At 46.2% G+C, this 144,179-nt stretch overlaps 2 protein-coding genes across 2 annotated transcripts; one reads left to right on the forward strand and one right to left on the reverse strand.

Annotated features, from left to right (window-relative positions):
• Positions 1–414: 414 nt before the first annotated feature.
• On the reverse strand, positions 415–86,882 carry LOC309808863 (forkhead-associated domain-containing protein 1-like; the record flags this gene model as incomplete). Its single annotated transcript, XM_082629440.1, has 11 exons — positions 415–423; positions 14,605–14,712; positions 18,459–18,563; positions 19,590–19,679; positions 21,924–22,054; positions 25,716–25,824; positions 38,201–38,437; positions 41,522–41,631; positions 50,742–51,012; positions 67,099–67,305; positions 86,790–86,882. The coding sequence occupies 11 exons, from the start codon at positions 86,880–86,882 to the stop codon at positions 415–417; spliced, it is 1,470 nt and encodes a 489-aa protein (XP_082485566.1).
• A 46,303-nt stretch (positions 86,883–133,185) lies between these two features.
• On the forward strand, positions 133,186–140,172 carry LOC309808864 (NUT family member 2G-like). Its single transcript, XM_082629441.1, is given in 7 exon segments — positions 133,186–134,791; positions 135,750–135,878; positions 136,919–137,227; positions 137,277–137,289; positions 137,368–137,832; positions 138,253–138,669; positions 138,673–140,172. Coding segments are annotated over 7 exon segments (3,024 nt in total). The 5' UTR covers positions 133,186–134,105; the 3' UTR covers positions 139,678–140,172.
• Positions 140,173–144,179: the final 4,007 nt, after the last annotated feature.

Consider the following 144,179-nt stretch of genomic DNA (forward strand, 5'->3'; position numbering starts at 1 on the left):
CTTTTCTTTCGAATCCCTGACCCAAATCCTCATCTTTCACCATGTTATCTGACTTCTCCTAAGAACTGATTGTTTTTTGAAACTTAAGCCTCAAATATCATCCCTTCTAATCTGCGTCTGAATTTGGATCACGGTCAAGAAGCAGGCGAGACAGGAACGTGGCTGGGTAATTAGGATCCTCAGCAGAAGGGCTGAGTGTTCATCGGGGGGTCAGAGGGGCCTGGGGATGGAGGGAGAGGTATCTTCTTCTGCCTCGGGTAGGGCTTAGGGTGGGGTTGTCAGGAAAGCGCTAAGAAAAAAGGACCCATTTGACTTGAGTTCTGAAGGAAGAGTAGGATTTCCGGAGGTAGAGCAGGGAGAGCAGAGGATAGTCCAGGGAAGGAGCAGTGGGAATGGAGGCTAGAAGATGAGCCATCAGAGATGCTAGGGACAGGAGTACAGAAGGAGAGGGGTGGCCAGGTGCTGAGACCGCACACTGAAGGTCCATGGTCAGCCTTCAGATATGTTTGTCTGGCTTTCCCAACGTGTTAAAAGACTTTTAATTAGTTGCTGAAGGAATAGGCCTCCTTCTGTGGAGTGACAGAGAAACCTATTCAAATTGTCTTTAGCATGAATGCAAATTCACTGGTTACCAAAAATGAAAATTCTAGAGGGAACCTCTGGGTTCAGGCTCAGATGATTTCATGAGGCCTTGGCCTCTCTCCAGCTCTCAGGGATTCTTTGTACCATGTGGACCCAACCTTAGACAGAATCTCTGTATAATGGTCACAAAAAGGCGGCCGAAGCTCCAACCCTTACATCTTCTCAGCTTTAAATTCCATAGGGAAGTATAGGAGTCTTTTTCCTAAGCTTCCCCCAATGGCCTCACTGCTTCTCATTTTCTCTGGGTGGGTCACAAGCCCATTCCTGAGCCAATTATTGTGGCCCAGGAGACTGCTCTGATTGGCTGAGCTTGAGCCAACATGCCCATCCCTGCAGCCAGAGGTGGAATCAACAGCGTCTCTGAGAAACTGGACTGAGACTAGGAGAAAGGTGTTGTCCCCAAAGGAGGATCATAACGCCATAATATTTTAGAAGAGGTGAATTGTTATTAGGTGACGAAAACCAGATGTCTACCACAGTAGCCAACATGTACAGATCATTAACATCTGGATTTATGCCTTTTTTTGTGAAAATGGGAATATCTGGCAATACCTGGACTCTCTTCTTGTATATAGATCAACAATCTGCTGGGGATGAGTAGAGGCTCCCTCTTTAGATACAGCCTATGTTCTGCCTGCCCAATGCACTGCTCATATTTCCTCTCTGGCTCCTGGAAGCACTTGAATTTTTATTGCCAGCATAATTTGATTCTGTAAAGAAATCTGTTTTTCTCACCAGAATGGAAGAGGCAAATGTACAGGGGTCAAATAGCTCTCCTGGGCTCCCACAAACTCCTGAGGACAAATGCCTGGCCATTTTTAATAGTCTCATTCCTTGCTCATTTTAAAAGCCTTCTTTAAAAAAAATATTGAATACATAGTGATTTTAGAATCTGTTATCTGATAATTCCAACATCTGAAGTCTTTGGGTGGGAGTGGCAGAGGGGTGGTGTCTCAATGTCTTGTTTGTTGTGTCTGCTTACTCTGGCTCATACTGACTTATTGCTTGGATGTTTAGTAATTTGACTGTGATCTCATTCTTGATTGAACTTAATCTGTGGGAATCCTGAGGGGTCTGATTCCTGGCTGCTTTTCTCTCGGAAGTCTTTTTTGTTTGTTTCAGCTGGATGCCGGGGATGCTAATAACCTCTGAACACTGACATTTATTTCCTCAACTTGGAGTTTTCCCACTGAATACATGGAGTGTAAACTTGAGCCCCAGACCCACGTGGTTACAAACCTTCAGGGTGATCATCATCATCATCAGTATTGTGGCCATTATTAGTTTTCCCCTCCAGAGCCACATTGAAAACTACAGGTTTTCATAGGCTCTCCTTTCTGAAAGTCCAGAAAAAAAATTTTTTTAAGCCCTCCTCTTGCCAGGGTGTGGAGCATCTTTGAGGGTGCCAGCTTAATACAGGCATCTTAGACTTGGTTAGCTCATCTTGCAAAGGCCCAAGGCTTAATCTCCCTTTTCCTGCACTTACTAAAGGCAAATGGCTTCCTCATTTGCTTATGCTTTGGTTGTAGCTCACTCTGTTTGTGTGTGTGTCTGTATGTTCCTTTGAGATTGCCTACATAAAAATTCTTTTTTATTCTGGGATTTTGGAAACACACACAAAACTAGAGAAGCCTGCGATTAACTCCATGTATTCATCATCCAGCTTCAACATTTTCCCAGTGTTCTCTCATTCTTTTTTCTTCCTTTTTGAGTTTTTTTCTAGGTTAATTTAAAGCAAGTTGTGTCATTTCACCCATAAAGACATCCTAACTGAAAGGACTTTTTTTTCCTTTACATTATCCCCGCCTTGACATGATCACAGCTAAAAATACTTATAATCATTCCTGAATATCATCTAATATTCAGTCCATGCTCACATTTCCTTGATTCTCTCAGAGATATCTTTTTTACTTTTATCTTTGTTAGAATCAGGATCCAGACAAGGTCCACACATTACACTTGGTTGTTATGTCTCTGAAATGTCTTTAATTCTGTAACAGCAACACCCCGCCCCTGACCTTTGTTATCCCCCAGCCACTGATTTGTTGGAGAAACTGGGTCTTTTGTCCTGGAGAACATTCACATCCTGGATTTGGCTGATCACTTCTTCTTGGTTTCAGTTAACTTGTTCCTCTTTTCCCCATGTTTCCTGTAAACAAATAGTTAGATCTAGAGGTCTGAGGAGATCAAAGTCTTTTTTTTGTCCAGACGCCTTCATAGGCGGTACTGTGTGATCCATCCTGCATCACACAGTGAGCACATAATGTCTGGTCATCCTGTTTTTAACGATATTGAGATTGAATGGTAGGTCCAGTGCTAACAGACTGAGCCATCCATTACAAAGTCCCCAACGGCTTTTTTTCCCCCAATAATTAACATTTTTAATTATTCATTATGGTAAAATATACATAATATAACATTTACCATCTTAACCATTTAAAAATATACAGTTCGGGCTTCCCTGGTGGCACAGTGTTTGAGAGTCCGCTTGCCGATGCAGGGGACGCGTGTTCGTGCCCCGGTCCGGGAAGATGCCACATGCCGCAGAGCGGCTGGGCCCGTGAGACATGGCCGCTGAGCCTGCGCGTCCGGAGCCTGTGCTCCACAATGGGAGAGGCCACAAGAGTGAGAGGCCTGCGTACCGCAAAAACAAACAAACAAACAAAACACACAAGTGGCACAGAGAAAGCCAGAATCTTGAGAATACCTGGGCCCAAGGAAATCTTGGAAGATAGTGAGTTAAAGAGAATAGTGAGGATAATGACGATGGTAGGAGAGGGTGAATGCTTTGTGGTCCTATGTACTAAGGGTTTTGTATACAAGCTCCCATTGGGAAGGCTACGAGCTAGGTGCCATTTTTATTCTCATCTTAAAGAAGAGGGATCTGAGCTAATTAAGCAGAGGGAAGGTTAGGGGCTTTTCCTGGCTGAGACCACAAGACAAAGCGGTGGTCACGCGTCCTAGCCAGGACTTGATTGGCTGGAGATTTGATTGGCAGGAGAGCTGAGCGGCTTCTCCTGCCAGAAGCAGCCGGTGCCCTTCAGCCTTTCTTCCACTTCAAGCCCTGAGAAAGGGCTTGCGTGCTTCCCAAGTGGCAACTTCTGTGCATTTAAAAATTTCCTCTTGAAAATCCCAGCCTTAGCCCATTCACAAAAGGTATCTGGGTCCTTTCTTGGCCGTGGCCTAGTCGTATTCACCAAAGAGAAGAGCGCGTCCCATAAGAGCTGGCGGCTTTGGGAGGACCGGGGAAGGCGTCAGCTGGCAGGAAGCTCCCTGAAAGAAATAGAGGAATCCCCACCCATCCATGAGCTGCCTATTCTTCCCCCTTAGAAACGGGGCTTGTGATATGCCAGGCACTGCAGGCATTTTGCCATTTAACCCTCCTGCTGCCCCACGGAGTAGGCCCCTTGCTAACAGTTTTGGTTGCTTTTGTTGAGGAACCTGCGATACAGAGGTCAAGCCACTTACTCAGGGTCATTCGGGGCAGTGGTGGGGCTTCACCCCTATTTCTTTGACTCCAAATCTGGCCTCTGAACTCTGAGAGACACTGCCGGCTTCTCGAGTGATGTGGGAAGTGGATTCGAGTGAGCACGGCCTGGGCAGCGGTTCCCGTCCCTCTGCCACATGGACAGAGCCACAGACCCAGTTCGCTGTGAAGGCCCAGCATCTTATACCAAGTCTCATTTTCACAGCCAGAGATATTAGTGTGGAAATAGGACTTTTGATTCTTGAAAGGTCTGCTTGGTGAAGAGATGGTCAAACATTAAAACTACAAACTCCATTTTTTTTGGGGGGGGCAATTCTGAAGCTTAAGATGTGTAATTTCATCTCAGTGCTTCAACCTTGCCACCTCTGTGAACGGGTGAAGAGTTTCAAAGTTTCATACAGGAGGCTAAAAAACTAAGGCTCCTTGTGAAAATACTAAGTGTAAAACTTAGGAAAGAGGAATTCTACTTTCTGTTCTTTTCTGCTTAAAGACAACGAAGATATACTCCCTGGAAGGAACGGATGCCAAGACAGATGTATACAAGTGCCCTTTAGGATCCAGCAAAACTTTCAAATGTATTATTGTTTTCTTCCCGACAAACAGGGATTTCTGACGACATATTAACAACAAGCCTGAAATGCAAACCTGAGTCCTGGAGTGAAACCCCCAGGAGCAATGGTGCGATGTATCCAAGGGGGCCACCCTGGTAAGGGAGACACAGAAGGAGGGGGTGTGGAAAAGTGAACATGGGCGGGGGAGGGCAGCAGGTGGGGAGGGAATCCTGTTTCTGCCACTTAGTAGCCAGGGAACGGTACCCTCTGTCAACTCACCTTTCCCCTCTCTCTAAGGGGCTGACACTTGCCAGCATCCCTTGAGGGTTGATGGGAGAGATGAAGCATGTGCAGTGTGGAGCAGGTGCCTGTCCCTTGGTAAGTCTTTCCCCCAGTTGTGAACTCCACGAATTTGAAAGCTTCTAGCTGTAGCTCTTCTGGGGACCCTGACACAGGTTCAGCTTGGCCATTTCAGACCCTTCTCGGCTGAGGGATGTCCAGCGCCAAACAGGCTGGCATGTCCCTTGCGTTGTGTGTGAATGATGCAGCCCAGGAATAATGCATGTGAAACCTCATTATGTAAATCCTCAGGTTTTCAGTACATGACAATGGCTTTTTTGGGGCCCTTCTCTGTCCCATTCTGTGGTCTGGTGTCTCTGCTTTGGGACCTAGTCTGCCAAGCCCTGGGGGCGGGGGTGGGCACCTTGGGGAGGGGTGAGCTCTCCAGAGGGCACATCAAAGGGAAAGTCACAACTCTGTCACTGGCCCAGCTCTCCCTGGCATTGCTTGGTGTGAAAGGAAACTGTCCTCTGCCTGAGGCAGCCCCATGTCACACACAGACTAAGGCCTGTGATGTTTAATTCAGAGCAGTGAGCACTGGAAACACTGCATCCAGGCTCCCTCAGAGCAGGACAGCCACTTTTCATTTCTGGGGCTCTAAGCCAGAGAGCCTGCTGTCTGGAAACCTATTGCCTGGAAGGTTCGCAGGATGGAGGGCAGGCTTCTGCAAAGAACTATCTGACCATCACCTCCTGGTTGAGGAGAAGGGCACCCTTCTATGACCTTGGCCTCCTTAGAGCTCATGCAGGCAACAAACACACACATACAAATACACACACATGCAAACACACAGCACATACTCACATGTACACACATACACACAAGCATGCGTATACAAATACACAGCCCCAAGTCAGAAAGACTGGCGTACTATTCTGGCTACTCAGAAGAGGAAACCCAAATCTTTATTCTCAGAGAGCTTATTCCTCGGTGTATCCCTGGCACCTGGCAGAACAATGAAAATCAGAAGCGCCGCCTTTAAAAACACTCGGGCTGTTCACTCAACTAATTGTGGTCATCTTTTCAGGAGGCAGGGAAGTCAGATCATGATGCTGGACACCCTTAAGCTCAGTACAGTGCTGTGTGTCAATTATGTCTCAATAAAACTGGTAGAAAAAACAGTTATCTGGATAGAAAGAACAAGATAAAATACACGAATTATCAAAAGTTAAAAAAATACAGACGAGCTAGACTATGAGTCTCACAAAGCACTGTTCACAACAGCCAGGACATGGAAGCAGCCTAAATGTCGATGGAGGAGTGGATAAAGAAGATGTGGTACAAATATACAGTGGAATACTACTCAGCCATAAAAAAGAATGAAGTAATGCCATTTGCAGCAACATGGATGGACCTAGAGACTATCATACTATGTGAAGTAAGTCAGACAAAGACAAGTATCATATGATATCACTTATATGTGGAATCTAAAAAAAATGATACAAATGTGCTTATTTATAAAACAGAAACAGACTCACAGACTTTGAAAACAAAGTTATGGTTACCAAAGTGGAAATGTGGTGGGGAGGGATAAATTAAGAGTTTGGGATTAACATATACACACTATTATATATAAAATATATAATCAACAAGGACCTACTGTATAGCACAGGGAACTCTACTCAATATTCTGTAATAACTTATATGGGAAAAGAATCTGAAAAAGAATAGATATATGTGTATGTATAACTGAATCACTTTGCTGTACACCTGAAACTAACACAACACTGTAAATCAACTATACTCCAATATAAAATAAAAATTAACTTAAAAAAAAAGAAAGTTTAAAAAAATAGAGGCAAGCTAAACTATGAGTCTCAGAGAGGTTAAGCTGACATATATCTATAGAATCTAAAAAAAAAAAAAATGTTCTGATGAACCTAGGGGCAGGCCAGGAATAAAGACACAGATGTAGAGAATGGACTTGAGGACATGGGGAGGGGGAAGGGTAAGCTGGGACGAAGTGAGAGAGTGGCATGGACATATATACACTACCAAATGTAAAACAGATAGCTAGTGGGAAGCAGCTGCATGGCACAGGGAGATCAGCTCAGTGCTTTGCGACCATCTAGAGGGGTGGGATAAGGAGGGTGTGAGGGAGACACAAGAGGGAGGGATGTGAGGATATACATATGCATATAGCTGATTCACTTTGTTATACAGCAGAAACGAACACCACACTGTAAAGCAATTATACTCCAATAAAGATGTTAAAAAAAAAAAGCTGCCTGAAGCCACACAGTAAATGGCAGAACAAGAGTCTAAACCTAAGTCTGCCTAACGCTAAAGCTATTCTGCCACCTTCCTTTGCAATGAGCGAATGCATTCTGTGCTGCCTGGATCCCACTGGGACCTCAGTTGGCTGTTTCTAAAGGGAGCTGAGGGGCAGCCTCAGAGGCTCTGCTCCGAGCAGGGACCTCTCACCTTCTGCTGCCTGATCGCCCTGGTGACCCTCTTCTCCTGGTGCAGCCGCTCTTCCATGTGCGCCAGGGCCTCCTTCAGCGGCGCCTTTTCTTCGGCCTCTCTGAAGATGTCCTTCAGCTTTGCCACCTGTGACTGGTACATCTGAACCGACACTTTGCTCTGCCTGAGCACACAGGAGAGACAAAGTCTCTTTTCTCCTCAGCTTTCTCACTCACCACCAATGCTCCCGACCTGGGAGATCCTCAGAACACTTCCATATATGCTTGGCTTCGCGTTTTCCTTACAAGTTGGGCGAAGGCTGAAGATGTGGGGACTAGAGGGCAGAATAAATAGCCCATTGGCTGTGGACGTGCAGCATGAAGGGGGCACAGGTTATGCTACCAGCCCCTCCCAATTTCCCAGAGAGGGTGGGGGAACGGATACCACTGAAAATAGGATGGAATTACGAAAAGCACACACATGATGAAACATCAGACACATTTATAAAAGGTGCACCTTATTCCTTAACAGTAGGGTACTTTACCTGCTGCTTTCTTGCCCAGAGACTTGGGTCCATCAGGCCCTGAGTCACCATCCCGCCTCCCCACTCCACACCCAGGCCTCTGTCCTCTTGTCCTGGTCCCTACGGGTCTGCAGCTGCGCCGAGGTTTAGCCTGGAGAATGGAGGCCTGGGCCTTTTGCCGGGGACACGGGCCATACTTGAGCTGTTCAATGTCCTTCTCGTATCGTCTCAAAAGCTCTTCTTTTCTCTGCAGCTGGTTCTTGAGTAGGGTGATCTTATCAAACACCAGGTACAGGTCTCTTTGTCGAAGCTGGTGGACTCTCTCCCTCTCTTTTGGGGAGAGGTGTTTCATGGACACGTGACCTGACATATCTTTGATGTTCAGCATAGTCCCGAGGGTTTTGCTCATATCCAAGTACTACGAGAAAGCGTTTCACAGGTAAGAGGCCTGGCCCAAGACCGCTGGTGGCCACTTTGAGGAGGCAAACGTCTAATTCTGTTTCATTCATTTTCTGCAGTTGCAGAGAAGAAACACATGCTTTGCAAATGAGTGCATTTGGGGCTTTTAGTAGGACTTTCATTTTCCCCCGCATCCATTTACACTATGCCTTTTTGAGAATTGGGGGGAAGTGGGGAGGGGGAATGACAACAGACATAAACATTCATTCTTACTACCCAGTCTTGCAAGGAACTGGGCTCTGCAATTTCCAGCCCATGCTGGGATAGGAGATGGGTCTCGTGGAGCTACTGTAACAACTAAAATGTATGTGGAGTTGATGTTTAAACTATCTGCAGGGCACGCAGGTTTGGACAGGAGGGGACTGATGCTGGGTATACCTACCAGCTTTTCACTAAGATCTAAAGCCTCAGCCACATCCGTTTTCCCTAACTTCTCAGTGGCCATGATGGACCCTGGGCTGGAAAGGCCATTTTGAGGCTGAAATAAAACAAAAGAAAAAAACTCACTTGGCATTCCATTATGATTTTCTACATCCAGAAGAATAACCCAAAGAATAATGCAAGAACTGGAAAAAATAATTTGAGAGAGTTGATTTTTTATATCATCTTTATTGGAGTATAATTGCTATACAATGGTGTATGTTCGTTTCTGCTGTATCAAAAAGTGAATCACCTATACGTATCCATATATCCCCATATCCCCTGCCTCTTGCGTCTCCCTCCCACCCTCCCTATCCCACCCCTCTAGGTAGACACACAGCACCGACCTGCTCTCCCTGTGCGATGCAGCTGCTTCCCACGAGCTATCTATTTTACCTTTGGTAGCGTGTGTGTGTATATATGTCCAAGCCAAGAGAGTTGGTTTTAAATCCAGTCTGACTCTGTGAACTGCCTTCTTTATGACTGTGTTCCTACCCCTTCAGAGCACGACTGCCTTTGAAATGATGCATCACTTGTGCCGTTCTTTGGCCACCGTCTCGTCTGTCTTCCCTTTAGGCCAGTGGTTCTCAACCGGGGGTGACTCTGTCCACCCTACCCCCTCCAGGACATTTAGCAATGCCTGGACACATTTGTGGTTGTCATAATTGCTGCTGGCGTCTAGTGGGTAGAGGACAAGGATGCTGCTAAACACCCCACGATGCATAGGGCAGTCTCCCAAACAAAGAGTTACCTGGCTCAAAAAATCAGTACCGCTGATGTTGAGAAGACAAGCTCCAGAAAAATGGGGACCATGCGGCTTTTGCTCACTATCTCCCTCCTTGTGCCCAGCATGGCACCTGGCAATGAGTGGTGCATAGTGGGCATGTTTGTTGAATGAACGAATGAAGGTTAAGTGGAAAATAGCCTCCCTCCTTTTTATTAAAGGAATCTCATTTCTGTGCAGCAGAAACCATACCCTCACAAAATTTGGCCCAACCTTCTCCTAGCTCTGGAACCTGGTGGGTGGGCATCACTTCAGAACCTTTCCAGAGACAATGCAGATAGTGTTTGCAGCTGCATCTCCCTAAGGCCCTAACAAGCCAGCTGGCTGTTGGAAGCCCAACTGACTGCATGGAAAGGCCACCAGACTGAATAGGGGACCTGATCTGAACGACCACAAATAACCATAATAAGACTCCTTAAAAAATAAATTGGCTTTTAATGCTTGCCATGAGCCTCTCTTAGCCCTAGCATTTGTTGGCACTACCCTGAAAACCTCTGAGATTTAAAAAAAAACAACTACAAAAATATAAAGGCCCCCAAGTGACTGTGATAGACAAGAGTGGACATATTTGTCTATGTATCTATGGAGATGAGAATAAAAGAGGGTATCTGAAGATGACAATAAACCGGGCAGATCTGCTGCAAAAAAGAACCTGAGGTGCTGCTCAGTGTCTTCAGCTACGCTGAGCTGCATCCTCTGTACCTCTCCAAATGCCCCCTCTTTTCCTGAGGGGAGGGTCACTAAGGAAGAGCCTGGGCTACAGGATCCAAGCATACAGTCCCCACCCGGTCTCTGCAGGCTAGCAGACACACCACCAGGGACACACCCCTGGTGTGTCTTCAATCATTATTCTGTGACCTTGGGTGAGGTACTTGACCTCCTGAAGCCTTACTTTTTCTTATCTGTTAAATGGGGACAATAATAGTAACTATGACACAAGGCTGCTACGATGGTTCAATGACATAAGGCATGGAGCCGGCTGAGCTCTATGCCTGGCACACAGTAAGCAGTTCACAGATGTCAGCTATTCTTCCTCCTGCTCTTTCGTTTAATTACTGCCAACCTTGGAGGATTGAGAGTTGGGAGGTTTCCTGCTCTGTGGTGTCAGTGGTGGGATGAGGGCTTGTTGCCAAGGGGAAGGTCAATCTTGGAAGCAGGACCATCAGGACGTGAGATCCAGCTGAGCTCCCCAACTGGAGACGGTCCCTCCACTCCCAGCCTCAGAGAAGGAAGGTTCGATTTTATCAGGAAAACCAACACATTTCTGAAGACTCACATCTCTAGACGTGTGAGCAAATGTCTAGAAAAATTGTAGGAGAAAATGCTGGTACAGAGAGGATGGCTTTATTATGTTTTCCAAAAGCTGGTTTAGACCAGCTGCCGCAGCAAGCCACGCTATTCAGAGCTGTCCATTGTCATGTGTCAATCAAACACCCGATCAAACATCCATTTAGGATACAGGGCACCTTCAACCTAACAATCAAATTACTTCTGAAAATCCTGGAAAACACAAACTATGCTCCCTAAGAAAGGAAGGTTTTCTTGGATAATACTCTTTAAATACTGTTTGACAATAATAACTATCATCTATTAAAGTGCTCGCTATGAGCTAGGCACTGGGATAAGCACTTTACATAATGATCTCCTTTAATTTTTCCATCATCATTTTACAGCTGGGAAATTGAAGTCCCAGAAAGGTTAGGAGCCTGCCCAAGGTCACAGAGCTTGCAGAGCTGGGATTAGGACACAGGTCTCTGATTCTAGAACTTGTGTCTTCTTAATCATCATGGCTCCCTTCTGCTGCCCTTTATGTGTTCATGTTTTTCAGTTTATAGCAAAAAGCAAATGTTAGGCAAGCTCATGGCATAATGTTGTACATTAGCTTGTTGAATATTTTCTGCAGAATATAACATGTGGTGTGAAAAGGAGGGCCCAGAGATTGTCCGGGCCAGCATCAGTGCAATGTTATATCATGCTGTACACGATGGGAAGCCGCCTTTCTATTCAAACATTGGATCACTGGTACGGCCAGGCACCAACCAGTCCATACAGGTGTTAGCCCATCAGGGAGGACCTGGCCTCGAACCAATGATGTATACAGTGGTGCCAGGGCACACGGCTCGTGTCTGTCCTCATGCCCACCCTCCCCACGTGTCAGTCAATGCAGAGACAAAGTTTCTTTGGTTACCGTTCGGATCTCTACTCTTGAAAAAGTTGGCAAGTCAGGTTTTGCATCCAATATTTTCCGAACATTTTTTTCCATCCCGAGGGTCTTTAAGTCTAGAAATGATTCATCCATGTGGTCCTTGTGATCTATAAAAGAAATAATTTACACTCAAAACAAAGGCTCAGGAAGAAGTTACTGCATGTAAAAGTCACAGCTGCTATTTACTGGACACTTACCACAGGCCAGTACTAATTAGCTCACCATCCTCCCTTGGCAGGTGAGGCATCGAGGCCCAGAGAGGTGACATGACTTGTCCAAGGCCACACAGCTCATATGAGGCTGCAGCCTCCCAGGGCGGGGGCACTGAGGGGGAACCTTCGGCCACAGGTGTGAGGATGGACTTGAACCCAGGCTTCTGTGTCCTAGCCCAGGGCTCCACCCAGCAGCAAGCTTGGTTTCTTGAAAGCCCTATTCCCTCTAAACAGGGTATTTATCCTGGGAAGTTCCCCAAGGTTGGTCCTTGCACAGCATGCGTCTATGAAAAGTTTCCACTGGGCCACAGTGAAATAAGAAAAAGAAGGACAAGGTTCTGAGTTTTTCATGAAATCCTGTTTATTTAATATCAAGGCCTGCTCTTGACTCTGAGCTCATGCCTACCCATCTATTTTTTTTCCTGCTCATCTTTTTTTTATAACTATGTTTTTTTAGTTATGAAATGATGGGGATAGAAGATGGTGGTCCTGGCAAATTGGTTAGTCCCTAAAGTGAACCCTCAAGTCTGGGGCCCATGGTTCTCAGCACAGAGGGGTGACTAGGCAGGAGGAAACTTACTTGACAAGCTGGCCTTCTCAAGTTCTTTAATTCGCGCACGAAGCTCAGATAAGGCCTTTTTCTGACACTGAATGACTTCCTCATGTCGGGACCCTTTGCACTTGGCTCCTAGATCACTGAAGGACTGCTCCTGTGGCCAGAATGGTGAGGACAGCAGCTTTATCAGTGATCACAATCTCACTCTCTTGTATTTGAAGAAACATGAACAAATCATGGATTAGCAGAAACCCTGTCACTTACTTAGTACCTTGGAAAATATCATTACAGGGCTTCAGCAGAGAAGGAATTTAAAAATTTCATTTCGAATACAAAGTCACATCTAGGAAGATTTCCAACTTTCCTACCTACTTAGCATCATTATAAATAAGAGATCCCCCCTATGTTCCCTCCCCATGTTTTATTTCTTTTTTTCTTCTAATGTTCTTCTAAGCTTGGGTTTCCACTTGTTGTCATTCTGGTCTCATCTCTGAACAATCACATCAAATTTGCTCCTGGAGGGGCTTTTTTTTTTTGCCTGCACCATGCGGCATGCGGGATCTTAGTTCCCTGACCGGGGATCGAAACCGCGCCCCCTGCAGCGGAAGCACAGAGTCTTAACAACTGGAACACCAGGGAAGTCCCTGGAGGGGCTTTTAGTTATTTATTTTTTTTCTGCGTTACGCGGGCCTCTCACTCTTGTGGCCTCTCCGGTTGCGGAGCACAGGCTCCGGACACGCAGGCTCAGTGGCCATGGCTCACGGGCCCAGCCGCTCCGCGGCATGTGGGATCCTCCCGGACCGAGGCATGAACCGGTGTCCCCTGCATCGGCAGGCAGACTCTCAACCACTGTGCCACCAGGGAAGCCCCAGGTGGTTCTTATCGGCCAACTTGGGGAAAACCTTCTTCTCAGACTTTGTGGCTGAAAATGTAGTCTGCAGAGCTGTGCTATCGGTACCAGCTGGGAGCTGTTCAGAAATGCAGAATCCCAGGCTCCCCCAACCCGAGACCTGCTGAGTCAGAATCTGCATTTCAACAACATCCCCATATGATCAATGGACACCTTTGAGTTGAGAGGTGCCACTGTAAAGTATCCTCTAATTGGCTGGTTTCTGGAAAAGTAAGTAGCAGTTTGGGCCATGTGTTTCCCCTGATATGCATGAAGAGAAAGACTGAAATACTATTGGTTGGTCTTGCACACACTTAGACACAAACCAGGAGCCGCAGTAACGACTGGGATTTGTATCAATAAAATCAGCTGCGGTATATAGACAAAGTAACATTTCTAGACATTTCAATAACCTTGCCTCTTCAAGTTGATCTTCAAGTTGATCTCTGAGTTTTAGGATTCAAGCTTCATGTTAATTCCTCCTACATCATTCACCCTCTTTAATTAATTTAGTTCCCAACAAGGAGTTGCTGAGATTCCTCCATCTAAGTACATGCCCTCTGCTTCTCATAGGAAAGCCCATTTCATCAGTTTCCAGTAGTAAAGAGAAGGATGGGGACCACCTTACCGATTTCTCTGCCATTAGCCGCTTGACTCTGGCTTTCAGCTTCTCCTCTTGCTGTAGCCTTTCCTCGGTCAGCTTCTCCTTCTCTGCCAGATGCTGCCGTAACTCTTCTTGCAGCAAATACTGCTGAGTTTCCCGAGAACTGTTGATCTTCATCTGAAATGAGGGGAAGGGGAACTGCAGCTGATGGGGGACAGGACTAACGCAGGAGTCATTTCCACTACCTTTGGGGGCGGGACAAAGGTTCACGAAACTTTCTTCAAAACACAGAAAAATGATGCTTAGCTTAGTAACTAATAGCGAAGTAGTAGAGCATCGTGGTTAAAAGCTCAGACTCTAGATCTAGATAGAATCTCAGCTCTAGTTCTTTCTAGACACTTCTTCGTATAGAAAATAAGTGGGTGAACTAAGGCAGGCCGTCTTCCTCCTCATTCATCCCTGCCGGCCGCTTGGGTGCGGGATTCCGTGGAGAGCACGGGCCCGTGAAGGGGCTCTGCAGCACGCCTACCTGACCTACTGCCCTTTCCAAATTGGCTTTAATGAGGTTTGCTCTGTTCCTCATTTCTTGCAGCTGAAGCAATTTCCTTCTGGAATCCTCCCGAAGCTTCTCTTCAACCTGAAAGGATGATGAAACCGAGGGCTTGCTGCTAATGTGATCATCATGCCCTCTGGGGAAACTCTTCTGGGGGGGCTAATGGCAGTGGGGGAGTCCCTGAGGGGTAGGGACAGCTGCAGCCCAGCAGCAGGGGTCACAGGCATGCACAGGGTGGAGGCAAACTCACAGGGAGTTCCCCCCGAGGGGAAAGGGCCGAGCTCTGCACCCGGGGCTCAACTATGTTCTACCGCACACTCCCATCCCAGCTCGGTCCCTAACCAGCCGTACGACACTCGGAAAGTTACTTCACTGCTCCGTGACTCAGTGTCCTCATCTGTCAAATGGGGATGATGATACTAGTATCACTGCATAGAGTTATTGTGGGGATTCGATGTTTGGAATAGTGCTTAAGGGCTCTGTGAGTGTGTTAAGTACTGTTGTAACCTATGAAAGGTGGACGGGAATGTCCGCCGTACAGTCTCGTTCTAATAACTCGTGATGGGTACTTGGAAATGTTATGATTGGGTTTATTATCATAACTGTTTGTCGTTACCACTTTGAGCACACTCACTGGTGGTAACCTCTCTGGAGGCTTGCCAAAGCAATGTCTATTAAGAATTGCAGCCTGCCAAGGAAGGCCTTTAAAGTGGAGAAGCTTGCCTACTTTTCCCCCCTTGCTTGGGTAACAGTCAACACACGGTAAGCTTGGGCGTGCTCCACGCTACCCTTGGCTGGCCAGTGTAGGCCTCGCAGCTGCTCAGTTCTTGGATGCACCTGCTGAGCCCTGGGCCCTGGCACTAACAGGAAATGAGGCAAACTCTCGTAAATAAATGGAAAGTTTTTGTGCTGAAACAAATTCACAGGCTGTTTTTTTAGGGATCTGAAGAGGGGGATCACAGGGATGTAATAAAAGACCCAGAAAAGCCCTTAAGAGCTTTCTTCTGAGTAGTGTGGTCCAGTGCAAGAGCCTCTACCCAGCTCCGTTACCTTGGAAAAGTCATCTAAGCTCTCTGGGCCTTAGTTTTCTCCCAGGTCTAAACATGCTCTGACTTCTATGTCAGCAGCCTTTTTCATATGCTGCAAAAGCCAAGTCCAGCCTTGGACTCTGCCCTTATCTGTGCTCTGCATGAACAGCCCCCGTTCCCGTCCCCAAGCATCAGAGTCACCTTCAGCGGCCGCCCTGCTCCCTCTCTCACACTCGGGGGTCTCATGCCTGTCCTCCAACCCCTCTCACATTCTAGCTGGACTGTGACAACTGGCCTCCTCGCCTCGAGTTTAGTTTCTTCCAGTGCAATCTTAACGGTACTGTGAGAGTTACCCAGCTGTAAGGCAGCTCTGTCCAACAGAACTTTCTGCAATGATACAGGTACTCTGAGCGAGGCTGTGTTGTCTAATACGGCAGCCACCAGGCACATCTGGGGATCGAGCACTCGAAATGGGGATGGTGTGACGGAGGAACTGAACTAAAAATTTTAGTTAATTTTCATTAATTTCAGTGTAAACAGTAGCATGTGGCTGTTTGCTATGCCAGGGTCACTGAAGTCAGACGAACCTGGAGTCAGACAAAACCGACTGTGCCATTGGGCTAGTTACTTTACTAGTAACTAGTAGCCTTGACTTTCTCATCTGTAAAATGGAGAGGATGATTTCTAGATCACAGCGCTGTTGTGAAGATGAAGAGATGAAATGTTCAAGGTAACTCCTAGTACGTGAGAAATTGTAACTACCATTTTCACCCTGATTACTGTCCACGAATGTCATTGCATCAGTCACTTGTTCAGAAGCCTTAGTAGCTCCCCACTGCCTGTGTGGTACAGAGCTCAAGCACCTGAACTAAGGCAAAACACCAAGCCAGGGATTCAAGAAGCCCCTACGAACTCAACGAGGTAAATAAAACTGAATCCACACCTAGATAAACCATAATAAAACTGCTGGAAATCAAGGGAAAAGACAATCTTAAAAGCAACCGGAGAAAAAGACAGATTATGCAAAGGTACAACAGTTAGGCTTACAGATGACTTCTAAATAGAAATAATAGGAGCCACAAGACAATAGTGACATATCTAATGCTGTATCTAATGTGCTGAAAGAAAAGAATTGCCATTGTAGAATTCAATACGCAGTCAAATGTGTTTTAAGAGTGAAGGTAAATATACATCTCCAGACAGACACACAGGCACATTTGAGAATTTGTCATCAGCAGAGCCACAATGAGGGAAAACATTAAAGGGTGTTCTTCAGACACAAGAAAAATGAACCCAGGTGGGTGATCAGAGATGCAGAAAAGACAAGCAACAGTAAGGGTAATGTGTGGATATGATACTGACTATATAAAAACACTAATAATGTCTTGTGGGGTTTTAAGTATCAAGAGGAGTTTAGAAAATGACAGCAATGGCTTATAAATCTGGAGGGGGTAAGTGAAGTTAAGGTGTTTGAAACTCATTGCACTGTCAAGGAGAAGGGCATAATTATCAACTACTATTGCCTCTTGGTAAGTTAAGAATGCAGGGCTTCCCTGATGGCGCAGTGGTTGAGAGTCCGCCTGCCGATGCAGGGGACATGGGTTCGTGTTCCGGTCCGGAAGGATCCCACATGCCACGGAGCGGCTGAGCCCGTGAGCCATGGCCGCTGAGCCTGTGCATCCGGAGCCTGTGCTCCACTACGGGAGAGGCCACAACAGTGAGAGGCCCGCGTACCGCAAAAAAAAAAAAAAAAAAAAAAAAAAAGAATGCATATTGTAGTCTTCAGGATGACTACTAAGAGAATAGTAGAAGAGTGAAAAACTTAATTAATGTGTGATTTTGGTGAGTCAAGGATGAATGCTATTGTCTTACTATTACTAAGAGAATAGTAAAAAAGTGAAATATTTCCAAGCTAATAGAGGGGGAAAGTGGAATAAGAGAAAACCATCCACTCAGAAGGAGGCAAGAAAGGAGAGAAAAAGGAACATACCACAGATGGTACATCTGGTATTGAGCAAGAAGGTAGATTTAAACCCCAGGACACGAGTAATTACATGATATAAATGGACTAAAAGTCAAAATTGTCAAACTGGATTTTGTAAAAATGATACGCTATCTGAAGGCATATGTCTAAACCTTAAGACAAAAATTGACAGAGAACATATGAAAAAGATATGGTATGAAAACTCTAACCAACAGAAAGCCAGTGATGAAGCTAAATGACAAAGGAGACGTTAAGGGAGAAACGCTACTAGAGATGAAAAGGGACATTTCATGATGATCTAAAGTTTTGCTCTACAGGAAGTATTAGGATTCTAAATTTATATGCACCTAGTAACACAGCCTCAAAATATATAAAGCAAACATCGTTCATATTAAAAGAAGAAACACACAAATTACAAACATGTTGAGATTTTTAAAAACATTCTCAATGATGGAACAAAAAGACAAAAAAAATCAATATGAGAATTTAAGTTGGATCAACATCATTGGCAAACTTGATTTAATGGATCAATTCTTTCTTAGATAATTTCACAATTAAGATCTGAAGGCAGTCTAGGGTTGTGGTTACACACAGGAGCTTTGGAGTCAGGCAGACCTGGATTCAAGTTCTGCCACAACTACTTTATGCAAGTGAACTTGGATAACTTCCTTCACCTCTGTGAGCCTCAGTTTTCCCGACTGTAAAGTGGGGTTAATACCAGTATAGACCGCATGGGGTCATTGTGAGGATGAACAGAGATGATGCAGGTGGAGTGCTGGCCCCAGAGTGGTTCCCAGGCCAACCTGTCCCTGCCATACCTTGCTCTTTTCCCGCAGCGTCATAGAGATCAGGCTCTGCTCGGTACTGCTCCTTTTCAGCTCCACCCTGAGCTTCCTCATTTCTTTTTCCATGTCATGGATTTGCTGAAAGAGTTCCAACAACAGGGAAGTCAACTTCACAACTCATTTCATCCGGTTCATTAAGGCAGAAACCTAGTCTGGGATTCGTTAACTCCTTCCCTTGGGGGACAATTCCAGGTATTTGAGGCAAAGTAGACTTTCTTTCAACGGATGCAATGAAAGTGCTGGGTGAGGGAAAATTTGAGTTTCTTTTGAAGATCAGCATGGATCCTGGATTAAACAGTACAAGATACCTATCCACTCATTAGAGTCTCTTTCCTTGGGGCATATTTTTGAGTTCAATCTAAATAAGGGCTGTTTGGAAGACACAATGGGCACAGTTTGGAAGAAAAGAACAATGACATTTTTGGTTTTTCTCATTTGAGGCAGAGAAGTGTGCTCCTGACAGAGAGAAGAACACATGTCTCCTGCCTCCGTCCCAGGCACCGTCCTTCACAACGGATGGAAAACGTATGCCTGGTGATGTGCACGAGGGTTCGGGCCGGTACAGGGGGTGAACATTTACATTGAGTGGTCATCTTTTCATTGTATTCATTTTTATGTTCACCTTCCATACAAGGCCAGTGATACATTTGCTTTTTATTTTGTTTTTATGAATTGTTGTAAAATTGAATGTATTTAAGTAAAAATACTTCAAGAAGAGTTGTGTTAATAACAGTGTTCAGGGCTGTGATAAAACTTGTGACAGTGGATCATGAAAGTCTGGGCATCACAAGTCCAGGGGTAGGGACCACGGTGAATTTCTAGCAGCATACGGTGGCCACCTCCCGTCCCTTTCCCCAGGGGAAACCTGATGAGGGGCCTTGAGCCAACTGCCCAGAAAATCTGGGGAGAGTGTGTTTTCCATGGTCTTTTCACCCATCTCTTTGAGGCCAGCAAATCAAAGAATTAGGAGACTACATTAACAGACAAACACCCAGAAAGCCCCAGAGCTTGTGCTAGCTAATGGGCCAAGGAACCCCTCCAAAACCCTCAAGGCCACAATCTAGGCTTTCAGTGGACACCTAGGGGTCAGGAGGTTCAACGCACAGTTTTGCAGAGTTTTAACTCTTTCTCTTGGGCTTCCCACTTCTCCTCCTGGGCATCTTCCTTCTGTAACTCTTCTTTCAGCACTGAGCACTGTGGAGAAAAAGGACAAGGCCACAGGGGCTTGGCTGGGGGTCCCAAGTACCTGTGTTCATGCCCAGGAGTGTTTCCTGCTGTATAACCCAATCACACCTCTGAATTCTGAGAGGCGAGACCATTTGTGTGATGGGAGCACGGGATCCTGTACTCCTTCCCAGTTCACCCCTCTCCTGAGTTCTGAGGAATAGAGCATCTAAGTTCCTCTTCAAAAGCCAGCAAACTTCACTGCAGGGGAAATCCAGCTCTGTAGAGTCTGGGTACTTAGGGTGCAGGAATTAGGATGTTTTCACGCTGTGACCGGTGAGGGTGGAGGGGGCCGAGCCAGTGAGCTCCGGTCCATCTTAGGGCTTTTGTGCAGGTTGCATCTCAAAGACACAACTGCCCCGACTGGTGTGGAGGGGTAAACGGAGCTGTCTTGCCCGAGGGCGGCTTGGCAACAGGCATTAAGGGCATAAGGATGGATGTGCCTTCTTTTGACCCAGCAATTCCCACTTTAGGAATGTACCTTAAGGACAATGACTGGAGAAATAAGTAAATCTGTAGTTTCAAGGATGCTCTTCACAGAATTGTCAGTAACAGTGGAAGAAAAAAAAAAAGAGGAAACAACCCAAGTGTTGTTTAGAACAGCAGACCACTTTATAACACTGGGTACATCCAGGAGAAAGTATGTAGCTTTTAAGACGAATGATAAGAGCGTTGATTTACTAGCACGGGAAAATAGTAAGTATTTAAAAATTTTAAAAATGTGCATAGTATAAATTAACTATAAAATGATTGATTGATTGATTTCTAGGCAATATATAGAAATAAGACTGGAAGAACATACATGAAAATATTAACACTGATTACTGAAGGTAGCGTTTCCTCTCCTCTCTTTTTATTTTTTCTTCTCAATGTCATCTACTTATTTTTCTAAAATTAACACACATGATGTATGTCATTAAAAAAAAAGGCATATCAAATGTTCACAAGAGCAGTACCCTTGGTGGTGACGAGCCCTTGTGCTATTGGCCAGCACAGTCTAGAGGAGAAGGGACCTCATTCTGAGGTCAACGAGGAAGGGGAAACGGGGACATAAATCATCCAAATGCACTTCAGGAGGTAGAAGAGCCAAGCAGGTGCTGTCTTTGCAGATTCCTTCTACTTAGCACCAGCTCTGCATCCCCTTCCCGTCCCCAACACACACACACACACACACACACACACACACCCCACATTAAACAGCTATAGCACATGCCTGGGAAGACACTCTGCTTGGGAGAAACGAATGCAGAGGGCTTGGCCAGGCACCCGACCTCGGGCAGAGGCAGAAGAGCACAACGAAAACCAGCCTCCCACTTCTCGGAAAACGATTTTGTCATCCCCATTTCACAGATGGGGAAATGGAGGCCAAATAAGTTACAATAAAAGAAAGCTCTGGGATGGGACCCTGGTCTGTCTGATCCCAAAGCTCGTGCAGTGCCTTTCACCAGCTCCAAACTGGGTATGGTACTACGTTCCAGGTATTACTTACTGTGCCTTTTCCTTGGAACCTCAAGATCTGTTCTCACCCCAGCCCCATGCAGACCTAGCTATCGGGTAGCCTCTGGGAATCTCTGAGTTGCCACCTGAGATGAAAGCTTTGAGGTTTTACCTTGACTCACAGAAACAGGCACATCATGCAAATACTGAGAAATCTTATCCTATAGGGGCAGGATTCTAAAGTTAGCATTGAAGGCAAGATTTGCAAAGAGTCAAAGTTACATGTAAAAAGCTCTTTGCTTGCCTACCACGTTCATCTTCCATAGAGACATTCTACACACTAAAGTCTAAGGAAGAAATGAGCGTCTGCGTGTTTGCATCTGGATCTTCAGACGTTCTGCTGTGAAGACAGTTATGAGAACCAGCGGTGCTGGGACCACGATGCAGCCGTGTGGTCATCCGTGCTCACAGAGAGATCGTATTCTGTTTAATGTCAAACTTTGCAATGGCAGTATATGCTCATAGGTGGGTTTGTTGCTGGGATTAAACAAACTCATTTATAATAGGGGTTAGAAAATGTTTGCTGGATGTGAAAATATATTATGCTTCTTCTGAGCCACATACACGCTGTCCTTTGAAAGGCTTCAGAGAAGTTGGCCACCTGCCCAGCAGCTACCCTCCCTGTGTCCTTGGGCACTGGCCTCATCTCACCACCGTGTGTCATGTGACTCCACTGTGCTTTTCGCAGCTACAATTTGCTGATGACCCGACACTCACTCTGGAGCTGAGGGCTTCGAGCTGGTGATCCTTTTCTTTGTTCTCACTTTTCAGTTGATTCACCTCCTGTTGTAGTTGTTGAACTTGACCATCCTTTACTAACACGTCTCTTTGCAAAGATGACACCATCTCTGTAAAAGAACCAAACCATACCAAAACAAAAGACTCATGGAGGTGAAAGAGGCAGGAAGGATTATTGGCAACACCATGGCTGTCAGCCAACGTTTGGACAAGACCTTCCAAGCCTGGGCCACCACTGGTGCCCGCCTAGACCTGGGGAGGCTTTTTCCAAGGGTCCCAGAGCAGGAATGGGAATGAGAGCAAAGTCCACGGAACAGGGTTTGAGGCTTCAGTGAGAATGAGGGGCAGTCAGCACCAGCGAGAGGAGAAGCCTTTGGGGGCCCCTTGTGGGCACAGGCCAGCCAAACCTGGGAGGAGAGGCCACACCATGGACCTGGGGAACAAAGTCCCAGCACAGGGAAGGTCTAGGACTTCTTCTCCAGAGGCCAGGAGATGGGCGTGTGGCAGAGGGCACTGCTGGACACTATTGATGGGGTGGTTGGTTTCACAGTCCTCTGAGTTTGGACCCCTCTCTACCACTTATTAGCTTGGTGGTCTTGGACAAGCTATTTCACCTCCCACTGTCTGTCCCACACAGAGTTATTGTAAGGGTCAAATGATGCGATATGTCCCAAGAACACAAAGTGGCTAAATTATGTTTGTTACAGGGCGCCTATGATTTTTCTCAGCAGCCAGCTTCCAAAATGGCCCCAATGATCCCTACCACCTAGAATTCATGCCTTGTGTAGCCCCTCCCAACCTGAATAGGGCTGCCATGGGTAACCAATATGATACTCTGGAAATGACGGACTGTTTCCTCTCAGGCTGGGTCATAAAAGACACTGTGGCCTCCTCTTTGCTCTCTCTCGAATTACTCACTCTGGAGGAAGCCAACTGCTGTGTTGGGGAAACTCAAGCAGCCCTAGAGAGAAGCATGTGTGCTCAGGGACTAAGGCCTCCAGCCAATAGCCATATGAGCAGCCATTCTGAAGGGGGATCCTCCAGCTCCCCCCGAGGCTTTAGATGACATGACTTATGCCCCAGCCGACATCTTGACTGCAACTCATGAGAACTAAGTCACCCCCCTCTCAAATTCCTGAACTACAGATACTGGGTGAGATCATAAATATTAGTTGGGGATTTATCCATTACATTTTGGGGTAACTTGTTATGCAGCAATAGATAACTACTCCATTACTGTAGTATCATTTTTTTAAAACATCTTTATTGGAGTATAATTGCTTTACAATGGTGTGTTAGTTTCTGCTTTATAACCAAGTGAATCAGTTATGCATATATATATCTCCCCATATCTCTTCCCTCTTGCATTGTAGTATCATTTTGAATAAAAGTGGGAAGAAGGGTGCATAAATGCAGTGGTATTGGGTTACCTCATACGGTTCTTTTCTTAAAAGAACATCAGGCCCAGTTTTAGTGGTAGGTTTCAATCAAGAATGTCTATGAAATAAAGCACAAAATGCTCCAGAATTTCATTTTAAAAATGAGCTTTGCCTCCAGGACACAGTTCAGTTACTTGGAAATCCCTCTGGGGCTTGCCACACTTTGAGTGGGTCCAGCCCATCTCAAGCATTATCCCAACCCAGGTCTGTCCGACTCCCTGATCGGAGAAGGTGGGATCTGAGACAGGCTTGATGCTTGGATGAGGTTTCACTGGCCGACATACGGGAGGAAGGTGAGGACCAGCGAGTTCATCCTTCCATTCCTGGTGCCCAGAACAGCACCTAGCCTGGGGGAGGTGCTCAGAAAATATCTGAGGACATCCCAAGTGAGGGAGGAGAATAAGCAGAGACCTGGGGGCAGCAGGGGGTGGGGCTGGGTGTGATTAAGTTGCAGAGTGAGGCAGAAGAAAAGCACAGATTCATACAGAGATGGGGATTCACGTGCGACTCAATGCTATGCCTGGCTTCTACAGCTGTGGGCATGTTTCCTGCTACGCGCTGGCTGCCTTCAGAGTGATGTGCCCCTCCGAGGCTCACTGCCTCCTCCCTGTCACCTGCTTCTCTCCCTCCCCTCGTCTGTGAGTGGTCCCATCCTCTTCAGGTCTCTAGGCATGTCAGTTTCGGCTTAAAAAACTCCACTGGATTCCCAACACCCTTGGAATAAAAACCCAGACCCCCCGACCCTGCCCAGCCCCACAATCCCCTGTTCACTCCACGCAGCCTCGCTTGCCCTTGGCTTGTCCTTGCCCACCTGAAACAGGTCCTCTCTAAAAGAAGGACATAGCCGTGGAGGATACAGCATAAACTGGTTAGAATCGGCTAGGTCCAAGGGGGCGTAAGATTCGAATTCCAGGGGGAACTGGAGCCCCATTACAGGCTCATTGTAACACATGAGCGAAATGACACACGCACCAGCACCAGGACTGTTCCGAGGCTGACCATAAAGGTCAAAAAGTGGGTGGTGGGGCTTCCCTGGTGGCGCGGTGGTTGAGAGTCTGCCTGCCGATGCAGGGGACATGGGTTCGTGCCCCGGTCCGGGAAGATCCCACATGCCGTGGAGCGGATGGGCCCGTGAGGCATGGCCACTGAGCCTGCGCGTCCAGAGCCTGTGCTCCGCAACGGGAGAGGCCACAACAGTGAGAGGCCCTCGTACAGAAAAAAAAAAAAAAAAAAGTGGGTGGTGGCCCAATGCCTCGAAATTCCCGCCCCTTCCCCAAAATATTAGAGTTGTCCCAATCCTCCCACTCATTAGCCTATAAAATTACCCAGCCCATAAAAACTAACTGCCCCATATTTGGGGGCCTCTAGCCTTCTGAGATGGCCCACACTCTGTCTGTGGAGTGTGTTTCTCTCTAAAGAAATCCACTTCTTACTTTGTCTCTCACTGAATTCTTTCTGCATGAGACATAAAGAACCTGAGCTTTAGTAAGTCCCGAGACCAGATGCGTGATCTCGATTAAAAGATAGTGGGTTCTGACTGGGTTCGAGTCCCAGCCCACGGGTTCAAGTCCCACCTGAGTTCCATGGTTGCACACCCACTAAGCTGGTCCCCCTTGGCCTCCCCCCTTGAAGCGCTGGCCACCACGACACACAGTTTATTTTCTCCACAGCACCACTGCTCTCTGAAGTGGGCTTGTTTATTCATCCGTTTACTTTTATTGTCTGTCACCCCCTCCCAAATCTGTGAGTACAGGAATCTGACTGTCTTGCTTGGCTCTCCCTCCCCGGAGCCTGGAACGGGGCCTGACACCTAGTAGGAGCTCAAGAAACAGGTGGAAGCAATGAAGGAATCCAGGGAATCAAAGCTCAGCTACAGCTGTGCGTTGGCTGCCCCTCTCCCAACCCAAGCCCTTTATCAGGGGACCACCTCTGATCAAATTAGAAAATGGTTTCCTTTGGGCCCAAGTGCACTCGGCTGAAATGGGTGAGACTATGGGTGCCTTAAAGGAGTGACCCCATTTTGTCCATGCTCTAGTTTGCACTCAGGCTGCTTTGTGGAACCACCCAAGCCACAAGGCGACCTGTGTTCTCCCTGGTGGGGCCAGTGCTCAGGAGACCTTGTAGCCAAGAGATACCATTCTCTCAAATATTTACCAGGCCCTGCCCTCGGAACTGGGTGGCAAGAAACCTACACTGAGGGAGAACTCTAATGCACCGACACGGGTGATCCCTGAGGCTGCACCCATGTCACGGGCACAGGTGCGCTGGTTGACTGGTGATGTCTGCAGCGGGAGGGCAGAAGCTCTGGAGCCTGAATGCAGAAGGGCCTCACCTGACGTGATGGCGGCGTCCCTCCTTAAGTTCTCGGCCTTGTGCTTCAGGGAGGTGATATCCAGGGTCTGGCTCAGCACCTGGTTGTAGCCTTGTTGTAGGGCACTGATCTGTGGAAGGAGGCAACACACAGTCAGAGGGGGCCAGCCAGGCCTGCAGGACACGCTGGTACTTCTCCAACGTTGGGCAAAGAGTCGGGCTGATCTTGGATCGGGGTGTTGAGGAAACCAAGGTTTTCAGTTGTCACCAGTGGAAGGGGCAGGAGGGGCCTGTTCCTTCAGTGACCACCATGTCATCGGTCCTCAAGACACGAACCTTATCTTTGTGGCCACCCAGGGGCTCGGGTGCTGCTGTCTTCCTATGACCTGTGGGTTTTCAGCCATAAATAGACCAGCTGTTGGTTCCAGATCATCCAGCACTGACTGGATGCACAGCAAAGTTCAAGAGCCGGGAGCAGGTTATGAAATGAATTCCCTCTAATGAGAATAGAGGGTAGTTTATACCTCACAGAACACTCCAGAGTTTACAAAGCCCGTTCACACATGCTACACTGATACTCGTCACAGCGTTGCTGAAGGCTGACGTTCCCATTAATGTGCCCATTTTGCAAGGGAGCCAGGTTGAGACTCAGAGAGGCGAGGCCCCCTGCTCGGCATCACGTGGCTGGTCAGACGTGGAGTCTGATTCAAACCCAGTCTTTAGTTGCCTGGTTCCTCCTTCCCAGGTGGCTCTAGGAATGAACGTGAGAAGTTGGAGGCTGTAAAGCATGGCATGGACTTGGGAGCCGGACTGTGGCCTTCAAGTCCTGTCTCTGCCAGTTAACGGGCTTTGTGAACACAAGGAGGACACCATATTCTGTTTCCTTTTGTTCAGTCTGCACGCGGGGTGATGGTAGTCCCAACCTGATAGGATTGTTAGAAGTATTTTAATAAGTAAGCATGTGTACAAGTGCTCAGATCAAGCCTGGCACACGGCACAGGGGGAAGAGCTATTGACGGTCCTCTCCTCTGACTACCCACGGGGTGTTTTTTTTCTTTTGTTTTGGGTTTATTTTGGTTTTTTTTTGCGGTACGCGGGCCTCTCACTGTTGTGGCCTCTCCCATTGTGGAGCACAGGCTCCGGTCGCGCAGGCTCAGCGACCATGGCTCAGGGGCCCAGCCACTCCGCAGCATGTGGTATCTTTCCGGACTGGGGCACGAATCCGTGTCCCCTGCATCGGCAGGTGGACTCTCAATCACTGCGCCACCAGGGAAGCCCTCACGGTGTGTTTTAGCTTCAACTTCCCTCGTCCGTCTCTGGGGAAGGTAGTTGGTAATCTTTATGTGTGCATTTGTAAGCCTTGCCAGGCTCACTTAAACGCCAGTGTGGTTGTTATTAAGAGGAAATACAGGGGCTTCCCTGGTGACGAGGTGGGTGACAGTCCGCCTGCCGATGCAGGGGACGCGGGTTCGTGACCCAGTCCGGGAAGATCCCACATGCCGCGGTGCGGCTGGGTCTGTGGGCCATGGCCGCCGAGCCTGCGCATCCGGAGCCTGTGCTCCGCAATGGGAGAGGCCACAACAGTGAGAGGCATGTGTACCACAAAAAAATAATAATAATAAAAAAATAAAGGAAATACAGGAATCGTGGGTGGGAGCACCACAGGCCAGCTCTATCTATGGCTGCTGTGAGCACCCTCTAAGTCCATGGCGCAGAGCCCCCTCAAGGGCGGGCCCCCCTCCAGGGGTCTAGGTATACACGTGGGGTGCGGAAGGCTCTCCATCAAATGCAACGTTGGTAAGGGCCCGAAAGTAGCTGCCAGGCCTCAGCCTCCACAGAGCAGGTACCCGAGAGGCCGGGAAAGAGAGCTGGGCCCAGAACCCCCTCCCTCTCGGTCTGATGTGGCCAGACTGCTTGTTCTGAGTGGCCCGGACATTCCCACCTCAAGGTGCACTGTGGGCCTTTGCCCTGTGATTTTTCAGATGTCAGGCCTCAGTACTCCCACAGGGACACGTTTATTGGGGCATAAATGTCAAGCAATCCGTAGACAGGACAAGAGCTAGCTTGTTTTTTTTTTTTTTTTTTTTTCGCTGTACGCGGGCTTCACACTGTTGTGGCCTCTCCCGTTCTGGAGCACAGGCTCCGGATGCGCAGGCTCAGTGGCCATGGCCCACGGGCCCAGCCACTCTGCGGCATGTGGGATCTTCCCGAACCGGGGCACGAACCTGTGTCCCCTGCATCGGCAGGCGGACTGTCAACCAATGCACCACCAGGGAAGCCCCACTAGCTTGTTTTGATAGATCAAAACGGAAGTGACAAGGAGAAGGATGCAATTTCTTTTCTTTTTTTAAAAATAAATTTTATTTATTTATTTATTTATTTTTGGCTGCGTTGGGTCTTTGTTGCGGTGCATAGGCTTATTGTGGCGCCTTCTCTTGTTGCAGAGCCTGGGCTCTAAGCACACGGGCTTCAGTAGTTGTGGCACGAGGGCTCAGTAGCTGTGGCGCACAGGCTTACATGCTCCACGGCATGTGGGATCTTCCCAGACCAGGGCTCGATCCCGTGTCCCCTGCACTGGCAGGCGGATTCCTAACCACTGTCCCACCAGGGAAGTCCTGGGTGCAATTTCTTTGTTCTCCTAAGGTAAGGTTGCCAGATTTAGGGGAGGAAAAAAGGATGTTCACTTAAAATAGGATTTCAGATAACGAATAATATTTTAGTGCAAATGTGTCCCATGCAATATTTGGGACACACGCTAAAACGAAATTCTAAAATTCAAATTTAACTGGGTGTCCTTACTTTATCTGGCAACCCCACCCGAAGAGAGTTCCTAAACTTCAGTCATTCATATACCACTTTCACCATTTTTCCCATGTCTCTTGGCTAGCCCCACTATAATTTCTTAGCATTTTTCGTAGAAGCAGCTCCCTTTTTAAACTTAAAAACGTGCATTAAATTAAAAATAACTGTTATAAGAGTAAATAGAGACTCAGTGTCTTAAATAAAAATAATCCCTCCAAAAGAAGAAATACAGGAATTTCCCTGTTTACCATCAGACCAGGTTGCGGGCATCATGCTAAAAAAAAAAAAAAAAGATTGGGGGGAGGTGTTGGGCATGCCCAGGTAATGGAGTTCGGGCGTGCTGATATGGCCACCAGATGGCGCTCACAGCCTTTGGTCTTGGTTTGTGTCCTTGGAAATCTTGTCATTATTATTCTGGTAGAATTAACAGAACCGTCAAGGTCTCACAAGTTTTCTGACTCGTTTCATGCACCATCATGGTTCAGAGTCTAGGACATTTGGGGCAGTTACACTTACTTTTTCCCTGGGGCACCTGAGACATTATTGGGGGGGGTCTATGCTAGAAGTTGCGGGGACACAGGCCACTCTGACCCCCACTCTCCCCAAGGCTATACTTTTGCATGTTTGTGCTTTGGAAACTTTGAGTGAAAAAATTCTTTCACATCTTACTTTTCTCTGTTGGGGGGAACTACAACTTTTCCATAAAAGGTCCTTGGAACACTGAAAGTGTTTGTAAGCTCTTCTCAGCTTAATGCTTTTATTTGCATGATACCAGAGATAGAACACACAGAGACAAACTTCCAGAAGGGAAAACATACGTTCCCCTCTAAGACTCCAGTGGTTTTGACAGATTGAAAATATTTCAATCTGAGTGTCAGAGTTTTAGGATTTCGGATTGCTGGAAAACTCCAAAGAGTCTTCAAACCTCTTTGATACTTTTACTATCAAAGTAAATATCCATATTGTTTGTAATGGCATAAATTCCAAGATGTTTAATGTCTGTTAAGCTGTGTAATAAAATGGGCACTGAATCATAAGAAAGTTAAGAGTGCTAGGAGGAGTGATTGTTTCAGGATGATAATTTGGCTTCTAATTAGCACAGGCGTATAAGAGCACATGGAGGTAAGAATTTTCTAGTGATACTGTAGCAGGTCAAAGATCTCTGAGAGCAAATCATTATGCACACACCTTCGGGGACCAGGGAAAACACATAAAGTAATCAGAACCATAAATCAACCTGCCATGTGGCTTATACTTCTGGTGGAATGCTCTGCAGGCAGTAGAATAGTTAAGAAACGAAAATGTCAGTGGATGAAACTCGATTTGAGTTCAAACCGATGGAGCCTCTGGTTCATATATGCCTTACTATAAAATATTCTTCTTCAGTTATAAGTGAAGCTCCAGTGGTAGGGGAGGCAAGAGCATGATGCATCAGTGTAATTATTTCTAGATAATTTCTTTGTAAAAAAACATTTTTCCCCCAGATATCGGCAGCCACTTTAAATAAAATTCAAATTGGGACCGGCTGATATTCAAAGATATGTGGAAATTATATAATATTCTATGTCAAATATATTTCAATTATTTAAAAAAAGGTATGTGGGGAATTCCCTGGCAGTCCAGTGGTTAGGACTCTGTGCTTCCACTGCTGGAGGCCTGGGTTTGATCCCTGGTCAGGGAACTAAGATCCTGCAAGCCGCATGGAATGGCCAAAAATAAAAAAGGTATGTGGGAATAATTCAGCCTCATCCATGTACCTGAAAAAGACATGTCATTTTCTCAGGAAAGCTCTGAAATGGGAGAATAACTGAAAGGAATATTTCAGCAAAATTGTGTTCAGTTCAAGAAAAAGATGCTCATTAATGTGTCAGCTACCTGTCAAGGTAGCTGTTTGCACTAATAATTCCTACAGGACCTGTTACTTTCATTGTTTTTTCAAAACCAGGTTTGAAGGAGAGTCATTAGTTCATTTACATATTAGAGCATGTATTTGTTGACTTGTTTTTTCTGTCTCCCTCACTAGAGCATAACAGGGGGAAGGATCATGTCTGTCTTGTTCTCTGCTGAATTCTCAGAGCCTGGAAGAGGGCATGGCACGGGATAGGCCCCCCAAAATATTTCTTTGGATTAATGGACGGATGGATGGATGGATGAATAAAGAACAAACAAACAGACACGGTCCTAACAGAGTTCTAGAAGGTTACTGGGCCCAACCTTTGCCTTCATGGAGCTTACAGTTTCCTGCTAGAATCTCCTAGGTTCACCATACACAATCTGTGTCCTTTCTACAGCACCATTTCTAGGATTGAAACTGTGTACCTAGAATCGGTTACAAAGGGAAAGACAGTAAACAGAGAACAAGAGAACAAGGGCCCCCAAGCACTGACTACGTTTTTTTTTTTCTCTCTCTTTTTTTTTTTTTTTTTTTTTTTTCCGTACGCGGGCCTCTCACTGTTGTGGCCTCTCCCGTTGCGGAGCACAGGCTCCGGACGCGCAGGCTCAGCGGCCATGGCTCACGGGCCCAGCCGCTCCGCAGCATATGGGATCCTCCCAGACCGGGGCACGAACCCGCATCCCCTGCATCGGCAGGCGGACTCTCAACCACTGCGCCACCAGGGAGGCCCTCTCTCTCTTTTTTAAAAATGTTTATTTATTTATTTATATTTTTCTTATTAGTCACCCATTTTATACACGTCAGTGTATACATGTAAATCCCAATCTCTCAATTCATCATACCACCACCCCCACCCCCTGCCGCTTTCCCCCCTTGGTGTCCATACGTTTGTTCTCTACATGTGTCTCCATTTCTGCTCTGCAAACTGGTTCATCTTTACCATTTTTCTAGGTTCCACATATATGCGTTAATATAGGATATTTGTTCTTCTCTTTCTGACTTACTTCACTCTGTATGGCAGTCTCTAGATGCATCCACGTCTCTACAAATGACCCAATTTTGTTCCTTTTTATGGCTGAGTAATATTCCATTGTATATATGTACCACTTCCTCTTTAACCATTCGTCCGTCGATGGGCATTTAGGTTGCTTCCATGATCTGGCTATTGTAAATAGTACTGCAATGAACATTGGGGTGCATGTGGCTTTTTGAATTATGGTTTTCTCTGGGTATATGCCCAGTAGTGGGATTGCTGGGTCCTATGGTAATTCTATTTTTAGTTTTGTAAGGAACCTCCATACTGTTCTCCATAGTGGCTGTATCAATTTACATTCCCACCAACAGTGCAAGACGGTCCCCTTTTCTCCACACCGTCTCCAGCATTTGTTGTTTGTAGATTTTCTGATGATGCCCATTCTAACTGGTGTGAGGTGATACCTCATTGCAGTTTTGATTTGCATTTCTCTAATAATTAATGATGTTGAGCAGCTTTTCATGTGCTTCTTGGCCAGCGGTATATCTTCTTTGGAGAAACGTCTATTTAGGTCTTCTGCCCATTTTTGGATTGGGTTGTTTGTTTTTTTAATATTGAGCTGCATGAGCTCTTTATATATTTTGGATATTAATCATTTGTCAGTTGCTTCCTTTGCAAATATTTTCCCCCAGTCTGAGGGTTGTCTTTTCATCCTGTTTATGGTTTCCTTTGCTGTGCAAAAGCTTTGAAGTTTCATTAGGTCCCATTTGTTTATTTTTGTATTTATTTCCATTACTCTAGGAAGTGGATCAAAAAATATCTTGCTGTGATTTATGTCAAAGAGTGTTCTTCCTATGTTTTCCTCTAAGAATTTTATAGTGTCTGGTCTTACATTTAGGTCTCTAATCCGTTTTGAGTTTATTTTTGTGAATGGCGTTAGGGAGTGTTCTAATTTCATTCTTTTACATGTAGCTGTCCAGTTTTCCCATCACCACTTATTGAAGAGACTGTCTTTTCTCCACTGTATATCCTTGACTCCTTTGTCATAGATTAGTTGACCATAGGTGTGTGGGTTTATCTCTGGGCTTTCTATTCTGTTCCATTGACCTATATTTCTGTTTTTGTGCCAGTACCATATTGTCTTGATTAGTGTGGCTTTGTAGTATAGGCTGAAGTTAGGGAGTCTGAATCCTCCAGCTCCGTTTTTTTCCCTCAAGACTGCTTTGGCTATTCGGGGTCTTTTGTGTCTCCACACAAATTTTAAGCTTTTCTGTTCTAGTTCTCTAAAAAATGCCATTGGTAATTTGATAGGGATTGCATTGAATCTGTAGATTGCTTTGGGTAGTAGAGTCATTTTCACAATATAGATTCTTCCAATCCAAGAACATGGTATATCTCTCCATCTGTTGCTAGCATCTTTAATTGCTTTCATCAGTGTCTTACAGTTTTCTGCATACAGGTCTTTGTCTCCCTAGGTAGGTTTATTCCTAGGTATTGTATTTTTTGGTTGCAGTGGTACATGAGAGTGTTTCCTTAATTTCTCTTTCAGATTTTTCATCATTAGTGTATAGGAATGCAAGAGATTTCTGTGCATTCATTTTGTGTCCTGAAACTTGACCAAGTTCATTGATTAGCTCTAGCAGATTTCTGGTGGCATCTTTAGGATTCTCTCTGTAGAGTATCCTGTCATCTGCAAACAGTGACAGTTTTACTTCTTCTTTTTCAATTTGGATACCTTTTATTGCTTTTTCTTCACTGATTGCTGTGGCTAGGACTTCCAAAACTATGTTGAAGAATGGTAATGAGAGTGGACATCCTTGTCTTGTTCCTGATCTTAGAGGAAATGCTTTCAGTTTTTCACCATTGAGAATGATGTTTGCTGTGGCTTTGTCATATATGGCCTTTACTATGGTGAAGTAGGTTCCCTCTATGCCCACTTTCTGGAGAGTTTTTATCATAAATCAGAGTTGAATTTTGTCAAAAGCTTTTTCTGCATCCATTGAGATGATCATATGGTTTTTCTTTTTCAATTTGTTAATATGGTGTATCACATTGATTGATTTGCATATATTGGAGAATCCTTGCCTCTTTGGGATAAATCCCACTTGATCATGGTGTATGATCCTTTTAATGTGTTGTTGGATTCTGTTTGCTAGTATTTTGTTGAGGATTTTTGCATCTATATTCATCAGTCATATTGGTCTGTAATTTTCTTTTTTTGTAGTATCTTTGTCTGGTTTTGGTATCAGGGTGATGGTGGCCTCAGAGAATGAGTTTGGGAGTGTTCCTTCCTCTGCAATTTTTTGGAAGAGTTTGAGAAAGATGGGTGTTAGCTCGTCTCTAAATGTTTGATAGAATTCACCTGTGAAGCCTTCTGGTCCTGGACTTCTGTTTGTTGGAAGATTTTTAATCACAGTTTCAATTTCATTACTTGTGATTGGTCTGTTCATATTTTCTATTTCTTCCTCGTTCAGACTTGAAAGGTTATAACTTTCTAAGAATTTGTTCATGTCTTCCAGGTTGTCCATTTTATTGGCATAGAGTTGCTTGTAGTTGTCTCTTAGGATGCTTTGTATTTCTGCGGTGTCTGTTGTAACTTCTTTTTCCTTTCTAATTTTATTGATTTGAGTCCTCTCCCTCTTTTTCTTGATGAGTCTGGATAATGGTTTATCAATTTTGTTTAACTTCTCAAAGAACCAGCTTTTAGTTTTATTGATCTTTGCTATTGTTTTCTTTGTTTCTATTTCATTTATTTCTGCTCTGATCTTTATGATTTCTTTCCTTCTGCTCACTTTGGGTTTTCTTTGTTCTTCTTTCTCTAGTTCCTTTAGGTGTAACGTTAGATTGTTTATTTGAGATTTTTCTTGTTTCTTGAGGTAGGCTTGTATAGCTATGAACTTCCCTCTTAGAACTATGGGATGCTTTTGCTGCATCCCATAGGTTTTGGATCGTCGTGTTTTCATTGTCATTTGTCTCAAGGTATTTTTTGATTTCCTCTTTGATTTCTTCAGTGATCTCTTGGTTATTTAGTAACGTACTGTTTAGCCTCTATGTGTTTGTGGTTTTTACAGGTTTTTCCCTGTAATTCATTTCTAATCTCATAGCGTTGTGGTCAGAAAAGATGCTTGATATGATTTTAATTTTCTTAAATTTCCTGAGGCTTGATTTGTGACCCAAAACATGATCTATCCTGGAAAATGTTCCGTGTGCACCTGAGAAGAAAGTGTAATCTGCTGTTTTAGGATGGAATGTCCTACAAATATCAATTAAATCTATCTGGTCTATTGTGTCATTTAAAGCTTGTGTTTCCTTATTAATTTTCTCTTTGGATGATCTGTCCATTGGTGTAAGTGAGGTGTTCAAGTCCCCCACTATTATTGTGTTACTGTTGATTTCCTCTTTTAGAGCTGTTAGCGATTGCCTTTTGTATTGAGGTGTTCCTATGTTGGGTGCATATATATTTATAATTGTTATAGCTTCCTCTTGGATTGATCCCTTGATCATTACGTAGTGTCCTTCCTTGTCTCTTGTAACATTCTTTATTTTAAAGTGTATTTTACCTGATATGAGTATTGCTACTCCAGCTTTCCTTTGATTTCCATTTGCATGGAATATCTTTTTCCATCCCCTCACTTTCAGTCTGTATGTGTCCCTAGGTCTGAAGTGGGTCGCCTGGAGACAGCATATAGATGGGTCTTGTTTTTGTATCCTTTCAGCAACCCTGTGTCTTTTGGTTGGAGCATTTGATCCATTCACGTTTAAGGTAATTATCGATATGTATGTTTCTATGACCATTTTCTTAATTGTTTTGGGTTTGCTTTTGTAGTCCTTTTCTTCTCTTGTGTTTCCCACTTAGAGAAGTTCCTTTAACATTTGTTGTAGAGCTGGTTTGGTGGTGCTGAATTCTCTTAGGTTTTGCTTGTCTGTAAAGCTTTTGATTTCTCCATCGAATCTCAATGAGATCCTTGCTGGGTAGAGTAATCTTGGTTGTAGGTTCTTCCCTTTCATCACTTTAAGTATATCATGCCACTCCCTTCTGGTTGGTAGAGTTTCTGCTGAGAAATCAGCTGTTAACCTTCTGGGAGTTCCCTTGTATGTTATTTGTCATTTTTCCCTTGCTGCTGTCAATAATTTTTCTTTAATTTTTGCCAAGTTGATTACTATGTGTCTCGGTGTGTTTCTCCTTGGGTTTCTCCTGTATGGGACTCTCTGTGCTTCCTGGACTTGGGTGGCTATTTCCTTTCCGATGTTAGGGAAGTTTTTGACTATAATCTCTTCAATATCTTCTCGGGTCCTTTCTCTCTCTCTTCTCCTTCTGGGACCCGTATAATGTGAACGTTGTTGTGTTTAATGTTGGCCCAGAGGTCTCTTAAGCTGTCTTCATTTCTTTTCATTCTTTTATCTTTATTCTGTTCCGCAGCAGTGAATTCCACCATTCTGTCTTCCAGGTCACTTATCCGTTCTTTTGCCTCAGTTATTCTATTGATTCCTTCTAGTGTGGTTTTTTTTTTTCAGTTATTGTATTGTTCATCTCTGTTTGTTTGTTCTTGAATTCTTCTAGATCTTTGTTAAACGTTTCTTGCATCTTCTGGATCTTTGCCTCCATTCTTTTTCTGAGGTCCAGGATCATCTTCACTATCATTATTCTGAATTCTTTTTCTGGAAGATTGCCTCTCTCCATTTCATTTAGTTGTTTTCTGGGGTTTTACCTTGTTCCTTCATCTGTTACATAGCCCTCTGCCTTTTCATCTTTTCTGTCTTTCTGTGAATATTGTTTTTGTTCCACAAGCTGCAGGATTCTAGTTCTTCTTGTTGCTGCTGTCTGCCCTCTGGTGGATGAGGCTATCTAAGAGGCTTGTGGAAGTTTCCTGATAGGAGGGACTGGTGGTGGGTAGAGCTGGCTGTGGCATTGGTAGGCAGAGCTCAGTAAAACTTTAATCTGCTTGTCTGCTGATGGGTGGGTCTGGGTTCCCTCCCTGTTAGTTGTTTGGCCTGAAGTGACCCAACACTGGAGCCTACCCAGGCTCTTTGGTGGAGCTAATGGCAGACTCTGGGAGGGCTCATGCCAAGGAATACTTCCCAAAACTTCTGCTGCCAGTGTCCTTGTCCCTTGGTGAGCCACAGCTGCCCCCCACCTCTGCAGGAGACCCTCCAACACTAGCAGGTAGGTCTGGTTCAGTCTCCTATGGGGGTCACTGCTCCTTCCCCTGGGTCCCAATGCACACACTACTTTGTGTGTGCCCTCCAAGAGTGGAATCTCTCTTTCCCCCAGTCCTGCCAAAGTCCTGCAATCAAATCCCACTAGCCTTCAAAGTCTGAGTCTCTAGGAATTCCTCCTCCCATTGCTGGACCCCAAGGTTGGGAAGCCCGACGTGGGGCTCAGAACCTTCACTCCAGTGGGTGGACTTCTGTGGTGTAAGTGTTCTCCAGTTTGTGAGTCACCCACCCAGCAGGGATGGGATTTGATTTTATGGGGATTGCGCCCCTCCTACTGTCTCAGTGCGCCTTCTCCTTTGTCTTTGCATGTGGGGTATCTTTTTTGGTGAGTTCCAGTGTCTTCCTGTCGATGATTGTTCAGCAGTTAGTTGTGATTCCAGTGTTCTCGAAAGAGGGAGTGACAGCATGTCCTTCTACTCCGTCATGTTGAACCAAATCTGACTACGGTTTTAAGCAGAATTATGCACTGAGGCCAAAATTCATCAATGACCAATTGCTTTTTTATCAACTTTGTTGAGATATAATTTATGTACAAGATCAGTGGCCAATTTTAAAGTAGTTCTTTAAAACTTAAAAAAAATTTTGTTTTTCTTTTGGATTTAGTTTCAGGAGGAAGGAAGTTGACTGGTAAATCCAGACATTCTGGGTGGAGATTTTTTGGTGAAATTCCCTATAAATGAACCAGCAGCTGCCTTCAGGGTTTGATAAAGGCCTCAGTGTTTGGAACACTGTGGGGTTCCTTCTCCCCATCTCCAGCTCTTTCTGGCTGGGTCCGGGTGGGTGTGAGAGGTGGTCACTGAAGCGACAGGAGTTGGGTGGAAATACAAAGTGGGTGTGAAAGCATGAGGTGTACAAGGTGGCAGAGCTGAGCCCAAATCACATCACTGTCTCTCACTTGCTGTGCAAGCTGTATCAAGCTCCTGGGCATCTCTGAGCATGCCTCAGTCTCCTCATCTGTAGAATGGCATGTGTCAGAAGACTGAGGTTTAAATAGCTAATGAGGGGACTTCCCTCATGGTGCAGTGGTTAAGAATCCCCCTGCCAATGCAGGGGACAGGAGTTCGAGCCCTGGTCCAGGAAGATCCCACATGCTGTGGAGAAACTATGCCCGTGGGCCACAACTACTGAGCCTACACTCTAGAGTCCGTGAGCCACAGCTACTGAAGCCCTCATGCTGCAACTACTGAAGCCCACGTGCCTAGAGCCCATGGTCTGCAGCAAGAGAAGCCACTGCAATGAGAAGCCCATGCACCACAGTGAAGAGTAGACCCTGCTCACTGCAACTAGAGAAAGCCCGTGCACAGCAACGAAGACCCAATGCAGCCATAAATAAATAAATAAAATAAATAAAATAAAATAAATAAATAAATAAATAAATAAGCTAATGCACCCAAAGCACCTGCACCGGGGCCTGAACATGGTAGGCACTTAATCAAATCTAATATTGTTCTTACAAGGCTAGAGACTTGCCAACCCTGCACTCCCTGGAACTGTACTCCTCACCATGCTGTGCTCACTGCCCATTTCTAACTACCCGGGTGGCTCCCCCCAGGCTCTACCTGAGAGCTGTCACCCTGTGTTGTGACCCCAAGGCCCCGACCCACTTGTCTCTGAGCCCTACCTGGTTTTTCAAGCTCTGGATCTCTCTCTGTTGGGCATCGTCCTCTTCATGCAGAACCTGAAACTTGGGCGGGATCACCCTCTCCTTCTGCCTGGAGGTGGCTGTTTCCAACAGCTTCTGCCTCAGGTTGGCCACTTGGTTCTGCAGGCTTGCTATCACGGTGTCTTTGTATTTAGATTCAAGTTCAAAATCGGAGAGACGGCTGACTTCTTTTCCCAGCAGCAGAATTATTTCATCCTGGGTGGAGGCCAGATGGGAAATTTACTAGGTGTGGGTCTGGGTGTAAGGCTGAGCCCATTTAAAGAAAGACAGGAAAAATATGGTATCATTCTTTGGGAAGGTGAGGGCAGGCAGGGAGGGAAAAAGCAGACTTTCAAGGCTATCTCTGTCACTTGGAAAATCTCATAGAGACAAGAATTGGGTTAAAATGAGGTAATTGTATATAGACTCCTGTAATGGATGTCTATACCTCACAGGTACGGAAACTTTTCTCTCCCCGAGAATTAGACTTTCATATTAAGAACAACCATCCCACTTGGGAACTTTTGTTGCTAGAAAGTTTACTTAGAGTGTTTTCATTTATAATATTCAGCCTAGCACACTGGGGACCTAGGAAAGGTAGTTAGGAAAACAACATTCTGTTTGACCACATTCTGCCTATAATGAGGGTTATTTGTTTTAACTTAAAACATTCTGAACTATTTGTTTTCCCTTTCCTCTCTTCTAATATTTCCTGACTCTTTTGGCTATTCATGTATGAATTTTTTCCAGGTAACTCAATCTGGAAAGTAAATGAGACATGAATACTGATTTATTTGCATGGGCTCATGTAAACTTTCGGCTGGAAGAACAAAATTGCTGGTAGACTGTACCCACAGGTATAATTAACCCTGTCCTCCATCTCTCCAGTGATAAAGATCTGCAGCCAAAGAATTGGTTAGGTTTTCCAAAAAAGGAAAAAAAATTCCCCCAAACTTCTCACCAGACGTTATCAATAAAATGTCAGAAAAACTGAAGAAGAAGAAGAAGAAGAAAAAATTCCCCAGAGGCCTTTTCCAAAGCAGTCACGGGAGGAGGTAAACGGGTAATTTCTGGGCCAGCTCATTCCCAGGAGAGCCGGCCAGTCAGCCTCACAACCTGCTAGCTCCGTGACCTGGGGAAGGACAGGGTCTTGCTCATGAGAAAGCCTGTCTGACATTGCCAGCTGCTGCCAGGGGCCTTCCTTTGGATCCTTGTGAAAGTTGGTGGCAAAACTTCAAGAGAGAGCATCAGACATATTCCCTACTCCTGGGCAGTTTCCCCTGTTTCACCCTGTTATGATCAGCCAGGTGCTTATTCATTTCTCATGCAACAAACATTCATCGGGCAGCAACTAAGTGCCAGGCCCCGTGCCAGTGCTGGAATATAAGAAGTTTGCAGAGGGCAGTGGACAGCTGTGGGTTCTGCTTTCCTGCTGAGGGTCCCCTTGCCCTTCTTGGAGGGAGCGTTCCTCCTTCCATTTGGTCTGGGTAGGACTGTCAGTCATGTGCCCTGCTCCTTCCTGTCCCACCTCCCCATGTGCATGTGGCCCAAGCTGGTCAATCAGAGATTTCACACATCGATTACAGAGGGAGAGGATCTTGCCTTCTTTTGGATCATGTAGGCTTGTTTGCCTGAGTTTGTCTTTTCTAACACACAAAGCCAGCCTTATGAAAAAGCCAGACACTGAGGGAAACAGAGGGGAGAAGTTGGTAGTGGGGAGGTGTTCTGATGACATTATTCAAGCTCCTGGATCTAGCCATACCTGAAGCTAGTGGCCCTTTAAATTTTCCAATAAGATGAGCTAATCAATGCTCCCCCTCGAGCTAATTTGTTTATTGTCACTTGAAGGAGTCCTGGCAAGTTAGGGTATAAACGACGTATAAAGAGAAAGAATTATTTCTATTATAAATAGGAAAAATGATAAATGGCTTATAAAAATTTTCTATAAATAGAAAAAATTATAGTGGTTGCACTATATTTCCAAGTTAAAATTGAGGCGGGTTGAAAAATGGCTACAAATACTTTGCAGTTTTGCCATCCAGTCTATTTCCCCACCCGCTAGTCTGGGCTGGCCCCGTGACTAGCTTTAACCAACGGAATGGAGTGGAAGTGATGCTGCATGATCTCCAGGCAAGTTCTTACAGGCTGTGCAGCTTCTGCTCTGGCCCCCTGGGAACCCCGAGACCACCGTGCTGTGATGAAAAACCACATGCACAAAGGGGCGCACCAGCCCAGGCGTCCTGGATGAGGCCCTAGATGTGGGAAGGAGGCCAATGGGGACCGACCACCAGCCTGGCCAAGCCAGCGGCTTACTGAGGCCACATGAGTGAGGCCAGGGGACACAAGCAAAGGAACCTTCCAGGTCAACCCATAGATTCTGGGGAATAATGAATTGCTGTTGGAAGCCGCTAAGTTTTGGGATGGCTTGTTACACAGCGATAAATACAGAATCTGAGTGTGGCTTCTCGCCTTTCTGCAACATTTTTCAGAGTCTGGTCCCAGGATGCCTGGTTGGAACCCCCTGCCTCCTGAAGGTTTGGATTTCCGTGTCTGACAAGAACCCCAGGTAGGTCTGCTCCTCACAAACTCTGAGAATTGCTGCAGGAGCAGGCCCTGGCCCTGAAGGAAAGCGAGATATTATAGACTGCTTCTTTTAGAGTAACTTTCAGGTCGTGTCTAAGTGGGGAGAAATTGACCTGGGCCCTTCCCAGGATGGCTTGAATCCACCTGTTCTGCTCGCATCCCTGCTTTAAACCTCTCTGGTTCTTTAACGAGTCTCTTGGCCCAGGCCTCCCTGACTTCAGTGCTCACTTCCTCCTGCTAGGAATGTGTTTTTGCATCACTGTTCCATCACTGAAGGTTGACCAAGTGATTACTGTGTGGGAGTTAGAAGTACCCGCTGAGAAGCTAACCAGACCTTGCTTTGAATCCTAACACTGCTCCTTGCATTGGGCAGCCTTGAACACATTACTGAACCTCTCTGAGCTTCAGTTTCCTCATCTGCAAAGTGAGGCTGATAAAATCTAGTTTGAAGATGGTGAAGATTAACGAGCTAATAAATGTCAAGTGCACAGGACATGGCCCAGCACACAGTAGGTGCTCAGTACCTTGTAGTTGTAGATGTTATTTGGGATAAAATGAGCAGTGGCCAAACCTGGCTGAATGTCTTGGGAGGAAGAGGTGGTTTCTTGGAAGTAGGAAAAAGGGATGGTCCTTGAGACACAGAGAACAAGAGGCAGTGGCAATCTCTCCATGGTCCCTCTTGCTGCTGTAGCTCTGTGCTTCCCCGAGACCCCTCACCTTATCGTACTGGGCCAGGTCCTGATCCACAAAAATTTCTCTGTAGGGCTCTGCCCCAGGAATTTCCTTGGCCACTGATTGTTCCGACAGTTCCGCGGCGTTGGTCCACACTAACACACAAGATCAACAGAGAATGCAGAGTAGACTGTGAGTTTCCCCAAAGTCTTAAAGAATATTTTCAGATTAACCTTCACATTCATGAGACTTATGCACTGAAAGCATTACAGTAGGACTGGAAAGGGTAAGAGCGGCCTCATTTCTCTTCCCCAGCATTAACTGCACTGATGCACTGTGGTGTATCTCTTTCCAGACTTTTTTCTATGCTGCATAAGAGCTGATGACCTTGGGCAAGTCATTTGCTCTCTCTAAGCCTTCGTTAATTTAGGATCACTGATAGTCTCTGCTATAAAGGGCTATCTGGAGATTAAATAAAATAATGATATAGAGCAGGGGTTGGCAAACTATGGCCCTGCGGCCAAATCTGGCCTTCTGCCTATTTTTGTAAATAAAGTTTTATTGCAACACAGCCACAGTGATTGATTTACATATTATTTATGGCTGCTTCCCAGCTACAAAGGCAGAGCTGAGTAGTTGCAGCACAGACCATGTGACCCACAAATCCTAAAGTATTTACTATCTGGCTCTTTACAGGAAAAGTTTGCTGACCCCTCATGTAGAGCATTTAGCACTAAACATTAGCTATATTTTTTTTATTGCAATCATATCTTTTCAAAAAACAAAAATGCATTTACATGATAGAGATTCTTATCCAGCTTACTTTTCAGCTAACAATATCAAAAACATTTTCCCATGTCAGTATTTGAGGCTGTACTGGGTTCTTTTCAAGGGTAGCATTGTGGTCCATTGTCCAAGTGTGCCAAACGTGTTTAACTAGGATCCACTTGATAGACATTTAAGCTTTCCTAATTGTTTTCTTATTTACCCCAATATTACAAGGCCTGCTTATATGACTTTTGGGGAGTATGGCATTGTGTTTGGGGGTCCCACTCTGTATCAAATCAGACATCTCGCAATTCACTCACATCAACACTGAATACATTTTTTTTTATTGGTGTAGAAATGTTTGTAAAGATTTCTATAATTCTACTTGTGAGACCACTTGGGCCCAAGCAGCGTATTTTAAATTTCCAAGTGACTATGGTTTCTGGACAGTCACTGCACATTCTTATCTTCTTGTGAAGTGAGAAACTGAACAATTTGTTTTCAGTGGTGATGAAACTTTAATGAGTATTAACATTAATGATGAATGAAGCACGCACTGTCATGTTTGTGGACATTCATCATTTATTCATTTTGCTTCTGCATTTTTTATTTATGCATTTTAGAGTCAAAGATTCCTGCCCCCCCAGCCAGGTCTCAAACCTCTTTGTGGACCCCAGAACCTCTAGTGGACATAGCTGATGGCCTGTGGTGCCCAGAGAATGCACAGCCTTGCGTGTTGAATGAGCAGCCCTGGCCACAGTGTTTCCTGGGGCGCGAGGAACACAAGGGCCTGGAACTTCAGCAGCTGCCCATTTTCTCTCCCTCCACCTCCCCAACTAGGTCCATGATTAGAAAACTTTTATTTGAAGCTCACTGCCCCCATCTGACTCTCTTGGATCCTGAGCAGCTAAGTCCTAACTGACTATAGCAGCAGTGCCTGATAGAGCAATCATGGGAGCTACAGAATGCAATTTTCAATGTTCTAGTAGTCACGTTAAAAAGGTAAAAAGAAGAGAGGAATTTTTAATGATCAATTTGATTTAACCCAATACATTAAAAAAACATCATTTCAACACGTAATCGACAAAAAATATGGAGATATTTTATATTCTTTTTCTTCGAGGCATGAAGCCTTTGAAATCTGGGGTTTATTTTACACTGTGCATCTCAATTTGGAAACTGAGTTTTCAGGAGGAAGATTTCATCTGTTTTCAGATTCCTCAAGAAATCGGCTCCCACTGGAGGAAGGTACTGCCTGGCCTGTGTCCCCAGGGAGGGCCTCGGGGTCTGACCCTAACTGGGCCCCTGTCAGGTCTCAGCTTAGAGCTCTGGTGCCTGATGCCATCTCTAGGGGTGACTCTGGCTGCCTCTGCGACCCTGTCGTGGCTGTCTTGAGCGACACTTCCCTGCAAGATGATGGTCGGAGGGGGGACTTCATCAAACTTACAGAACAGGCTGATCGATGGGGTCCCTTTACTGGGGAAGGTGTGTTTACTCAAAGTCTTTGTGGGGCTAGAATTTGCTCTGAGACTCGCTTTCCTTACACCCAGGCAGGGAGGTGCTGGAGCAGTTACCCTTCACCCACCCCAAACTTCTTTACTGGCTACTCTTATTTATCAGAAAGAACCTAAGGGCCATGTATGAAGAAACTGGCTTAACTCTAGCTGCTGGATCCTTTGGAGGTCCCAGTGGGGAGAAGCCCCAGGGAGGGTCGGGAGGGCTGGGGCGGTGGGACGGCGCATATGGGCACGCAGGCACTTTAAGAATTTTCATGCATGAGCTGTTGGCCAAATGGCAGGGGAGTTACTTTAATATTTTAACAACCCCCAGCTGTCCTGGTGCGCTCCAATAATCACCAGTCTGCAGCAGGGTCAGTATGTGTGCACCTTAACTGTGTCTTTCAGAGATTGTAAGTTGTAAATAAAAGTTAAATAACAATCATGGATAGGTAATAACTAAATTTTTAAATTTAAAATTTTAATCTTAAAATTTAAAATTATTAAAATTTAAATTTTAAATATTATAATTTTAAATAATTTAATATTTACTGAATATTAGCTATGCAACAGGCGCTGTGCTCAGCACTTACAGGCAGGATACGATTTCGTCTTCATAACAACCCAGTGAGATAGGCATTATTATTCCCATCTCCATTTTATACGTGAGAGATATGAGGCACAGAGATGTCAAGTCACCTGCTCAAGGACACACAGCTGGTAAGCGGTAGAGTCAAGGGATGAACCTAAGTTTGTTGGATTCAGAGCCTATGCTTTTAACTACTATGCAGTCAATGTATTGAAGCGGGAAGATGTTTATGACATATTATTGAATTTTAAAAATCAGGTAGGGAATTCCTTGGCAGTTCAGTGGTTAGGATTCTGTGCTTCCACTGCAGGGGGCACAGGTTCCATCCCTGGCTGGGGAACAAAGATCCTGCAAGCTGAGCGGCACGGCCAAAAAAAGAAAAAAAAAGAAGGTTACCTATGTTAGGTTCATATGATCCCATTATTGGAATATATATATATATATATATGAATCAAGATGCTATTTTAATAAGTCACTCCACATATTTTCTTTTCTCAGTAATTCTTCCCCACCTCCCATGAGCTCTTGCCATTAAGATTTGGCCTTGGAGCTGACGTTTTATTGCCTTGTGGTACAGGAAGGATGAGTATTAACTAGAACAGGGTGAGTTTTCCCCCAGGCAAAATGACGTTTTCATTTTTGACAATGTCTGGAGACATTTTTGAGAACCACAGTTGGGGGGGGGTGGTGTTGCTACTGGTATCTCTGGTGGGTAGGAGTCAGGGATGCTGCTAAACACTCTACAGTGGACAGGACAGAGCCTTCAACAAGGAGTTATGCGACCCACCTGTCACTGTGCCAAGATTGAGAAACCCTGACCTGATCTGCAGTAAATAAATCCTTGGCTTTGGGTTTTCAAATAGAATTTTTCAAGTCTAAAGCAAGGTGACAGTCTAACAGTAAACCAATTTAATTGGAAGAGCCCAGCTTTGCTAAGAGAGGAAAGAGCTTTCTCGGAACCCTTAAAAAGAGGTGTTTTCTGTCAAGAGACAGCATGGAGGACTGGAGCACAGAATTTTCTCTAAAGCGTGGAGTAGAGAGGCCCAGACAGAAAGGAACTCCCCATGACACGGGAAGATGAAAGTCCTTTTCTGAGGATGGCGAGAGTGTCAGGGGAACGAGGGCAAACGTTTGGAAACATGAGACCTGGCTGAGAGGCTGAGGAGATAGAGCCCAGGTAGATGTGAGGGACTCTAAGCCATACGACTCATCCTTCATTTCTCCAGGGGGAATGCAAGTCCTTTAGAGAAGCCCCAAGTTCAGCATGGCACTGGAGAAACCGGTGATTACAGTGGAAAAATTTAAATGGCGGAGTGAAAAAAAGAAAAGAAACAGCCCATGTGCCATGTGTCCAAAGGACACATTAAAAAAAAAACCCAAAAACCCTGTATATATGTTCATAAGACAGAACATGATGCATACAACAAAATGAATGAATCTCAGAAATACTATGCTGAGTGAAAAAAGCCTTCCACAAAGGAACATGTACTACATGGTTCTGTGTACTTGAGATTCTAGAACAGGAATATCTAATCCATGGTGGGAAAAGAATTCAGAAGAGTGGGTGCCTCTGGGGCCTGGGGCTGGGAATTGACTGGGGAGGGACATGAGGGAACTTTCTGGGGTGATGGTAATGTTCTATATCTTGATAGGAATTTGGGTTACATAGTTGTGCACGACTGGCAAAACTCAGTGAGCACATTCAAGATCTACACCTTTCAGGGTGTGGTAGCCAGTCTCCAAGATGGCCCCACTGATTCTTGTCTCCTGGTATTCAGACCCTTGCATCATCCTCTCCAATACTGGATGGACTTTATATTAGTTAGCTGGGGCTGCCATAACAAAACACCACAGGAGGTCTTAACAAAAGAAATTCATTTTCTCACAGTTCTGGAGGCTGGAAGTCCAAGATCAAGGTGTGGGCAGGGTTAGGCCTCTCTCCTTGGCTTGCAGACGGCCACCTTCCTGCTGTGTCCTCACATGCCCTTTTCTCTGTGCACGTGCATCCCTGGCGTCTCTCTCTCTCTTCTTACAAGGACACCAGCCCTTGGATTAGGGCCCACCCAATCATCTCATTTGAACTTACTCATCTATTTCAATACACTATCTCCAAATATGGTCACATTCTGTGATATTCGGATTGAGGCCTCAGCATATGAATTTTGGGGGAATGCAATTCAGTCCGTAACAAAGCTTCTCTATGTAACCAAGGATATTGCAGAAATGACACAGTTTGATTCCTGAGGTTAGATCCTAAAAGACATTGCAGCTTCTGCCTCACTCTCTAGGACCACTTCTCTGGAGGAGCTGGCAGCTTGAGGATGCTCAAGCAACGTATGGAGAGGTGCACTTAGTGAAGAACTGAGGCCTCTTACCAAAAGCCATGGGAGTGAACCATCCTAGAGGTGGGTCCTCCAGCCCCAGACAAGCCCCCAGAGGACCACAGCCCAGCCATCACCATTACTGCCACCTCATGGACAAGCCTGAGCAAGAATCCCCCAGCTAAGCCATTCCCAACTTCCTGACTCAGAGAAACTAGGAGATAATAAATGTTTACTGTTGTTTTAGGCCATTACATCCTGCAGTAATTTGTTATGCAAGAATAAGTAGCAAATACAGGTTTGGGCACCAGGAGTGGTGGAAAATTTAACAAAAACCCTACAATGTGGAGTGGTTTGGGATGGAACAGTGGCCAGAAGCTGGAGGACTTTGGCCAAGAGTCTTTGAGAAAGCCTGAAGAGTCTTAGTAGAAGCCCGATGGCCTTTGAGGAGGCAGTGAGGGAAGGGTTCCAGGAAAGTGAGGAAAATGTTACTGGGGTTAAGGGATCCTTGTTAGGTGGTGGCAGAAGGTTTCCTAACACGTTGCCTGTGGTCATGAGGAAGGTAGAAAATGTTTGTGATGAGGCTGAGTGGTCAAGCTAAAGAGAGTCCCAGACAGAGTCTTGGAAGGTGCTCCCTGGTTACTTCTTGCTACTTATAGTGAAATGTGAGGGGGAGAGACAGTTAAAGGAAGGGCTGTTAAATCAGGGCAATGTTCTGGGCTTGAAAATTCCCTGCCTCTCCAGGTGGCAAATGAAATGTAAGAAACAGGTTCTGGGCAAAGATCAAATCAAGGGCACTCTCAAGAAAACACAGTCCAGAGAAGAAGCTGAGGGTGTGGTTGTAAAATCCTTTGTTAAGAATACAGATCCAGGGCAGTGTCCAAGAGAACCCTTCGGTCAAAGAACTGGGCTTCTAAGAAGCTTCTGTCCTTTGTCAGTCTTTGCAGAAGCCCATGGTGGAAGGGCTTGTGACAAAAAAGTCTGTGGGCGTGGTTTTTGCCTGATAGGATGAACCCCAATAAGAAGCACTGCCAACTCAGACTGACAGAGACCCACAAAAGTAAAAGAAGCGTCTGGACCCCCAAGCTTCTACAGGCAGGAAGCAGGCTATAAAACTATGCAGCCACATCCATGGGACACCTTTCTTAGGAAAGGGAGGACGACTCAGAAGGCGGAACTCACGGACCAGGGGCAGAGCCAAGAGCCCTGGAAAGTCATTTCTGGGCAAGAGTTGGACTGAAGCCCAGTCAAGGAACTGCCGATATTTTCCCAGCTGGACTTCAGAACTGCTTTGGGCCAGGGACTCCTGTGTGTTTCCTGTTTTTCTTCTTTTGGAACAAGAGGAGTGTATGTAGCAGTGATGCTATGTCTGTCCCACCAATATGTGCTGGGTGTGTGAGGGACAGACCCTTTGTTCAGAGGTCTTCAGATTTCTGGAAGTAGTACTTGATGAGCTGAATGTAACGTACTACACCCATGAGCCCCATCTGTACCTGGACTTGATTTAGACGAGATTCTGGAATTTGAGCCGATGCTGTTACTGGGGTGAGATTTTGGGGGGCCTCGGGAGAGAGGAGGAGGAGTGTGAATCATTGAGGACCCGAGGGCAGGCTGTGGTAGCCGGCCTCCAAGATGACTGCTGATAATCCCCGCCTCCTGGTCTTCAGGCCCGTGTGTAGTCTTCTCCCACACTGGAGGGTGACGCCCTGTGTAACCATCAGGATATTGCAGCAATGACAGAGCATGACTTCTGAGGCTTAGTCACAAGAGGTGTTGCCATTTCCATCTTGTCCTCCAGGATCACTTGCTCAGGAGGAGCAGCTGCCGTGTCATGAGAACGCTCGAGCCACTCTCTGGGGAGGCCCATGTGGTGAGGAACCGGGGCCTGCTGCTGACACCCATGTGAGCAGCCGTGTTCGAAGTGGATCCTCTGGCCCAGGTCAAGCCTTCAGATGACTGCAGCCTTACGAGGGACCCTGAGCCACAGCCGTCCTGCTAAGCTGCTGCCAAATTCCTGACCCCACAGAAACCGTATAGATGATAACACATGTTTGATTTTGCTTTAGGCTACTACGTTTGGGGAGAATTCGTTATGCAATCATGATAACTAATACACATTCTGTGTTCATTTTACATGAAGGAGACAAAACATGTTGAGTTCTAGTTAATGGTATATGTGCTAAAACATTTAGGGGGAGGACTACAGATGTGTGCTATTTATTTTGAAATGCATCCAAAAAATAAGATGGATTAATGCAGGACAAGAAGGATGGGTAGACAGAAATGTAATAAAGAGTACAGCAAAGTGTTAGCGGTAGAATTAGGAGGAGAGCTGTCTCTGTAAAATTATTTTTGCTTTGCTGTATGTTTGAACGTTTTCACATTAAAATGCTGGGGTGGGGGCTTCCCTGGTGGCGCAGTGGTTGAGAGTCTGCCTGCCAATGCAGGGGACACGGGTTCGAACCCTGGTCTGGGAAGATCCCACATGCCACGGAGCAGCTGGACCCGTGAGCCACGACTACTGAGCCTGCGCGGCTGGAACTTGTGCTCCGCAACAAGAGAGGCCGCGATGGTTAGAGGTCCGCGCACCGCGATGAAGAGTGGCCCCTGCTCGCCGCAGCTGGAGAAAGCCCTCGCACAGAAGTGAAGACCCAACACAGCCATAAATAAAGAAATAAATAAAATTAAAAAAAAAATGCTGGGGGGAAATGGCTGAGTAATTTCTTAACTTGGGTGGTTGGTACATGAGCGTTCCTTAGATGATGATGATGATGATGTAAACTGCAGAGATACCTTTCATTTGCTCCTTAGTCTGTTTATTTCAGAATAATAACTATTATTTGAATGGCTGAGGGAAGTGACTAGGTGAGTGGTCCTGAGTGAGACCAGGGAAGGGTGTGGAGGCATCGAGAGACCTGGGGACTCAGAGGGGTCTGGGGCTGGGACACGGAAAACAGAGAATGGGACCTTCACACCAGTGGCCACAGAAGAAACCTGGGAATCATGCCAGGGACTAAGTCGACCCAGCTACTCTGCCAGTAAGCCTGGCAAGGCCAAGAGGATGGTGACAGACAGGAAGTCTCCTCCCCAAGTGCCATGAGGCCTTCTGGGGGGGAGGGGGGAGAAGGAAACCCTGATGGCTGTGTGTCCCCAAAGTGACCAGGCTGTGAGTGACAGTCACTGAGATAACCAGCCTTAAATTTGACTGAAAAGCGTTATTTTAGATTAGATTGAATACATAACCTCTGGAGAAGTAATTTTCTCCATAAGCCTCAGTCTCCTCTTACCTGTAAAATGGTAATAAAATATTTAAAAACCTCCTAAGGCAAGAGGGATTTCAGGTACCAATATGTCTGTACATCTGAGTTGAAGTATATAAATTTAGATTCTGATACAGATTCATATATATTCATATATATGTACAAACACACACACACACACACACTCACCACAGAGGTACTGACGTGTGCAGATGGGCAGAGCACAGTCTTGGAGGAGTTTGTACCAAAAAGTCAACAGGGAGAATTCTGGTGATAAGGGTGACAGCTTATCTTTTACTGTTTTCTAACTTTCTGCTTATCCCAATTTTTTCACATTTGATTATGTTCTACTTCAGAACCAGAGAACATAAGCAAAAGCCAGAGAAAGACAAATATCATACCATATTGCTTATATGTGGAATCTAAAAAAAGGTACAAATGAACTTATCTACAAAACAGAGATAGAGTTACAGATGTAGAAAATAAACTTATGGTTACCGGGAATAAGTGGTGGGAGGGATAAATTGGAAGAGAGGGATTGACATACACAATACTATACATAAAAGAGATAACTAAGAAGGACCTACTGGATAGCACAGGGAACTCTCCTCAATACTCTGTAATGGTCTATATGGGAAAAGAATCTAAAAAAGAGTGGATACATGTAAATGTTGAACAGATTCAGTGTGCTGCATACCTGAAACTAACACAACACTATAAATCAACTGCACCTCAATAAAAATTTTTAAAAAAAGGGGAAAGCAGAAACTGAGACCCATCCTCCTAGCAAAAGCCCCTCCCCTAAGCCGCCAAGGAAGCGCCCATGAGTACCTTGCCTGATGATGGGAACGCTGTGGGCCGCTCTGTCCACCTTGAAGGAGAACATCTTCTCGCTGGCACTCACGGGCCGCCTGTGGGAGGCTGGTGGGACCATGGGGGGCTCGGGGGACCCCTGCGACCAGCTCCTCTGCACTGGCGCTGTCCAGATGCCCGGGTAGAAGGGGGTCTGTGTTGGTGAGGGTGACTGGTTCAGTTGCTGGGTGGCCCAAGGTGGCTGTGGCCTTGGCCAAGGTGCTGGGCCCCTGACCCATGGGAAGGAGACCTGCAGGGGCAGACAAGAGGGTCAGGGGAGGTTACGAGCAGCTGGGGTGGTCTTCACCTTTCTGTCCCGGCGACATAATTGCTGCCCTAGATTTCGGCGTATAAGTCACTTCTCCCAAGAATCCCTCCCACACTCTCCCCAAATTTGGGATGGCGGTCCCCACCATGGGTCACCTTGCACACTATCACACCACCATTTATTGGGTGCAGCCTTCGTGCCAGGCACCCAGTCAAGAGATTCACATGCATTACCTCATTTAATACCCCTGATGCTCTGTGATGAGCCCGAGGCTGAGCAAGACCTAGTGACTTTCCCAGGATCACAGATTTGGCAGTGAGCGTCTGAGCTGGTACAACGCCACCTCTGAGCTCTGAGAGGCTGACAGCTTTTTGTCTACCTTGCTCAGCACCGTATCCTCAGCTCCTAGAATAAACCCTTGGCACATACACAGTAGGTCCTTAAATACTGGTTGAAAGAATGAATGAACACATCTCCGAGATTCAAGCCCAGCTCTCCAGGACACACACATCCACACTGTGTGTCTCCCTGGCACTCCCATTCCACCTGTTCCCCGAAGCCGAGAGCTCTGGGGTGGCAGGCACCCCAACTGGCTCGAAACCCAGCTGGCTCATTAGCCTGTGATCCTCAACATCTGCCACATCTGATTCTTGGCAGACGCTCCATAAATATCTATCGAGGGAACCTTTTTTCATCTGACCCGGCGGAAGATGTCTGTAGCTACTTTCATTAGAGAGCACATCAAAATCCATCTACACCGGGAGAAGCAAATGCTGAGAGGTGCTGACACCTGGCTTTGTCTTGGTTAATGCTGTTGTGGCCGTCCCTCCCCGAGCCTAGTGGTTAAACCGTGACATCGTGAATGCTACCATTTACTGTAATTACTCACCGATTTCTCGCGATAGCCCTGAAGGGGAGGAGCTCTCCTTATTCCTAGCTTACAAATGAGGCTTGGAGAGGTTAAGGAGTTCACCAAGCTCAGGTGGTGGTGGAGAGGGTGGTGGGACTGGGGTTCTGGAAAGCTCTTTCCCTCTCTGTCTCTCTCTCCCTTCTCTGCCCCGCCCCCAGTCTCTTGGCAGAAAAAAACACACTTTTCAAGGAAGAAGCTAAGTTCAAAGGTTTGCCGCCTGTGGCGGTCACGTTTCTCTTTCTGCAGACTGCAGACACATAATGAGAAACAGGACAGAATGCTTCCGAAATAGGAGCACTGGCAGACAGAACTTCCTATAGCTCCAGCTGGATTGTATTCAAGAGGAAGGTTCTCCACTCACTCAGGTTCCCAAACCAGTCTTTTAGCTACAGTCTTTCCCAGCCAAGTCAAGAATCCGGTGAATTCCCCTGAAGACTTTTTTGGAGTCAGGGAGAACACTGTTCGGGAAAATCAAACTCCAATTGCCTGGCGACACCTGGCCCAGCATTTATGATGACACTGGCCCCGTTGAAACCTGTTTCAGGAACGGACTTGGCAGTGTTCCAGAACTCTGTTACCTTATGTGAAGATTCGAATTTCTCTCCACTGTGGGCACCTCGGTCTCCACCTAAGCTTTCTTCCTTTCTCTCCTTTCAGAAGCTGAGGTGTCCTGCTCCTGCCTTGCACTCACTTCTCCATCCATCCGATCCCTTCCCGTCCTCTCCTCTGGGGCTGTCTTGCCTCAATCATTCCTACAACCTTTCCTCATCGATTTAATAAAGATTTATCGAATGAAAGGGCTGAAGGTGGGAAGGGGGAAATTTGAATATGTTTTACCCCCGCCTGAGAGAAAACAAATCGAGAGACCACGGGTAGTGTGGAGGAATTCCCTTTTGTGCTGGGATGCTCAGGTAGATGTGCCTCACTGCCCACTAACTGCCAGGGTGCTGAAGGGAGTGCTCATATCTCATGCCTCAAGTGATCCACTGCCGTAGTGGACAGGCCGCAACCCACCTGGCTCTTCTGGAAATTCCAGGAATCTCCCTCCCAATCTGTCGGCCCATTGCTGTGGGTGGGGCTAAGCAATCAACCAATCACACTCCCTGGACATACTGATTGGTTCAGTGGTGGGGCAAGTGATCCAATCAGAGCCAAGGAGAACCAAGAAGACTTGGCTGGACACCAGGATCTGGAGTGACCTGGTGGGACTTCAGAATGCAGCCAGCATGAGGGAGTGGAGCCCAGACATGGAGAGAGGGAAGCTGTTTATTTATTTTTCAGATTGTGGTAAATAACCTGCAACATAAAATTTATCATCTTAGCCATTTTAAAGTATACAGTTCAGTGGTGTTAAGTATAGTCACATTTCTGTGAGATGGATCTCCAGAACTTTTTCGTCTTGCAAAACGTAAACTCTATTAACCATTAGACAACAACTCCCCATTCCCTCCGCCACCCAGCCCGTGGTGACCAACATTCTGTCTCTATGAATTGGACTACTCTAAGTACCAAGTACCTCAAATAAGTGAAATCACATGGTACCTGTCTTTTTGTGACTGGCGTATTTCACTTAGCATAATGCCCTCAAGGTTCATCCATGTTGTAACATGTCAGAATTTCCTTCTTTTATTTTATTATTTTTTTGTGTGTGTGGTAGGTGGGCCTCTCACTGCTGTGGCCTCTCTTGTTGTGGAGCACAGGCTCCGGACGCGCAGGCTCAGCGGCCATGGCTCACGGGCCCGGCCGCTCCGCGGCATGCGGGATCCTCCCGGACTGGGGCATGAACCCGTGTCCCCTGCATCGGCAGGCGGACTCTCAACCACTGCGCCACCAGGGAAGCCCTTCCTTCATTTTTAAGGCTAAATAATATTCCACCATACAGTTTAGAGTGTATTTTGTTTATCCATTAAGCGTCATGGGCACTTGGGTGGTTTCTACCTCATGGCTATTATAACTATGCTGCTGTGAACATGGTGGGGAAAATAAGGAAGCTGGTTTTGAGCACTGGCTGGGGTGCTACCCTGAAGTGCTCCATCCCTGAGGCTGGCTAGAGCTGGTTTCTGTTGCTTGCAGCACACAGAGCCCGAACGATAGGGCCCCTAGTGGGAAGGAGCCAAAGATGTATAAACGCAGCAGAGACTCCTAGCTCGTCGGGTTTAAAAATTTAAAAATAAAGGTTTTTTTTTTTTTTTTTTTCTCTGAAGCATGTTGGTTGAGGGTAGCTTTAGTTGGATGGTTAAAATTGGTTTTCTCTAGTTTCCCGGCTTGCTTTATCAAAGGGAAGGTCAAGGTTTTCTCAGAAATTGCTGCTGGCAACTACAACGATACAGGCAGGGAGAAAAGCAAACATAAGAAGAAGACTCACATTAAAAGCTAGCTCTGGGCTGTACAGGAAGCATGGGGTCAAGGTCAGTTATCAACAAGTTTGTTTTTATTATTTATTTATTTTAGATTTAATTCTATTTTTGTCTGTGTTGGGTTTTCGTTGCTACGTGCAGGCTTTCTTTAGTTGCGGCGAGCGGGGGGCTACTCTTGTTGTGGTGCGCAGGCTTCTCCTTGTGGTGGCTTCTCTTGTTTCGGAGTGTGGGCTCTAGGCGCATGGGCTGCAGTAGCTGGGGCACATGGGCTCAGCAGTTGTGGCACGTGGGCTCTAGAGCGCAGGCTCAGTAGTTGTGGCGCATGGGCTTAGTTCCTCCACGACATATGGGATCTTCCCAGACCAGGGCTCGAACCTGTGTCCCCTGCACTGGCAGGTGGATTCTTATCCACTGTGTCACCAGGGAAGTCTTCAAGTCTGTTTTTAGAAACTTTAGTTGAAAAATACACGCTAATGCCTTTTCTCTTTCTTTGTGTCTGTTCTCTGACCATATGGTATGTTGCCATGGTTGGGTTTTTTGTTTTGTTTTTGAGGTAGCATATGTGATAGTCCTGATTTCTTTTCCATACTACCTTTAAAATAGCAGGTTGGGGCTTCCCTGGTGGTGCAGTGGTTGAGAGTCCGCCTGCCGATGTAGGGAACACGGGTTCGTGCCCCGGTCCGGGAAGATCCCACATGCCACAGAGCGGCTAGGCCCGTGAGACATGGCCACTGAACCTGCGCGTCTGGAGCCTGTGCTCCGCAACGGGAGAGGCCACAACAGTGAGAGGCCCGTGTACCGAAAAAAAAAAAAAAAGCAGGTTGTCAACCACCTGGATTAACCATGACCACATCCACGGCTGAATTTATATTAGCTTTAATAAACACAGATCAATGATTTACTCAAGAAAACACTATCCATTTTTTTTCAAATTATCTATTTATTCTTTGTGTTATTTCCCCAATATCTGCTTCTAACCCTGTAAAGAGTATAAGTTGAACGGGAGACCCTAAAAAAAATTCGAAGTAGTTTGCACATCGAGTGCCTACAGTACACATGAATTCTGCCAGGAAGCCCTGGAGCCTGCAGAGAAGGTGGAAACTTAGACCTTGCCCTTGGAGAGCTTGTTATGTGCTCTGCCATTTGTAAGTAATTGTGGACAATACAACGACTATGAGCCACTGTGTAGAGAAGCCTCAGATGTGCCACAGACTGTGCTGGGCACTTAATGCATGTGGTCTCATCTGATCTCCAGAATAATCTTGCAGGAGGCATTTTACCCCTCATTGTGTGGATTAAGAAACTGAAGCTCAGAGAGGTTAAATGACTTGCCCAACGTCTCACGGCCAGGAAGTGGTGACACAATTTGACTCCAATACCTGTGCTCTTAGGACTTCTAGGTTACTCGAAGTCATGATTTATTACCTGCTTTCCATACTCACAAACGGATCTTAGACGATTGGTTAGTGAATGATAGGATATTTTCCAAGTTAAAAAAAGGAAATGAACATTAGATGATGTGAAAAAACACAAGACATCGCATGGGCTACTTAGAAATGGGATTTTCTAGGAACACTGACAACTGTCTTATGGAAGTGTTATTCATCTGGTACATGCCACGCCCTGGAAGCAGCTCAGAGGACCCCAGCCTCCATCCGGGAAGACCTGTGGTATGTTCACTGCTGTACCAGAGGAGTGCTGGGGCCAGCTGGTACCCGCCCACGAGAACCGATTGTTAAATGTCCAGGAATTTTGCCAACTGGTTGATAAACATAGCCATTAATAAGAATTAACTTACATAAATTTACACTTAAATTATATCAGAAACAATTGGTATACAAACTTAAAAGTCACCCCTTCCTAATTATTTTACTCTATTTTATTATTACCTATGCTCTTGAGGTTATTTCACTCTACTATATGTTTCTGTCGGAAATGTTACATAGTAATGTGTTACCACACCTCTCTTTCCTTCTCTGTATTCAGGGATGTGTCATTGGGAGCTGGAAATTGACCGTGGAGTGCGTATTACACCATAGAAATGTTATAAATGAGGGCTTGGTTTTTAAAAAGTTTTATAAATAGGTTTAATAATGGTGGTTCATGTAGAGCTTGATTTTGTTTGTTTGTTTGTTTTGTTGATTGCCTAGACTTAAGATGGTAATTGAGAAAATGTTAACAATGCAGATTATACAAAAGCATGTTGTGTCTTAGCCGTTATGTTATGAATAGAGCAAAAAATTGGGGAAACGTTCTTCCAGTATTTAAAAATTATTATCTGATGCAGCAACAAAGTCACTCATGTCACTGATGAACATGTGAAGTTCTAACGTCTTTCTTTTTTCACTTGTGTTATTCATAAATCCAAAATATCCAAAAATACCCACCAGTGCTCAGGTTGGGAACTCTCTCATTCGTCAACTGCAATGAGAAATTGGCTATGGATACAAGAGTTCACCTAAAGTCAATGAAAGCATTCTGTGAGACTCAGCTGGCTATATAGAATTTACAAGAAAGAGTACTGTATATTTTGTTACATGGATAGACTGTGCTACACATTCTTTATATCAGTAAACCTTATGCTATGCATCCATGTACTTTACTTTTTCCAGAGAGCTGGTCATTAAACATTTACCAGCCAATTGCTGGCTGTGCTGGCACCCAGCAGAGTGCCTGCTACTCATGGTAGGTGTTCGCTGACTGAGCTGAACAGTTGGCAAATGGAGTGTAAATAAAAAGCACTTTGATTCTGGGGCTGGGATGGGGAAAATACATGCTAAGCCTGGTGCATCTTGTAACAGCAGAGAGTAAGCAAGTGCCCAAAACGAAAAGGTGGGAAGATGCTCAAGGACACAGCAAGCAATCTGAAAGAGCTCCCAGTGGCCAAGGCTGGAAGAATTTGAGTGAAGAAATATTTAATGAGTATTGGATTATAATTCAAGGCGTAAAATCAGTATACATGGATCCATACTGACATAGATACATTAGTGAGTAAATACATAAAGGAGGGAGAAGAGACCGGCTTCCTTACAGAAGAATTTAACATACATAGATGTGGAGCTTAATTCCCATGGTCTGGAAGGGCCTGGGGGGTAGGGGTGATGGTGGCGAGCAAGCACACTGACCGCAGAATGGAGGAGCCATGGACCTGGAAAGACAGAATGGAGACTAGAAAACATGGCCAGTAGATCTCAGAAGCCAGGAGAGGGTGCTACTTGGTGCCAGGACAAATGGCCTTTATCTCAACAGCTACTGGGGTGTCACCGTAACTCAGAGACGGGTAATAATTCTATGTCCCCAAGAAAAGGGTAAATCACGTACGGGGCTTCAGTGTGAGAAATCAGGGTTATACATTTAGAACACAGAACCGCCAAGTTATACATTATTTTTAGGTTTTGGAACTTAAAAGAATTAAGTCCCTTTGAGCTGTTCAGAAAAGCCATTCGTTTGGGTTTTTCCCAGCTGTGTTAAAGGAGATCTGGCACATCTAATTTTCCCATTTTCTTGTAAATCTTCAATCTTACGGTTTTTCCTTTCCTTTCAAGTTCTAATCAGCTTCCTGGTCAGTCCATAAAATGGGAAATAGAATCTAATGAGAAAACAGCCGGATTTTTGCAAATAGCTTTTGCTACCCGTAGACTTGGCCTGCTTCAATTCGGTCTTGCCAGATAGAGAGACGGAATGAATGAATGAATGAATGATCATCAACTAAGTTCAGAGAAGGAGCAACGTGGTTCTGATTTGGTAACAAAGGGTGTGGTCTGCCAGAGGAAGCAGGACGCGGCCAGGTTCCTGGCCGAGTCTGGGTTCTGTCTCAGCAGGATGCTAAGGGTTCAGCCCGCGCTCCCGTCTCCACCTCCCCCGATGTCATCTGCATCGCCTGTAGACATCTGGTGACAACACAGCCTCAGGGGTCCTTTTGTGTGAGTTTCTGCTGCAGAGGTCGAGACTGAGGCTGTCTGCTGCCCCGTGCCCTCCACTTCACTGGTCTCGGGAAATCGCCTTTGATATAAAACACCCAGCCTCAGGAGTTCTCATCACATCAGTAAGTCCCCACGGGACCTGTAAGAGCACAGGGTAGAGGAAATCCTACAAGGTCAGGTAGGAGATGACAAAGCTTGACCAGAAAGAGGCTTTGTTCTGAAGGGCACCATACTCTCTGGTCATTCACTCAGTTGCCGGCTTCTCAACCCCCGGTACAGTAAAGCCACATCCTCCTCAACAACGGGCCCTATTCAGAGGTCCCAGGAACGTGGAAACACCACCCTTCTTGGGGATGGACAACTAAGGCCCCGACTCTGAGCTTCTCATCACACCAGTCACCACAGGAGAGAAATGAGCAACTCTGCTTCCTTGGAGACTGGCCTGGGACCTTTCCAATGGAAAAGTGGATTATTCATCATTTTCCTCCCCCCAGATCCCTAGTGGCAAATCCCGTTAGGAAGGCTCCACTTAGGCAATAGGAATGCTTCCTAATGTCATGGACATCTTCTTTGTTTTTGCCTCCGCCGCATCCATTTCTTCCATCTTCTGGATGGGCACCTTAATTTTTTTGCAGGGAAGACACCCTTTCCCTGACAATCCTGAGTCCATAGAACTCTGACCCTTCTACCCCAGGGGTGAGACCATAACCCAGGCCAGGCCAATCAGAGCATTCCTGGCCCCTGGCCTCAGTGATTGCTTCAGGGGAAGCCACGTGATCCAAGCCACTGCCAATGAAGATGCTGGCTCTATCCCTGGAACTGCTACTTTGTAGGGTGCTGGGGCTGCTGGTGGCCACTTTCCTACAGGTGACGCAAGAGTCTGTCTGAGATTGGGAAGCTAACAGGGAAGAAAGAGTCAGATTCCTGACCATGATTTGGGCGCCTGGATCCAGCTGGGCCTAAGCTGCAGCTTTTGGCCTGTTCAGTTCCATGAGTTTTTTTTTTTTTTTTTTTTTTTTGCCTAGGCTAGTTTTAGTTGGTTTTCTGATACTTGCAAACAATCAAATTTCCTGGACAGTATGCTTACTGAGACTTTAGCATAAGCATCACTATGTACTCAGAGTGAAAGTTGTTTTAAAGGTTATGACATGCTCAAATAAAACCCACCAGACTGTCATCATGCACCAAATTTACCTTTCAACTTATAAAAGTAAAGCAACATCTCCAGAGAAGAATGATTTAAGACCAAGGAACCAATCATAAGACAAGTAGTAAAACGCTGCTTAGAGAAACTTTGATAGATAAATAGTTCTCTAGCTACAGCAGGCTTCAGACTACAAACCCCAAATTTCTGCTTCAAAAGGGACTCAGGGAAGACATTCCATAGTTTCATTTATTTCGTTTTTTGGCCTCGCTGTGCACTTGTGGGATCTTAGTTACCTGACCGGGAATTGAACCCAGGCCCTCAGCAGTGAGAGCACTGAGAGCACTGAGTCCTAACCACTGGACCACCAGGGAATTCCCAACAGTCCACAGTTTTAAAAGAAAACTTTCCAGTTGAAGAAACAGGTAAAATTTATAATATGCATCTGTTGTATATATAATATGTTAATGTCTAGTACATTTATCAGATCCATGTCAATGTAATTATATTATTACTATATTTGCAAATGCATATATATGTGTATGTATATTTAGAACCACATATTTCCAGCTCTTTTTTAAAGAGGTATTGAAAAGACTGTTCAAAATTTAGTTTTCCAGCTTGTCTGTTTTTTCTTATTCCTCAGTAAACTTAAGCAATTAACCAGCACATTTCCTGGCACACAGTAAGGCTCAATCTGAGTGAGTTCTTTCTCCCCAGCTCCCCCCTCTATTTTAAGTTCTTCTTTTAGAAACCAAGTCAAATGAAAGAGGCAGGACTGCATAGTGTTACAGGCAGAGGCTGGTCAACGTTTTCTGTAGAGCCAGACAGTAAGCATTTCCAGCCCTGTGGGCCATAGGATCTGCCCAGCTTACTCTGCCATTGTAGCCGACAACACAGGCAATACTGAAATGAATGGGATGGCTGTGTTCCCAGGAAACTTTACAGAAACAGGCGATGGACCGCACTTGGCCCTGGGCCATAACGTGCCGACCTCGGGGTAAGACCTTGGGATCCGGCATCACACAGACTCTGGTCCGGTTCCCGGCTCTGCTCCGTCTCTGGGACCCTAACGAGTGTGTCATTTCTGTGCCTTGTCTGTAAGACACAGGGATACCAACAGCCATTTCTTAGTCTGTGAGAAGTGGGTGAGATAGTGCACGTGAAATGCTGGGAACACTTCCTGGTCCATAATAAATGAGCATAAAACATTAGCCACCAGGTGTGATCACCATCGTCAAAAAAGGAGAAGAAAGGGCGCAACTGAATTTGTCCAGGAACGGCAGCAATATCCCTGGTAAAGAGTTAGTGGGTGGACTTCCCTGGGGGCGCAGTGGTTAAGAATCCGCCTGCCAATGCAGGGGACAGGGATTCGAGCCCTGGTCCAGGAAGATCCCACATGCCGCGGAGCAACTAAGCCCATGGGCCACAACTACTGAGCCTGTGCTCTAGAGCCCGCGAGCCACAACTACTGAGCCCGCGTGCCACAACTACTGAAGCCCACGCACCTAGAGCCGATGCTCCGCAACAAGAGAAGCCACCGCAAAGAGAAACTCGCGCACTGCAAAGAAGGGTAGCCCCCGCTCGCCGCAAATAGAGAAAGCCCGCGCGCATCAACGAAGACCCAACGCAGCCAAAAATAAATAAATAAAATAAAGAAAATAATTAAAGAAAAAACGTTAGTGGAGCCAGGGACTTCCCTGGCCGTCCAGTGGTTAAGACTCCATGCTTCCAATGCAGGGGGTGCAGGTTTGATCCCCGGTTGAGGAACTAAGATCCTGCATTGGTATAGCCAAAAAAAAAGTTAGTGGAGCCAAACAAGCAAGGAAGCCAGATAACTGAAAATGCAGTTTCTCCTATTATCAGTGGCTTTCGTTTTTACCCACATAATGAATCATCCCCTGTCAGCGTGTGAAATTGCAGGTTGGACTGGGAATTGCAAGACCTTCATTAACCGCTGGGCAGTGAAGGACCTGCCTGGGCTCTCACGGCCCCACGATGCTTCGTGCTATTAGGAAAAGGCTCCAAGGGACTCAGGAGAGCCGGCTTTTAATCCTGCCTCTGGATCTACATGATTGATGCCTAACCTTGGGGAAGTCACTGAAACTCTCTGAGCCTCAGTTTATGCCATGATAGGGGTGGTCCCAGGGACCTCTATAAAAACAACTGAAGGGGGAAAGGGGACCTGGGATTAATGAGTAGCTCCTTGGCAGAAATCGGAAATTGAAGCTCAGAAAGGTAAAGCCAGTTGCAGCTGGCATTTCAACTTGGGTCCATCCAACTCCAAAGCCCTTGCTTTCTGGATTGTGTTCTGCAGAGCTTCCCCATTAAAGCAGCAAGGAATATTGGCCGACAGAGGGCGCTCTTCTCGCAAGACAGGACGTCATGACATTGCAGGGACAGAAGACAGTATCCAGGAGCCACGTGGGAGAGTCTGGCTGGACTGGGAACAGGGCAGAGCAGGCTACAGGGAAGGCCAGACACAGGCAGTCATGGGGATGGGGGCTGCCGACAAGGAGCTGTCAACCCCCTCATGGAACAAGTCGGCACGTCATTTGTGGCGCCTGGCTTCCTTTTTCATTCTGGCCATTTCCATCCGTTTTGCCGTATTTCAGAACAGAGAAAGACATGATTGATACATACGGGTGACGTGGGTTTCCTTACTCAGCTGCCTTGTAAGAACGGCGCCACTGTGACTAGCACAGCTTGTTTCCACACCTCCTTTCCCAGAGCTCAGAAAGCACGAGTAAAGGCAACAACAAACAAAACCCACAACACGGCGGCACACCTGACTCTGGGACTTCAATTTCCCACGCCTGGTGCCAAGACTCTATGGGATTAATCAACGGTTTCTTCAGGGCATTGCAGATGGCCCTGCGGGTTATGTCCTGCACAGTTTCAGTGGGCGCCATCCACATGGACTACGTTGTGAATGGTGACCCTGGAGTTGTGCAGTATGGCAGCCCTAGGTTATACTTTGATGAGAGAGGTATAATTTACAAAGTATGGTCCTGGGGGCTTCCCTGGTGGTGCAGTGGTTGAGAGTCCACCTGCCGATGCAGGGGACATGGGTTTGGGCCCCGGTCCGGGAAGATCCCACATGCCGCGGAGCGGCTGGGCCTGTGAGCCATGGTCGATGAGCCTGCACGTCCGGAGCCTGTGCTCTGCAACGGGAGAGGCCACAACAGTGAGACGCCCGCGACCACAAAAAAAAAAAAAAAAAAGGATGGTCCTGGGCACAACCTGCCTGCCAATGCACTTTGTCAAACAAGAGTTTTTCTTTATATTTTTCCATCTTGTATGTTATTCTATGGGTAATTTATCTGCAAATGTATTTATCTGCTAGTGGGGGCAGGTCTTGGGAGGTTTCCCTGTCCAAAAGGACACTTACAAAGGAGGCATCTTGGCTGCTCCATGCTGGTTTGCTTGACTCTAAAGCTGAGGGTTATCATGTGCTTATTAGGTGCCAGACGCTGGACTAAGCAATTTACGCACTTTGCCCACTTAATACCACAGTCACTCAAGGTGGTAGGAACTATTGTTACAGGAGTGGGGACCGAGGCCCTGAGAGGTAGATGATTTGTGCACGTCCAGTATAAAAGCCGGTCAAGAGCAGGGCTGGGACGGCGCTGGAGTCAGCCTGACCTCAGGGCACGTGCTCTAACCACTGTGACATCTGCACACACATCTGGATTCCTAAGCGCCCCGCACCTCACCCCCCTCCCCCAGTAAAATGCTGTCACACCCTCCTCTATTGGTTAGGGTCACCACAAAACCTGAACTAAATGCTTTCATTTGGGAACTCTTTGTCGGGAGAAGAACAGTTCTCATCATACTTAATCTGTATGATATCAGGGCAGTCCTCCGTGGAAACTCCATCCAAGGAGGAAACACAGCGCCCTCACCAGGGACCCCAAAATCAATTGGAAACAAGAATAGGCCGGAAGCAAGAGGGCCACGAATTTTTTAGAAAAACTGGGCTTCAAAATATTTGATGAGAGATGCTCTTCAATACCTCTCCCTTTCCCCCTCTTCCTTTCTCTTCTTTTAAATAGCCAGCAGGTTGGGGTCATCAGGAAGTGGAATTTGTAGGAAGGTGTCAGGCAGTCCACAGGCTGCCCTCACACGGACGCTGCAAAGGACCCCTCCATGAATATGAGCATCATGGATGGAAGCTTCTCAAGCTGGGGACGCCCCGGCAGAGAGCACTTTTGAGAAGATGGGGCTGTGGAGAGTCCTGCAAAGTGCCCTGGGCACAGGCCGGGGGAACACTTGTGCAGCTGCCTGTAGTCAACCGAGGAATGAAGCAAGGTGCAAGTGCGTGTAGGAATAAGAATTGAAAAAATCCGTGCATATTCGAGTGACCGTGAGAGTATGCTTTCCTCGGTGTGAAAACCAGTCAAGGCTACTGCTCCAGCTAGCATCAGACTAAATGGTTTTCTCCCCTCCTTTTTCCGCAAGTGGGGATAGTGTTTAATTTGCACTGACAAGCTGTGTGGCCCTGGGGAAATTACTTAACCTCTCTAAGTTTCGGATTCCTTGTCTGTCAAATGGGGATCATGGGAGAACCCATCTCATAGGTTGCTATGAGCGTGAAATAAGGGAGAGCAGGTGAATTGCTTAGCACAGTGCTGTTCACGTCAGTGATTCCTCCTGCTGCTCTCCTGCTTTCTCTTCTTACAAAGCATCTTCTTCCGTCTTATCTACTCAAGGTTAGAGGTCGTCATCACTGTTTCCCACAATTATATAAGAAGCACCTTGTAAAATAAAGTCCCCATTCCATAGTTGTACAACCGTGTGCATAACAAACTTACTCAAAATGGCCAAAAAGTGGAAGCAACCGAAGTGGCCATGGATGGATGAACAGGTAAACAAAATGTGGTGAATCCATACAATGAAATATTCAACTGGAATGAACCATGAGGATATCATACTAAGTGAAATAAGATGGTCACAAAAGGACAAACAATGTAAGATTCCATTTATATGAGGAACCTAGAATAGTCCAATTCACAGACACAGAAAGCATGGTGGGAGGGGAGGAAGGAAGCAGGGGGTTTGATGTGATGGGCTTAGAGTTTCAGTTTGGGAAGATAAACAAAGTTCTGAAGATGGATGGGGGTGATGGCTGCACAACAGTGTGAATAGATTTAATGCCACTGTGAACTGTACACTTAAACATGGTTAAGATGGTAAATTTTATGTGTATTTTACCATAATTTTGAAAATTAAAAATTAAAAACAAACCCCAAAATGAAATACCTCCAAGGTTTCTCCGAGGTTTGGGGTGATAGAAATGGAGGAAAATGTTCTGAGAGCAGTTTGTGGTGATGGCTGCACAACTCCATCAATATATTCAAATTGATTGAATTGGACACTTCAAATGGGTGAAGTTTCTGTTATGTAAATTGTACTTCAGTGAAGCTGTTAAGAGCAAGCAAGCAAACAAACACATGCTGTGATCCGGAGGAAACTTTGGAGGATGAAGGAGCTGTTCACTGTCTTGATTGTGGCTATGGTTTCACAGGTGTACCCATATGTAAAAGCCCATCCACTTACAGACTTTAAACATGTGCTGTTTATTGCATGTCAATTATATCTTAATAAAGCTGTGTTTTAAAAAGGCAGAAGAGTATTCCATATATAACGAACTCCTTATAATATATTAAACTCCTTAGAATATATTAAACAATATAATTTATTAAACAATGCCTCCTATGGATGGAAATTTAGGTTTCAAATTTTATGCCCCTATCAATAATATTTCAATAAATATCTTTGTAGGAAAAAAGAAGAAAAAAATGCAGATATTGTTTGCTGCTCCCCCTCTTCTTCTCCCCACGGGCAAGCCACAAAGTCAGAATTTCCCAGGGAGGGGGCCTGGGAACCTGTAATTTTACTGAACATTCCTGAAAATTTCTTGGAATCAGACATGTTGGGGCACATTGAATCAAACTTCATGAACTTGGATTTTCAGGCTTGGGAGTGTGAAATCCCCTTTTCTTTGATCCCTAAAAAATTCTGTAAGTGTTCCATACAAATGATTCTAAATTTCGGTTTCCCTCCTATTGGCGGTGCATCAGAATCATCAGGGAGCTTGTGAGAATGCATATTCCCAGGCCCTACTCCCAGGGAGGATGTGTATGGTTGCCAGATTTCGCATAAATAAAGAAATGAATAAATCAATATATAATAAACTATAGGGTGTCCGTTAAATCTGAATTTCAGATAAACACCAAATAATTTTTTTAGCATAAGGGGTTCCTTGCAATAGTTGGGCCACACCTGTACATAACAATGATTTGTTGCTTCTCTGAAATTCAGATTTCACTGCGTGTCCTGTATTTCATCTGGGAATCCTAAGTATGAGTCCTCAGGCCTGGGGTGAAGCCCACATCTGCACTGTGGGTCTGCTCCCCACGTGCTTCTCACGAGGTGGATCCTTAGAACCCATGTTGAGAACCCCTGATCAGGTCAACACCTTCTATGTCAGGAGCCCCTCCTCAGGGCGGCCAGTGGATCCCAGTGCATCCCACAAGTGAGCACACTTTAATGTTGGTCCAAGGAGGAAAAGGGGGCTGAGAAGCAGCAGGAGAAAACTGTCCCAGGTTTTCAAAGCCAAACGTGGTGGATGCGGTGTCACGGGCCCTGCAGCCTGAGGGACGGTGCTCATCTTCTCTGAGTGAGTATTTAAGGCTGCCTAGTGGACCCACACCCCAGGATTCTGTCTAGATTCTCTAAACTTTATTTATTTATACCCAGCCTCATCCCCGAAAGGACTTTAAGCCTCGGAGGTCTCAGTCCATGCAGCGTTCTTGGTGCTGGGGAGTGAGGTTAACACGCCGTCTCTCTGGGACACACACGACAGGTATTAATTGTGTGCTCACCATGAATGGGCATTATTCTGGGAGTTTTACAATGATAAGCATCTCATTTGGCCCTCGAGATAAGCCTGCAAGGTCATTGCTGTCGTTGGCCCCATTTTGTAGATGAGGAAACCGAGGTTCAGAGGGGTCCAATGGTTTGTGCAAGAGCGCACCGAGTAGGCCAGTGGCAGAGCTGGGGTTCTGACCCAGGACTGTGTTGCTAACCAGTCCCCATCCTGCCTCCCTACTGAACCAGATACTTCTGGTCACTGAGCTTTGCTGGGCGAATTTTGGGTTACGTTCCGCTTAACCTGGGGCCATACTTTAGGTCCTGATCCCGGGAACATTTCTGATCCGGTGTGATAACAGCTGGCAGGCCTTGAGCGTCTACTCTGGCCAGAGACTTTGACTTTTTGAACATAGATACTCTCTCAACGCCCTGCACCGCTGAGAAGACCCAGACCCAGGCATACAGAGAAGCCTGGCCGAGGTCACAAAGCTAGGAAGTTGCAGAGCACTGATCTGCCTAAAAAGGAAGCATCCATCTCTGCATCTTCAAAAGCACACACTTGCTTTCCACCTCCCCTCGCCAAGCTTCACTTTTCAGGAAAACGCTCTCGCTCCGGGCTGGTCGCTAGGCAACCCTTGCATGTAATTCCACGAAATGCCCAGAAGAGGCGCGAGGACTCGCTCTCCCCGGGCACCCACGCGATGGGGCTGAACTTCGCAGACTCGCGAAAGGAAGAGTGACGCGCTCCAGACGAACTCCACCTGTGGCCGTACCCGAGCCCTAGGCTGCACGGAAGGTGACACAACACGGCACCTCTGCACCCCACCCCACCCCACCCCCGCAGGGGCCTGGACTCACCGAGGCTGGGTTTTCGATGACCAGTTCGTAGGTCAGCCCTCTGGACCCAAACCTCAGGATGTCTCCGGGTAGGAGCTTCACAGCCACGTTCTGAATGTGGCACTCATTGACGAACGTGCCGTTGCAGGAATTGAAGTCGTGGAGAACAAAGCTGCTTTCGGCCTCATTATATTCAATGAGTGCGTGATGGTTGTCGACGTCTGCAGACTGAAATGCAGAAGGGGGACAGTCAGAGCCAGGAATAACAGGAATAACAAGGAATAACTAGTGCCACTGACACTGGGGGCCCCAATGTGCTAACCACTTCATCTGGCTGGACAGTCACTGCAATCCTCATTTTAAGAGGAGGATGCTGAGGGTCAGAGAGGTTAAGTGACTTGCCTAAGGCCACACAGCTAGTGAGTGGAGGGTCACCAGAGCCTGACAGCAGACCCAGAATAGATGCCCAGTTTTGGGGTAGGGCGTCAGGCAACACAGAGGCAAGAGGGAACTCGGGGGGAATTGGCCAGGAATTGGCCACTTGATAGTTCTCTGATCCCATGCAAGTATCCTTTTGGTTGTCCCGAGTGGCAAGACAGCAGAAATGGCCCAACACAAACCAGAAAGGTCAGTTGGCAAGTGACAACTGTCCATTTACTGCAAGCGTTAAAGTGAAGGGGAGGTTTTGTAATAATTGTTGTTTGTTCTATTCATTTTTAAAATAACATGTTTTTTGTAATAATGCAGAAAATGAGAACTAGAGAAAAACACAAAGAAGACATTAAAATCACTTAGACTCCCGTCCCCCAGAGGCAGGCACCGAGAACACGGTGGTTCACATCCTTCCAGTCTTTTCTCTATGCTTACAATCTTTTTAAAAAGTTTAAACACAATTGAGCTCACACCACAAAACATAGTTTTATAACTACCTTTTAAAAGCCTTGGTGTACAATGAAGGTTTTTCCCCTGTGCTTAATTATTACTGTTGCTTCTTTTTTTTTTTTTTTTTTTGCGGTATGCAGGCCTCTCACTGCTGTGGCCTCCCCCGCCGCGGAGCACAGGCTCCGGACGCGCAGGCCCAGCGGCCATGGCCCACGGGCCCAGCCGCTCCGCGGCATATGGGATCCTCCCAGACCGGGGCACGAACCCGTATCCCCTGCATCGGCAGGCGGACTCTCAACCACTGCGCCACCAGGGAGGCCCTACTGTTGCTTCTTAAAAGCTAATCAGAATTTATCTAACCAAAGATGATCTATTTTTCAATAGGGGCCCTGGTGTGACCACATTTCCCTCAAAAGAGAGAGACCCCAGACAGTGATTTGTCAGTGGCGTCAGAAACCTCCTGTGTAACCACTTTAATAAGAAGAATGAGCAAAACTCGGCACCAAGGAGGAAATATCACATCCCCCCCTGGCCCCGGCGCCCTGGACTATGGGCTGCAGGGCACGTGCGAAGTCTTCTGTCTTCTCAGGATACTGCCTATGAGCCATCCACTCCAGCCTGAGACTTTGCAAATATTTTCTAAGTCACTCTTCTCAGAGTGCCTCATCCAACTTTCATAGAGAGTACTTGGACTTAGAAATCTATACTAATGTCCCACAATATAATTATAACCAATAGCTTATAGTAATAATAGCTTATAGTATATGAATAGATAATAATATAACTGCATATATTAGTAGAATATATTAATGACACATTATGTGTAATTACACAAATGCCAGGAAATTTGCTAAGTGCTTTACTGCATTATCCCGTTTCATCTTCACAATAATTCAAAGGGATACTTCCTCATTTAAAAAAAAATTTAATTTTTTATTGAAGTCTAGTTGATTTACAATGTTGTGTTAGTTTCAGGTGTACAGCAAAGTGATTCAGTTATACATATATATAATATCTATTCTTTTTCAGATTCTTTTCTATCACAGGTTACTGCAAGATATTGAATATAGTTCCCTGTGCTGTACAGTAGGTCCGATAGTTACTCATTTCTTAGATGAGGAAACTGAGGCATAGAACGATTAAGTGTGCCCACAGTCAGCCACTTTGACTCGCTTGGCTTGTTCCCAGGTTTGCCTGATTCAAATGACTGTGCCTTTACCCACTTTTCAAATTCCTACCAAACACTTTGGCACTTAAAATACTGAAACACAAGAAGAAAGCAGGAGTAGCTCTATTAATTTCAGGCAGAGCCAACTTCAGAGGAAGGAAAGTTATCAGGGATAAAGAGAGGCGATACATAGTGATAAAGGGGTCGATTCTCCAAGCAGACATAACAGTCCTTCATTGTATGTACCCAACAATAGAGCATCAAAGTATGGAAGGCAAAAACTGATAGAACTGCAAGGAGAAGCAGATGAATCCATCATGGTAGCTGGAGACCTCAACAGCCCTCTGTCAGTGACGGGCAGACCCACCAGGCAGAAAATTAGTAAGAATGAAGTTGAACTGAATAGCACTACCATCATCTGGATCTAACTGGCAACCACACAGCTTCATCCCACAGCAACAAAACACACATCCTTCTCAAGCTCCCATGGAACATTCACCAAGCAGACCACATTCCAGGCCACGAAATATACCTCAACAAATGTAAAAGAATAGAAATTATGCAAAGTACGTTTTCAGAACACAATGGAATTAGGCTAGAAACCAATACCAGAAAGACAGCTGGAAAATACCCAAATATTTTCAGATTAAACAACACACCTCTAAATAACAGATGGGTCAAGGAGGGAGTCTCATGGGAAATAAAAATTTATCTTGAGCTAAATGAAAATGAAAATACAACCTATGAAAATTTGCAAGATGCAGTGAAAGCAGTGCTTGGAGGGAAGTTTATGGCATTGAAGGCATACTTTTGAAAAGATCTAAGCTTCCACCTTATGAAACTAGAGAAAGAAGAGCAATATAAGCCTACCACAAGCAGAAGAAAAGAAGCAATGAATGAAATAAAAAGCAGGAAAACAATAGAGAAAAGTCAGCAAAATAAAGAGCTGTTTGGTCTTTTTTTTTTTTGTAAAGATCAATAAAATTGACAAACCTCTAGCAGGATAACCAAGAAAAAAAGAGAGAAGATACAAATTACTCAGATCAGAAATGAAAGCGATGGCATCACTACTGATCTCATGGACACTGAAGGGATACTAAAGGAATATTATGAATAATTCTATGCCCACAGATTTTATAAGTTAATGAAGTGGACCATTTCCTTGAAAGACACAATCTACTGAAACTCACACAAGGAGAAATAAATACTCTGAAAAGACTCATATCTAGTAAAGAATTTGAATCAATAATGAATAACCTTCCAAAATGGAAAGCACCAGGCCTGGATGGGTTCACTGGTCAATTCTATCAAACATTAAGGAAAGAATGATACCAGTTCTCAATAATCTCTTCCAGAAAATAGAAGAAGAGAGAACACTTCCCAGCTCATTCTGTGAGGCCAAACTTATTCTAATAGCAAAACCAGATAAAGATATTACAAAACAGGAAAATTGCAGACCAATACCTGTCATGAATATAGATGCAAAATCCTCAACAAAATATGAGCAAATTGAATCCAGTGATGTATAAAAAGAGTTCTACACCACAGACAAGTGGGATTTATTCCAGGTATGCAAGGCTGGTTCAATATTTGGAAATCAATTAATGTAATCCATCACATCAACAGCGCAGAGAAATCGCATTATCATAACAGTAGATGCAAAAAGAGCATTTGACAAAATTAAACACCATCCATGATAAACTAACAAACCACCAAACCACCACAACAACTCTTGGCAAATTAGGGATGGAGGGGAACTTCCTCAACCTGATAAAGTACATCTATAAAAACCCTAAAGCTAACGTCATATTTAATGGTGAGAAACTAGAAACTTTCCAATTAAGATCAGGAATAAGGTGAAGATGTCCCCTTTCACCACGCATTTTCAACATTGTACTGTATCTCCTAGCTAATGCAACAAGGCAAGAAAAGAGAATAAAAGATAGATTGGGAAGGAAAAAGAAATCTTCTTTGGTGAGGTGTTTGTTCAGATCTTTTGCCCATTTTGCAGATGGCATGATTGTCTATGCAGAAAATCCCAAAGAACCGACAGAAAGCCCTCCTGGAACTAATGAGCAATTATAAGCAGGTTGCAGGATACATGATTAATATACAAAAGTCAACTGATTTCCTATATACCAACAATGAACAAGTGGAATATGAAATTAAAAACACAACACCATTTACATTAGCACCAAAAAAAAAAAAAACTGAAGTTCTTAGGAATAAATCTAACAAAATACTTAGCTATATGAAGAGGTATATGAAGAAAACTACAAAATGTTGATGAAAGAAATCAAAGTAGTCTAAATAAATGAAGAGATATTTCATGTTTATTTGAAATTCCTTAATGATGTATGATGTTTAACATCTTTTCATATGCTTATTTGACATCTGTAGATTTTCTTTGGTGAGGTGTCTGTTGAGCTCTTTTGCCCATTTTTAAGTTGGGTTGTTTGGTTTCTTATTGTTGACATTTAAGACTCATTTATATTGTTTATTTATTTTATTGAAATGTAGTCGATTTACAATGTTGTATTAATTTCTGCTGTACAGCAAAGTGATTCAGTTATACATATATATACATTCTTTTTAAAATATTCTTTTCCATTATGCTTTATCACAGGATATTGAATATAGTTCCCTGTGCTCTACAGTAGGACCTTGTTGTTTCTCCATCCTGGATGTAACAGCTCACATCTGCTAACCTCAACCCCCCACTCCATCTCTCCCTCAACCCCCTCCCCCTTGGCAACCACAGTCTGTTCTCTATATCCATGAAGACTCATTTATTTTGGATACATGCTTACAGCATCTTTATTCATAACTGCCAAAAACTGGAAGCAACCAAGATGTCCTTTAAAAGGTAAATGGATAGACAAATTGTGGTACATCCATACAATGAAATACTAGTGATAAAAATAAATGAGTTATCAAATAACAAAAAAGACATGGAGGAATCTTCAATGCATATTGCTTAGTGAAAGAACCTAGTCTGAAAAGGTTACATACCGTATGATTCCAACTGTATGAAATTCTGGAAAAAGTAAAACTATAAGGAGAGTAAAAGATCAGTGCTTGCCAGGGGCACAGGGGCTCTGGGGCTCAGGATGAAGACGAGGGGCACAGGGGATTTTACGGCAGTGAAAATATTTTTTTATGATACTGTAATGGTGGATACTTGTCACTATACATTTGTCAAAACGAAAGAACGTACAACGCAAAGAGTGAACCCTAATGTAAACTATGGACTTAGTTAATAATAGCATATCAATATTGGTTCATCAGTTGTAACAAATGTACCGCACTAATGCATGATGTTAATAATAGGGGAAACTGTGTGTATTGGAGGGGTGGATATATGGGAACTCTCTGTATTCTCTGCTAAAATTCCTGTAAACCTAAAACTGTTCAAAAAAATAAAGTATTAAAAAATTAAAAACACATTAGTTCTTTGGAAAATGTCACCCATATCATCTTCATCACCATTGCCATTGATCTTTGTGTCCTTTGAACCTTTGATAACCCATGAATGAGAGAAATTCTGTGTGTTACATTTTGTTTTTCTCTTCCCAGGCTTCACTGCTTTCAGTTCCTCAAAAACTGTCAAGCCATTATTAAGAAATCAAAGCAAGCAGGAAGTTTTAAATGACTCCACAAATTTGGGTGAGCATCTGCCACATGTCAGGCCAGGAGACAGCTTCGTAGTTCGGCCCTATAATATCACTCGCTCCCTTTACTTGGAAAATTGCTAAATGCTGCTCCTGGACAGACGCCCTGCTGCTAATACAGACTGACTCTATAAGCTCCATCCTACTCAGCTGTCCAACTATGAGATGAACTGTTATTTATTTATTATTATTTTTATTATTATCCTTATCATCATCTAACATATTTTGAGGGCATCCTGTGAACTGGGCCCTGCTGAAGCATTTTGTCTGCATTTTTATCATTTAATCTGCATGACAGCCCTAAACAGGGTCTCTATTATTATCTCCATCTTAGAGATGAAGAAGCTGAGACTCAAATGGTGAAGTGAGAGGACAGCATTACCTTGATACCAAACCCAGACAAAGACACTACAAGAAAACTACAGACCAGTATCTCTTATGAACACTGATACCACAATCCTCAACAAAATAGGAGGAAACCGAATTCAACAGCACATTAAAAGGATCATACACTATGACCAAGTGGGATTTATTCTTGGAATGCAGACTTGATGGTTCAACATATGAAAATTAATCCACGTAATACATCACATTAACAGAAAGAAGGAAAAAAATGATCATCTCGATTGATGTACAAAAAGCATTTGACAAAATGCAACACTCTTTCATGATAAAAGCACTCAACAAACAGGGAATACAGGGAAATTACCTCAACATAATAAAGGTCAAATATGAAAGGCCCACAGGTAGCATCATACTCAAAGGTGAAAGACTGAAAGCTTTTCCTCTAATTTCAAGAATAAGATAAGGATACCTGCTTTTGCCACTTCTATTCAACAAAGTACTGGAAGTCCTAGCCAGAGCAATTAGGCAAGAAAAAGAAACAAAGGCATCGAAATTCGAAAGGAAGAAGTAAAATTATCTCTGTTCACAGGCAACATGATCTTACATGTACAAAATCCTAAAGAGTCCATGAAAAACCACAACCCTCCTAGAACTAATAAATAACATTCACTAGCAAAATCGTAGGGCACAAAATCAACACACAAACATCAGTTGTGTTTCTATATGCTCACAATGAACAATCTGAAAAGGAAGTTAAGAAAATAATTTCATTTACAATAGCATCAAAATGAATAACATATTTTGGGATAAATTTAACCAAGGTGGTAAAAGATGTGTACACTGAAAACTACAAAGTGCTGCTGAAAGAAATTAAAGACACAAATAAATGGAAAGACACCCTGTATTCGTGAGTTGGAAGACTTAATATTGTTAAGATGTCATTACTACACAGCAGGATCTACAGATTCAAAATCCCAACAGCAGTTTTGGCAGAAATAGAAAAATCCATCCTAAAATTCATATGGAATCTCAGTGGGCCCCAAATAGCCAAAATAATCTTGAGAAAGAAAAGCAAAGCTGGAGGTCTCACAATTCCTGATTTCAAAACTTACTGCATACAAAGGTACAGCAATCAAAACAGTGTGATACTGACATAAGCTCAGGCACATAGGCCAATAGAATAGAATAGAGAGCACAGAAATAAAACTTTGCATATATGGTCCAATGATTTTTGACAAGGGTGCCAAGATTATTCAATGGGGAAAGAGCAGTATTTTCAACAAATGATGCTGGGAAAGACTGCAAAAGAATTAATTTGAACTCTTATCTTACACCATGTATAAAAATTAACTCAAAGTGGATCAAAGACTTAAACAGAGTCTAAAACTATAAAACTTTTAGAGGAAAGCACAGGAGGAAAGCTTTATGACATTGGATTTGGCAATGCATTTTTGGATATGATACCAAAAGCATAGGCAGCAAAAGTAAAAATAGATAAATTCAACTATATCAAAAATTAAAACTTCAGTGAATCAAAGGACACAATAAACAGGGTGAAAGGCCATCTAGAGAATGGGAGAAAATAGTTGCAAATCACAAATCTGAAAAAGGGTTAATATGAAGAATATATAGAGAACTATAACTCAACAACAACAACAAAAAAGAACCCCCAAATAACTTGATCAAATATGGGCATAGAACTGGAATAGACATTTCTCCAAAGAAGATATATAAATGTCCAACAAGCATATAAAAAGATGCTCAACATTACTAGTCATTAGGGAAATGCAAATCAAAACCACAGTGAGATACCACCTCATACCCATTAGGATGGCTACTATCAAAAACAAACAAACAGCAACAGAAAATAACAAGTGTTGGCAAGGATGTAGAGTAGGGGAACACTTATGCACCGCTGAGAATGTAAAATGGTGCAGCTGATATGGAAAACAGTAGAGCGGCTTCTCAAACAATTTAGAATAAAATTATCATATGATCCAGCAAGTCCACTTCCGGGTATATACCCCAAAGAATTGAAAACAGGAACTTAAAGAGTTATTTGTACACTCATGTTTATAGTAGCATTATTCACAATTGCCAAAAGGTGGAAGCCACCCAAGTGCCCACTGACCGATGATTGGATAAGCAAAATGTGGTCCATCCATACAGTGGAATATGATTCAGTGTAGGAGGAAGGAAATTCTGACACATGCTACAACATGGATGAACCGTGAGGACATTATGTGAAATAAGTGTCACAAGAAAGCAAATTTTGTATGATTCCACTATGTGAGGTACATAAAGTAGTCAAGCTCATAGAAACAAAATAGAACGGGGGTTGCCAGGAGCTGGGGAAGGGGAAACGGGGAATTGTTCTTTAATGGGTACAGTTTCAGTTTTGCAAGATGAAAAATTCTGAGGCTGGTTGCACAACAATGTGAATAACTTACAACTACTGATCTGTACACTTAAAAGTGGTTAAGACGGTAAACTTTATAGGTATTTTACCACGATTTAAAAAATGGCTAAGATGAAGGGACTCACTCAACATCAGGATGCTGGCCCAGGGCAATGTCAGGGTTTGAACCCAAGTCTAATTCCAAAACTTGTACCTTTGATTTGTACCCTGTGATTTTCAGAGTAGAGAGTGATTTAATAATGAGAGAGGAGACAGGCAGGACCTAATATAGAAAACAAGTGCATTTTTTAAGGCTCCTGCATTGAAAATGTCTTTAAAAAGTATATAGTGAGTCCATAAAATATTGAGACGTTTAAACTTCTATTAACAATGACCATCTGCTCTGATGACCCCTGTGCTTTAAGGAAGCCTCCTCGGGAAGCTGACTTAGTTATGACATTGCCCTGAGGTTCACTGACATTGTCGCTGAGGTTCGACGTGTACCTGGAACCGTCCTTTGGAGCTAGGTTTCAACCTTGCATCACCTGGCACTGGGAAGCCCCATCTCAGACCATAACCTCCCACTCCCGGCCTTCCTTATCCTCTGTCTCGTCCTCTCCTTGAGTCACGTAGCCTTTGCTCCCTGTTTGCTCCCTATGGGTAATGCCCTATGCTCACCCAGCCTGGGCCCTGCTCAAGCTCACCAGCTCCTTCAAGTCCATCCCGGCCCCCAAACCCTCCTGCCACCCTCACACTTCTGTCCTGAGGCTGGCCCAGTGCCCTTTGGGCACCCCAGACAGCAGGTCCCTGCTCTCAGGCTTTTCATTCTACTTTGACAACAGCCTCCTAGGTCTTCACCTCCTGCACCTGCCTGCATCCTCCGTCTGCTTCTCCCGACCCTCCTCCATCCCTTTACACGGCGCCCTCTGCCCAGCAGGCCCACCTGTGCGGCTACATCCATGGGCTGATGGGCTCCTTGTGTCTGGTTTCTGGTTGGGTTCGGCCAATGGGGGGGTTAGAGATCAGAGCAGGGAGGAGAGAGCTTGGGGTACTTACTCCCCTGGCTTCCATTATCTGGGGCCACACAGCTTCCCTCAGAGGACTCTACCCAGCCCTCGGGGTCTCCGGGTCCCAGGAAATGCCCCTGCCCCTCACCCCTCAGCTCTGGGGGTGGGAACAGTCCTCACTCATACTAGCTCTGGGCCCTGCACTATCCTTTGAGGTTTCTCTGAGCTCTGCCCACTCCCTATGGAGTCCCTTCAGGAAACTCCCCTCCATCACTCCACACCCCTGTGAATGTGCCTTCAGCTCCCTGCCAGGACCTGGACTTCCCAGGCATGGCGAAGCTCCTAGATGGGAACTTCAAGCCGTCTCTTAGCTGCCAAGGGCCTCCGGGTGGTCCTGCCTTCATCCCACCCTGGTCTGGTCCCTCTCCTCAACCATCTCCTCTTCTGCATCCTCACCTTGACAGTGTAACTTCCGTCTAACCTGTGAACGTGCTCACCACCCCCCCGGCCTGGAAACACCGCCCCTTCCCCCTTCCTTTCCTTTATTGTCAAATGGCTTCAAGAGGTTCCTCTCCCGCTGGGTCCTCAACCCACTGCCATTGCCCTCGGGGGCCTCCTCGGGCTCTTGGCCTCCCTGTGACATGTGACACAGTTGTCAGAGAGAGGCACGTGGCCTGGTGGTTCAGGGGTTGGGGGAGCAGGGCAACGTGGTGGTTATTAGACTGGGCTCGAGTCCAGCTCTCCTACTTCCTAGCAGGGTGACCTTGGGCAAGTGACACCTCAGCTTCCTCATCTGTAAGGTAACAAAAGGACAGTCTTATAAGCTACTGCTGACGTATAAATGATATAATACATACTAAAGCACTTAGAAGAGAACATAGGGCAAATGGGAAATGTTCTCTATTATGAGCAAGAGGATGGGCTCTGGAGTTAGAAAGCCTTGAGTTCAAGTCCCACCTCTGCTACCTTCCAGCTGTGCAGCCTGGGGCACGGTTCTTTGCTTCTCTTTGGTTGCTCCCTGAGCAGCAAAAATGAGTTTGATAAGCTGGGCTTCGTAGGATTGACAAAAGGTACTGCTTGGTGACATGTTCAAAGGAGTGGGATAACATTTTTGAAATTAACTTGTGTGTGTGTTTGTGTGTGTGTGTGTGTGTGTTTTATCTATTTCTTTTAACCTTTTGGTTCTAGGCTATCCCATCCCCCAGCCCCATCCCCCAACTGCCTCCAGAAAGGGATGTAGTGCAGAAATAGTAAAAAAAAAAAAATGGGGTTTTCAAAAGAATAAGGATATGAGGAAACGGCCAGGCACTGGTGAGACGACGGGTCTGGGATTGGAAGGAAAGAAGAAGCTTCTCTGCTTCCCCGTCAGCTGGATCCTTCCTCCCCGGTCTCCCCGGGAGAGCCCTGTGGACCGGCAAGGCCTCAGGAGAGGCTGGTCCTGAAATCAGACTGCCCGAGCGTGGTGCCCAGTGCCCCAGCCTCCCTCTGTGACCTCAGGCAGGATACTCAGCCTATCTGTGCCTCAACGCCCTCATCTGTAAAGTGGGGCAAACAACATTAACCTCCTAAGGATGAAATGAGTTAATACACTCGAGAGTGAAAAGAACAGTACCTGGCACAAAGCAAGCTGTCTCTGTGATGAATACCCTCAGCCTGGCAGCAGCTCTCTGGCTCCCTCACCTCTCTGACTGCTTCCAGGTCTCCACGCCGGGCTCCTCTCCCCTCAGATGTCCGTTTCCTCCGCACTCTGTCCATGGGCTGGGGCCACTGTGCCACCCCCTCGATTCGCAGGTGTGTATTTCCAACCCCTGGTTCATCTCCAGACCCCAAACTGCCTGGCTGCTTCCGGGATGTTGAGGTGCTCACTCAACCAGTCCTGCTTCCTCCCCTGTTGGTAACGGTATTATCACCTGCCAGCTCATCCAGCCATCTTTCTCCGTGGCCTGTGGCATTGATCCTACTGATTCTTCCAGAAAGCTCTCAGACCAGTCCCAAAGCAACAGTCCAGTCAGGTGGTAGTATTAATGTGGTGGGCAGAATGGTCTCCCAAAGATGCCCATGCCCTGATCCCCAGAACCTGGGAATATGCTCCATGACGTGGCCAAAGGGTCTGTGACGATGTCAAGGTTACTAATCAGTGCTCTTAAAAGAGGGAGACTAAGGACTTCCCTGGTGTTGCAGTGGTTAAGAATCCGCCTGCCAATGCAAGAGACACGGGTTCGAGCCCTGGTCCGGGAAGATCCCACATGCCATGGAGCAACGAAGCCCGTGTGCCACAACTACCGAGCCTGCGCTCCAGAGCCCACGAGCCACAACTACTGAGCCCACGTGCCACAACTACTGAATCCGCGTGCCTAGAGCCTGTGCTCCACAACAAGAGAAGCCACTGCAATGAGAAGCCCGTGCACCGCAACAAAGAGTAAACCTCGCTCGCTGCAACTAGAGAAAGCCTGTGCTCAGCAACGAAGACCAAACCCAGCCAAAAACTTTTTAAAAATTTTTTAAAAAGTGGGAGACTATCCTGGGTTATCCAGGTGGGACTAATTGAACTCCACCAGTCCTTATAAGCAGAGAACTTACTCTGGCTGGATTGGAGAGATAAGTGGTGTTTCTTGCTGGGCCCCCACTTAACAGCCCCAATGCTCCTCTTCCTGGGAAAGCACCAGGTCAACGTTTCCTCTTTACCCAAATCCCCCCCTAGATGGCAACACCTCAGTCTGTTGCATGAATGAGGATCACAAGAACATTCATCTCACATTTCACTGACAACCCCCATTCTCGATTCCACAGGGTGGAATTTCCCTAGCTTAGTCAATTATCTTGTTATCTCAGTTAACTAAGAATTTCTAATTTAGATATTAGATGTTCCCAAAGCTAAATTTACACTCAAAAAGTGAAGCTTCTGTTTTTAGAAGCTTGAGTCAGCTCAGTCTGAAATTCAGCCCCACCTACCCCGTCTAGCTGTGTGACTTGGGCCAGTTCCTTAACCTTTCTGAGTCCCATGTCCATGTCATCAAATGAGGATAATAATGATAATAGTAGTTCTCACCCGCACAGGATTTGTTTTGTGGATATAATTCTATAAATATATATACAGAACATACATAGATGATGTATAAAGCCATGTGAGATGCAGTAAGTAGTCCATAAATGTATGCTGTAGCTGTTTGCATTATGTATGCTATTCAAAAGATTATGATCTTTCTTTCATCTCACATCCATCAGAATGGCTAGTATAAAAAAAAAAAAGGGAAATAACAAGTGTTGGTGAGGACGCAGGGAAAGTGGAACCCTTGTGCCCTGTTGTGAGAATGTAACTTGGTGCAGCCACTATGGAAAACAGCATGGCAGTTCCTGAAACAATTAAAAATAAAATTATCATATGATCCAGCAAGTCTACTTTTGGGTATATATCCCAAAGAACTGAAAGCAGGGCCTTGAAGAGATATTTATACACCCATGTTCATAGCATTGTTTGCAACAGCCAAAAGGTGGAAACAACCCAAGTGTCCATCAGTAGATGAATGAATAAACAAAATGTGGTGAATCCACACAATGGAATATTATTCAGCCTTAAAAAAGGAAGGAAATTCGGACACATGCTACAGCATGGATGAACATGGACATTATACTCAGTGAAAGGATATTATACTCAGTGAAAGAAGCCAGTCATGAAAAGACAAATACTGTTATGATTCTACTTATATGAGATACCCAGAGTAGCCAAGGTCATAGAGACAGAAAGCAGAACGGTGGTTGCTGGGGGCTGGGATGGGGGGACAAGGGGAGTTGTTGTTTCATGGGTGCAGTTTCAGTTCTGCAAGATTCAAAGAGTTCTGGAGATGGATGGGGGTGATGGCTGCACAACAGTGTGAATATATTTAATGCCACTGAACTGCACACTTAATAAAAGTGGTTAAGATGGTAAATTTTATGTTATGCATATCTTACCACAATAAAAAAAATGAGAAAAATGAGATCACGATCTAGCCCTTTCCTCTGAACTTTTTCCTCTTGGAAGCCCTCCATCTGCTGGTGAGAAACTAGTCCCATCAATTGCTGTGCTGGGTACTGACCAATGAAATCAGCCGCCAGTTCCCAAACAGGGGACAAAACATTCCCTGAGGACTGGTGAGACCAAACAGGTGAACCCCCAGAGCAAGGAGCACTTGGGGAGAAGCCAGGGGTGAGGTGGGGGTGAGGGGGGAGGATGGGAGCACGACCCAGGCAGGAGGACAAGCGCGATGCAGATGGGGAGCCAGCAAGTGCACCCTCCCAGGCCTGTTTCAGTCCGTGGATTTCCCCAGAGAGAGTCCACCTGTCACCTTATGTCTCAAAATGCAGGTGTTCGCTTAGAATAAGAGAAATGTGAATTAAAATGACACAGGTACCATACTTCACCCCGTAGATCAGTGAAGATCCAATGGGGGGTCAGCACCCTAGGCTGGGGAGGGAGTGGGAGACGGGCGTCCACTGCTGGCAGGACACCACATCCAGAAACCTCTGGTGGACAATTTGGCCATGCCCATCAGAGTTACAGCTGTATGTGTCCTTTGACAGAGCAGACATACCTGCACGTCCGTGAAATGATGCAAATAATAGGAGAATCCCAACAGCCTTGTTTAATAATAATAAACAAGATTATGGTGTAGGCTATGGTTCTTTTCTGAGAGGGAGCCCAGAACTGGCAGGGGCCAGGAAAAGGGACGAGAGTCATCCGGCTGGATGGGATCTGGGGTGTGTGTATGAGATCAGTCTGGCTTCACGACCCTCAGATCCCACGCTAGAAGGGCTGACACAGGCTGGAGAGATGGCTCCACCCATGAGAAAGGAGATGGCTGGCAGGACACTGATCACCGAGGGTGAGGGGTGGACACCAGCATTTCATCCCCCTGTCATGTCTGTTCTTTCTTTTTCTCTTCCATCTCCACCCTCGTAGCTGCAGCCCTGCGCTGACTTGGGCTGTCCTAGAGCTCAGTCTTCTAGGGATCCTGGGACTTCCCCAGGGTGGGACTGGGGGAGTCCCTGGGGAGGGGGAGGGTCAGTCAGCCCTTCATTGTTTACCCTTCGCTTCTCTTTTCCTCAAAACAAAGTTTATTGAAAGAATACACACACACACACACACACACACACACACAAGCAGGAGTTCTGCTGATCAAGAACGGAGAGGGAGGGAGCACTGATGGTGGGGTTCTCAAAGTGTGGTCCTGGAGCCAACTCCAGGGGACTCCATTCCCCCCACCTGAACCTGGGGAGCATATAAATGTGAAGATTCCTGGGCCTTACCCCAAACCCACTGGGTCAGAATGCCTAGGAGTTCATGTTGAACAACCACTCTTAAACATACGGAAAATCCAACAACCACTGGCTTTGGTGTTTCTTCATTCTGGAAGAACTGAGTCCCTTTCTCAGCAGAGTTTAAATAACAGCCACATCCAACTCTAAAGATTACAGTTTACAAGGCACATCAAATCATATAAATTATAACTTGCAAGGTTTAGCTGTGAAATGAGCAAGGCTGAGGCTTTTGAGCCGTGTAAAATGGGAGAGGGGAGATTGTGAATAGAGCTCCTGATGGCTCGCCTGCACACAGCAGCTGGGATGTTCACTGGCAGGTCTCCCCCTTGTTTACAATCCTTCAAGCCTTCTTCCCACTGCTTTCAGATAAAGATCAAAACCCTTATGGTGACATGAAGGAGGCCGACTTGTCCCTTAGCCCTCCTCCTTCCCACTCTGACTTCTGGACGCCCTGGTTTTCTCTCAGTCCCTTGGGTTCACAATATGCTCTTCCACCCCAGGGCCCTTGCACATGCCATTCCCTTCTCCTTTTGTCTAGTTAAGTCCTCCTTGTCTTCCATATTCCTTTCCTTTACAGCCCCAATGTTGGAATGGAATTAGTCACACCTTTGTGGGATCATTTGACTTATTTCTCTCTCTCCTGGCAGCTTCCTGATGGCAGGGACCATGTCCAGTTCTGCCATCACTGTACCCCTAGACTTGGCTCGGTGCTGAGGCTCTGGGTAAATACTGTGCAATGAATGAGTGATAGCAACAGTTATCACTGTTGACTATAAACAGTTCTCACTAGCCTGGCTATAAACAGGCTTCCTATTGCCTTAGGGAACCAAACTCCTTACAGGATATAGAAAAAAGTCTGGAGGGTAAAACCCTGCAAATATCAATATTGATTTTTCCCTGAGCCAAATGATTACAAGTGACTTTTATTTTCTTCCTTATATTTTCCTTTCTCCCAATTTTTAAAAACAAGAAGCATGTAACTACCTTCCATTATCGGAAAGAGTAAATGATGTCAAAATACTACGATACCAATAGTCAAAACAACATGTCAGCCTTGCTGATGAGTAGAAATCTTTAGAAGCATGACTGCCTATTCTTTAGGATTGATCCAAGCAAATAAAACAATCTTTTTTATTTGCTAGATGTAACCTCTGGGTAAATGCAATGATGGCTTTTTAGTAATATAAATCCCTGAATTTTTTTTTTTTTTTTTCGGTACGCGGGCCTCTCACTGTTGTGGCCTCTCCTGTTGCAGAGCTCAGGCTCCGGACACGCTGGCTCAGCGGCCATGGCTCATGGGCCCAGCTGCTCCGCGGCATGTGGGATATTCCCGGACCGGGGCACGAACCCGTGTCCCTTGTATCGGCAGGCGGACTCTCAACCACTTTGCCACCAGGGAAGCCTAGTGACGTATTTCATAAGCTAAGTCCGAGGAGCAGTAAGCAGTCAATTATTTCTATACAATGAATGCAACTCAATTTCTGTCTAGTTAATAACTGTCCTCATTAGTTCCCTTTTCCAAATGGCTTATTAATGTCAGTGGATCCTCATCTCAACCCTGTGCACCTCTGAGGATTCTTCTCAGTCTCTGTTTTAGGAGACCATAATAATGATCATTGTGTCATTCACTGAGCACCACATGCCAGGCTCTTTCTATGCATTTCTCACTTAATCCTCAGAATAACCCTGTGAGGTAAGAGGTTTACAGACAGGGAAAAGGAGCTCAGAGTGATTAAGTAATTTGGTTGAAGTCACTCAGCCACAAAGTAGCCTAATGAGATTCAAACCCAGCTCTGTCTATCTCCAAAGCCTGTGCTTTTAAAAATTACTACAGTTTTCTAATATCATAGGCCGGTTCAAAACAGAGATCTCTGTCTCTACTTTAGCCAGACAGGAAATAAAACTACCCCAAATCTATGCCTTGTTAGCATAAAGAAGAAACTACAGTTCTTCTTCTTCTTCTTTTTCCTCCCACTTTGCACACTGAACAGATGTTCTGTGTCCTTGAAGGGAGACCATATCATGGAGGAGAATCTCACGGGGACGTTCATGGAGTTATCTTTAAATCTGTTGCGTTTACAATAAACATTCTCAGAAAACTAGGAATAAAGGGGGAAATTTCTCACTTGGTAAGAACATGTATAAATACCCTACAGCTAACCTCGTACTTAACGGTTAAAGACTGACTTTTTTCCCCTAAGGTCAGGAACAAGTGAATATAAGGATTTATACACTGCTCTTGTTCAGCAGAGTCCTGGAAGTCTTAACCAGGGAAATAAAGCAAGGAAAAGAAGATTCAAGGCATTCACATCTCCTTTTCTGAAAGGAGAAATAAAATTGTTCTTATTTGCAGATGACATGATTGTTTATGTATAAAATCCCAAGAAATCTACAAAAGCCCTTATATAAGAAAGTGCAGTTAAGGTTCCAAGATACCAAGAAGCATACAAAAATCAACTGTATTTCTATATACTGTCAATGAACATGTGGACACCAAAATTAAAAATATAATACCATTTACAATCACTCAAAAAAAAAAAAAGAGAGATATACTTAAGTGTAAATCTAACAAAACATGTTCAGGACTCGTATGCTGAAAACTACAAAACACTCATGAGAGACACTGAATAAATGGAGAAATATACCATGATCATGAATTGGAAGACAATGTAGGAGTATATCAATTATTCTCACATTGTTATATAGGATTAAACACAATTCCAATCAAAATTACAGCATGATATTTTGTATATACAGACAGGCTTACACTAAAATGTAAATGGAAAGGCAAAGGAACTAGAATAGGTTAAAAAATTTTTTTAAAGAAAAGTGGGAGGAATCACTCTACCTGATTTAAGACTTACATAGCGACAGTAATCAAGGCTATGTCATAATGGTAGATCCATTATGACAAATAGATCCATGAAACATAATAGGGAACTAAGAAGTAGCCCCCATAGAAAGTATGGCCAGATTATTTTTGACAAACTTGCAAAAGCAATTCAATGGAGAAAGGATAGTCTTTTCAACAAATGGTTCTGGAACAACTAAATATCCACATGCAAGAAAAATGAACTTTGACCTAAATCTCACATCATAAACGACAGTGAACCCAAAATGGTTCATAGATTTAAACATAAAACTATAAAACACTTAGAAGAAAACATAAGAGAAAATCCTCAGGGTCAGGGACCTGGTGGCATGTTCTTAGACATGACACTAAAAGCATGATCTATAAAAGAAAAAATAACTACCTGGACTTCATCAAAAGTTAAAGCTTTTGCTCTGTGAAATACTCTGCTAAGAGAATGAAAAGACAAGCTACGGATGGGAGAAAATATTTGCAAACCATCTATCTGACAAGGGACTCATATCTAAAATACATAAAGAATTCTCAAAACTCAATGGTAAAAAAATTAACAATTCGATTAGAGACACTTAAAAGATATGAAGAGATATTTCACTGAAGAGGATATGCAGAAGGCAAACACGTACATGAAAAGACATTTAACATCACTATCGATTTGGGAAATGCAAGTTAAGACTATGATGAGATACCACTACACACTTACTAAAACAGCTAAAATGAAAAACAGTGTTTATGCTAACTGCTGGTGAGGATGTGTCTCATCCATTGCTGGTGGAAATGAAAAATGGTACAGCCATGTTGGATAAGTCTGGCAGTTTCTTTACAAACCGAATCTATATAAACACATATGTTAATCCATGCAATCATACTCCTGAGCATTTATCACAGAGAAATAAAAACTTATGTTCACACAAAAACCTGTATACAAATGTTTATAGTACATTTATTTGTAATAGCCCCAAATGGAAACAAAATGTCCTTCAAAAAGTGAATAGTTAAACATAGGTGATACGTCCATACCGTGGACTATTACTCAGCAATAAAAGAACAAGCTAATAACCTAAATGGATGTCAAGGGCATTACAATGACTAAAAAAAAAAAAAAAATCAATCGCAAAGGTCATAGATAAATGATGAAAATTATAGAGACGGAGAACAGATTAGTGGTTTTCAGAGCGTGGGGACGATGGTGGGAGGAGGAATTGTGACTATAAAAGGAGCATCACAAGGGACATCTCTGATGATGGAATACTCCTATATCCTGAGGGCCACACCCAAATCCACACGTGGTAAAATGGCACAGGACTCCACACATGCTTCGTGCCATTCTCTCTACCATTTGTGCATCTATAATTATTTCAAAATAAAGTTTAAAAAACTCTGTTGAGTGAAGTCTGAGAGTGGTCTGCCTTTCACAGTCCTAAAGGGATTCCATTGCATTTCTCTTTCTGCTTCAATATTTTAATCCCTTTCAAAATTTTAAAAGGCTCAAAGCCACTGTTTTTATAATTCCTTACTTACAATTTCTTCCAACTTCCTTGGCTGTCAATGAGCTGGGACTGTGGACCAAGCCACAGCTAATTCAGAGAATGGAATGAAATGAAGTGAGAGAGCGCTGAGGCCAGCCCAGGGCTTACCCTGATTTACTGCTTGGAGGTACGGGGGCGGGGGAGGGCTCTGAGGGGCCCGTAGTCTCCAGAAGCTCTGGAAAGGGCGAGAGGCCATTGCTCAAGCTGGGCACTTCAGGTGGCCGTGGCTGCCAGACGCGGAGCAGGTGAAGGTCAAGCATCAGCTCTAAGCCCACCTTCCAAACCGCGCCATCAGGGTGGGACACTGCACACACAGTCAGCAAAGGACACAGGGCCCATCGCACTTTGCACTGTGCTCATTCTTACCACATGTGCCAGGGAGACCCAGCACATGCCGGGATTGGTTATTGGTGGCACACCGAGGAAGGCTGGGACTGTTAGCCAGAGGCTGTGCTTTACAAGAGACTGGAGTCCACAGAACAGTAAAGACTTTTGGTGGTGTGAGGGGTAGGGAGGGTCGGGGACTGGCTAGGAAGAGGTCTTACCTCTAAAACAAGGTCTGAATTTTCATGCCTTCCAATCGTAGTGCTTTTATTCAGGACAAAATAGCCTTCTGCACTCTTTAGATAGGCTTTCATATTCTCTGCTTTCCCTATAAAAGGTTTTCAGAAAACAATTTTGTTAGAAAAATACAGTCCTCTAATTATTCAATGTCATATTTAGAATGAATGGAATACACCATAATGTCCACAGGAGAAGTCAGCAGAGGTAGGAGTGGATAGCTGGATTTAACAATGATCACAATGATAATTCCGCACATTTTTAAGACTGTCCTTTTAACAGTGATAGCCGGCATAGATGAGCTTGCTTCTGATCACAAGAGGACATCCTTTATGTAATTCAGAGCACAAACAAGCAATAGCAAAAAAAAAAAAAAAAAAAAAAAAAATCTGAATTCCACTGATAACCACTCTCCACCTCCCATTAAGCTTAGTTTGGGGTTAGTTATCTGACAGAATCAAATACTCAGTGTTACTAACCCACCACTTACTAGCTCTGTGACTCTGGGTGATTTACTTATTCTCTCTCTATGCCTCTGTTTCCTCATCTGTAAAATGGGGCTAATAATACTCTGTATCCCAAAGAGTTTTGTGAGGATTAAATGTGAAGCATCTAGAATGGTGATTGCTACACTAAACACCCATTTGTCCTACTGTGATTGTGACTGTTATTAATCTTGGGCTTCTGAACTTTGACTCAAGAAACCCCAACTTCTACAGAGCTTCTTAAAGTGTGGAAGAGTCAGTCATCAAGGAAATGGGCATTAGAAGATACTTTCTTTTTAAGTCACCGCATTCCTTCATATATTTAGGTTGAAAAAAAATGATTTCCAAAGACAAGATTATAGCTTGGCTGTACGGTCAAGACTCTGTACGTATCTTTTCCTGGCATTTTATTAGGAAAATGTCAAACACACAGAAAAGTTGAAAGAAGTGGATGGTGAACTTCTATAGAACCACCACCCAGATTCTACAATCAACATTTTGCTCTATTTGCTTTATCACATATCTACCCATCTATACATTTTATATTTTAATGCATTTCAAAGTAAATCCTATACATGGTTTTAAAATTTATTTATTAATTTTTGGCTGTGTTGGGTCTTCGTTTCTGCGCGAGGGCTTTCCCTAGTTGTGGCAAGCGGGGGCCACTCTTCATCGCGGTGCGCGGGCCTCTCACTATCGCGGCCTCTCTTGTTGTGGAGCACAAGCTCAGTAATTGTGGCTCGCGGGCCTAGTTGCTCCGCGGCACGTGGGATCTTCCCAGACCAGGGCTCGAACCCATGTGCCCTGTATTAGCAGGCAGATTCTCAACCACTTCGCCACCAGGGAAGCCCTATACATGTTTTTTATTTATTTATTTATTTATTTATTTATTTATTTATTTATTTAAATTTTTTTTTTTTTTTTTTTTGCGGTACGCGGGCCTCTCACTGTTGTGGCCTCTCCCGTTGCGGAGCACAGGCTCCGGACGCACAGGCTCAGAGGCCATGGCTCACGGGCCCAGCCGCTCCGCAGCATGTGGGATCCTCCAAGACCGGGGCACGAACCCGTGTCCCCTGCATCAGCAGGCGGACTCTCAACCACTGTGCCACCACGGAAGCCCATATATACATGTTTTTTAAAACATAAAAATTTCAGTGACTTCAGCTGGTTCCAAGATGTTGATGATAATTCACATGATATTTGAATTCTGATCCATCTCAGTGCCATGTCAAAGATAGCCTCTTTTCTTTCTTTTCCTTTTTTTTTTTTTTGGCTCTGTTGGGTCTTCGTTGCTGCATGCGGGCTTTCTCTAGTTGCGGCGAGCGGAGGCTACTCTTCCTCACAGTGCGCAGGCTTCTCACTGCGGTGGCTTCTCCTGTTGTGGAGCATGGGCTCCTGGTGTGCAGGCTTCAGTAGTTGAAGCACGTGGGCTCAGTAGTTGCGGCACTAGGGCCCTAGTTGTGGCTCGCTGGCTCTAGAGTGCAGGCTCAGTAGTTGTGGTGCACTGGCTTAGTTGCTCCGAGGCATGTGGGATCTTCCTGGACCAGGGCTCGAACCCGTGTCCCCTGCATTGGCAGGCAGATTCTTAACTGCTGAGCCACCAGGAAAGTCCCCAAAGTCTCTTTTCAACTGAAAGGTCACTGAAGTGTGAAGTTGTTAAACTGTGGATAAAAACAAAAATCTCTAGGTCTGACCGTAGAGGGTCTCCTGTCTGGCTCTGCTTTCCATCAACATCTCCATCATCATTCCATCACTGAATCCCTACTAAGTGCCAGGCACTGGGCTATCCTTTTACACACATGGCCTCTTTTCACCCTCAGAACCACCCTGCGAGGCAGGTGTCAGTACTGTCCCGCTTTACAAATGAGGAAACTGAGACTCAGAGAAGTTAAGGTCACACAGTAGTAAGTGTGTGACAACTCTGAGCCTTTGCATGTAACCAGTGTACAAACCTCCATTGCTGCTGGTGGGGCAGAGTAGGGGTGGGGGAATTGCACTGTCTGCTGACACTTGGCACATGTAATAAAAGAAAGTCCTTGAAACCAGCATTCTATCCTCTGAAAGGAAGACGAGACCCTACCTGGGGGTAAGAGAAATAAAAATAAGCAGCATAGTTTATATTTGTAAACTTTGAGGCCTGTGGATGTCCCACAAATATTGATGCTTTCATATAATGAGAAATACATTTGATTAAGTTCGCTGTCATGTATACAGGGGAAAAGACATTTCCTCTTCCCAAAGAACCATGCTCTGCTGCCTTCAGTTATTAATCTTCAATTGCAGAGGACCATGTTAGCACGCAACACATTCAAGTCTAATTAAGCTAAAATGGAAACTTCCAAGAAATGTCTCTTCTGCAGGAAAATCACAGGAAACGCCACTAATCGAAAACTTAAACTTGGATTATGCACATATTTGTTTTTTAGCTCTCACCCCAGACGTCCCCAAGGCTGGGGTCTTCTCTCTGCTCAGACGTCCCCCCTCGGGGCAACCACCTGACCACTCTGGCTAAAGGCACCCTCAGTCATGTTATTCCCCTGCTAGTTTTCCCCTGCTGTGTTTCCTTCCTTGTACTTATCATTCTCTGACATGTTCTTGTTCCTTTCTTTAGTTATGCTTGCTGTTGGTTTCTCTTTCACTAACATATATGTTCCTGGAAAACCAGAACTGTGTTCATTTTGTTCAGAAGCAATTCTTCATGGGTATGTTGTGTTTGTACCCATCTTCAGAGCAAAGGCATTGAAAGATTTTGTCCTGCACTCACTTTCCGAGGATGCTCGTATGGCAAACAGCCTGGGAGGATAGAGGTAATGTTTCTAATAAAGATAACGGCTCCTTCTGGGGCAAAAGTTGGGCAGGTTTGCTAGCAGCCCCTTTCAAAGATTGCAGTTTCCTGAGTTTGGAGTTCCTTACCTGGGACACAGACCCACTGTGCGCACAGCATCCACACTGGCTGCTCTGCACCACCCCGAGGGACTTTCAGGGCAACAGGAACCAAAGTGAATATGCAGCTCTGCTGCCTGTTATGTCAGCTGTGCTGTGAGTCATCAAGTTCTTTGTTTCTGGCCCAGGAGTCTCTTGTCTTCTGCCAGGAACTATAAGCTGGGCAGGCTAACTTACTAACTTTCAAACAGGGTCAAATGTCAGACCCTTTGCAGTTCCTGCCAGTTCTGTGCATTACCCCTTCTCCAGGGTAGGGGGCGGCGGGGGGGCAGAACCTGACACATAGTAGGTGCTTGGGAAACACTTGCTGAGTGAATGAAAATACAAAGGGCACCTCAAAGCAAGTCAGTACAGCCAGCTGGCTAGGAAGCTTTGATAGTAACTACCTTTCATTTTTCCTGTCAGTATCTAGCTTAGATGACTCCTTGGAAAACCTAAATTCTATCTCTTTAGCTTTTGGATTGGACAATATTTCTCCACCTTCATTTTGCCCTGTGCATCACTTCCTTGCGTGAAAACACTGTCAAAGTAATTTGAATGTGTGGAGCTCTGTGAATTCGTTCTTACTCAGTGCCATGGAGCACCAGCCACAGGAAAGAGCAAAAGGGCTTCAGTCATCTGCGTTCCCCCGACCACTTTGGATGGCTCAGAATTGGGCTATAGGAACAAACTTTCTTTTGAGGTTTACAGTGGCCTCAAAGTTCCTTAAAGAAGGGGAGTTCAGGTAAGGGGCGGGTGTGTGTGTGTGTGTGTGTCTGACCATTGGGTGGGTGTTGTCCATAAATCAGGGGAAACAGGGGTTCCTCTCTTAATCCCAGCTATACCCACAGGACATCCAAGAGCTGGTGCCCAGGAGAGGCTTAAAGCTCCCGTGCCGCCTCCCTTGGGGGGCGAGGTAGGGGCTGCACTTAGGAAGGAACGGCTGGTGTTGGGGCACCTTTTCTGGGGTGCTCCTGGAGACCCGAGCCTGGATCAGAGAGTTCGGACTCGGCTGGCGCCGGGTCCCCTGCCTATCCCAACACCCTTGACCTCGCAGGGCTGGCCTCCTCCGGCCCAGGTTTCCTCCCGCCGCCTCCTCGCGCGCCGCTCTCACCTGGCCTGAGGAAGAAGCCCACGCCTCGTCCTCTGCCAAGAAGCCCTGACCTCCGCCCTGCCGCCCTCCCGCGGAGTCTCCAGGCGACAGCCCGCAGCCCGTGTGCCCGCCCGGCCTTTGTAAGAACGTCGCCACGGCAACGCCATTATGACGGCCGAGCTGGGGAGGGGCGTGGCGTGCGCGGCGCCCGAGGATGAGGGGGAGGTGCGCTGGCAGCACCCGGCCAATTACAGCCCGCTGCAGCGCTGCGAGCCCTCCCCGACCTGCCCCCTAGAGGTCCCCAGCCCCGTTTCCAGGATGGGGAAACAGGCTCAGTGTTCACAGAAGTAGCTCCAAGTCTTACAGCGGGGAAGGAGCAGACTCGAGAATCCTTCCTACTGACCTTAGCTCTAGGCTCGGTGCGTTGAGGAGGGGGTGGTCAGGCGTGGGAGGGTAATGGAGCTGAACCACGAGAAGCTTGGAGGTTAGTTCCCCCGTCCCACCAGAATCGCTAGTTCTCTCTGTTGTGGAGGAGAAAACAGAGTAAGCTGGGGGACCATCACTTCTGGGGATGGGGGTGGAGATGGGAGATGGGTGCGGTGGAGGGAACACTTCTGAAAGAATGGAAGATTCTCCCACGTGCTAGGGAAGGGGTATTTACAAGCCCACAGCCTTACTGTTCCTGTCCTTCCCTGTCAAAACTCGCGTTTATTCATTCATGTGTTCTTTACGTCTACAAACATCACCTGAGTCCCTACAAGGTCAGACGGTGGCCCCAGTGTTGACCTGGATCAGATCCTTAAGAAATCCCCCCGCACCCCCCATGGGCACGGGGCTGGGGGGATGGAGCGTGTGGAGAAGACATGCAAATGCCAACTATCTCCCCTCACCCCATGTCACCTCTTTTCAGATCAGCCCCTTCTGTCTGGGAGCAGAACAGCCCCGCTGACTACCTACAGAATGCCTCATTTCCCTGGCAGGAAATGACGGACAAGGTGCCCCAAGACAAACTCAAAATATTCATCTGAGAAAGATGAAAGATGGCAGACTCCACTCTAGTCAATTAGAAGAAGATATAAGAGAGAAAAATCATGGAAATCGATATGGGATGGAATATATGGTAAAGATGCTCCCACATGCCTAGAGGCTCTTAGAAATGCACATTCCCTGGCACAGACCTCAGAGATTCTGATTAGGCAGCTCTGGAGCATGGTCCAGGAATGAATTTGTTGCATTCTTTCAAATTCCTTGTGCATTTGTTAAAAGCTTGGCAAAACCTCAGGACTTTTTCAACCCTGCAGTTGAATCGCAGAGCCCTCCCAGCACTTGTCCCTAGAAATCTCTTCCAGGCCCTCAGTCAGCCTGGAAGGTTCTGCCTGGGTTAGTTCCCTTCGACCACAAAGACCTTAGGAATGTATGAGGAGTGACCACAGAGGCCGGGGCCCTGAGTGGTAACTTCAGAGGAACAGAGAGGGTCAGGCTCAACTCTCCAGGCACATTTCTGCCTCAGGGCCTTTGCAGTTACTGTTTCTTCTCCCTACCAGGCACTTCCCCCAGGGATCTCCTTCAGCTCCTTCAGATTTTTACTCAAATATCACCCTATTTAAAAGGGTCTTGGAATTCCCTGGCAGTCCAGTGTTTAGGACTCGGTGCTTTCACTGCCCGGTTCGATCCCTGGTCGATCCTGCAAGCCCCATGATGCCACCCAAGAAAACAAAACAAAACAAAAAACACCCCCCAAAAAACATGAAGAACAAAACAAACACCTCACTCTATTGCTCTTCCCTTCATCTTACCACTCCTCTAACATGCTATTTATTTAGTTTCCTTCTCTTATTTGTTGTCAGTCTCCCCACTCCCAACTCCCCCCTGCCCCCCAACTTAAGCTCCATGAGGGCAGGGTTTTTTTTTTCTCTTTTGTTCACTGCTGTATCACCAGTACATAGAACAGTGCCTGAATGAACGAATGAGTGAATGAACAGGGGCAGCCCTTGCCACCCGCCCACAGCCTTGCCTCCTACTCTTGAGCTGCTGAGCTGAACTGTCCTTACCCCAGGACCTAGGCTTCTGTAGCCTTGGCCCTCCCCAGCCCCACCCACATCTCCATGCTTGTCTTCAGTGTCATCAACATGAGCACAGAATGCAACCCTGCTCACTGCCAGCCAGACCCTACGGAGCCCATCCAGGCCAGCCTGGAGCCGGAGCCGCCCATGGCCCCCTGATAGGCTTGGGAGAGCATATGTTGCCATTAGTCCATCTCTCCATGAGGAAATACTAAACGGAGAACAAAGCTGACATTCAGGCTCACTGGAGCAGAAATTGCCAAATCTTGAAAGGATCCTGCCGCTCCCCACAGGATGCCACAGTCATCTCAAAGGGTGTGTGAAAGTCTAAAAACCCAGTTCAATGTCATCCACTTAAATTTCAAAAACAGAAACTAAAATACCCCAATAACTCATGGCTTTATCATAGCATGTCCTGGGCTGAGTGAGAGTTGTACTTTGCAATCATAGGGTGATCAAAATACTGCACCTGGGGAATTCCCTGGCGGTCCACTGGTTCGGACTTGGTGCTTTCACTGCCATGGCCCGGGTTCAATCCCTGGTGGGGAAATTAAGATCCCGCAAGCCACACGGCATGGCCAAAAAAAAAAAAGAGGTTTCTAGCTTATATGGGCTCCTTGGTGAGGCCTGTAATCAATCAATCTTATTGAGCTCTGGGTGGCTACCAAGGCTGTACTGTATCTCAATCAACATCAGGATGCTGGTGTCTGAAAGGCCTGGGTCCATGTCCCAGCTTTGTCATTCCCAGCTGTCCTCCTAATACTGGAGCGAGTGATGTTAACTCCGGGCTTTCCACCCGCAGGGCACTGTCCCAGTCCTTCCTGTGGATCATCTCATTTAATCCTCACCATAACCTGGGGCAGTAGGTATGTGTGAAACACCTGGAACAGGGAGCTCTGCAGAGAAACGCTCAAAAATGTCGTGATGGGTATTATTTCTATCACATCACTCCCACTTGAACAGGAAAATAAGGCTCAAGAGACATGGAGGTATGTGACCAAGGTGACACAGCCAGAAAAGGATTTGAATCTAGATGACTGTGATGGGAAGGTATTTTCCCCGGGGACCACAGGTGACAGGTGTCACAGCCACGAGACACCCATGCTCACCACCTGCTTTCCCTCAGCCCTGAACAATCTGGGCTTCCGGCTGTCCTGAAGTTTTGGCAGTGCCTGCAGCAAGAGGGGGAGGGATCTGAGGCCAGGAGCCGGTAGCTGGGGCTTGCTAGGGACCTCTCCTGCCACCCTCTGGGCTTCTTTCCTGCAGGACCTCTGCCCCATAAAATCTCATTGGGCCGCAGTTACCTTCCCTGGGCTGTCCTTGACTGGGAGAGCCCATCCACTGTGCCCCCTCCCCAGATCTGCTTGTTGTCCCCTGCATTCCAATAAGAAATGAATGCTGGCCTCCTGCCTGGAAGAGGTAGGGAGCTTGCCCAGCCTTTAAGGGGTAAGAGAGAGCCAGGGAAAGAGCTGGAAAAGGAGAAAGGGAGTGTAAAAGAGAGAGAGAGCGCTCGAAGATCAGGAAGTAGCTAAGCTGTTGAGTAGGTGTCAGATGGGAGAGCAAAGGGCCATTGGAGGCTCCACAGTCCATTCATAACCTGACGCTATGGGCTAAGGAAATGCAGGTTTTTATACACACACACACACACAGGTTCACAAAAATAAATTCAAACCACAAAATCACAGCTGGTCACTGAGGCCTTCTGCAGCCGTGCTCACCCCCTTCCCCTGTCAGAAAATGAGAAGTCACCCAGGTGTTTTCTCAGATAGAGACAAGGCTGGTTGGGACATTCATCTCTTGCAAATCAGAGCTTTGCCAGGGGCCTTCCCTGGTGGCGCAGTGGTTGGGAGTCTGCCTGCCAATGCAGGGGACATGGGTTCGAGCCCTTGTCTGGGAGGATCCCACATGCCGCGGAGCAACTAGGCCCGTGAGCCACAACTACTGAGCCTGCGCGTCTGGAGCTTGTGCTCTGCAACAAGAGAGGCCGCGATAGTGAGAGGCCTGTGCACCGCGATGAAGAGTGACCCCCGCTTGCCACACCTGGAGAAAGCCCTCGCACAGAAACGAAGACCCAACACAGCCAAAAATAAATAAATTAATTAATTTTTAACAATTAAAACAAAAACAAAAAACTACTCTCTCTAAAAAAAAACAACAACACAGAAAAAAAGCTTTGCCAGGGAGGTCAGTCTGTATGTTCTGTTTGAAAGCTGCAGATGAAGGGTGCTGATCCCACCTCTGATCGGCCTGGTTTCGTTTGTTTGTTTTATTCTGTCTGTACCTCACTTCTCTCACCTGTAAAATGGAGGTAATAACAGCATTGACTGTAAAGACCACATGGGTTAATATGTGTGAAGTAGTAAACTGTGCCCGGTACCACACACTCCTTCTGTGAATGTCCGCGTTGCTGTCTGTCTCTTTGCTTGTTTTTGTTGCTTTCTTGATGATGTGGGAGGACAGCACCATCTCAACCCGATCACAGCCATCCTGGGAGAGCTTTGATTTGCATCGTCTCAGTCCCAACCCAGAGCAAACTTGACCTCAGAACACTCGCATATCATCTTGCTTGTTGCCCAGGGACCTTTCTGGGTGTGGGTGTCAGAGGCAGGCTGAGCTCCCCTGATCGCTGCTAGAGGGATTCTGAGAATCCAGCTGGTCTCTGTGGAGTGGCACCTGCAGGACAACTCCATAAATTCGACTTGCAGGCATCCAGGCAAATCAACCTCCACTACTTCTTTTTTTGAGATTAACAATGAACCATTATGAATGAGGTGAACCAAACTAGCTAATATTTATTGAGGCTTGTTAGGTACCAGCCACTATGCCATGCACTGTTTTATTTAATTCTTAGCCCAACCCATTTTACAGAGGCGGGCTCAAAAAAGTCAAGTAACTTGCCCAGTTACAAATCTTGTAAGTGATAGGTCCAAGATTCGAACCCTAGCTGTTGGACTCCAGCATATTGTCTTTTTTGTAAACTTTTGTTTTCAAAACATAATGTACATCTCGAAAAGAACACAACTGATAAGTGTACGCTTGAAGAATTTTCACAAAGTGTATGCACCCACCCTAACCAGAACCCAGAACAAGAAGCAGAACATCACCACCCGCCCCCGCCCCTCCGAGAAGACTCCCTGTGCTCACTTCTGGTTACCCCCTCCCGCTTGTCTGACTTCCAATCATAGATTAGTTCTGCTTGGTTTTGAACTTCATGGAAATGGAATCTTACAGATTCCATTTGCTGCCAGGTTTCTTTCACTCAACTATGTGAGGTTCGACCACGTTGTCTGATGTAGCTGTGGTTCATTCATTCTCACTGCTGCATTGCATTACACTCTGTTATCTATTCCTGCAGAACAAATTATGGCAAACTTAACGGATCCAAAAAACACACACTTATGTCACAGTTTGTGTGGGTCAGGAATCCGGGCACTGCTTAGCTGGGTTCTCTGCTCAGGGCCTCTCCCAGGCTGCAATCAGGGAGGTGGCCAGGGCTGGGGTCTCATCTGAGGCTCAGCTGGGGAAGGATCCTCTTTCCAGTTCATGTGGTGGTTGGCAGGATACAGTTTCCTGAGGGTTGTTAGTTAGTCTGAGGGCCTCACCTCCTTGCTGGCTGTTAGCCAGAGATCCTGCACTGTTTCTTGCCATGTGGGCCTCTCCATAAGGTGGCTTGCTTCATCAAAGCCAGTGAGAGTCCATAGAGAGAGTCTCCAGGCAAGATGGAAGTTACAAACTTCTGTAACATAATCACAGAAATGACATGCCCATCACCTTTGCAGCATCTACTGATTAGAAATAAGGTACAGTTCTGCCTACTCTCAAGGGGAGGGGACACAGAGGTGTGAACACCAGGGATAATTGGGGGCCGTTGTGTATGCCTTTTGGTATGCACATGTGCACATATCTCTTGGGTATATATCTAGGAGTAGAATTTCTGGGTCCCACATACGTCCCGCTTTACGAGATTCTGCCAAACATTTTTCCAAAGTGCAGGTACCCTCTACACTCCCTCAGCAGGCTATGAGCTTCCCAGTTAGAGCACATGCTTTCAATACACTCCTCCCCTCTCTCCTTACAGAAGGGGTGTTTGAGCTGGGGCTCTTTGGGACGACAGGTCCTAATTCTAGCCCCATGTCAGAATCACTGAATTCCCGGGCCGCTTCGCCAGACATTCTGATCATTTGAGGGCTCAGATACAAACTGGAAGGTCCACTCCATGAGGCGAGGATCCCTGTATCCTTGGTGCCCGGAGCAGTACCCGGCAGCAGTACCTGGCAGGTACCAGGGAGCTGGCACTCAATAAATGTTTTTTTGATTAAGTGAATGAGTTTAGGAAATATTGTTCAAGAGATGGGCCCCAGGGCGGGTATAAGCTGCTTAAACGGGAAGGAAACTTTGTTGTGTCTGAGGCTGTGTGCATTTTTCTGGGAAGAGGGCTCAGAACCTCAACCAGGTATGTCCCCAACAAAGGTTAAAGGCCGCTGTGATTGGCTACTGTCCGGCTTAGGTATTTTATCACATGAAGAAAAAACTGGTCCCACGGTAGGAGGCATGGGAACTGTGGACAAGGTCCCATGGTCCTTAGAAGTAAAAAGCGAGACAGTACTTGCCTGGGGTGGCTCATAAACTGAGACCTTGCTTGTTTTGACCTTTGACCCATGGTAGCTCTTTTGCTACATCTAGCAACTGCCTGGCCTCCTGGGACCCTCCCTGTGTCTGTCTGTTGAACAGAAAATTCCAGAAGGCCTCGGTGCCCTGAGTTTCCATCAGGGGCAAGCCAACATGAGCCCTAGCTTTTGAAAAACCCCTTTCAATCCATAGAAAGCCTCCCAGTTTATCTGGTTTGAGATGACCTCATCCTTTGTCACCTTCTCTCTTGTTTTCTGGAGGTTTCTCAGCGTCTTGCTGCTCTCTGCATTCTTTTCTCATGTGAACAGTGCACCTATTTGGGGCATTTTGTCGTTGTTGTTTTGGGTCATTCCCGTCACACATTTTTTGTATTCCTTTACAGGCAGATCAATCTCATCCCTCTCTAGACATTTCTTCTCAGGTTTCCTCTGAATCATTTCGTTTGTTCTAAATATGTCCAGTGTTTCCTCCTTCCTCACTGCACTCCACATAGACCCTCTCTTTTCCCCGGAACAACTGTTCTTTTCTTTCGAATCCCTGACCCAAATCCTCATCTTTCACCATGTTTTCTGACTTCTCCTAAGAACTGATTGTTTTTTGAAACTTAAGCCTTAAATATCATCCCTTCTAATCTGCGTCTGAATTTGGATCACGGTCAAGAAGCAGGGGAGACAGGAACGTGGCTGCGTAATTAGGATCCTCAGCAGAAGGGCTGAGTGTTCATCGGGGGGGTCACAGGGGCCTGGGGATGGAGGGAGAGGTATCTTCTTCTGCCTCGGGTAGGGCTTAGGGTGGGGTTGTCAGGAAAGCGCTAAGAAAAAAGGACCCATTTGACTTGAGTTCTGAAGGATGAGTAGGATTTCCGGAGGCAGAGCAGGGAGAGAAGAGGATGGTCCAGGGCAGGAGCAGTGGGAATGGAGGCTAGAAGATGAGTCATCAGAGAAGCTAGGGACAGGAGTACAGAAGGAGAGGGGTGGCCAGGTGCTGAGACCACAGACTGAAGGTCCATGGTCAGCCCTCAGATATGTTTGTCTAGCTTTCCCAGCGTGTTAAAAGACTTTTAATTAGTTGCTGAATGGAGAGGCCTCTTTCTGTGGAGTGACAGAGAAACCTATTCAAATTGTCTTTAGCACGAATGCAAATTCACTGGTTACCAAAAATGAAAAGTCTAGAGGGAACCTCTGGGTTCAGGCTCAGATGATTTCATGAGGCCTTGGCCTCTCTCCAGCTCTCACGGTATCTTTGAACAGAATCTCTGTATAATGGTCACAAAAAGGCGGCCGAAGCTCCAGCCCTTACATCTTCTCAGCTTTGAATTCCATAGGGAAGGATAAGAGTCTTTTTCCTAAGCTTTCCCCAATGGCCTCACTGCTTCTCATTTTCTCTGGGTGGGTCACAAGCCCATTGCTGAGCCAATTATTGTGGCCCAGGAGACTGCTCTGATTGGCTGAGCTTGACCCAACATGCCCATCCCTGAAGCCAGAGGTGGAATCAACACCATCTCTGAGAAACTGGACTGAGACTAGGAGAAAGGTGTTGTCCCCAAAGGGGGATCATAACACCATAATATTTTAGAAGAGAGGTGAATTGTTATTAGGTGACAAAAACCAGATGTCTACCACAGTAGCCAACATGTACAGATCATTGACATCTGGATTTATGCCTTTTTTTGGGAAAATGGGAATATCTGGCAATACCTGGACACTCTTCTTGTATATAGATCAACAATCTGCTGGGGTTGAGAAGAGGCTCCCTCTTTAGATACAGCCTATGTTCTGCCTGCCCAATGCACTGCTCATATTTCCTCTCTGGCTCCTGGAAGCACTTGAATATTTATTGCCAGCATAATTTGATTCTGTAAAGAAATCTGTTTTCCCCACCAGAATGGAAGAGCCAAATGTACAGGGGTCAAATAGCTCTCCTGTGCTCCCACAAACTCCTGAGGACAAATGCCTGGCCATTTTGATAGTCTCATTCCTTGCTCATTTTAAAAGCCTCCTTTAAAAAAAAATATTGAATACATAGCGATTTTAGAATCTGTTATCTGATAATTCCAACATCTGAAGTCTTTGGGTGGGAGTGGCGGGGGGGGGGTCTCAATGTCTTGTTTGTTGTGTCTGCTTACTCTGGCTCATACTGACTTATTGCTTGGATGTTTAGTAATTTGACTGTGATCTCATTCTTGATTGAACTTAATCTGTGGGAATCCTGAGGGGTCTGATTCCTGGCTGCTTTGCTCTCGGAAGTCTTTCTTGTTTGTTTCAGCTGGATGCCAGGGATGCTAATAACCTCTGAACACTGACATTTATTTCCTCAACTTGGAGTTTTCCCACTGAATACATGGAGTGTAAACTTGAGCCCCAGACCCACGTGGTTACAAACCTTCAGGGTGATCATCATCATCATCAGTATTGTGGCCATTATTAGTTTTCCCCTCCAGAGCCACATTGAAAACTTCAGGCTTTCATAGGCTCCACTTTCTGAAAGACCAGAAAAAAAAATTTTTAAGCCCTCCTCTTGCCAGGGTGTGGAGCATCTTTGAGGGTGCCAGCTTAATACAGGCATCTTAGACTTGGTTAGCTCACTTTGCAAGGCCCAAGGCTTAATCTCCCGTTTCCTGCACTTATTAAATGCAAATGGCTTCCTCATTTGCTTACGCTTTGATTGTAGCTCACTCTGTTTGTGTTGTGTGTCTGTATGTTCCTTTGAGATTGCCTACATAAAATTTGTTTTTTATTCTGGGATTTTGGAAACACACACAAAACTAGAGAAGCCTGCGATTAACTCCATGTATTCATCATCCAGCTTCAACATTTTCCCAGTGTTCTTTCATTCTTTTTTCTTCCTTTTTGAGTTTTTTTCTAGGTTAATTTAAAGCAAGTTGTGTCATTTCACCCATAAAGACATCCTAACTGAAAGGACTTTTTGTTCCTTTACATTATCCCCGCCTGGACATTATCACAGCTAAAAATACTTATAATCATTCCTGAATATCATCTAATATTCAGTCCATGCTCACATTTCCTTGATTCTCTCAGAAATATCTTTTTTACTGTTGGTTTGTTAGAATCAGGATCCAGACAATGTCCACACATTACACTTTGTTGTTATGTCTCTGCCATGTCTTTAATTCTGTAACAGCAACTCCCCGCCCCTGACCTTTTTTATCCCCCAGCCACTGATTTGTTGGAGAAACTGGGTCTTGTGTCCTGTAGAATATTCACATCCTGGATTTGGCTGATCACTTCTTCTTGGTTTCAGTTAACTTGTTCTTCTTTTCCCCATGTTTCCTGTAAACTAATAGTTAGATCTAGAGGACTGAGGAGATCAAAGTCTTTTTGTTGTCCAGATGCCTTCATAGGCGGTACTGTGTGATCCATCCTGCATCATACAGTGAGCACATAATGTCTGGTCATCCTGTTTTTAACGATATTGAGATTGAATGGTAGGTCCAATGCTAACAGACTGAGCCATCCATTACAACGTCTCCAAGGGCTTTTTTCCCCCAATAATTAACATTTTTAATTTTTCATTATGGTAAAATATACATAACATTTACCATCTTAACCATTTAAAAATATACAGTTCACTAATGTTAAGGATATTCACATTGTTGCTTAACCAACCTCCAAAAACTTTTCATCATGTAAAACCGAAACTGTGTACCCCTTAAACAACTACTCTCCATTTTCCCCTTACTGCAGCCCCTGGCAACCACCCATCTATTTTCTACTTCTATGAATCTGGCTACGCTAGGGACCTCATATAAGTGGAATCATATGGTATTTGTCTTTTTAGTGACCGGCTTCTTTCACTTAGCATAATATCCTCAAGGTTCATCCATGTTGTAGCATGTGTCAGAATTTCCTTCCTTTTTAAGGCTGAATAATATTTCCTTGTGTGTATATACCTTGTTTTATCCATTCATTTGTAAATGGGCACTGGAGCTCATCCAGCAACTTTTTACCTAATAGGTTTAGCATCCTTTGAGGATCATTCCCTGGATCCGTATTTCTTGTGGGGTCACAGAGTTGTGATTTTTTTCTGATTGTTATTCCTTTGGTAATTATTAGCTAGAATCCTTCATCAACCATTTGTTTATTTGTTTATCATAAAATACAGTTGGTTCAGGGAAGGCAGAATAAGAGATTGGTTCTTTCCTCCTATGTGTCATTATTCAAAGAAGCAACTGCCAAAGTGACCAGTGAGTTTTAAAAAATATCATTAGGAGTCTTTGATTTAAACAGTGTAGATGTGTTTTAATCCACTGAACTCATTATGTGGTTTGAGGCTCGTACTATGCCACCTCAGGGGTTCATGCAGGTTGGCTCCCGTGTTTTTGTTTTTCCAGGTGGAAACTACGCAGTATTTACTTGGAACCACCTATGTTTGTATTGCATTGGTGTGGTCTTTAGACAAACAACTCTGCCTCTCAGTTTTCCTTCGCTGTACAAGGAAGTTGGACAAAATGAGCTCGAGCACCATTCCTGTTCAAAACTCTCCCTTTTGTAGCATTTTCATTACAGAGAACAGTATGGTTTAGTCATTGGATTCTTCCAGTCCTGTGACTGAATGCAGTTACCAACACCTTCCTTTCAGAAACATGAAAATTGCCACCCTGCTGATATTGTTTTTAGTCTACTTCTCCAACCTGCATTTTCCCCCAGTAGACTTAAAGCTGTACCTCTCAGTTAGGGATATTTTGCCTCCCAGGGGACTTTTGACAATGTCTAGAGACATGCTTGATTGTCACACCAGGGAGGAGCTACTGGTATCCAGTAGGTAGAGGCCAGGGATGCTGCTAAACATCCTACAGTGCACAGGACGGCCCCCCTCACATAAATGCTCTCCGGCACCAAATATCATTAGTGCCAAAGCTGAGAAACCCTGACTCGAAGAAATCCATAGAGATAAAATCATATTCCTCTTACTTATATGTTTCAATGAAAGGAAGTACATATAAAAACGTACACATCTGAGAATTCGGCTATACATGACGTAGGACAATGAGATCGTCTTTTTTTAACCTACCCATAGAATTTAGTCATTTGATGTGCATCTCCTTACTGTTTCCCATTCAATCTTATTTCTGGCTCCTATTCTACCCCTTGAGACCTTTCTATTATTGGCCTGAGGGAAGGTTAATGGACAATTTTTACTGCTTTCAGGTCAATGGAAAAATCTTAGGTCTTAAATTTTTTTTTTTTAGACTCGGGAAATAAACATCAAAATCAACTTTTATCGTAAATAGCAGTTAGATATTTTTGGTCCCAATTCCTCTTTGCCATTTTAATTGATTGAGTGGATATTTTCAATAAACTTAGCATTACCTTTCAAATTATTGCTCTCTTCTGCTCACAGCATCTCCTGTGAGATGTGTATTCCTGAATCTTTCTCTCTCATGCTTTTGTGCTGATTTGAAAGAACCCACTTGGTGCTAAAATGAATGTATCATCGGCAACTGCTAGAATGGTGTTTCCTTTCCTAATCAAAAAGTCAATTCGTGGGCTCATACTTTGACTCTGATTTTCAAAACAGACAACTAATTTGTCAGAAACAAAAAAAAATGCAGCTTTTATCTTTTTTTGTGGTTGTTGTTCAGCTTTGAAAGAGGCAGCATTTAGATAAGGCAGGTACATTTATTTTCATTTTTGGCTGCGTTGGGTCTTTTTTGCTGTGCACTGGCTTTCTCTAGTTGCAGCGAGCGGGGGCTACTATGCGGGCTTCTCATTGCAGTGGCTTCTCTTGTTGTGAAGCACGGGCTCTAGGCACATGGGCTTCAGTAGTTGTGGCACGCGGGCTCAGTAGTTGTGGCTCACGGACTCTAGAGCACAGGCTCGGTAGTTGTCGCACATGGGCTTAGTTGCTCCGCGGCATGTGAGATCTTCCCAGACCAGGGCTCGAACCCATGCCCTCTGCATTGGCAGGCGGATTCTTAACCACTGTGCCACCAGGGAAGCCCAGGCAGGTACATTTATTCACTTGTTTATATCAAGTATTCACACAATTTCTCTTTCCAACACATATATTCACAGCTTGTCAAGTTTTACCCAAAAAGTGAAGGAAAAAGCTTGCTATCCCATTATTATATGATTTTTCTCTCTTTTGTGTTTTGTTAAAGTAGATGCTGATGATTTTTCTTGACTGGACATATCATCAAGGATGCTTTCTGAAATAAGTCATCTTGATGATAAACACTAAGGACATTTTCTTGCATTTAAAGTTCCCATGCACCTCTCCAATTTTATACAGTATTGAGCCTAGGTGATCTCTGAGATGCATGCTGTATTGTTTGACATTGGTTCTTTTTTCTGATAAGGAAGACCTATAGCCCAGAAGGCTTTTTGCCATAACTTTTGCTTCCCAAATTGTATTCTAGTTGGTTTTGTTGTGGTTATTCACCCTCCATTAGTTCCAAGTATGCTTTTAAATAATCTAAAATTTCTCCCAATCAATTTGAGTTTCTAACTACTACTGACTCTTTTCTTTCCCACAGTTTTTATATTACAATTAAACTCCAGGTTTTAATGCACAGAGTTGGGACTGGAGATAGAGAAAAGGAGAAAGGGAAGAGAAGTCTGTTTATATCATGCCATGGAGAATTTGATTTATAGTTCTGGACTGGGGAGGGATAGGAAAACAGTCTTTGTAAAAGACTATTTCTTTAAAGGAAAATGCTAAGTACCACACTCAGACTGGTCTCCAAGGATGATTGTTTCCTGCTTCTTTCTTATGGAACTGACACCGGGTGGCCAGGCTCTCTGCTGGGAATCCTCACTGCCCAAGAGAATGGATTTTCCTTTGTTCAGGGCAGCGTTTTTCAAACTCGGCCCCATTGACTGTGGGGTAGAACAGTTCTTTGTTGTGGGGACTGTCCTATGCATTGGTGGGTGTTTAGCAGAATCCCTGCTCTCCTAGATGCCAGCAGCAGCTCCCCCTCCGGCCACTGTGACTTTGCCAAATGTCCACTGGGGGGCAAACCCAATCCTGGTTGAGAACCACTGATCTGAGGTGAGAACATTCAGTTCTGGCGTTGGCTTGAATCCTTAACAGTGTCACTGCAAGCTGAGAACGTTTTGTCACATGTTGCATCTGGGAGCTGGTCGGCTTGTATCAGCATGTCATCCACCTAACTGCCTTCCTGGAAAGTGCAGAGTTCCAGGGGTCTGATGGGACACATGGCAGTCAGGCGGGTTGGTCCCAAGGAAACTCCTGTTGCCAGGGCTACGTTTTAAAGGTGTCTGGTGCACGTGTATACATGTTCTCTCTAGTGGCTTTTCTGGAGAAATTTGCATCTGTGTATTGTGTGCTCGTATTTCCCTATCTTTCCCTCCCTCTCTGGGTCAGCTTGCTTCGCAATGTCCAAGGAGAGCAGGTTTCCTGACCATTACTCTCCTTCAGTTATTGGAGGATCTGAGCCTGATGTGCTGTGGCTCGCTGTCACGTACCATCCCATCTTCAGGCACTCTGGGACATCGCTTCCTAGGCCAGCTGCATTGCTACAAAGAAACCGGGGAATGGCTTTCTCCTGTCGGCTCAGCATGAAAGGTGCTTCTGAATGGTCTGACGGTGCCTTGCGAACCACCACCCACACAGGTGGCAAGAACTTTGGAAAGCATCCACCCCTCTGCCATGAGGCTGTCATGAGGGGGTGCAGGCTTCCCATCAGAGGCACACGCTTCCCTGTCGGGGAGTGGACACAGGGGGGTCTGAGCTGGAGGTTCCAGGCGCCTGTGCCTGGCTCATCCTGCACCCATGAACTTGGTTCTACCCCGCTGCCCACCGCCACCACTGCCAGGCGCTGCTGGGCCATCTTAGTGGCTTGCCCTTACTGGTGATCTGCGATCTGAATGCCACCTAGCGAGAAAGCTGATGGACGACTTCATCAATGAGCTGTAGGACTATGGGCAACCCTTGTCTGCTCTGGGCCCGTTTCTCCCCCTGCAGAATATCAGATGTGGCTCCATCACCATTCCCTGCAGGGTGTTCTGTGAAAGCTGACCCTGGAAGATGCTCTGTGGGGAAAAAGAGTTTTGTGGCCAAATGGGTTTGGGAAATGTGACGTCATACAGCATCTGTTTGGAGATTCATAATGTGCACAAACATTTGAGAGATTTTCCGGAATTCTCTGCACCCAGGTGTCCATGTGGCTCACTCGTCACTTTTCTGAAATGTGATTTCCCTCAAGACTTTTCCTGATCACCCAGATCTGTGATCCCTTCTCATCTGTCCTTTACCCTGCCTCATTTGTCTTCACAGCACTTCTCATTTTCTGACATTGCATCATATTTTTATTTATTGGTTTATTTTATGTCCCCCCTCCACCCAAGATGTGCCCTCTGTGTCAGCAGGGACTTGATCCATTTGTTTGCAGATTATCCCTAGCATGTGACCCATAGTAGGTGCTCAGTAAAAATGTGTTGAATGAATAGACTGTTTAACTTGGAGATTCCCAAATGGAGCTCATCAGGGACGTTTTCCCATTAAAACCCTGGGAAATGTGCTTGGGGACTCACCAGGAAGAGGGTGGCTAAAATCCTGAGGGCCGTGGTTCCTAGTACCAGCCACTTAGTTCTGAGTACACAGACAACTCGGCGTTAGACTGAAAACAAACAAAACGGACGTCATGAGAGTTGCCATCACGTGCCTTGAGGAACCAAGCCTTGTGCAAGGCTGACCCCAGGGCTGCCTCAACTGGTCTTACCTACGTGGCCCTGCTGCCGTTCTCCTGAGATGGCTTTATATGAAGATCCCTTGCAAACTATTGGTGGCGCCTGGTGAATTTTCCCAAAACACGGTTTCAGAAATGAGTGTGAGGCTCACACTTGGGGAAGTGCTTGAATCTTCAAGTTCTCCATCAGGAGACTGTGGTCTAGTCACAGCCACCACGTGGCAACTCCCCCCCACACCCCCGCCTCCACTCTGTGTCAGGTGTAGCTTTGGCACATTGCCTGTGGTTTCCTCAGGGGCTCAAAATTAGGAAACTCCAGGGCTTCCCAGGTGGCGCAGTGGTTGGGAGTCCGCCTGCGGATGCAGGGGACACGGGTTGGTGCCCCGGTCCGGGAGGATCCCACATGCCACGGAGCAGCGGGGCCCATGAGCCATGGCTGCTGGAGCTGCGCATCTGGAGCCTGTGCTCCACAACGGGAGAGACCACAACAGTGAGAGGCCTGCGTACCACAAAAAAAAAAAAAAAAAAAAAAAACAATTAGGGAACTCCATTTTGGTGGTGTAGAGAGGAAGGCTCAGAGGGATCCAATTATTTGCTCACGATCATCCTTCTAGGAAGCAGCAGTGCTTGGATTAAAACAAAGTCCTCCCCAGTTGAAAGCCCATCTCTCGCCCTCTGCGCTTGCATACAGAACAGGGGCTGTCCTTTTGTACCTCCACACTTAAATACTCAGCACAATTTGTCCTAGGAGCTAAATGGGCCTGGCCAGGGCCCTTAAGGCAACAAATGAGACCAGTAATCCTCAGAAGGGCTCTTCGTGTACTGCCCATTTATGGCCTGTGGTTTGATTGATCCATCCATTTCCAGGGATAAAGCTGTGTCCCATTTTCAGTTTTGCTCCACAGTTGTGGGTTTAGTTTAGATTTCCCATCTCACACGTGTTCATCCAGAGCCAAGGCGTCTCAGAACATTGGGCATCAAGCAACAGAAACCCACTGCAACGCGTTTAAGCATAAGATAGGACTTTATTGAAAGTAGCCTGGGGCATCCTATAGGACAGTGAGTGAGGCCAGGCTAAGGAGAGCCCAGAACTGCCTCTTTCTCTGAAGGACTGTTTTCTCCGTGAACCTCTGCTTCGTGAGTCTCCTCTTGCAGAGCAGCTTTCTCTGTGCACGTGGCTCCCTGGTGGCTTTCAAGTTGATTAGATCCAGTGCAAGTAGCCAGTCCACAATGACCATGGTCATGGTCACCCAAGGCCACGGGACCCACTTTGGGAAACACTGTTCAAGCAAGGACCCTTCCCATGGAGAGCGGGGCTTCATGCTTTGTCCCCAGAACCCAGAACAGTACCCTGGCACATATCTGTGGAGCTCCATACTTACCTGTGGGTGGAAGCAGCTGACTTAGCTGCACACACACACCAGGCAGCGCTCTGCACTGCAGTCACAGTTGTGCTCCAACACGATCTTTATCTCAATCATCTGCTTGTGGCTCCCCTTTTCAGAACTGTAACTGGTCTGAGAAAAGTGAAAATCAAAATCGAGACCAGGTGGAGTATCCACTGTGGGCCCAGCACTGCCTGATATGATGCAAAGGCAGGGCGCGCCTTCAAGGACATGGACTACATTTAGGATCCGACCTTAAAAGGGGAATTTATTGGGAGGACACAGCATTTCTTGTGGAACCCAGGGGCAGAAGTACAGCTGGGCTTTCCAAGGCATCAGGACCAAAGACCAGAAAGTCATCAGGACACAGCTATGTCTGAGGTCTCATCCTTATGTCGGCCTCTTTCAGCAGTCAGCTTCTCTCTGTGCTGAGGTACGTCCCCTGCTTCACTCACCTGTGGCCCCTTAATCCCTGATACCACATTGCCCAACCCAGGACCTGGGAGAGATGAGCCTAGCACAGCCCAGCTTCTGATTGGTTCTCCTGGGTCAGGTGAACACATACCTATCAGCTGTGACTTGAGAGGGTGGAGGTCACATGGCACCAATATGGCTGCTGAGATTCCTCCTTTTGGGTGGGGTGGGAGTGCTGGGGGGAATTTTCTTTGCTCTTTCATAGCCCTGGGGCCAGTTAGGGCCCAAGAACAGGTGAGGTGGGTGGCTTTTGATTTTTCTCCCCTGTCTCTGCCTTTCTTATATTTAGTCTAAGAACAAAAACACGGCGGAGAGGAAAGGAAGGGCCAGGGTCTTCTGGTTTTTACCTTTTTAGCTTTTTCTGTAGTGAAAAGATAGAGAGCTCTGAGAAGTCTGAACCAGTGAACAAGCAGGACGAGTGTGCCTTCGGGAATTTTGAGGTGAAAGTGACCTCCTGCTTTGGTTTTAATTTACTCTTGCAGATAACTTCCTTGTCTTCCTAGGCACTATTCAGGGCTCCAGCCTATTGCTACCATTCCCAGCTAACATTCTCCCTGCCTTCCTTTTAGACGGAGGTGCATCCATGCTCCATATTTTACGTACTAAACATCCATGAGCTATTCTCTGAACAACGTGAATAATTTTCTACTTGATTGTTTCCACACATACAAAACAACTAAGGTCCTCTGTGCAATTCCCACAGCACTCCTGCCGTATAGGAAGAGTCCAGAAGTGTTCAGATCAAAGTGGGGGGCTGGTCTCTAATGAGTTGAAGATTGAGCCCCGTGTTGGTTTGCTAAACACAGTGATGAATTCCCACAAGCTTAGTGGCCTAAAACAACAAACGTATTCTCTCATGGGTCTGGGGGCTGGAAGACCCAAATCAGCATCAGCTGGGCTGCAATCAAGGTTTTTCAGAAGGACCAAACTCCCTTGGATGCTCTAGGGAGGAGTCCATCCCTTGCCTCTTCCAGCTCTGGTGGCTGCTGGCATCCCTTTTTTCTTTTTCTTTTTTTTCTTGCTATGTAGGATTCCCATCTAGGGAAATACAATAATTTATATGTGCATTTTCCTGTTGATGGACATTTAAATTGTTTCCAATTTTCAATATGATTTCTTTTAAAAAAATTTTTATATACTTTTTCAAGGTTACTTTACATTTACAGTTATTACAAAATATTGGCTATATTCCCTGTGTTGTACAATACATCCTTGAGCCTATCGTACACCCAGAAGTTTACATCTCTCACCTCCCCACCCTGTATTGTACCCTCCTCCCCCTCCGCGCTGGCAACCATTAGTTTGTTCTCTGTATCTGTGACTCTCCTTCTTTTTTGGTATATTCGGTAGTTTGTTGTATTTTTACATCCATATATAGGTGATATCCTACAGTATTTGTTTTTGTTTGACTTATTTCACTTACCACAATGCCCTCCAAGTCCACCCATGTTGCTGCAAATGGCAAAATTTCATTCTTTTTTAAGGCTGAGTAGTATTCCATTGGTTATATGTACCACATCTTCTTGATCCATTCATCTCTTTTAAATTTTTTTTTTTTTTTTTTTTTTTTTTGCGGTACGCGGGCCTCTCACTGTTGTGGCCTCCCCCGTTGCAGAGCACAGGCTCCAGATGCACAGGCTCAACGGCCATGGCTCACGGGCCCAGCCTCACCACGGCATGTGGGATCTTCCCGGACCGGGGCACAAACCCGTGTCCCCTGCATCGGCAGGCGGACTGTCAACCACTGCACCACCAAGGAAGCCCCTATCCATTCATCTCTTGATGACACTTAGGTTGCTTCCATATCTTGGTAATTGTAAATAATGATGCTCTGAACATTGGGGTGCATGTATCTTTTCAAATACATGTTTTTGAAAACACGTGTTTTTGTTTTTTTCGGATTTATACCCAGGAGTTGAGTTTCGAGGTCATATGGTAGTTCTATTTTTAGTTTTCTGAGAACCCTCCATACTGTTTTCCACAGTGGCTGTGCCAGTTTACATTCCTACCAACACTGTACCAGGGTTCCATTTTCTCTAAAAATTGTAAATTTTCTTCCTAGGGGTAATTGAGATGGTAGTTCAATAATAACATAAGATCAGGTGAAGTCTAAAGAAATTTTAGAAAACCTGGATAAAGTAAGAAAACATCTGTTCACTGGTATCTGAATGTTAGAGAGACACCAAGACATGTGGGCCAAGTTCTGGAGAGAAGGGAAACACAGACGCAAGCTTGACATTTGGTGCAGCTTTTCTCCTTGGGGCATTTGCAGATTCAAATCTAACAGCCTAGGAGCTGAAAAGCCAAGGAGTTCAAAAGACTCTAACCACAGAAGCTGCTGGCATCCCTTGACTTGTAGGTGCAGCACTCTAGTCCTGCCTCTGTGGTCACTGCCTCCGCCTCTTCTTTGTATATAATCTCCTCCTGTCTCTCACTTATAAGTACACTTACAGATGGCACTTAGGGCGAGGATAGTCTCAACTCAAAATCCTTATATCCGCAAAACTTTACCTTGTAAGGTAACATTCTCAGGTCCCAGGGATTAGAGCCTGAGATCTTTGGGGCCACCAGTCAGCCCACTGTAAGCCCTAAACGTCTTCTCTCCTGAGGAAGGTCTAGGCTGGGCAGAAACCCCGACAGACATCTACCAGAGGCCAGATTGAGAGCCCTTTTAGAAGGTCAATTCTCAGCTCATTTGGAACCTTGCTATTGCCCTTTTTTTTTTTCTTTTCTTTTCGGTACATGGGTCTCTCACTGTTGCGGCCTCTACCGCTGTGGAGCACAGGCTCTGGACGCACAGGCTCAGCAGCCATGGCTCACGGGCCCAGCCGCTCGGTGGCATGTGGGATCCTCCCGGACCGGAGCACGAACCCGTGTCCCCTGCACTGGCAGGCAGACTCTCAACCACTGCGCCACCAAGGAAGCCCTGCCCTTTCTTTTTTCCTCCTGTTTGTCCTCAACAGGGGGAAGCATTAAGAGTAAATGAGGGGCTTCCCTGGTGGAGCAGTGGTTAAGAATCCACCTGCCAATGCAGGGGACACGGGCTCGAGCCCTGGTCCAGGAAGATCCCACATGCCGTGGAGCAACTAAACCCGTGCCCCACAACTACTGAGCCTGCGTTCTTGAGCCTGCGAGCCACAACTACATTAGATATCCTTGACTTATTACACTCTATGCCCATTACTATTTTCACCACCTCCCTTGTAATGCTTGAACCTTGGCTATGACCCATTGTCACCTCTGGACAAATAGTTTCTGCTCTATTTTCTGTCTTCTGTCCTTCTGGGCCACTTCTATCTACCATCATTACCCAAAGAACTGACTTTACAGATTCTATATGCCAGTGTGTAAGACCTGCAGTGTTTTAAGAAGTATCCCAACTTAATGATGGTGATTTGGGGTCATTACTAAAGCACTCGGGATCATACATATTCTTTTAAGGTAGTTTTACAGGACAACGCACATTGGTATTTTTCTCCTATTAACAGAGTAGGAAATTGTGGGTTGATGTGCAGTTATTTCGATTAAGAAAGCAAGATATGAACACTGCTTCTTTGCTGGGGTACTTGGCACTGCTCTTTCTCGTGCTGGGACATAGTTTGCGCCTTTACAGCCTTGCATCTAGGCGTACTGATCAGACTAATGTTTGGCTTTATTGGATACGTTGACCAGTCTGATTGATATTCTGGTACATACAGGGTACTTGGTCATGGTTGCTCACCTCTGAACCTCAGCTTCATCACCTGCAAAGTGCAACTAATAGCATATCCGCTTTGTGGGGTTTTTAGGGATTTGGCAAGCGTCATAGTGCCTGGGACATGCTAGAGACTCAGGTGATGCAGTAATTACTCAAATGTGCATTTTCAGTGGATCCTTCCCACCTGGACAGGGTGACTTAACAGCCTTGGGAGAGTAAGAGCAGGACAAACAGCAAGGGCAGCATGGGCCAAGGGAAGGAGGTGAGAACTGACATGCAGGGAGCCCTCTTGCTGGTATCACCAGAGGGCCCATAGTGAGCCAGGATGTGGGGAGAGACTGGCCGCTCAGTAAGACCAGGTCAAGAAAGGCCGTGTGAGGGGGCTTAGCTTTTACCTTGTGGTAGAAGTCATCCAAAGGAGAAAGTGGAAGATGGGTAGGTATAGACTTCTCCCTTAGGAATTGTCCTCAGGGTCTGTTTATCTCCTGGCAGGGTGCGTTCAACGAGTTGGCCTCTCCAGCACATTCTAGAGAGGACTGGCCAGGTCTGACCTTCTGGAGATACAGCCCTGACCTCCTGGCCACCTCACTGAGGAGAGGGCTCATGGGGGAATCAGCTTCACTCTGCATCTGTCCACCAGTCCTGCACCCTGGACTCCAGGACCACTCACTTGCAAGAGGCACATCCAGCTGCCAGAGGAAGTGACATTTCCTGACTCATCTGGCTAAGAATGAGCAGAGTATCACTGACCATTCCAGGGGAGTAGATGCCACAGGAGATCAAGATGCGGACAAGCCACAGAAGATCAGAAGGAACAAAGGTCAGTCCACGTGGGAGTTCACATGGGTGCCTCACAGTCCCCAACAGGCCCTCGAGTTTCCCTTCCAGCCCAACACACACTCCACCTGCCCACAGTCACCTGTGCCACCATCACAGAGCCCCACAGAGCTCCAAACATCCTCAAACACACAAACTCCCTACTTATAAGCAAATGCCTGACTGTGTGCCCAGAACCCTCCTGCTCCAATATACATGCACTACAAACCCCAATAAAATCACAGCCACAGTCTTGAATACAAAATCACACCCCCAACGGCCCCTGATAATCAAACACCTAAATCCTCATACCCCACAAAAATCCACCCAACCCCATATAACCCCTCAATGCAAACACACAAACCCTTCAACAATAGCCAGATATATTCAAACCAAACTCACATACTTCTTAATATAAGACACAACCCCCCAAATCCAAATAGAACACATACAGTCTGCACACAGCTGTCAACATCCACGTATGTACAATGCCTCAGAAGCTGAGACAAACACAAAATACCATCAGAGAGACACAATGTTTCCAACCTTCTCCTATATACTCCCCCCAGAACACATCATGACCTCACACCCCCGATACAAACATACACCCATCTCCCTCTTGAGATACTATAAACAGCCTCTGTCACATCCCCTGATTATACACACACAGCTGGCAGCCCCAATTTACACTGACAACCCCAATCTCTGCAAATTCCTCCACATCAAAAATACACTCCCTGGACTCTTACCCTACAGGATGAGCATGTGTATAACCCCTGCACTCTGCATACACACAGATCCAACACACAAAGCATTAAAATGCACACCCCTACCTCTTCTCAAATGCCTGCACACGTAGCCTCAAAACACCCAGAAGCAGCCCCCCACCCAGCCACACCATGCTACACCAACCGTACACTCACAAAGGCACTCACGCCCCTCATCTCTCCCCAGATCACGCATACACAGTCTCTACACAGCTTTACTATTACCCCAAACCATCCTATGCCCGAAACATACATCCAAGAGTTCCCCACACAGCCCTAACCGATGATAGAGGCAGCTGTACTGGGGCATCACGGTACCCTGAACGGGCAAATGCCGCTGAGGTAAGTGCCTCCTACGTTGCTGCATTTCTTGCTGCTGTTGCAAATCATCCCTTGACCCCACCCAGGCTGACTGGGACACCCTAAACAGGAAGTGGCAGCATAGGAGTCAGGAAGAGGAAACTCCATTCCAGGTGCTCCCTGTCACCATCCATTGCACCAAAACATCAGATGACCAGCATGAACAAGAAACAGAGACATGTAACTATACCATGGTTGAAAGGCAAATTTTTCTAGAAAACATTTGTCCAAGGGAAGGGGGAGAAGGGTGCTCCCCCTAATTCTAAAGCCACGCGGTTACGATTCAAAGAAACGGCAGATACAGTCCAACAGGCGTGGGGCTGCATCCATGTTGTAGCTGGATACGAAAAAGATAAGTTTTCGGAAGCCCCAAATCTCGCTTGCCAGTAAAGGCACATGGGCCCCGCTGCCCCACTGGCCAGGAACCCAGCAGAGGACCCTTAAGGGATATAGGGACTTCTGGGACCCTTACTGATCTCCACCAAGGGGTGGTGCCATCACACAGCTCCATCCTTCATGAGATGACTAACAGACCTCCCTGTATTGGCAGCTCTGGAGATCAGGGGTCCCTAATGATGTCAACTTGAGACCGCCCAAGCACAAGTTAGAAATTTTTGCTCAGGCGCTGCAGACTCTTCAGGAGACTGGAGTGATGGGTAGCTGTCACCTCTCCGAATCCTGTACCCTGACCTCTGCCAACGCCTCTGCCTTAGGGACCTGGCAGATCCCTGGAGCGTGGCCCTCCTCTGGGACACTTGCCCATATACTTCTCTAATTTTCCTTGGGACACACATAAACAAATTTTCTTATGGCTCTCATTGACCACGGGAGCTCAAATTACAGTGCCTCCTGGGAACCCCTCCAATTATAAGCAAGGGCCACACTTTAGATTACAAGGCCTAGTAGTCAGGGGAGTAGAAAGCGTTCAACTTCCATTGAATGTCACTATTGAAACAATCTTTATTAAAAATCTTTTAGTGGTGGTAGCCCCTTTGGCCCTACCCTTTCCCGTTACAGCTATGGATGCCTTGATGTACTGCAACGCCATTTGGAACAAACCCAAATTCCTGGCCTTCCTGGTGGAAGCTGAAACTGGGAGCCCATAAGACTGCCACCTAAGACAGTAAATATCCCCCAATAACATGTATGACAGGGGGCTGTGGGATTGCAGCCCATAATTCAGATTTTATGAAAAGAAGAAGTCATTAAACACACCATTTCTCCTTTTCAATTTCCCCATTTGGCTGCTATTAAAGCCTGCTATTAATGAGTGGTGACTTATAATCAACTACTGAAATATAAGTGCTGATCCCCACTATTAAGGCTCCCATTTCCAACACTGTCCAGTTCATTAAGGATAAGGATATCCAAAGGGCTCCAGGGAATTACTTTGCTGTGACAATCTAGCTATTATGTTCTATTCAGTACCAGTTATTAAGGAGTCCCAGCTGCAGTCTACTTTTACTTCAGAAAGCACCCAGTATGTTTTAACCTGTCTGCCTACTGGCTATCTTAACAGCCCAGCTATTGCCCACAGTCTTTGCTGGCAAGACCTGGTGTCCCCTTGCACCGTCTGGCACTATACTGAGGTTCTAATCCACAGCCCCTCAGGAGACTGGTGCACAAGGCCCTAACATGGTTGGTGACCCATCTATAACATACAGGTGGGCTATTTATTGCCCCACATAAAATTCAAGGGCTGTCCACAACTATTAAATTTCTGGGCATTAACTGATCCTCTAAAAGCCAGGAAATTCCTTTTGCAGCTAAACCTCAGCTGTTAACTATTCAGCCCCCCAACACACTATAGCAAGCCCAACACATCTTACTTAGGTCTCTCCACACTTTGGAGGCAACGAATACCACACTTGTCCATCATTCTTAGACCCATTTATGCAGCCACGTACAAACCCTCCATAGTTTACTGGCCAAGAGCTAAACAATAAGCTTTATAGCAGGCACAAAGCTCAATTAGTCAAGCCCTCCCACTGGTTCCCCCTGGCTGCTCCTTCTGGGCTGAGAATGGACTATGTGTCCCGGACCCTTTGGACTAACACAGCTCCTCCTAGCTGCCTGTGGGCTTCTGCACCAGACGGCTGCTCTCTACACCACTACACCCCCTCAGAACCGATTTGGGAACTGGTTCCTTGGTTTTGGTCTTGGTTTTGTGTGCACTGATGCCAGAATTTGTTTGCGTCTTTTGCGTTTGGGTGTACAAAATGGGAAATACTCCATCAACCCTGAAGGAGAGCCCTTTGGGTGGGGCCTATAGTAGATAAATGGGTGTAACATAGCCCTGAGCCTATGACTAAGAAAGACATGTATACTATTGTAATAGGGTGTGGACCCAAAATATAGGATCACAAGGGCGGTAGCCCCTAAATGGCTCACTCAATTTTTATAGGATCTCGCAGTTAGAAGTGTTTTGCAAAACAGCAAGCTGCACCCACAGTTGTTCCACCTGCCCACCCTCTCCCCATGCCGCCATCATATTCACCACCTCCTGTTTCCCCTACCCACGGGGATCAAATAGAAGTTTCTGTGTTAACCCCCAGAGGACAGGAGCCTGATTTAGTATCACCATCTAAGACTCCACAAGCCACCCAATTTGGACTGGGAGCCACATCCACAGCAGGGCAAGTTCCCTTGTGCGGACATCCTATAAGAGGCCAGGGGACTCCCTTGGCCTTGAGGTGTCCGATTCTAATTTCCCCACAGGAGCCCCGGGGAACTTTGACAGTGGGGAACGAGTTGATTGACTCTCCAATAGATACCACTCCCCAAACCCTCCCTGTTTATCTTAAGAGGCTTGTAAATATTAAACAAAGGGGAAACAAAGTCATCCTAGGAAAAACTTGCCTGTATCTTTGAGATGCAAATGTCCTTTCTGGTCTTCTCAGGAACTCTCATCTCTGCCATCTTTCTAAAATGCACCTTTTTGAAAGAGGGTAAAGTAATTTAGAAACTGACTTATCAAGGATAAATAAAAAACCTAAGTGTCTTTTCTGTAAAAATTCAGCCATCTAGACAAGTGAGTTGGATTTGTTCCATCTGCCAGAAACCTAATTTGAATCCAACCTCTTTTTGTAAACTGATGGGCTTCACATGGCTGTACCTGACTCAGTGCTGAAATTCTGAAATGACAACCATGACGTCTCTGTATGTTTGTGTCCTTGTATGTGTCTTTGTCTTTGGATAACATTGCTGAGGTTGATTTGTGGATGAGCTCTATTTAATTGGCTTAAAGAAAAGTAAGCACTTACACACCAAACTATTCTAAATACAAGAGAAACTGAGCTACATGAGCTTCAGGTTCATGTGAACTGGGAAATATTCAGTATTAATTAAGACCTGGCATTAACGTTCGTTTGTTGACCTAATTAATATAGACATGCTGTTAGAGTCATCAACATTAAGTATAATACTTTTATTGTGCCTAGGTTTAATATAAGCTAAATAAAATCTTGTTATATCTGTTGCAAATTTGTCAGCAAGGAAATAACTTGATGTGAAGAAACTTTTAAGGAAAGAAAATGCAAATGAGGTAAGAGCTTTAGGTGAACTTTTTAAAATACTTATCTTTTAGGAAGGTCTATCTAAAATTAATCTCTCCAGATATTTGACCACTTGAAAGTCAGAATTGTGCTAAAGTAAGTGACAGAAGGTTTATGGAAAGTGGACCCTGAAAAAAAGAGTTCTGTACGTGGTCAGGACTAAGTTTAAAATAAGTTTAATTGGGTAAATACATTTTAAAAGTAAGCTGGTGCACAACTTGAATTTCGCTTTTCTCTCTGTTAAGAAGACAAGGTTTCTTAAGATTTTGGACTGCCTTTGATACCAGATTTTAAGTTTTTCTACCTTTTAAGAGATCTGTTCTGTACTTGCCTTTGAAATCTTTTATTGTTACTTTGGCTAAGTGAATAACTATTGTTTCACAGTGACATGGCATCCTATCTGTTTTAAACCCTTTTCTTATTTTTTTGACAAAACTTCCCAACTCAAATTATAATGAAGTTCCTTTGACCTCTAGCTAACTTTGGGGTGCTTCAAAGGGCCCCTGAAACACCCCAAGAGACATATTAACTAATTAGGTTGAATGACACGGGAAGTGTTGTCAAATAAGCAATAAATCTTCTTAGGTTCTATTGTATGCCAAATGACACAGGTATTCTACAGATTATATGGAGTTCCTAAAATTTGGTATGTCCTGGTAAAATGTCACCAGTCAGAATTCTCTTTATTAGCTGAAAGTGTTGCATGTCACCGCAGTAACCACGTTACTTTCTCAATTGCACTGTAATCAGATTGAAACGTGCCTTCTTAAGCCTTTCACCATTGTACACAGTCATGGTTTCACTCTGATGCCTTTGCAAAAATGCTTCCTCTTCAAGAAGGTTTATAGAAAGGACCTTTGGATAAATACAAGTTTCTGATTTTCAAACCATAAAGGTGAACTGGGTAAGAACTTGAAGAATTCTAATGGGAAACCTGATGGCTTCATAAAGCTGTTAACAAAAACGATTAGTTGCACATGCCTGGGTAAAAGGGTTATAATTTTGGTTATAATTATGGTTATAACTTTTATGGTTTCTATCTGAAAAATGACTGTTTTCAATCTGTGTTTTCCAGGTGTAAGCAAAACGCTCCCCTTAAACTCATTATGATTTACAGTCATGTGTTAAATTATACCCTTGTAAGCAGAACTGAAACATTTATCTTTTTCTCTCTACCTGGGTGATCCTGCCAGTAGCATATGCTTGCCTCAAAGATTAAGCCATGCACGTCTAAGTCCGCACCGCTGGTACACTGAAACAGCGGATGGCTCACTAAATCAGTTAGGGTACCTCTGGTCGCTCGCTACTGCAATTGGATTACAAGTAGTTATACTGATCATTGTTCTTTGTTTCCAGATTGTTTGCTCTTTGTGTCTCCCTGCTGTACTGTGTCTTTGTTAACGTTACTAGCTGCATTACTTATATCCTGTCTACTTTATAAGATTGGTGTCTCTTACAGTACCCAGTATGGAACCAGGCCTCCAACAATACTTCAATGGCTAAACGTCTTGAGGAAATAGACCACATTTATAACATGAAATAATTTTAATAGTGTGATTCTAGGTACAGGAGGAAGCAACAAGGGAAAATGTCTCCTGGATCATAATTAGATAGAGGATCCAGAAGATCTTTAATTAGCAATAGGGCCTAATCCAAAGACTAGCACCTGGAGTGGCATATCAAGAATTCTCCCCTGACCTGGGATGAGCCTCCCAGCGCCGTGGGACAAAATTTGATCCTGAAATGTCTCCCAAATATGGGTCAAAATCCTGACCAAGAGGAGAGGATCTGAGAAATGGAATATTTCCTGACACATCAGTCATTAGCGACTGCAGCCCCCCAATGTGAGCCGGTGAGCCCTGACGAAACTCAGGATATGAGAATATAGGATACAGGCCCCGGATAGCTGAGGCACATATCAAATGACTGAGTTCAGTGAGCCCAGACTCTTGCATCTTCCCGTCCATAGAAAAGTGCTGAATTCCTTAACTTGAGATGCTGCCTCCCAGGCTTGAAGCCCTCAAAGTTCCCATCAAAGAGATCGTAACTCTCAACTTTTAGGCTGAGAATATTTTTTTAAGGCTACAGGTGTAAAGGACACACTTTCCAGAGAGGAACAAAAAAAACAAAAACCCAACGTTTGGAACACTGGCACCAATGGTGGACACTCCCGGAAAGATCCATCTGATGAAGCAATTAGAAGGGCCGTCACCCCCTTTTATCCACAAGACTGTGGAATGGACATTGACAGTAGGGAATTGTAACAGGGAAGAGCCAAATCGGACTCCACATGGGATCTGTTCCTTTTACTTTAACCTTTGCCTTCTGCTGCATTTGTTCACTAAAAGGATACTGTCTGTACCTGTACATAATGGCCTGCCTCGGGGAACCCTGTCCCTCTGTCTGAATGTTAAACCAAAGTGCCTTTGTTCAGGGAAACATATGGACTCCTTCCACCTGTGGATGGCTACAATTAAGAAGAAATTAACACATCTCCTCCCCGAGGCTGGCCATTCCAGGGGCTATTTGCAAAACTTCTGGCCTTCTTACTTTACCTCCTTATCTCCTCCCCATCTCTGTATTATAAAAGAAACTGGCACCCAAACCCCGATAAGATGGTTATTTTGAGACTTTACTCTGCCATCTTCTCGGTCTGCTGGCTTTCTGAATAAACTCATATTCCTTGCCTCAACACCTCATCTCCGATTTATGGCCTGTCGTGCGGCAAGCAGAGCAAGCTTGGACTTGGTAACATCTTTACTCAGGACACGGTGTCACAAAGTGGGACACTGTTTTCTGTTTGTTTTGTTTTTGTTTTGGGCCGTGCCATGTGGCTCGTGGGATCGTAGTTCCTCGACCAGAGATCCAACCCGCGCTCCCTGCAGTGGAAGCTCGGAGTCCTAACCAATGGACTACCAGGGAATTCCCATGGGACACTGTTACCTGGCAGTCACGGCCCTCACCTTTGTGAGACAGAGGTAGTAGTGTAGCAGGATTGAGAACGTTGTGACGTTTAAAGATTAGGTGGTGAAAGCAGGATTTCACAGGAAGTTAATCTAGTGATACTTGCAGAGAAATGCTGTCAATTCAGCGTTAAGAAGACTGTGGACAAGGTGTGGAGTTTGCAAATAAACTTCATTTTCTAGAGTCAAATCTGCCAAGGCTTCCACTAAATTTGCAGTTGCGGCTATAACCTTAAGACACCTGAGACGGGCAAAAGCAACTGAATCGAGCTGTATGCTATAACAGGCAATAGGCCTATGTTTACCACCATGCTCACACAGTTCTGCACGGCCTGATTATGCCTTTCATGCACAAATAAAGTAAAAGGTTTTGAATAACCTAAGGTTAATCTATTAAGTAGAGATCTCTTTTCGAACTTAAAAGGGCTAATATACTTTGCCTCCAGTGGAGATCTCACCTTAAAGTATCCGGATCGGGCTTCCCAGGTGGCGCAGTGGTTGACAGTTCACCTGCCGATGCAGGGGACACGGGTTCGTGCCCCGGTCCGGGAAGATCCCACATGCCGCAGAGCGGCTGGGCCCGTGAGCCATGGCCGCTGAGCCTGCGTGTCCGGAGCCTGTGCTCCGCAACGGGAGAGGCCACAACAGTGAGAGGCCCGCGTACCGCAAAAAAAAAAAAAAAAAAAAAGTTTCCGGATCAACCTGAACCTGATCATTTGGGCAACCCTAAGGCAGGCAGCTCCTGCACTGCTTGTTTTAGCCTTATAAAAACCTGCTTGTGTTTATCTTCCCGAGCAAAGGCTTCAGGAACTAAACCTTTAACAAGTTCACAGAGTGGAAGAGGTAACAGAAAAATGTGGAACCTAGAGCTTGCAATAACCAGCTAAACCTAGAAATCCACAATGCTAGCACTTAGTTGTGAGTCTAGGAAGTCCCTGTATCAGCCTAATTCTCTCTGGAGATAGCAGAATTCCTTCAGTGCTTAGATTACGTCCTAGGTAATGAACAGCGTCTACGGATAATTGTAATTTTTCCTTTGTGTTCTTTCTCAGCTAACTGTTGCAGCAAATAAATGGAATCTTTTATGAATGCCTTATGGAACCTTTACAGTAGCTGAGTACAGCAGGAGGTTATCTCCATATGGTAAAAAGGCTGATTTCTCAGGGAACTAGAGGGTACTTAAATCTTGGTGAAGTACTTGGGAGGAAAAAAGAAGGAGTCCCAGTGAACCCTCGAGGCATAAAAGTGCAGGTATATTGTTGATTGTTCCAAGTAAAGCCATGTAGATATTGGCTGTTGGGTCTCCGGGATGCTGAAGAAAGGTGAACAAAGGTCTCCAACTGTAAACCATTTCAAGTCAGTTCAAGCTTGTGACACAAGGGTGGCTAGGTTTGGAACAACAGGAAAACAGGGGAAAACTATTTTTATTAACAGCTCCCAAGTCCTGGACAAATCGCCATCCTGCCAGGTTTCCAACCAGGCAAGATTGGCATGCTGCAGGGACGAGTACAGGAATGATTACCTCCTGGGCAATTAGGTCTTCTACAATAGCTATGGGACCTTGTATGACCGCAGGCTTTAATAGCTGTTGAGGAAACCTAGGGAGAGGTTTAGCTACATCTATCTGAATCTTTATAGGTTTGCATTTTTTTATTCTTCTCATGTTAACACTGTCAGAAGTAGCCCCCAAATTTGCAGGCATCTCCATCCAATTAGGGAACTTTTGTTGAACTTCCGCTTTTAGGTCCAGGACAGATTGTAAGGAACATAACTGATCAGGTTCACGTTGATCAGGAAATTTTAAGGTGAGATCTCCACTGGAGGCAAAATGTACTGGCCCTTTGAAGTTAGAAAAGAGATCTCTACTGAATAGATTAACTGGGGCTATACTGCATAGCAGAAAGGAATCTTGGTTGAGATAAAAATTCTCTCTGAACTGTATTAGGTACTCCCACTATGGAAACATCCTCTTTACTCAGAGGGACCTGTTGTTCTTTGAGGGTGGGATTTAGAGTAGAAAGCACAGCTCTGGTTAGGGCTAGGGGTAGGGTGTTAAAGGGTTAGGTAATTATGTTTACAGTTAGGGTTAGAGTTTAATGTAGATTTCAAAGTAAAATATGAGAGTGGGGTTTAAAGTAGAAAGCATAGCTCCAGTATCAACTAAAATTTGGCAGTTTTTCATTATATTTTCCTCTGGGCTGTTTAAGGTCATTGCTGGTAATAGTTTACCAGAGAACCTCTGGAGTTCTGCCAACTAGGGGAGAGGGTCACGGGGGGGCCCTCCCTTTGAGACAGATATGAGACCATTTGTGAAGAGTTTGCATAGGACCTTTGAGGACACCTCTTTTTCCAGTGTCCTCACTGATTACAAATGAAACATCAACTTTGGGTCATCAAATTGATCATGGACCCCTAGGAGGTTGTAATGGGGAGGCCCAGGTGTCATTTTGTGTCCCTTGCCTTAGAGCTGTTGTAACTGTAAGGCTATGAGCTTGGTGGATTTCTGTTTGTGATCTTGCTCCAAGGTCCTTTCAAAATGCTCAGCTACAGTCACGAGTTCAGTCAGGCCTATAGCCTCCCACCCTCTTTTCTGCCCTTTTATCAATCCACTAATCTCAGAAGATAATCCACTTACAAAGAGGGCAGTTAAAGCAGGCTGAGTGGCCTTTTTATTCCTTGGAACACCAACTGCTGTAAAAAGAGAGCTTCCAAACTGGCTCTAAAGTCTTCCACAGATTCACCCCTCTTTTGTTTGTACAAGTGAATAATACATCAATCATTATTAGGCCAATTAATAATAGACCAAGTGTGAGCAGGGAAGATTTTAGGAATAGCTTATAAAAGGTTAGTTGTTATTCTGCAAGCCTTTTTAGGTTGAGGATCTTGAATATCATCCTAGGGATTATGTCATTTTGCTTCCCACATCCATTCTGGGGCTTCCCCCAGTCCTACCAACATGTGTACAAGTGGATAAAGATCTAGCAGTTTGGGGACATACGCCCTGACAGTGACTCTAAAGTCTTTAAAAAATGTTGGGGGTTCCTCCAAGGTTTAGAGAATTCTTTGACTACAGCTCTCAGTTCAGTCTTTGACCAAGGGGTAAAGGACACCTGAGGGGGCTCACCTGCAACCTCAGGTAGTTTTACTTTAAATGGCAATTGTTAAATATTCTTTTTGGAATAGAAAAGTATTTCAGACAGAAAATGAGTAAAACAAGAGTACTCAGGTGAAAAAGGAAAGGGGGGGACAGTAGGAGTTAAATCTGCAGTCACATCCGTCCTATGGTCTTTTGTTTCAGGTACCTTTTGTCTCTTTAATTTTGCATTAGCTTTTTGTTCTAAGTCTCTAAACGAAGCTATTTTGGAATCTTGAAACCTTCTGTAAACTTTTACATACCAAGTAAAGCAGGCATCTCATTCTCCCTGTGCAATCTGTGAACCCTTGCTCTCTAGTGTTTTCCTTAAATGTACAATCTTGTCTAACTGGAACATGCCCCACAATGACCACTGTAATTCTAGATCAATATTAGTATAATTTTTCCATCTTTCTAAATATCTACAACCTCCAGGACCATAGTTCTTAAATATAAAATAAGCAGGTGTGCCAGAAGCTGGCATTCTCCACTCTTTGGCGATAAAGGATCTCAGTTCCTTAGCTAGCCTTTGTCAACCCAAAAGAACACACAAAAAACCTGCGCCTTAATATATCAGCAGTAACAAAGAGATGTTACTATGTCCTGGACAAAAGAAGGCCTGGTATGCACCACCACCGATTCCCAGGGATCCTTGGACTGAGGAAAAAGATCCAAACGGCAAATCCCAAGGAAGGGGGACTGCAAACTGATTCCAAACAAAATGGAGAACTATAGCCACCACCAACAGCTCCAAGCATGGAAACTGGGGGCTGATTCCAAACAGATGGGCAAGTGCAGACTACACTGTCAGCAGTGCCCAGTGTGGAATCCAGGGAACAAAATCAGGGGCTATGGTTTACCACTCAAAAATATACTGGCAATAACCAAGAGATGTTACTGTGTCCTGGGAATTTCCATCTGAAAGGCTAGGGGTTTGGCCTCAAGGAGAATCCTCTACCAGCCAAACTGACCTGCCCTGTAAAGGAAAGCCAGTTAGATTGGGAGCACAAACGCAAAGAGAATGGAGCTCAAACCAAGAGGAGCTTACCAACAACCTTCAGGAATGGCAAGAAAGACAGTGAACTCAAAGGAGTTGTGGGCACCACACCTGTTTCTCCTTGTCCCAAATGTTATCAGAAACTTGCTTCAGATCCCATCACTGCCACCAATATATTTACCTTTTTCTTTTTAAAAAGATAAGCATTTAATCATAAAATCATCTTGTTAGCAGTAGCAATCATAAGAGTGGATTTTAGAAAAGTGCACATACATATTTTTATACAGAACATTTCTGGAGGGATACATATTAAACTGTTAGTGGCCACCTCTGCATGCCCCCAATGTATTAAAAAACAAAATTTAACGGAGTAAATTGGAAGATTTACTTTGAATTTTGAATAAATTGGCCTTATTAAACGATTCATGAATCAGGCAGCATCTCATCTGATAGAAAGGGAGATACTCCAACGGGTTACACAACATGGCTTTCTTTTTTTTTGGCCAGGCCACATGGCATGTGGAAATCTTAGTTCCCCGACCAGGGATCGAACCCATGCCCCGTGCATTGGAAGCGCGGAGTCTTGGCTGCTGGACCACCAGGGAAGTCCCAGAAGACTTCTATAGTAAGGAGGGTGGGACAAGGAAAGAAAGTCATCATCAAGGGAAAAAATGGAAGTTCACTGGAGGAAAGTAAAACTTCAGGTGACAACGGCGTCTCATTGGCTAAACTGCGGAATTTTCTATTAGCTATTTCTATTTTCTACTTTTTGTTGCTGGCCAGGAAGAAAGTCTTCCCTCCTCCAGTTGGGGTAGTAAAGTGGCTGCACTTCCTCTTTGGGGTCAGTAAATGACCTCTTCCTGTTGGGGTAATTGATGATGAGTGGCACGGCATGAGAGCTCCCTCTACGGGCCTTCCAGACTCCAATTCTAGTGCAGGTTTCCTTTTGTTAACATTCACAGCATGTTTTATTGGCAGGAGGAGTCACAATGAGGGAGAAAAGGCCACAAGACTCACCATAAAGAAGGCTCAGAAATGCTTGGGTGGGTCCAAGGGAGGCACAAGGTGGCTGTGGGGTCAGCTGGTGGCTACAACGATCACATGGTTCCCTCTGATGGGTTTGCAGCTCGATGTGGAAGAGTGAATAAAAGGGTCAGTTCATCCTATCAGAGAAACATGAAACTGAGATAAGCTTCCCACTGCTAGAAGCATCTTGAGCCTTCAGAAAAGAACAGAGAACATGTCTAAAGGGTTTGGGAACATCAGAGCCGTATCTCCTCAGAGTGGGACTCCCCAGGCTCTCCAGGTCTCAGTCCCCAACTCTCCCTCAGTGACAAAGCCTCCCTACCTCTGTCCTTGTCAGCTCAGTGATCCCTAGAGGTCCTGCCTATCCGTGAGGACTTAGGTTTCCATGAGACAGGTTGGTTGAGACCTAGTGATACAGTTGACCAGCCTGATATGCAACAGTTCCCACCACCCTGGGGCAGTTGGGCTCAGGGACACATGGCTCTGGACCCCATGTGGAGGGTGTCCTTGTACGTCCGCTGTGCCACAGAAGAGCCAGTAATGCCTGTAGCTGTCCAACTGATTCTCAGGGGGTTTTCCTGGGAGAGCCCTTGGTCACCTGACCTCCTATCCAGGAAGCCCCATGACTTTCTGATTGCTGCCTGTCATGCCAACAACACACCTGTGAAGGTTCTGCTCTGCATGGCCATCTGTCCGCCAGGCGCCCCCTTCTAGGGACCCAGACGCTAGGACCACACAAATGCTGAAGGAGTGTCCACCTGCCTAAGGTACAGACACCCCTGTATCCATCTGCATGATTTCTACTGGGAATCAACAACATTTATGGGGATTCTCTGGCCCTAAAGAACAGACCAACCTGATAGGAGCAATGCAATGATTCACAATTACCAGGGTCAATGCACATATACAAGGGCCCATAGCCCCAGAAGCCCCACTCACAATTCACATGAGTGTCCCATACATACCCACCGATGCCCACATATTCTTGCTTCATACATACACAATCCAAACACGCACATCAGTGGTACGCTGCTAAGTGCTTGATAAAAAGCTCTCCGAGAAAGGCGGGAAAGACTTCACTTATGGTATCTACATGGTATAAATATTCCCAGCATGACCAATTTCAAGCTACCCACCTGACATCACTAAACACACAGCTGGGAAGAGATATGCACCAGTGACTCTCCCAAGACACATCCCATAACTTTTCCTGTGAATATGTGCACAGAATCCACTTACACCCCAAGTAGAACTCTCAACTCCCACCACAGATATATAACCAAAAGGATACCACAGATACATTTGTGTTTGTACATATATATATATATATATATATATATATATATATATATATATCCTGAACACACACCCTCACCCTGAATAAATACACAAACAGACCACCTCTTACTACCTAAATTTTTACAGATGAAACCTTACTCACCCTGAATATTCACATTCCACTCTCACAACTATATATACACACACAACATGGGCCTGAAAACAAACATGTGCAACCAATATGCCATCCAGATGTACACACTGAGTACCTAAGTACACAGGGTCACCAAGTACACAACTGTCTCATGTGCAACCCCAAAAAAGACCCATATGCAATCCCACAGCCCTAAAATACATATACTGCAGGATTCCTGCACACACACATAACCTACACAGTCTACTGGTTTCCAAACACACAAACTAAACTCTCACATCTCACAGAATACATACCCCAGAAGCCCCAGGAACTCAAAAACACACACAGACACAAATAATCTATACTTATCAAATACAGCTGACCCTTGAACAACTTGGGGGTTAGGGCGCCAACCCTCCATGCAGTGGCTCTGCATCCATGGATCCTGTAGTAGTCCTGTAGTAGTTACTGAAAAAGAAATCCACTATACGTGGACCCGTGTGGTTCAAACCCGTGTTGTTCAAGGGTCAACTGTACATATAAGTCCACCTCACTAATATGAGAACACATATACAAGCAACACCACTAAATTCTTCAGGCATTACATTTTGAAATAGACACATAGAGGACTCGAAGCCTCCTGCTACACTCACAAATCACAAATACACACATCCACAAACTACTCATGAGTATACACCCCAAATGCTCAGACACACTCAAAACAGAAAAACACCGACAACCTCTGCAGTCTAAGATACATACACAATTCTCACACACCTATGGACACACACATGCAAATATTCCTAACCCCTGAACATATGGATCCCCTCCCAAACACTATACATTATGCTACCTCTCCAGAATACAAGCTCCCCACCACTACTCCAACATACAAACTGTATAGGTGTGTGTGTGTGTGTATATATACATTTCTACCCTCACCCTGAATATATAGACAGACCACCTCTTACTCCTACCAAACACATGTATAGACACCCTAGCGTTCTCCAAAGAAATACACTTTGAATACTCCTAACAACTCCATACCTTATGAACAAACTCTGATAATGCATGCACCTGATGATGGACACGCACACGGATTAGAACACACAAGTAAGATACATGGAAATATCTCCAGCAAACCATTTATGAAACAACTTCCATATATCAAATTATCCCTAGCTATCAGGAGCCAGCTCACACATATGCAAGTACTAACAAATACCCGTATCACATATTTCTAATACATACAAATGCAATTGTCCATCTTCCCTGTAGAAACATAGAACCCCACCTCTCTATCAGATACACTCACTTCCCAAAATACAGAAGCCTAAGAGGCTCCTACTGAAAATTACAAATGCACAGCCTCAGCAAATATTCCTCCAAGTGGCCATGCCCCTTGAATACACACACAAACTCATTGAACACACAACTCTCCACAAGTCCCAAATAGAACCACAATTACCCAGTACACTACAAACAGGCAATAATGTCACCCTATACGCCCTTTGTTCCAAATACACATACAGTACCACACTACTGGCGTATACATAACCCCATATTCCCAACCTCTCACACAGAATGAACTCTGCCACCTTGCAGAATACAGGATCATACAAACACAACATACCTACACATTCAACATCCACCAGCCCCATAAAATAGTCACAGACCTGCCCTCTACACATCCAAATATACATACACAGCTCCTGAACATGCACACCCACAAACACCCCATAACCATACAACATGCCCTGAATACACAAATGATCAGCCTACATTCCCCAAATATACAAAATTAACAGACTGGACACCCAAAGTAATATACACCACTACTTTTCCTGACATTGCCCTTACGCATATGCAGATAATCCTTCCAAATCCACCATTAGACACACACAAATCCCCAAATTCATGGGTGAAAAAAACACATGTAAACATATTCCCCAAACACCAAATTACAAACACCTAACCACCAACTCCTTGAGTATGCCTGCGTCACATCTCAACACCCTCCAAATACAACACTCACTCTTACACACTCTCACAAAAACACAGGCATGACCTCCCTTCAAACACAAATATCCACGGACAAAACCAACCCACACATTTGACTACCTATCAGATTCCCACCAACCAATTAAGTATGTACAGACCCCATCTATGCTTGCAAATCAATCATGATTTGACACCAGACTACAAATACATGTTTATTACCACATTCAGCAAAGTTGCTCGCATCACTGACAAAAGAATGCAGTTTGAACGTAAGTGTTGACTGATGTTTTTATGATAAGAAGGAAGACACTAGTGAAACGATGAGTGTGTTCCTTCCATCTTCACTCATTTTCCAATCACCTGAGCTACACCTTCGGAACCAGATGAGGGTTTTCAACTCGCAAGAACTTCCCTCTAGCTTTTGTACTCTTCACAACGCGCAGACTAGAACGGCACCTGTTTAATAGCTCGCACACACTATTTAGCCCCCACTGTAGGCCCCGCAATCACTGAACCCTTCATGCAGCCGGCTCCCCAGTGGTGCCAATAATCCTGGGGTAAACATCTCAAGGGAATCGAGCTCTATGGGGGCGTGAATCCACATTGTGGGGAGTCTCCTTACATGGACAAGGGCACAAATAACCCACAGGGTGAACAACAGGGCAGAGCGGTGACACCTGAGGGGTGAAAAGTCCCCGTACCCCTTACCTCAGGATTCCTAGAATTGACTCTACAGGCCGCCATGACAGGCCCCTCCCCCGCCGGACAGCCATTGGGGCCCCACCCTCCGCGCTCGCGCATGCGCTCCTGTCTTCCGGAGCAAAGTGCCCCAGCAGACGCCGGGAGCTGTTGGACGACGGCGGTCCGCGTGCCCGAGAGCCCCGCCCCAGTGGGCGTGCACAGGCGTGCGCGGGCGTGCAGGCGCGGGGTGCGCGGGCCTAGGAGGTCTCTGCAGGAGAGGACAGAAATGGAGGGTCGGGCAAGCTGCGGAACTTCTCTGGCGACGCTCCTCGCTGGGAACCTTCGTGACGGTCTCTTCTTAAAACCAGCCCTTGGGAAATGTGCACTCGTGAGTTTTATATTGCACTCGTGAAACCCATGCACTTAGCTACAAAGAGTTCTGGAGAGCTCCGCTGTAAGCACAGTAGCCTCAAGTTGGGGCAAGTACTTTCATGCCCTTTGGACTGCCGTTCCTTGGTTCTTGTTAATGCCTTTCAAAAAACAGTAGGTCCTTTTTCCTAGCACACCTGCAGTTTCCGTTAAAGAACAATGCTAGCAAAGAATTTCAGACCTGGGAAACACTCTTAAGATACTGTCTCCTGACTCCGTTCCTAGAGTTTTTCCAACGCATTTACTCTACTAAAATATTTTTTCTCAGTGTTCACAGGTGTTTCCTTTGTACGGTTTTGGGGTTTTTTAAAAAAATAATTTTGAGAAAGAGTTGACCATCTGGGCCAATTTCAACAGGTAGTATGGGAACAATTTTATTTTCCCTCCCTCCTTTTTTATAATATCTTGCAGAATTTCAGTTGACAATAAAGCAACAACAAAAATAGTAGCGGGATCAACTTACTGCCCTGACTTTGTAATACTTCCCGAAGAGACGTCAGTCATCAGATCCGCTTTCTGGTCAAATCAAGATTAGAGCATTTCTCACTCAACAGGATGCCTCTGAAGACCCCTCCCATGTAACAGCACTAAGCGCCTCCAAGGGCAGAGTTGAAAACTCCACAAGACACAAACATGGTCTCTCTTCGTTTCTTTAATGTTTAGTGATTGAGTGGAAGATGAACTGTCTTCTGAGGCTTGTGATGCATGTCCAGAGATGTTTTTTCTCAGTAGTCAATGCCCGCCCCCACCTTCTGTGCAGGAATAGTCAGAGATCATGATCCAAAGGACTTTTAGATACTCCCTTCTGTGACTGGTCTTCCCAAGTTACATTTGGGCTAATTTGATTCTCTCTGTCTGTGGGGTGTAGGATTTTGAAGTATTACAAAGGTGACTGCAGAATTGGGACTGGCTAATTTTTGCACAGTGCAGTTTTTGTATCAGTGGCCTTGAGAAGAGTCCTTCAAATACTGTATCAGAATTATGAGTGAGAATCTTGTAAATAATTGGTTGAATGACTGAACAAAGGGAGGAAGCAACAAGGCAGCCTGCCTTTCTCGAGTGCCTGGGTACAATATTTTGCCTCACCATTCCTCTAGTATGAAGTTATTGGTTGCAAATCATTTAAGTTTTCCTTCATTATAAAAGCTCCAGGGCTTCCCTGGTGGCGCAGTGGTTGAGAGTCCGCCTGCCGATGCAGGGGACACGGGTTCGTGCCCCGGTCTGGGAAGATCCCACATGCCGCGGAGCAGCTGGGACCGTGAGCCATGGCCGCTGAGCCTGCGCGCCCGGAGCCTGTGCTCCGCAACGGGAGAGGCCACAACAGGGAGAGGCCCGCGTACCGCAACAACAACAACAAAAAAACCCTAGGTTGATGGATAAAGACGTGAAAGGAAGGGACTGTCATGCTCAACCTCGGTGCCGTGAATCAAAACAACAGTTTATAAACTACCTAAAGAGGCACACGCCAATTGTGTTGCCACTGTGGGAGGTGGAAGGAACTTCCGGTTCTTGCCTACCTGCCAGAGCCCTCGTGGAATGTCCCCCCAGCGCACGCCACCCCGACCCACATGCCCTCTGCCCCTCCCCCACCGCAGAACGGTTCAGCCCGCATTTTCCGGTTTACTTTCAAACGTGTCCCTCGTTGACTTGGATCCCGAGCGTTTGCTGAAGCAGGTCGCTCTCTGGCTCCTGGTCTCGACTTTTCTCATTGAGGCTACCAGGCAGCAGTAGTCCGTGCCCAAGCCTGCAGGATGGCTTCAATAGGAGGTAAGCCTATAGGCTGGGGGTGTGTTCTCAGAGACCCTGCCATCCTCACATCCTTCAGGTTCACACGTTACACTTAACTGTGGGCACACAGTTGGACTGAAGTAGAGGGAGAAGAGAGCACTGGACGCACAAGGACATTTCACCTGGGGAGACTGGGGAGCCTGAAGAAACCTGAGACTGCCCTGGGGAGGAGGGGTCGTTGCAGGTGGATCAAGAGGAATTGCCCTGGCTATGGAGAAAGGATGGCAGCAGACAGTCTGATTCTTTCTAGAAGGGAGACAAGCCACTTTGAAACGTGTGTGTAAGGATGTGTGTGATGTCCTGGTGGTGACACAGGGAGGGTCATGAGGAAAGCCTAGAGCTGTATTGTGTTCCTGAGGCACCTGAAGCTTGCCTCACCATATCTTTCAAAGGGATTTGAACAGGAGCATAGTGTATTTCAGGGGGCCGTGGGGAGAGATGGTCTTGGTGAGAAAACTATTCAGTGGGGCTGTGTGTGGCCACACCTGCAGTGAAGTGTCCTCTCCGAGAGCTAGGCAGGGGGTTACTCTAACTGCCGCAGCCCACACCTCGTCCACTCCTCCCAGCCCAGAGCTCACTTGTCAGTTCAGGTAACTGTTGCCTTGGATTCAACAGGGGATGGGCAACCGTTACGTGTAACTGCAGCCAAGAGAGGGCTCAGGTTCCTGAGTTGCTCTGAATTGTTCTTCCTTTTGTGGAATGGCAGTACTTCAGACCTACTTCATCTTGTCCCGTATCTCATGGTGGACCCTCAGGCTGCCTTGAGAGGAAGAATTTGTTCCTATTTCATGTCACTCCTTCATGGACAGGGAACAGATGTGGAATGGGGTTGGTTCGGGTGGAACGTCTATGAAGGCTGCTTCCTCTTTTAAAGGGGGAAGGAGTGTAGCCCAGGATCAGGAAGATGATCTTCTGTGTTACTATTAAACGTCCTATGACATCTGTTCCGGTTAGTTAGGTGCACCGTGGTGTGTACCTTGTTCTCCTGAACAGGGATGTGTTTCAGACAACTTGATCACCATGGCATCTGGCTTATGCCTGCATCTCAGATTGTCTCTCCGTTATTGGGAGCTGGAAGGGGAAGGACCACAGGCAGTCTATACTCCCACGACCAATGTAACATGACAATTCCCTGGCCCTTGTTTAATCCTCTGCAGCCATCACTGGCTGTGAAATGACAGAATCTAAGGGACACGCGCCTACTTCTCAGACCACGCCAAGCCCCTAGGAACAGAACTCCTGACTGATGACAGTGACTCTGGGCACTGGGGAAGGGGTGGCAGGACCTGGCCCATGTTACGTATCTGCTGTGGGTTGTTCGGAGATGCAGGTCCTTTCTGGGCCAGTGTCATGGGTTTGTATCAGGATTCCATTAGAGATATTTTCCAGCATTTTGTTTTGTTTTGTGAGGCTAGGAAAGAAAGAGGGGATTTATACTGAGCATCAGGAAAAGGAGGACTGAGGAGGAGGTGGGGCCCTAATATTTTACACAGTGCCTGTCCACAAAGGGCCTTTGGGGGCCTAGAACTTACCTTGCAGAAGGCCCCTACCTGCTAGTACGCCGGCTGAGGGCCATTTCTCACGGAGCGGATGTCCACACAGCTCCAGGTCTTGGGAGACAGCCTGTGAGGCTTAGGTGCCAGGGTGTGCCTTAGGGAGGCTCTCCAAGTGAGTGCTTGCTGAGGCAGTTTCTTCTCGGCAGGCAGGGGTCAGGGAGCTTGGTGGATGGGCGTGGGGTCACGAGTGGAATAATTCTCAACTGGAAGTCAAGGCATGAAAATCACTTGAAGACATTTGCACGCTGCAGTTTCCCTTGTCCAAGAGTCTCTCATCTGTGGAGATTTACACTCTGATGCCGCAGAAAGCCTCAGTCCCACTTGCCCATTCTCCTCCTCCATTCACTCCTTTCCTTTGCCTCAACAGCATCTGCACTGCTGGGAACGGATGTCCCCATGAACCCCGGTGCCTCCTTGTCTACTTTCACGGCAGTGTCCTTTCCTCCACCCATTCCTGGCGCCCAGCACTGGCCACCCTGGGAGCAGCACCTGCCACCTCTCATCGCCCCCGCATTCCCTCCCGGCAGCAGCCTGCGGCTGCCAGCTTTCCCCAGGATGCCTTTGGTGGCTAATGGTGGCTGTGGCCCCGGTGCCCCTGGGGCTTGCAACTTCACTGTACAAGTCAGGTCACAAGGGAGGCCAGTGCAGGGCCCCCAGACTCAGACCTTTATCGTTCCTCAGGGCCCCCTCAACTGGAGCGCTCCAGGGGCCCTCAGCGGGAGTGCTGCATGTCCTGCACCCATATTCTTAGCAACCCCTGCGATGGAGACCATTGTGACTGCTCCAGCTGTTGGAGTTACTCAGGCTGGCAAGGGAGGCTGGACCCCAGGCTTTCCTCCTCAAGCTCCACCACCAGCTGCCCAGATGGCCCCTAACATTCGCCCAGTGAACTCTGGGCCATGGCCACATGGCACTTCCAGGGAGGGCAGCCTGGACACCAACCAGCCCTATGCCTCGCAGGAGGACTGCTCTAACCACCAGAGCGTGTACAGTAACTTCCGACGGTGGCAGCGCCTCAAGCCACTGGCCCGGAGACACCTTCCCCAGAGTCCTGATGCAGAAGCTCTTTCCTGCTTTCTCATGTGAGTGAACGCTCAGGGGGTCATGAGCTTATCGGAGCTCTTAGATAAAGAGGAACTGGGGATGGACTCGCAGGTTAGCTTTCTAGGGATACTGGAAGCAAGGTGTGAGGGCGATGTCCACGCCATGAGAAGGCACACTGTCGGTCATACGGGGCGAGCCTGCCAGTCCATGACATCATGACTGAAATGTGCCTTATCTCAACTGACCCCACCCCACTGTGAGTCTAGCCAGCTTGCTCTTCCATGATTCTCCTGGTAATACGGCCTGAAGACTTGCAGTCAGAGAGGGTCGTGGTGTAAGTTGAGGAGCCAAGGAGTGGATGCCACACTCTCCTGTGCTGCCGTCTCCTTTCATACAGCACTTGAGTGTACGTGGCCGGGGGAGGTCACTTCGTAGAAGGGGGAGGAGCGCGGGGCCCAGGAGAGCGCTTCATGCACGCCTCGACTTTGTTGATGTGGAGAATTCCACTAGGAACAGGGTGATGGTAGAGCTCTCCTAAGGGCATGGGCTCTCTCCCACTAGAGTTGTGAGCCTGGCAGGCATTTCCATCCTAAACCTGCGGTCCCTCGTAAAAAGGGGACAATCACACTTCATTCAGAGCACCGTGCAGAAGACTCCTTGGGCTAATCTATGAAGTGTCAGCAGATTGCCTGGCACATGCCACGCCTCATTGATGATGGTGATTTTTATTATGAAGAGGCAGCCTTGAAGAGGAAAAGAGCTCCCCAAGGCACAGTGTCCCAGCTCTAGCCTGGGAGTGGATGGTCATCCTCGAGTGAGTGTGAGGTGGTGACAGCCGTAGCCGGGAAGGCTTGTCTCTGCTCTCCCAGACACCTGCCTCTCACTCTCCTGTTGCTCAGTCATGCTGCGTTGAGTGATGTGTGGTCCACATTGGTGGGTGGGGTCAGGCAGGTGGGGGCTGGGCTGGGCACAGAGACTGACCCCGAGTGCTTACAGCCCAGCGCTTCGATCCCTGGCCCGCCTGAAGCCCACCATGACACTGGAGGAGGGACTGTGCAGGGCCGTGCAGGAATGGCAGCACATTAGCAACTCTGACCGGATGATCTACTACGAGATGGCGCAAAAGTGAGTCAGCGTCCTGGGCCCAGGGGCTGCGTGGAGGGTGAGGCGAGTGGGTGAGGGCAGGGTCTGGCCGTGGGGGTGCTCATCAGAGAGGACAAAGGAGAAGGGCTGTCGCTCGGAACGGGGGGCCCGCAGCCCAGAGGCCCTACAGTCCTCCAGAAACCCCTCCCTCACCTTGACAGTTTGGGTCTTCTGTCCTTCCTCCACCACGAGCTCTGCCCTCCCCTGAGTTTGACCTACCCTTGCCCTCACATGAAGGTCTCAGGACGGGGCAGGGTGAAGCTGTGAGTCCGGTAGGGGTCCAACTCCGGCCATATGGGCTGGGCCGGGGAAAGAGCTCCACCAGCCAGCCTGCTGCTTCCTTAGTGGTGGCTGGCTGGCGGCCACTGACATCGATTTGGGACCCCCTCTCCTCACAAAAAGTGGCCTGAGTGGGTACCCTGGCATCCCTCAAGAGGCTGGGGAAGCCAGCTGTCATCAGCCCAAGGGTCTCTGGCCCTTCCAGTGTTGGCTCCACGGTAATCCCCTTGGTTTAAGAAACAAAACCAAACAAACAAGCACCTCTCAGAGGCAAGGAAGGCCTGTCCTCTAAGCTCAGCATCCACATCGTCCAGCCTCTCCTGAGCCCTGTCTCCAGGTCTACGTTCCAGAACTCTCAGTCCCAACCCAGGGTCCTGGATTTGGGCAAGGACCCCTGTGGGGAACACATGCCTGTTCCAGCCTCCGGCTGTCAGCCCTTCATGTGGCTCTGGATGGGGGGCATGAGGAGGGTGCCCCCTGGGTCAGCCACGTGTCCCGTTGACCTGGTTCAGTGCAGCGACCTGGCTCTATGCTGTTGAATGCTCTCCAGTGCTGGTGAGGCAGGAAGGGTCCCAGATCTTGTATCAGTTCCAGGAGCAGCTCTCTGCTGTGGACAGCACCTCACAGGGCCTTGACAGCCCCAAGGCACATCCTCTCCCAATCCCTCATTCTTGGCTGCCTTTGTTGGGCTCCAGAACCCAGGCCATTTTCTCAGGGTGGCCTGTGCCTCCGTCACCCCCCAGGTTCACGGAATTTGAGGCAGAGGAGGAGATGCAGGTTCAGCAGTTGCAGTGGATGCAGTGCGCGCAGGGCCTGCCTCCTCCAGCCCCACCGAAGCTGGATCCTCGGGGGCCCCCAGCCCTGAAAGTGGGCCTTCAGCCAGCCACCCAGGTTCCCACTGGAGTTGAACGCACAGGTAAGGGCCCAGGGTTGGCCACTGTTCCCATGTGGATCATCTTCCTTCAAGACAGGGGCATTGGTCTTTCAAGCAAAACAGCCACCGAGGCGGGGGGTGGGGGGGTGGGGTCTCAGATGCCCTTTGTCACTACGGGGTATTGACTTGGTCAATTTTGTAACTTCTCTCACGCCTCCCTGTCAAAGGACTGCACACAAAGTCTGCCTAAGAAGTGGGCTTGATGGGGACACCCCTGGAAAATTGGAGGTTCCCCACTTCCTTACATGTGACTCTTAGATGCCCCCTTACCTCCCCCCTCCAACTGTGCATGAAGCTTCAGGTGGTCCTGACCCCCCCACACCCACATCAATGTCCCCCAACAATGCCCTCACCAGCGTGCGCTCGGTGGTCAGGAGGTGGACCGGGAGCCCCTCACCTTCCTCCTCTTCCTCCTGCTCTGCCTCAGCCTGTGCTCCCAGGATGTCCGGCCCCAGCGCCCAGCCCTCCCGCCCGAAGCCACACAGGTCCCAGCGACCCCCGGAGCCCAAGGCACCCGAGGAGATTCCACCTGAGGCTGTGAGGGAGTATGTGGACATCATGGAGGCGCTGGTGGGGCCCGTCCACTCAGCCACAGGCGACTCAGATGCAGAATGGGGAGAGGACGGAAATGAGCTGCAGCAGGAAGAAGACGGCACCTACTCGGACCCGGATCTCTTAAGCTACATTGACAAGCTGTGTTCCCAGGAGGACTTTGTCACCAAAGTAGGCTAGGCCTGGAGACTGGGGTCTGCAAGATGCCAGGGCATGGAACTCTCAGCACCCAAGATCTGGGTTCTGCTCAGGCCGTTGGGACTTAAGCTCAGCTCCTTGTTCCTGAGCCTGGTGTTAGGGGAGGTTTACGCAGATATTTGTGTGTATATGTTTGTGTCTATCTGTGTGTATGCCTTTGTGTCTGTGTTTGTGCCTCTGTATATGTGCTCTTTTGTGTGTGACTGTGTATGTGTATGTTTGCATGTGTGTGTGTGTGTGTGTGTGTGTGTGTGTGTGCGCGCGCGCGCTGACCATCCCCGCCTTGTGCAGGAGAGTGGGGTGGGTCTCTGCTTTTCACTTTCCCTCCTGGCCTTCTTGTCTCACAGGCCACTCCTGGCCAAGGATGCTCACAGCCTCTTCTTTCTGTTCTAGGTGGAGGCAGTCATTCACCCTGGATTCCTGGCAGATTTGCTTTCCCCAGACCCACAGCTGGATCTCTTGGCCCTAGAGAAGGAGCTGGAGCAGGAGGAAGGGCTCACCCCCGAAGAAGTGAGTCAGGGGAGGGAGAGGGACACTCAGGGAGCCAGGGGACCCCACGGGAGGGGGACCCCAGGTGATCCAGGGGACAGGGGAACCCAGATGACCCAGGGGAGCCAGAGGAGGGAGGGATCCCCGGTAGAACAGGGGACACAAGGGACACCCAGGAAGACCAGGGCACGGAGGGACCCCAGTGAACAGGGGAGAGGTAGGGCCCCAGAACAGGAGGGCCACATAGCGCTGTCCATCCCTCCCCTGCCTGGGACGCCTGGCATGGGGAAGGGCCCGTTCTGGGGTGGGTGCAGTGCAGGGTGAAAGGAAGGAAAGGATAGGGAGCCGGGAGGGGAGGGAAGGTCACAAAGCTGGGAATCAGTTGCAGGAGGATGGCAGGCTGCCAGTGTCTGTATTTGGATTCGAGTCCTGGGGTCGCCCGTCCCCTCCTCCCCCCCAGGGCCATTGTCCCACTGCCCAGTGCTCCTCTCTCACACGTGTGTGTGGAGCCGTCACTGTCCTCCTCCCTCCTACCAGCTGGTGCAGAAACGACTCCTGGCCTTGAAAGAGGACGACGGTGTGCGGGCAGCCCCGAGTCACAGTGCATCCGAAATGGCCTCAAGTCCTTCTGAGTCCGACGCCGGCCAAGGTGCCCAGAGGCACGACCAAGACCCCCATCTAGGGGTCAGTGATGAAGCCTGCCCACCAGAGATTGATTCTGAGGCTCTTCATAGGCTCATCCAAACAGACACTGCCCTGTGCAGGCCCAAAGTCTTTCTTCCCTCTGGAGGACATCAGGAGTTCTCTATATTCCGGCCCGTACGGCTCTCCCCTCCCCAGGGTCAAAGGCGCACTGGCCCTCTACTGAGATCCAGGGATGCGTCTGTTCTCAGAAAGGCCTCTCCTCTTCGGGAGGCCCGAGTGCCCGGGGACGGGTCCAGTGAGAACGAGGAGGTGCTCCAAAGCGTCTTCATCGTAGACTCTCAGCATATACTGGTGCCTTTCGGGATGTCCCTCAGTCCTGCGCATGTCTCAGCCCTGGCTTCCTCTGGAGGTTGGGGGGCCCAGAGTGCTCCCCAGTCCCCCTCCTCTCAGAGAAGAGGCCTCAGCCCAGCTCCACCAGCTGCTCCCAAGTCGAGGAAGCGGGCTCTGTGTGGACGCCCAGCCGCTGCTGAGAAGCTGCCCATCCCCGGGGCTGGCCTCGGCGTCTCTGGGAGGCCAGCCTTGGCTCTGGGGCTGGCTCGCCCCTCACAGCTGAGAAAGAGAAAGCGTGACCCGTTTGACACAAAGAAGCGTGGGAAGAGGAGGAAGAAGCACTGCAGCCAGTAGGGAACAGCTGGGCCGGCCCTCCAGGGCGAGGACCCAGGGCAGCCCCCTGGGGAGCCTAGGGGCTCCTCCTCCTCCCAGTGCTGAACCTGGATGATGTGGGGGGAAGGGAGGGGGGCAGGACCACCAGGGTGGGGAGGGGGAGCGGGATTGTGGGGGGTTAGGGAGGTGGGGGAGGTGGGTGTGGTCAGGTGTGGGTCGGAGGAGGACCTTTGGAGTGATGTATGTAAACTGTGAACAAAGATCGTTTTCGTGGGAAATGCTCTCAGGCCACTGTCATCTTGTTGGTGTTGAGCTGCTCCACAGAGAGCGATCCTGAGAGGAAGGAAGGATGAGGGAGGTCACAGGAGCTCTGGGTCTACAGGTGGCCACACCTTTCCTCCACATAGACAAGGACTCCTCAGGCTGCCCCTGGGAACGCACAGCTCTCACTTTCCCCAGGGACCCCCTCATCAGCCCCTTCTCTAACGCCTGCTTGGCTAGGGCCCTTCTGGGGCATCTGTACCGTCTTCTGCATCCCTGGACCTTCGGGGGAGGCAGAGCTGCTCTTGTGCCTTTCAGCCCTCTGGACACTCACCAGTTTCTAGGATGGAGCCTGGAGATGGCCCTTGTCATTATGGAGCTTCTCTCTGCTTTCCTGAAGCGGCCAGACGACGGCGCTGGGATGACCCTCCGCTCATCTAGGGTTTCCTGTGTGGGTGGCCTGACCAGAGACGAAAAGTCTTGGCCATGGGGACAGGACTGTCTGCCTCATCGTAGCGGGAGCATCCTCTAGTTCCACTGGGATTATTGCAATGTGGAGAGTGGTGGAGGCAGCTACCTCTTCATCCCAATGAGGATGCAACAAGGGGAATGGGTGTGGGGAAATTCATGGGGCACCCGTTAAAGGTGTGTATAAGGGAAAGGACAGTTGGGCCCCTTTGTGGAACTTGTGGGATTTCTGTGCAGCAGCATCTCGTTCAACTGAGGGAGGAGGACCCATCTGGCTGTGGCTGTGGGGACTGGCGTTAGGGGCCTATGGGTCCGCAAAGACACCCCAGAACTACTGTCCCTTCCCTTTCCACCCATGGCTGGACACGTGTGTGTACTGGTATCAACACTGGTTTGTATCCCCATAGAAAACAGATCCTCCTAACAAACTATGACCACGTTTCACAAGAACAGCTGGCTCACAGGGGCAGCAGGGGGTGGGAGAGGTGTCTGTGGCCCCAGATCTGAGTGGGAGCTGGGATCCATGCCGAGGAGTGTGGAGGCCTCAGTCACCGTCCTGTGGGTGCCGGCAGAGGCTTCGAATCATCAGAGCAGGGGAACTGACCCCCTCATTAGAGTGAGACGAGCAAACAATGAGGGGCAGGGAGTAGACCCCTGCTGTCTCCCGGAAGTGCCTCCCCTCCCAGTCTGCTTAGCCTCTGTCACAGCCTGTGCTGGCCCACCTCTGAAGCCCCTTCCTCCTAAAGCACTGAGATGCTCTGATCTTTTATGGACCTGCCCTAGGCCTCACCCCCCTTCCCTGCTGGCGAAAGGCTCTTCTCCTGCTTCTGAGTTCTGATTCCTTCCCCAGGACCCAGGCAGGTGTTAGGACAACAGAGACTCCCTGAACACGACCCCTACACCACCAGCATGCAGAACTGGGGCCGCAGGCGTCCACAGGTGGCCTGACTCTCCGCTGGACCCTGCAAAGAGCGTGGAGAGGAAAGGGGCTCATGTCTCTCCACCTGCACAGAATCCGTAGGTCAGCCTCACAGGTCCCCCTCTGTCCAGGTGGGCAGCACGTATGTGCTCCCAGCCCTCCTTGACCCTTTGTGAAAGAAAGTTTTTGCAGCTTAGTAGTCTGATATTAGTCAAGGTGTCTCAGGGCTTGTTCCTTTTGAAGCCCTACAGGAGAATCTGTTTCCTTTCCCTTTCTGTCTTCTAGAGGCTGCCTGCATTCCTTGGAATTAGTCCCTTCTTCCATCTTCAAAGTGCATCACTTTAATCTCTGCTTCCCTCATCACATGGTCTCTCCAACTCTGACTCTCCCTGTGTCCCTCCTATACAGCTCTTTGTGTTTATATATAGCCCACCCAGAAAATTTAGGATAATCTCTTCATCTCAAGATTTTTTACTTAGTCACAGCTGCAAAGTCCATTTTTCCATACAAGGTGACGTTCACATATTGTCATAGGAGGGGTTAAACACGGACGTTTTGGGGGAACCATAATTTACCCTACTAGAAGAAATCCACAAGAATACCTACCATCAGAATCCACATGAGTAATAGACTATGACCAAGTGGAATTTATTCCAGGGATGCAAGCCTTGTTCAATGGTAAAAAATCATCAATGTAATCTACCATATTGAGTCTAAAGAAGAAACACATACTGTCACACCAATTAATACAGTACAGGCATTTAACGAGATTCAACACCCATTCATATTAAAAATGCTCAGAAAACTAGGAATAGAAGGTCACTACCTCAACCTAATAAAGAACATCTACAAAAAACCTACTTCTAACATCACATGAAATGGTGAAAGAATGAATGCTTTTCCCTGAGTTCAAAAACAAGGTTAGAATGTCCACTCTTATCTTAGTTTTCAACTTAGTACTTTAGATTCTAGTTAGTGTAGTACAGCAAGAAAAGGAAAAAAGAGGCATACATATTAGAAAAGAAGAAATATAACTGTCATTCTTTACAGATGACATAATTGTCTACATAGAAAATTCCAAGGAATGTATAAGTAGACTCATAATAAATTATAATAACTTGCTTTAGCAGGATCTCAGAATATAAAATCAATACATAAACATTAATACACAACATTGATCATATTTCCATATACTAGTAACAAACTGAACGATTGAAAACCAAAATTTAAAACATAGTAAATAGGTTCCAGTTCAAGATGGCAACATAGGAAGATCCTGAACCCACCTCCTCCCACAAACACACCAAAGCTACAGCTACATACGGAAAAATTTCCTCTGAAGAAAACTAAAAGATGGTGGAGCAACCCCTTCACATCAGGAAAACCAGAGGGAAACCACATCAAAACAGGTAGGAAAGGCTGAGACACAATTTTGCCATAAACCCCATCCTTGGTGTGGAGACACACAATTAGGAAGGAACTCAAAACCTGGAGCTTCTTCCTGAGAGGTGAAGGGTATGGACCCCACATTGGGCACTCCAAATTTTAAGGCTGGCACCTGAGAGATAGACCCTCAAAACATCTGACTTTGAAGACCAACAAGGCACATCCCATGAGACCCACAGGGCTGTGGTGAACTGAGGAACAGCTCTTAAAGGGCCTGTGCACAGACTCACCTGTCCCAGGGCCAAGTGTAGAAGCAGCCCTTTGAAAAGCACTCTGACTTTGGTGAAAGAGACTCACTTCCCAATTTTAAAGCATTAATCTGAGGAACAGGGGCCTGCTGGAATACTCCCCAGGGACAGAGGCTGGCGGGTGCCATCTTCCTGCTCTCTCTCTGCCTTGATAAAACTGAAAGGTGCCATCTTTTTTCCCCTTTTTCCTTTCCTGCAGGTGACAACTTTGTGCTCCAGCCAGCTGGCTCCTTCTTCCCTGCTCTTCCTCTGTCTTGCTATATATATATATATATTTTTCTTCTTCTTTTTCTTTTCCCTCTTTCCCTTTATTCAAATGGTGTCATCTTTGCACTCTTCCCACCGCCTCACTCAGCCAGTAAGCATCATCTTCACACTTTCCTTCTGATGTGCTCCAGAGAGCCAGAATCTCCAAGACAGGAGATCCCAGTTTTGTGGCCTCCACTCAGGGGATGCTCCTTGATCACCTGGCTCTGGAGGCCAGGAGGGATTTCTTTTCTGGGTCCCATGGGACTGTAACAATTGGAGAGACAGTTCTTGGCAGGATACCACCCCCAGGATGTACCACTACCCATCAGACTGAGACACAGCCCCAGCCTTTACATGAAAAAGGCCTATTTGCTAGTAGGGACAAGACTTAAGAGCAGGCTTCAGGTTCAGCACACATCTAGAGGCTACGGATGTGCTCTCGGGGAAGGTAGGCTGGGGGTGCCATCTCTCCACCCTCACTCTGCCTTACTACAGTTCACTGGTATCTCCCAGAATGGAGCTTGTACACTTATCTGAAGCACTGTTTTCTTGTGACTGCTCCCCAGGGAACACCTTCAGATTGCTTGCTTCTGGGGCGCAGCAGGGCTTCCACTTGCAATCTCACAAGACTAAATACATTTGCATTCTTTAAAAGCTGTTACCAAGTTTTCTGGCTTCCTATCAACCTGAATCTAGGTGCTGCCTGAGATCCTCCACTTTGGGTTGCTCATTTGTCTTGGCACACCCTCAACTGCTGGGATGGTGTGCCAGGTCTATTAAAAATAAACTGCTTAGACAATCACAAAGGTTTGAGAGGCAACCAAGAGTAGACAGGGTTAAATGACAAGGTTCAGCTGTCACACAGCTCTTCAAGACTGGGAGATGTGGCTATTTCACTTAATGCATAGAAACCAACACAGAGAGTCAAGCAA

Source organism: Mesoplodon mirus, assembly GCF_964341445.2.
Source record: "Mesoplodon mirus genome assembly, chromosome: 7".
Lineage (NCBI taxonomy): Eukaryota > Metazoa > Chordata > Mammalia > Artiodactyla > Ziphiidae > Mesoplodon > Mesoplodon mirus.